Source organism: Aegilops tauschii, chromosome 3 (genome assembly GCF_002575655.3).
Source record: "Aegilops tauschii subsp. strangulata cultivar AL8/78 chromosome 3, Aet v6.0, whole genome shotgun sequence".
Lineage (NCBI taxonomy): Eukaryota > Viridiplantae > Streptophyta > Magnoliopsida > Poales > Poaceae > Aegilops > Aegilops tauschii.
This window is the reverse complement of record NC_053037.3, coordinates 618717834-618862012: the sequence shown is the minus strand read 5'-3', so window position 1 is coordinate 618862012 and position 144179 is coordinate 618717834. Positions and strand designations below refer to the sequence as shown.

General features: G+C 46.9%; 7 protein-coding genes and 1 long non-coding RNA gene across 10 annotated transcripts; 6 read left to right on the top strand and 2 right to left on the bottom strand.

The window, feature by feature from the left end:
• Positions 1–39041: 39041 nt before the first annotated feature.
• On the top strand, positions 39042–40737 carry LOC109756549 (uncharacterized). The gene is made up of 2 exons (XM_020315398.3): positions 39042–39316; positions 39427–40737. Exons 1-2 carry the CDS (start codon positions 39085–39087, stop codon positions 40146–40148), a joined length of 954 nt encoding a protein of 317 aa, XP_020170987.1. The 5' UTR covers positions 39042–39084; the 3' UTR covers positions 40149–40737.
• A 7351-nt stretch (positions 40738–48088) lies between these two features.
• On the top strand, positions 48089–49318 carry LOC109756546 (uncharacterized). The gene has a single exon (XM_020315395.1). The coding sequence runs from the start codon at positions 48089–48091 to the stop codon at positions 49316–49318; it is 1230 nt and encodes a 409-aa protein (XP_020170984.1).
• Positions 49319–63011: 13693 nt separating this feature from the next.
• On the top strand, positions 63012–66994 carry LOC109756547 (proteinaceous RNase P 2). Its single transcript, XM_020315396.4, has 6 exons — positions 63012–64080; positions 65450–65551; positions 65649–65824; positions 66061–66184; positions 66269–66337; positions 66453–66994. The coding sequence occupies exons 1-6, from the start codon at positions 63013–63015 to the stop codon at positions 66684–66686; spliced, it is 1773 nt and encodes a 590-aa protein (XP_020170985.3). The 5' UTR covers position 63012; the 3' UTR covers positions 66687–66994.
• A 937-nt stretch (positions 66995–67931) lies between these two features.
• On the bottom strand, positions 67932–71901 carry LOC109756548 (probable aspartyl aminopeptidase). Its single transcript, XM_020315397.4, has 9 exons — positions 71588–71901; positions 71193–71328; positions 70490–70762; positions 69839–69986; positions 69488–69727; positions 69046–69178; positions 68799–68980; positions 68509–68621; positions 67932–68217 (listed from the first exon to the last, which is right to left on the bottom strand). The coding sequence occupies exons 1-9, from the start codon at positions 71805–71807 to the stop codon at positions 68109–68111; spliced, it is 1554 nt and encodes a 517-aa protein (XP_020170986.1). The 5' UTR covers positions 71808–71901; the 3' UTR covers positions 67932–68108.
• Positions 71902–92698: 20797 nt separating this feature from the next.
• Positions 92699–94064, top strand: LOC109758106 (uncharacterized). Its single transcript, XM_020316950.3, has one exon. It carries the CDS (start codon positions 92699–92701, stop codon positions 93884–93886), a length of 1188 nt encoding a protein of 395 aa, XP_020172539.1. The 3' UTR covers positions 93887–94064.
• A 3006-nt stretch (positions 94065–97070) lies between these two features.
• LOC109758091 (uncharacterized) lies at positions 97071–101292 on the bottom strand. Of its 3 annotated transcripts, none has more exons than XR_002231742.4 (4): positions 100797–101292; positions 98817–98961; positions 98437–98526; positions 97071–97714 (listed from the first exon to the last, which is right to left on the bottom strand). It is a non-coding gene; the product is annotated as an uncharacterized lncRNA (long non-coding RNA). The 3 variants fall into 3 exon arrangements; XR_012205801.1 differs by having other exon boundaries at positions 98437–98649; positions 100797–101250; XR_012205800.1 differs by lacking the exon at positions 100797–101292 and having other exon boundaries at positions 98817–100655.
• An 11468-nt stretch (positions 101293–112760) lies between these two features.
• LOC141020845 (uncharacterized) lies at positions 112761–113924 on the top strand. Its single transcript, XM_073495794.1, has one exon. The coding sequence runs from the start codon at positions 112761–112763 to the stop codon at positions 113922–113924; it is 1164 nt and encodes a 387-aa protein (XP_073351895.1).
• A 15812-nt stretch (positions 113925–129736) lies between these two features.
• On the top strand, positions 129737–132214 carry LOC109758105 (uncharacterized). The gene is made up of 2 exons (XM_020316949.1): positions 129737–130577; positions 132099–132214. Exons 1-2 carry the CDS (start codon positions 129737–129739, stop codon positions 132212–132214), a joined length of 957 nt encoding a protein of 318 aa, XP_020172538.1.
• The last annotated feature ends 11965 nt before the right edge of the window (positions 132215–144179 follow it).

The window sequence follows — 144179 nt, the reverse complement described above, 5'->3', positions numbered from 1 at the left end:
CTTCTTGCGAAGAATCGGTTCTTCCGATTAGGCGTGTACAATGCCCCTAGTTCGGCCTTCTGAACACCAGGGGCTTCGCCAACTTTCTTAATTGTCAAACTCCTATGGCTAAGTGAGGGCAGTAAAGGCCGCATAGTCTGATTGCCTTGTTCGTTGCGCTAAACACCTCCTTTAAGGACCAGAATGTGGAGTAAAGAGTGTTTAGATTTATCCCGAACACCCCCGTACTATCTACATGGGGGCAGAAGCTGACGACTGGTCAACCCTCAGATTTCATAAACGGCCACACAGGAGGTAAAATGCAAATCGCAAGCATTATAATACATAACATCATTGTTCCATATTACAGGACAGGATAACACAAATGTTCTCATGGGAATATGACATCCTTCGAACATTGCTCCGCCACAAGGCAGGACCCCTCTAGGACACCATCAAAATAGTGCTCGGGTCGACGATGCTCCTTGCCCTCCGGTGGCCCCTCGGTCATCAGCTTCTTGGCATCCAGCTTTGCCCAATGCGTCTTGACGCGGGCAAATGCCATACGCGCACCTTCAATACAGACCGACCGCTTCACGGCTTTGAGCCGCGGATAGGCACTTACAAGTCGCTTAACAAGTCTGAAGTTGCTGCTTGGTATAGGTTCGGCACGCCACAGCCGGACTATCAGGTCCTTCATGGCTACCTCTGCCGACCTGTGCAGCTCGACCAACTGCTTTAGCTGGTCGCTGAAGGGCACCGGATGTTCGGGTCCAAGATATTGGGTCCAGAATAGCTTCTCCATAGACATCCCTTCTTCGGCTCTATAATGCTCGGCAGCATCTGATATACTGCGCAGCAGATCCGTAAACGCCCCTGGAAAACCCAAATTCGGATAAGTACAAGGAACGTTTCTTCTACATACTTGATTTGCATAGTGAAATACTTACCCGCCGCAATCTTCTTGGCCGCCTGAATTTCCTGGAGGGTATTCTGGGCTTCGGCTCGTGCATCCTGTGCGCTCTGGCGGGCCTTCAAAAGTTTGGACTCTTGCGCCTTACACTCGCGCTCCAAGGACTCAAATCTCCCGATCACGCCCTGGAGCTGTTGCTGCGCTTCGCCAACCCGGGCCTCGTGCTTCTCACGCGCGGTGCGTTCCTTGGCCGCTTTGTCCTCGGCCTCGACTAACGCCTTCTTGAGGGCTGCCACCTCGGTCGTGGCCCCTAATAAAGTTTATGACACCTTAGTGACGGACCATTCATTTTTTCTTAAAATGTACCGACAGGTTACTGCATACCTTGGCTATCCTCCAGCTGCTTCTTCACGAGGCCGAGTTCCTCCTCGGCCTGCTCCAGTTTTCGCTTCAGTCCGGAAACCTCTGCAGCATGAGCGGTGGCAGCCTGCAACCTGCTTATTCACATAGACAACTTATGTTAGAATCCTGCGATATTTCTTCTTGATCCTCTGTTCAGCTTTTTCTTCCCGAACACCAAACAGAGCATCAGGGGCTACTGTCTATACTGTGATATTATTCCTACAAACACATTACTTACCTCAAAGCCCGATAGAAGGCTGGTGCAGGCTTCGGTCAGTCCGCTTTTGACGAACTGAACCTTCTCTATTACCGTGCCCATAAGGGCGCGGTGTTCATCCACAATAGAGGCGCCTCGTAGCGCCTCCAGCAGATTATCCGGTGCCTCTGGTTGGACAGAGGTCACCGGCGGAACAGGCACATTCCCTCCTTTTGGGGAATGCCGTTCGCTGGACTCCGGAGCCGCTTAGATCTCTGGAATGGTATCCGGCTCAGGTCCGAAGGGAACTCAGCCCCCGTCACCAGCCCCATGGGGGCTTTTTCTCCCATGTGTCCGGCGACTGAGGAATCGTCCTGGGGCGTCACCCCGACGATCTCTGGAAACTCCCCCCGATCGGGGAAGGTCTTTTGCGACACCACCTCGTCATCACCTTTGCGAGAGATGGAATGAGCATGTGGCGGAGACAGGCTAGCCATCTCCTTTGAGTCTAGCGATCCCTCTGTCGAGGATCGCGGGGAGCCATCGCATGCCGGACTGCAATAACAAGGTTTAAGGTATATCAATATTACAAACCGGGAAGGCCAGATGTTTTCGGATTCTGGTACTTACGAGGCGGCCCGAGGCTTGGTTCGGTGAGGTCGCTCCGGACTACTATCAACATCCCACACGGAGTTATCCGCGAGGGAGCCTCTAACCCTCTTAGGCACTTTCGCCTCCGGATTTGTGGGGGCCGCTCTCTTCTTCCTCCCCACTTCAGGAGGGGAGACGTTTTCTTCTTCCTCTTCGTCGTTGTCGTCAGCGGATGAAGAGGAAGTCTCGCTTTTGGACGTCATGTCCGGAGCGCCTTTTCGGCGAAGGCCCTTCTTGGCCCCCTTGGCCGCCTTCTTAGCCGTCTTCTCCGGCACCTCATAAGGTGCAGGGAACAGCATTCTTGTCAGTAATGGGAATTCTTGGTCTTCGGGCAGCGGAGCTGGACAGTTAATCTCCTCTGCTACCTTGATCCAGGCCTGATAACAGGGGAAGGAAAGCTTAGGCTTCCTCTCAAAATATGCCAGTAGACGGTACTCCTTGAAAACATTAAAAGAACTTGCCGGGTTAGCCTGGCGTTTTAAGCTAAGCCCGCGATTTTCGGTCTTAGGCGGTGGCGTCTCGCCGGCCTTAAAGAGCACTTTCCAGATTTCTTCGTGCGTCATGCCAAAGAGCTCTAGTAGCGTTTGGAGCTGGGCCGGATCGAACTCCCACAGATAGCAAGTCCGGCGTTGGCAGGAAGGACCCGACGAATGAGCATGACCTGGACAACGTTGACGAGCTTGATCTTCCTGTCTATCATATTCTGGACGCACGTCTGGAGCCCGGACAGCTCGTCTGAGGGACCCCAGGTTAGGCCCCTCTCTTGCCAGGAGGTGAGCCGCATCAGGATTCCGGATCAGAATTCGGGGGCCGCCGCACAGTTGGCGTCGCGCGGCTCGGTGATATAGAACCACCCCGATTGCCACCCCTTCACCGTCTCCGTGAATGTGCCTTCGGGCCAGGTAACGTTGGGCATCTTGCCCAGCATGGCGCCTCCGCACTCTGCTTGTTGGCCGCTCACCACCTTCGGCTTCACATTGAAGGTCTTCAACCATAGGCCGAAATGAGGCGGGATGCGGAGAAAGGCCTCGCACACGACAATGAATGTCGTGATGTTGAGAATGAAGTTAGGGGCTAGGTCATGAAAATCTAGCCCGTAGTAAAACATCAGTCCACGGACGAAGGGGTGAAGAGGGAAGCCCAGCCCGCGGATGAAATGTGTAAGAAACACTACCCTCTCGTGGGGCTCTGGAGTAGGGATGATCTGTCCCTTGGCCGGGAGTCTGCGGGCGATCTCCTTGGCCAGATATCTAGCCTCCCGGAGCTCCTTGATATCCCTCTTCGTAACGGAGGAGGGCATCCACTTGCCTCCAGCCCTGGATCCGGACATCTTTGGAGTGCTTTCTCGGACAAGGGAAAAGCTAAAGACTTGGGCGCTGGAGTTCAAGGACGGAAGGGCTGAGGAGGAACCGAGGTGTGGGTGAAGAAAGGGAATTCTTATCCCCTTATAAAGGCCATGAATATCTAGCGCCTCCCCACTTGCCTTAAGACTCGCCTATTCCCAAGGGCCGTATAAACGGCACGGTTGGGTTAACCATGCCCGCATTGATGAGAATCCCGCGATAAGGGGACACGATCTCTGCTTTGACAAGACGTGCCAATAGCAACCGCGTCTCGAAACATGGAGCGGCAGAAGAGAAACAGTTTGAAATTATGACCGGTCAGACGTAATGTCGTGCCGTGGAAAATTTGTCAGCGGATGGAACTCGTGTAAAAATATATTCTCTCTGCGGTTTTGTATGGTGTGTGACAGGCCCGGATACTATCATCGCATCCGAAGACTATCTTGGAGTTTGGAAAAAAGGGGAACCCGCCTTGCAATGCCGAAGACAATCTGCGCGCCGGACTCCTCGTCATTGAAGCCAGGTTCAGGGGCTACTGAGGGAGTCCTGGACTAAGGGGTCCTCGGGCGTCCAGCCTGTTATCCGTGGGCCGGACTGATGGGCTGTGAAGACATGAAGACCTAAGATTGTACCCGTGTCCGGATTGGACTCTACTTGGCATGGAAGGCAAGCTTGGCAACCGACTATGTAGATTCCTTCTTATGTAACCGACTCTATGTAAACCCTAGATTCCCCCCCCCCCCCGGTGTCTATATAAACCGGAGGGGTTAGTCCAGAAAGGACACACATTACCATAGTCATATAGGCTAGACTTCTAGGGTTTAGCCATTACGATTTCGTGGTAGATCAACTCTTGTAATACTCATATTCATCAAGATCAATCAAGCAGGAAGTAGGGTATTACCTCCATAGAGAGGGCCCAAACCTGGGTAAACATCGTGTCCCCCGTCTCCTGTTACCATCGATCCTAGACGCACAGTTTGGGACCCCCTACCTGAGATCCGCCGGTTTGACACCAACACGCTCCTCCTCCAGGGCATCTAAGCTGTCCTGCCGATCAAGTTCGGCCTCTCTCCCTTCATACATGCGCACTCGAGGTGAGTCATGAATAATGTCGCATGGCAACACGGCCTCTGCGTCGTACACCATGAAGAAAGGTGTGTATCCAGTAGTGCGATTGGGCGTCGTCCGCGGCCCCCAGAGTATGGAGTCGAGCTCCTCAACCCAGTCCTTGTCTGATTCTTTCAAAAACCGCATGATTCTAGGCTTAATGCCGCTCATAATAAGACCATTAGCTCGTTCGTCATGACCGTTTGTTTGTGGGTGATAGACGGAGGCGTAATCGAGTTTAATGCCCAGGTTAGCACACCAGGTTTTCACTTCATCGGCTGTCAAATTGGAGCCATTATCGGTGATGATACTATGTGGGATATGAAGTCTATCACTGGTCCGGCTTTGGCCGTTTTAACTGGTTTGGCCTCTATCCACTTGGTGAATTTACCTACCATGACCAGCAGATATTTTTTCTTATGGCTTCCTCCTTTAAGGGGTCCGACCATATCAAGCCCCCAGACTGCAAAAGGCCAAGTAATGGGGATTGTTTGTAGAGCAGTGGGCGGGATATGACTTTGATTGGAGAAAAGCTGGCGTACGACACAACGTTGGACAAGGTCCTGTGCATCTGCTCGGGCCGTCGGCCAAAAGAAACCTGTACAGAAGGCCTTACTTACAAGGGCCCGAGCCACGGCGTGGTGACCACCCAGACCAGCATGGATCTCAGCCAAGAGCTGCCGTCCCTCTTCTTAGGAGATACATCTTTGGAGTACTCCGGTAGTGCTTTTCTTCTACAGCTCTCCATCATGGACCTTGTAGGCTTTCGAGCACCGGACAATGCAGCGAGCCTCGTTCTGATCCTCAGGGACCTCTCGCCTATTAAGGTAGGCCAAGAAGGGTTCGGTTCATGGGGCAATTACTGCCATTATAAGATGGGACGATGGTGTTATTTCGGGGGTATAATCGGATCCGGACTGGTGTTGCTCCTCTCTCCCTGCCACACCACAGATGGCTTGAAGAGCCTTTCCAGGAATATGTTAGGCGGGACGGGGTCACGCTTGGCGCCTATGCGAGCAAGGACATCTGCCGCTTGATTACTTTCTCGGGCCACATGATGAAATCGAGCCCCTCGAACCGAGCCGATATTTTGAGAACGGTGTTACGATAGGCCGCCATCTTCGGATCTTTGGCGTCACAATCTCCATTTATTTGGGATATTGCGAGGTTTGAATCCCCGCGCACCTCTAGGCGTTGTATGCCCACGGAGGCAGCCATCTGAAGACCATGCAATAAGGCCTCGTATTCGGCTGCATTGTTGGAGTCTGTGAATAATATTTGTAGTACGTACTGGACTGTGTCTCCAGTGAGGGACGTTAAGACAACTCCCGCTCCTAAACCGTCCAGCATTTTAGAGCCATCGAAGTGCATGACCCAGTTGGAATATGTGCCGTACTCTTTAGGGAGTTCGGCCTCTGTCCATTCGGCGACGAAGTCTGCCAGTACTTGGGATTTAATGGCTCGGCGCGGTTTATATGTTATGTCAAATGGAAGGAGCTCAATGGCCCACTTGGCAATCCAGCTCGTAGCATCGCGGTTGTTTATTATGTCATTGAGTGGTACTTCGGAAGCCACCGTGATCAAGCACTCTTGAAAGTAGTGTCGTAGCTTCCGGGATGCCATGAAGACCGCATATGCTATCTTTTGGTAATGAGGGTACCGGGATTTGCATGGTGTGAGGACAGTGGATACGTAGTATACCGGTTTCTGAAGTGGGAATTTATGTCCGTCCTCCTCTCATTCAACGACGAGTACTGCGCTCACCACCTGGTGTGTTGCCGAGATGTATAATAACATGGGTTCGCCGACGTTCGGCGCGGCTAGGATTGGTTGCTCGCTAAAAGAGCTTTTATTTGTTCCATTCGGTCGTTGCCGCATCCGTCCACTCAAAGTGGTCGGTACGTCGGAGAAGGCGATAAAGTGGCAATGCTTTTTCTCCTAGTCTGGAGATAAAGCGGCTTAAAGCTGCCACGCGTCCAGCTAGCTTTTGGTCCTGTTTAAGGTCTGTTGGTGTAGCCAGTTGTGACAAAGCTTGGATTTTGGCTGGATTTGCCTCACTTCCTCTATTGGAAACGATGAAGCCCAGCAGTTTTCTAGCGGGAACGCTGAAAACAAACTTTTCCGGATTGAGCTTGATGTCATATGTATGGAGGTTGTTGAATGTGAGACATAGGTCGTCTATTAGTGACTCGACATGCCTAGTCTTGATGACTACGACATCCACATATGCTTCAACTGTCTTGCCGATTTGCTTCTCCAAGCATGTTTGAATCATGCGTTGGTAGGTGGCGCCGGCGTTTTTGAGCCCGAAGGGCATAGTGTTGAAGCAGAAAGGCCCATATTGGGTAATGAATGCCGTTGCGGCTTGATCGGACTCCTCAATTTTGATTTGATGGTATCCGGAATATGCATCGAGGAAACACAGTAAGTCATGTCCTGCGGTAGCATCAATGATCTGATCGATGCGGGGGAGGGGGAAAGGATCCTTAGGGCAGGCCTTGTTGAGGTCTTTGAAATCAATGCACAGGCGCCAGGATTTATCCTTCTTTGGCACCATCACCAGGTTTGCTAGCCAGTCCGGGTGTTTTATTTCTCTGATGAATCCGGCCTCAATTAACTTGGCTAGCTCCTCCCCCATAGCTTGTCGTTTGGGTTCAGAAAAGCGCCGCAGTGTTTGCTTGACCGGCTTATATCCCTTCAATATTTTGAGGCTGTGTTCGGCCAACCTGCGTGGGATTCCCGGCATATCAGAAGGGTGTCAGGCGAATATGTCCCTGTTCTCGCGCAGGAACTCTCGTAGTGCGGTGTCAACCGTTGGGTCCAGCTGTGCCCCAATGGAAGTTTTCTTGTTGGGGTCCGTAGGGTGGACTTGAAATTTGACTATTTCGTCTGCTGGTTTAAAGGAGGTGGATTTGGGTCACTTATCCAGGATTACGTCGTCCTTATCCACCGTGGAGCGGAGTGCGGTTAACTCTTCGGCCGCGAGGGCCTCGGACAGTGCCTCGAGGGCCAGGGATGCGGTTTTGTTTTCGGCGCGGAGTGCTATGTCCGCATCACTAGCGAGAGTGATAATACAATTGGGCCCGGGCATCTTGAGCTTCATATAACCGTAATGGGTTATCGCTTGGAAGCACGTGAATGCGTCTTGCCCCAACAGGGCGTGATATCCACTGTTGAAAGGGGCCACTTGGAAGGTTATCTCTTCGGACCGATAGTTCTCCGGCGTGCTGAATACCACGTCGAGTGTGATTTTCCCCACGCATCACGCCTCCCGGCTGGGAAAGATTCCTCGGAAGGTCATGCTACTTTGCTCGATGCGGCTCCTGTCTATTTCCATTTTGTTGAGTGTGTCCTCGTAGATGAGGTTTAGTCCGCTGCCGCCGTCCATGAGCACTTTAGTGAGCCAAAAGCCGTCCACAATTGGATTGAGGACCAAGGCGGCTGGTGCCCGGACTGTCCTGAATTTTGGTTCGTCACTGGCATTGAAAGTTATGGCCGTGTCGTTCCAGGGGTTTATTGCTGCGACTTGGCAGACTTCGGTGAGGTCGTGGAGTGCCCTCTTGCGCCGATTGTTTGAAGCGAAAGCCTCGAAGACCGTCAATACTCTGAGGTCGTTGTCTCCCGGGGGGTGTTGCTCTGGGCTGTTTTTGGTGAGGATATCCTCGCCACTCTTGGCCACCTGCCGGAGTATCCAACATGCTCTAAGGCTATGGGTTGGTACGGCATCCGGTGTCGTGTGTATTTTGCATGGCCTGTCGAGCCATCCCTCCAGAACTGTTCCGCTTCCCGTAACGGGCTTAGTTTTCTTTACTATGGGTTCGGGCGCCCCGCGAGGGTGCATCCTTTTTGCCCGCCCAAGGTGTTGAGTGGGAACCGGTGGTTCCCAATGAGCTGTCTGAGTTTTCCAGGCGCTTTCCATTGTGCAGTACTTCTGTACTATGGTTGCCAAGTCAGCGCAGTGTAATACGCGACGTCGGCTGATGGCGTTGAGGATTCCTTCATCCGTGCAATTATTGAGAATACTGAAATTGTGTCCTCGTCGCGGCAATCTTTAATCTTGTCTTTGACAAGGAGGAATCTGACACAAAAGTGATGGACTGTTTCCTGAGACTGATGTTGTACGTACATGAGGTCGCATGTATCCAGAGGTCCGGAATTGTTTGGCGAATATTGCTTGTGGTGCGTGGGTGACTTTAAATCCGAACCCTGACCCAATTTGGAGTCCGTAGATTGAAGAACTCTCGAGCTTAATAGTTCGGGCTCCGGGATGTCAACTGATTTTTCACGCCCAATGTCCGATTCTATGTTCGGGGGACAGGGCATGTCGTTCCGCAGACAGGTATCCGGCTCTTCGAGCTCGGAAATCCGAACGTAGTTCATCCTCAACATAGAGGAAGAGTTGTTGTTTTGCTCCTCTACTACTGCTATCTGATGGGTGATCGCCGGAGATTTGATTTCTCTCTGATCGGGTTTAAGCCCAATCCGATCGTAGTCTGTAGCGACCCCCATGGCAGCGATGCGATCCAGGAATTCATTTAAAGACAACAACTCCGCCGGATCCATCCGTTTGTAGTATTCGGAGTCAACGCGGCGGTGATTTTTGATGACCCGAGAAGTCATCGTCGGCTTAATGGCTAGACGGGCGGTCATGGTAAAGCCGCCCAGCCGAAGGGTTTGGCCTGAGGCCAGGGATCCTCCGGAGGTGATACTGTCCTTGATAACAAGGTGAGCCATCGATCCTGTCTTCGACGTCACAGCGGAACTCTCAATGAAAGCACCAATGTCGGTGTCAAAACTGGCGGATCTCGGGTAGGGGGTCCCGAACTATGCCTCTAAGGTCGATGGTAATAGGAGACAGGGGACACGATGTTTACCCAGATTCGGGCCCTCTTGATGGAGGTAATACCCTAGTTCCTGCTTGATTGATCTTGATGAATATGAGGATTACAAGAGTTGATCTACCACGATATCGTAATGGCTAAACCCTAGATGTCTAGCCTGTATGGTTGTGATTGCCTCTACGGACTAAGCCCTCCGGTTTATATAGACACCGGAGGGGACCAGGGTTATTACAAAGTCGGTTATAGAGAAGGGAAACTACATATCCGATCGCCAAGCTTGCCATCCACGCAAAGGAGAGTCCTATCCGGACACAGGAGAGAGTCTTCTGTCTTGTATATTCATGGCCCATCAGTCCGGCCCACGTCACATAGGCTGGACCTCTGAGGACCCCCTAATCCAGGACTCCCTCATCCACCCCCTGAACTATGGGTTCATGGCAGTAGCCAAGTTGTAATCTCTCCTGCTGATGTGTTTAGATGTTCAATACAATAGCCATATGAGCTGCCCTATATGATTATGGTTAATTTGATGTATTTGTAGCGGTGATTTTGAGCATGTGTTGTATTATTTCTTTATGCTCGGATTTATGAATGTCATCATCTTTGGTCTATTGTTGTATATTTCTCTCTAGTTGATTGTTACTATTGGCATGTTTAGATCGGTAATCAGTAGTGGGGAAGTTGTGCATTAGTTTGGTTCAATCTGGCGAGTGATCTACAGAATTTTGGTCACTGAGGGTTAAGGTTTATTAGAGGATTCATTTGAATCCTATATACAATAGTATGTCATGTTGCTCAAAGCAATTACCTGTGCTACACTAAAATTCAGATGGTGCAAGAGGGATCTTGATATATGGATGGACTATTTAGCCATAAGATGTAGAGGGATCATGTTGCTCTCAGCCTAATAATATTATGGACGTACTACATATGTAAATCAACACATTCATACATTTGCCACAATCATGAAATATTTTATTGTGTACTTTTTCAAATAATTATTTTACTTTCCGCACTTTTATGTATTGAAGAGATGCGCTTGGTCACTAGTAGAAAACTGGGCTTTGGTCACAGGGCAATATTCACATTAGTCCCGGTTCAGTCACGAACCGGGACTATTGTGAGCATTGGTCCTGGTTCGTGCGGCTAGGGGCCTGCCGGGGCTCGTGGGGGCATTGGTCCCGGTTCGTCCGGCCCCTTTGGTCCCGGTTGGTGGGACAAACCGGGACCAATGGGCCTCGCTCCTGGCCCACCACCATTGGTCCCGATTGGTGGCTTGAACCGGGACCATAGGCTCACCCTTTAGTCCCGGTTCATACCACAAACCGGGACTAAAGGGTTGGTCCTAGTAGCGGTCAGAGTTTAGTCCCACCTCGCCAACCGAAGGGCGCTCACACCGGTTTATAAGCCCGTCCCTCTCTGCCCTGTTGAGCTCCTCTCAAAGTGAAAATAGATGCCCTTATACAGGGAATTTGACCTAAATTCAGAGTAAATTTCTTTAGATTTCATAGAAATTTATTATGAATTTAGGTTGAATTTTCTCTATAGGCGCATCTATGTTCATTTTTTATAGTAAATAAAATAAATAAACCTTAATAAAATAAATAAAAATAAATAAACCTTAATAAAATAAACTATAGTAAATAAAATAAATAAACCTTAATAAAACAAATAAAAATAGCAGCAGTAAAACAAATAAAAATAGCAGCAGTAAAATAAATAAAAATAAAATAAATAAAGTAAAATACATAAGTAATTAGAAACAAAATGGAATAAAATAAATAAGTTTTTTGTTGTAAGTAGAAACAAAACAAAATAAATAAAGCAAAAGAGAAAACAAAAAACAGGGAAAAAAATTATGCCACCTACTGGGCCACCACGGCCTGAATACGACTTGAAACCCATCCATGGGCCACGATTCAGGCCCGCAGAAGGCCCAGTAGGCCCCACAGGCAAAGAGAACGGTTAGGCCCGAAAGCCTGCAGTTGAGAGGAGCTCGAGAGGGTGGGCGCAGCAGCGCTTATAAACCACTCTCGAGCTCTCTCAACTAGCGAGGTGGGACTAAACTTTTGACGCGGGGCAGCACAAGGCCTTTGGTCCCGGTTGGTGCCACCAACCGGGACTAAAGGGGGGCATGCGTACCGGTTCATGGCACCAACCGGGACCAATGCCCCCCCTTTAGTCCCGGTTGGTGCCACGAACCGGGACCAATGAGTTGCCTATATATACCCCATCGCAACAGCAGAGCACTCCACAGTGCTCTGTTTTTTCTGGCCGGCGAGGGGAGGGCATTTGGGTGCTCTAGCTCACCTCCTATGCACATGAGGTGTTCGATGAAACGTCTGAGCCACACTAGTTAATCTTTCTCCTCTCAAAACTCGACCTCCGAGCTCCATTTTCCCCGAGATTTGTCTAGGTTTAGCGGTCCGTCACGTCCCGTCCCTGTCTTCACCCCCGTCGATCGCCCGTGCCGATCTCGTCGCCAGCACCACCGTGGTGAGCCTCTTGTTCTTATCTTCTTTCTGAAAGAAAAAAATTCTTACTTTAGATAGATACTTCTCTAATTATGTTACTTTTATTATTCCTTCTTATTACATAGTGCGATGGTTTTGGTATCCGCCCCCGTCGGCCCTCGTCCTGTCTATGATTCGGATGTGGTATATATTATCTTTTTATAACTATTTGGTTCATTTATTGTTTATGACAAATATGCCGACAAACGTGACATAGATTTTATTTATCTAGGAGGTGGTTGAACCGGAAATTCCAACCGACCCTATTGTCGAGAGGTTAAATTTAGTTGAAGAAGAAAACAATTACTTGAAGGAAAAATAAAAAAATTGAGGAGGAGAAGATGATATTGGAGTTGCATGTTGCGGATGTCGTCGATGATCACAAGATCAAGATGGATGCAATGCGCTTGAAGATTAGAAAGATTAGAAAATATGCCATTCATACCGAGGCTTGGTATCATTATGCCGTTGGATCAATTGTTACCTTGGTTGCGATTATGATCGCATTTGTTTTCGCATTGAAATGTTTTACATAGTTTCAATGTATGGTTTAATTAATTAGATGCTCTGGAGAGCTATATATATGTTGTTAGATGAGGACTATGTATGTACTTTGGTTTTAATGTGATGATGAACTTCTATTAATTTGGTCACTTAATTATCTATTCATGATGTTCTGTAATGGTTTTTGACACACTTAATTATATATAATGCACGCAGATGAACCGGCAATGGATGTACGGTGACAGACACACCTCCGAGTACATTAAGGGCGTGCATGATTTTCTCGAAGTGGCTGAGGCAAACAAGCAGAATGGTTTTATGTGTTGTCCATGCCCTACATGTGGGAATACGAAGTCTTACTCTGACCGGAAAATCCTTCACACCCACCTGCTTTACAAGGGTTTCATGCCACACTATAATGTTTGGACGAGGCACGGAGAAATAGGGGTTATGATGGAAGACGGCGAAGAAGAAGAGGACGATGACAACTATGTGCCCCCTGAATACGGTGATGCTGCAACGGGGGAAGCTGCTGAAGATCAAGAGGAACCAGACGATGTGCCCAATGATGCTGCAAGGGGGGAAGCTGCTGAAGATCAAGAGGAACCAGTGCCCGATGATGATGATCTCCGCCGGGTCATTGTCGATGCAAGGACGCAATGAGAAAGTCAAAAGGAGAAGCTGAAGTTCGATCGCATGTTAGAGGATCACAAAAAAGGGTTGTACCCCAATTGCGAAGATGGCAACACAAAGCTCGGTACCGTACTGGAATTGCTGCAGTGGAAGGCAGAGAATGTTGTGCCTGACAAAGGATTTGAGAAGCTATTGAAAATAATGAAGAAGAAGCTTCCAAAGGATAACGAATTGCCCGACAGTACATACGCAGCAAAGAAGGTCGTATGCCCTCTAGGATTGGAGGTGCAGAAGATACATGCATGCCCTAATGACTGCATCCTCTACCGCGGTGCGTACAAGGATCTGAACGCATGCCCGGTATGCGGTGCATTGCGGTATAAGATCAGACGAGATGACCCTGGTGATGTTGACTGCGAGCCCCCCAGGAAGAGGGTTCCTGCGAAGGTGATGTGGTATGCTCCTATAATACCATGGTTGAAACGTCTGTTCAGAAACGAAGAGCATGCCAAGTTGATGCGATGGCACAGTGAGGACCGTAAGAAAGACGGGAAGTTGAGAGCACCCGCTGACGGGTCGCAGTGGAGAAAAATCGAGAGAATGTACTGGGCTGAGTTTGCAACTGACCCAAGGAACGTATGGTTTGGTTTAAGCGCGGATGGCATTAATCCTTTCGGGGAGCAGAGCAGCAATCACAGCACCTGGCCCGTGACTCTATGTATGTATAACCTTCCTCCTTGGATGTGCATGAAGCGGAAGTTCATTATGATGCCAGTTCTCATCCAAGGCCGTAAGCAACCCGGCAACGACATTGATGTGTACCTAAGGCCATTAGTTGAAGAACTTTTACAGCTGTGGAATGGAAACGGTGTACGTACGTGGGATGAGCACAAACAGGAGGAATTTAACCTGCACGCGTTGCTGTTTGTAACCATCAACGATTGGCCCGCTCTCAGTAACCTTTCAGGACAGACAAACAAGGGATACCACGCATGCACGCACTGTTTAGATGACACTGAAAGTATATACCTGGACAAATGCAGGAAGAATGTGTACCTGGGCCATCGTCGATTTCTTCCGACCAACCATCAATGTCGAAAGAAAGGCAAGCATTTTAAAGGCGAGGCAGATCACCGGAAGAAGCCCGCCATGCGTACCAGTGATCACGTACTTGCTATGGTCAATGATTTACACATAATCTTTGGAAAGGGTCCCGGCGGACTAGCTGTTCCGAATGACACTGAGGGACACGCACCCATGTGGAAGAAGAAATCTATATTTTGGGACCTACCCTACTGGAAAGAGCTAGAGGTCCGCTCTTATATCGATGTGATGCACGTGACGAAGAACCTTTGCGTGAACCTGCTAGGCTTCTTGGGCGTGTATGGGAAGACAAAGGATACACCTGAGGCACGGGAGGACCTGCAACGTTTGCACGAAAAAGACGGCATGCCTCCGAAGCAGTATGAATGTCCTGCCAGCTACGCTCTTACGAAAGAAGAGAAAGAAATCTTCTTTGAATGCCTGCTCAGTATGAAAGTCCCTACTGGCTTCTCGTCGAATATAAAGGGAATAATAAATATGCCAGAGAAAAAGTTCTAGAACCTAAAGTCTCATGACTGCCACGTGATTATGACGCAACTGCTTCCGGTTGCATTGAGGGGGCTTCTACCGGAAAACGTCCGATTAGCCATTGTGAAGCTATGTGCATTCCTTAATGCAATCTCTCAGAAGGTGATCGATCCAGAAATCATACCAAGGCTAAGGAGTGATGTGGCGCAATGTCTTGTCAGTTTCGAGCTGGTGTTCCCACCATCCTTCTTCAATATCATGACGCACGTCCTAGTTCATCTAGTCGACGAGATTGTCATTCTGGGGCCCGTACTTCTACACAATATGTCCCCCTTTGAGAGGTTCATGGGAGTCCTAAAGAAATATGTCCGTAACCGCGCTAGGCCAAAAGGAAGCATCTCCATGGGCCATCAAACAGAGGATGTCATTGGGTTTTGTGTTGACTTCATTCCTGGCCTTAAGAAGATAGGTCTCCCTAAATCGCGGTATGAGGGGAGACTGACTGGAAAAGGCACGCTTGGAGGGGACTCAATAATATGCAGGGACGGATATTCTTGGTCTCAAGCACACTACACAGTTCTACAGAACTCTACCTTGGTGACCCCGTATGTCGATGAACACAAGAACAGTCTGCGCTCCAAACACCCGGAGCAGTGTGACGACTGGATTACATGTGAACACATCAGGACTCTCAGCAGTTGGTTGGAAACACGTCTCAGAGGAGACACCACTGTTTGTGATGAGTTGTACTCGTTGTCGAGGGGACCATCTTGGACTGTATTGACTTACAAAGGATACGAGATAAATGGGAATACATTTTACACGATCGCCCAAGATCAAAAGAGCACCAACCAAAACAGCGGTGTCCGCTTTGATGCAGCAACCGAGAGGGGAAAGGACACATATTATGGTTACATAATGGACACATGGGAACTTGACTACGGACATGATTTTAAGGTCCCTTTGTTTAAGTGAAAATGGGTCAATCTGTCAGGAGGCGGGGTACAGGTAGACCCACAGTACGGAATGACAACAGTGGATCTGAACAATCTTGGGTACACTGACGAACCGTTCGTCCTAGCCAATGATGTGGCACAAGTTATCTATGTGAAGGACATGTCTACCAGACCGAGAAAAAGAAAAGATAAGGAAGCGAATACATCATACGATGAGCCAAAGCGCCACATAGTTCTTTCAGGAAAAAGGGACATTGTGGGAGTGGAGGGCAAGACAGACATGTCTGAAGATTATGAAATGTTTCATGAAATTCCTCCCTTCAAAGTCAAGGCTGACCCAAGCATCATGATAAACGATGAAGATTATCCATGGTTGCGGCGCAATAAGCAAATGACACAAGCAAAGAAAAAGTGAAGACTTTCTCCCGCAACTATTATGATGATACCATGCCAACTTTGTAACAGACGAGTATGATACCATTGTCCGTTTTGTACACGAAGTGCATCTAGTTTTTGCCGTAACCCTCTCAACTTTCTTGCACATGCTATGTGGATGAAATGATGATACCATGCCAACTTTCAACCTTTTCAGAGTTCATTTGAAATGCTTTTCAATTTTAGGGTCTTATAGCTTAAAATAATTAGTAAATGCATGAAAAATAACAAATGAAGTCAGAAAGGGTTGAAAATTGATGATGTGGCTTTGAATGATGCATTTTGAACACACACAAAGTCAGGAGTTCAAATAAGTTTTAAAAAATGAAATCCTTTTGTAACAGACGAGTTTCCATATGAAATCCTGATACTTCGAAAGAGATTGTCCGTTTTGTACACGAAGTGCATCCAGTTTTTGTCGTAACCCTCTCAACTTTCTTGCACATGCTATGTGGATGAAATGATGATACCATGCCAACTTTCAACCTTTTCAGAGTTCATTTGAAATGCTTTTCAATTTTAGGGTTTTATAGCTCAAAATAATCAGTAAATGCATGAAAAATGGTGCATGAAGAATAACAAATAAAATAAATAAGTAATTAGAAACAAAATAATATAAACTTTAATAAAATATATAAGTAGAAACAAAATAAAATAAACTTTAATAACATAAATAAAATTTATGAAACTAAAATTATCAAAGTATTTTCTATTCAAAACATTATAAGCAACCTCTAGTATTATTGAAACTAAAATTATATAAAATTGATGCAACTAAAATTATCGAAGTATTTTCTGTTCAAAATCATTCAAAGTAAAAATAATTTTCATAAAGAACTTTTTTTTAGAAACTTTAATAGCAAAAAGAATTATCATAAAGTAAAATAAATAAGTAATTAGAAACAAAATAAAATAAAATAAATAAGTTTTTTGTTGTAAGTAGAAACAAAACAAAATAAATAAAGCAAAAAATAAAACAAAAAAAGGCAAAAAAATAAAAATTATGCCACCTACTGGGCCACCACGGCCTGAATACGACTAGAAACCCATCCATGGGCCAAGATTCAGGCCCGCAGAAGGCCCAGTAGGCCCACAGGCATGTACGGAGAGGTTAGGCCTGTAAGCCTGCTTTAGAGAGGAGCTCGACAGCTCAGGCGCACCGCACCTTATAAACAGGTGCGGCTCTTTCTCAGCTAGCGAGGTGGGACTAAACTCCCACCACCACGCCGCTGTGCAAGGCGATTGGTCCCGGTTGGTGGCACGAACCGGGACCAATGCCACCCTTTGGTCCCGGTTCGTGGCACCAACCGGGACCAATGCCCCCCTTTAGTCCCGGTTGGTGCCACCAACCGGGACCAAAGGCCGCCGCTTCCCGCCCTTTGGGCTACTGACAAGAGGCTTTTGGTCCCGGTTGGTGGCACCAACCGGGACTAAAGGGGGGCATTGGTCCCGGTTGGTGCCACGAACCGGGACCAATGCTCTCAGTATATAAGAAAGCACTTAGCGTTTTTCAGATTCATCTCTGCATCAGTTCCCCCGCCCCGACGACGCCGCCAGGCTGCCCGAGCTCGCCCCGTCGACGCCGTCGCCGCCCTCTGCTGCCTCGTCGACGCGCAGCCGCCCCTTCCCCAAGCACGCCGCCGGCGGCCCGCCCCGACCACGCCGCGCGCCCCTGCCCCGACCACGTCGTTGTCGCCCCAGCTGCCCCGACCACGCCGCCGTCGCCTCTGCCTCGCCCTGCCCCGACCACACCGCCGTCGCCTCTGCCCCTGCCCCGACCACGCCGCCGTCGCCTCTACCCCGACGCGCGCCGTGCCTCTGCCCCTACCCCGACCACGCCGCACCTCTCATCCTTTGGTCAGGGCCGGCACTGCCCCCTTCCTCCCTGTTTTTTCTGCACATATATATGATGTTTTTTTTCCTGATTATATGTATATGTATGAGTATATGTATGTGTGTATATCTGTTTATATGTCCTTTTTTTAGATCTTTTTTTTGCATTTTTATAAAAATGTATATATGTTCTCTGTGTATATATATATGTTCATGTATATATGCAAAGATAGATTTTTAGAGAAGTTAGGATTTTTTTCTGTTCATAGATTTTTTTGGTGATATTAATTATTGTAGAATATGCAAATGTTTGTATATTCATATGAACAATGCATTAGGCAAAACCTTTACTTTTTTTCAAAATTTTCTATTTGAACATTTTTTATGAATGAGAGGAAAAAGGAAAATAAGAAGAGGAAGAAAGGAGAAGAAGAGGAGAGGAAGAAGAGGAGAAATAAATAAGAAGAGGAAAAAGAAGAAAAAGAAGAGGAGAAGAAGAAAGGAATAGAAGAGAAGAAGAAAAAATAGAAAAAATTCATGCTAATAATAATGACTCTAGTGCAAAGTTAATAATGATAGTGCAACTTATTTGTGGCACTGCCGTTTAGGTCATATTGGTGTAAAGAACATGAAGAAACTCCATGCTAATGGGCTTTTGGAATCACTTGATTATGAATCACTTGATGCTTGCGAACCATGACTCACGAACAAGATGACTAAGACTCCGTTCTGCAGAACAATGGAGCGAGCAACTGACTTGTTGGAAATAATACATACTGATGTATGCGATCTGATGAGTGTTGAGGCTCGCAGCGGGCATCGTTATTTTCTAACCATCACAGATGATTTCAGCAGATATAGGTATATCTACTTAATGAAACATAAGTCTGAAACATTTGAAAAGTTCAAAGAATTTCAGAGTGAAGTGGAAAATCATCGTAACAAGAAAATAAAGTTTCTACGATCTAATCGTGGAGGTGAATATTTGAGTTATGCGTTTGGTCTTCATTTGAAACAATGTGGAATAGTTTCACAACTCACGCCACCTGGAACACCACAGCGTAATGGTGTGTCCGAATGTCGTAAACATACTTTATTAGATATGGTGCGATCTATGATGTCTCTTACCGGTTTACCGCTATCGTTTTGGGGTTATGCTTTAGAGACGGCTGCATTCACGTTAAATAGGGCACCATCTAAATCCGTTGAGACAACACCATATGAACTGTGGTTTGGCAAGAAACCTAAGCTGTCATTTCTTAAAGTTTGGGGCTGCGATGCTTATGTGAAAAAGCTTCAACCTGATAAGCTCGAACCCAAATCGGAGAAATGTGTCTTCATAGGATACCCAAAGGAGACTATTGGGTACACCTTCTATCATAGATCCGAAGGCAAATATATTCGTTGCTAAGAATGGATCCTTTCTAGAGAAGGAGTTTCTCTCGAAAAAAGTGAGTGGGAGGAAAGTAGAACTTGATGAGGTAATTTTACCTTCTCCCGAATTGGAAAGTAGTTTATCACAGAAATCAGTTCCAGTGATTCCTACACCAATTAGTGTGGAAGCTAATGATGATGATCATGAAACTTCATATCAAGTTACTACCGAACCACGTAGGTCAACCAGAGTATGGTCCACACCAGAGTGGTATGGTAATCCTGTTCTGGAGGTCATGTTACTTGACCATGACGAACCTATGAACTATGAGGAAGCGATGATGTGCCCAGATTCTGCGAAATGGCTTGAGCCATGAAATCTGAGATGGGATCCATGTATGAGAACAAAGTGTGGACTTTGGTTCACTTGCTCGATGATCGGCAAGCCATAGAGAATAAATGGATCTTCAAGAAGAAGACTGACACTGACGGTAATGTTACTGTCTACAAAGCTTGACTTGTTGCAAAAGGTTTTCGAAAAGTTCAAGGAGTTGACTACGATGAGACCTTCTCACCCATAGCGATGCTTCAGTCTGTCCGAGTCATGTTAGCAATTGCCGCATTTTATGATTATGAAATTTGGCAAATGGATGTCAAAAGTGCATTCCTTAATGGATTTCTTAAAGAAGAGTTGTATATGATGCAACCAGAAGGTTTTGTCAATCCTAAAGGTGCTAACAAAGTGTGCAAGCTCCAGCGATCCATTTATGGACTGGTGCTAGCCTCTCGGAGTTGGAATATACGCTTTTGATAGTGTGATCAAAGCATATGGTTTTATAAAGACTTTTGGAGAAGCCTGTATTTACAAGAAAGTGAGTGGGAGCTCTGTAGCATTTCTAATATTATATGTTTTTTTCTGAATATTTACGGTGAGGCAAAAGCCCCACAGCCCTTTATTGAATAAAAAGAGTACTGTACAAAACCAGAAAACTATATACAAAAGCTAGGAACAGAGACCTATCTAAGTCTAATATTATATGTTTTTTTCTAATATTATATGTGGATGACATATTGTTGATTGGAAATAATACAGAATTTCTGGATAGCATAAAAGGATACTTGAATAAGCATTTTGTCAATGAAAGACCTCGGTGAAGCTGCTTATATATTGGGCATCAAGATCTATAGAGATAGATCAAGACGCTTAATTGGACTTTCACAAAGCACATACCTTGATAAAGTTTTGAAGAAGTTCAAAATGGATCAGTCAAAGAAAGGATTCTTGCCTGTGTTACAAGGTGTGAAGTTGAGTCAGATTCAATGCCCCACCACTGCAAAAGATAGAGAGAAAAAGAAAGTCATTCCCCAAGCCTCAGCCATAGGTTCTATCATGTATGCAATGATGTGTACCAGACCTGATGTGTGCCTTACTATAAGTTTAGCAGGGAGGTACCAAAGTAATCTAGGAGTGGATCACTGGACAGCGGTCAAGAACATCCTGAAATACCTGAAAAGGACGAAGGATATGTTTCTCATTTATGGAGGTGACAAAGAGCTTGTCGTAAATGGTTACGTCGATGCAAGCTTTGACACTGATCCGGATGACTCTAAGTCACAAACCGGATGCGTATTTATATTGAATGATGGAGATGTCAGTTGGTGCAGTTCCAAGTAAAGCGTCGCGGCGGGATCTACGTGTGAAGCGGAGTACATAGCTGCTTTGGAAGGAGCAAATGAAGGAGTCTGGATGAAGGAGTTCATATCCGATCTAGCTGTAATACCTAGTGCATCGGGTCCAATGAAATTCTTTTGTGAAAATACTGGAGCAATTGCCTTGGCGAAGGAATCCAGATTTCACAAGAGAACCAAACACATCAAGAGACGCTTCAATTCCATCTGCGATCAAGTCAAGGAGGGAGACATAGAGATTTGCAAAATACATACGGATCTGAATGTTGCAGATCCATTGACTAAGCCTCTTCCAGGAGCAAAACATGATCAGCACCAAGACTCCATCGGTGTTAGAATCATTACTATGTAATCTAGATTATTGACTCTAGTGCAAGTGGGAGTGTCGGGGGGATGAACCCCGGGCAGGCAATGGAACCCGGATCCTTTTCAAAAACAACGGGGCCAGCATCGCCCCTCAATCCGGCTCGCGCTTGGCCGGGTCACTCGACCCAGCCAAGCCCCTCGACCCGGCCGGACTCCTCAAATCGGCCCCAACAACCAACTCAAGACTTCCCCAACAAGCCAGCTCCATCCCTGGCATGATTCTCCAACCCAGCTGAGGGTCAGCGGTCGTCCCATCCCAGCCGTACGATGGGACGTGTCCCCACCTACCAATGACAAAGACAACAGTGCCCCGCCCGTGCCTCTGGTCAGCCGGGCGTGGCAACAGTGCCCACCTACCCGCTGGCCAGGGCTGGCGTGGCCACGGAGCAATCGTCGTCACCCATGACGCCAGCAAGTGGTGACCTGACGGAGCGCCACTATAGCCAACTCAACCCAGCCACTCCCTGACGATCGGCAAGACGGCCAACCGTGCCCCCCGTACCCGGCGGGTCCCGCGCCCGGGGAATCCGGCGAGGCCTGGTACCTGGCGGGCCCCAGCACCGGGTTCTTGGACACTGACGACCCGGCCCTATGACCTTGTAACATTACCATTGTACCCCTGGGGGTTGACCTATAAAACCCCCCAGAAGCCCTCATGCATATGGGCAACTCTTTCACTCGCACAGGCGATCACTCACACACACACCTAGCAAGCAACACCCGAGGAGAGGGAGCTGCCTAAGCCTTGGCCAGCCTTCCTTCTTCCTCCATACAGCTCTAGGAGCAATCATGTACTGTTACATATAAACCACGCTCGGCAGGACTAGGGGTGTTATCTCTCCGGAGAGCCTCGAACCTGGGTATGTCTTGTCTACCGCGCTCGCTCATGCCGACCTCGCCTCTGGAGCCCACCAGTGCCCTCGAGCCTCCTCCTCCTCTCTTTAGCCATCCCTTGGCATCTGCCGTGCGCCCACCACGACAGTTGGTGCCCACCGTGGGGCAGCTCGACGTCCTGGCCGGGAGCATGCTTCAGACGGGGCTCCTCTCCGACTCCGACGAGCCCGTCACGCTGGCGGACGACGTCATCGACGCACTCGCCGCCTCCTTCGCCGCGCTGCGCATCTCCGACGCACCTGCAACCGACGAGTACCCCAGCGAGGTACTTGACTTTTCCGACTCCCCCCTTTCCCTCGGCGGCGGCACTCCTGCCGGGGGAATGGACCTCTGCGTGGAGGTTTTCGTCACCAACGCCGGCGCTGCTTCCTCGTCCAGCGCAGCAAGGAAGGCCGTCGAAGCCAGGGCCGCAGCGGAGCGAGCCAGCCCGCCCAACCCGCTGCGCGCCACGATGCAGAGCCTTCGCGTCCCCATCGGCACCGACATAGACGCCTCCGACATCGCCGAGGCCCGGACTCGCCTCGACGAGGACCGCCAGCGCCTGCTGGACCTCACCGAGACGCTCGCTGCCACGCAGCGCCGCCTCGACTCCACTCAGCTGGAGCACAACGCCGCCTACGGCTTCACGCCGGACGTGCCTGAGCCAAGCCGGGTCGCCGACGTGCGGGCCCGGGGTGGCGCGATAGGGCGCGCCTTCGGCGCCATCCCTCCCATCTACGAGACTCCCGTGAAGAACATGCGCGCTCCCCAGGCGGCCGCGGTCGGCCTGGACTAGCTCGCAGGCGAAGAGCTGCAGGACCGCCTCAAGAGGGTGAACGACCTTCTCGCTGCGGCCAACGCGCAGCAAGACCGCCTCAACCAACTCGCCAAGTCGGCCGGATCAGGCTCTGCCCACGTCGCTGGACCCGGCGACTTCCAGCACACGGCATCCTGGCCACCCGGCGAGGCGCACTCCGGCCACACCCGGACCCGGCGCAACCCTGCCCCGACGACCGCCGGCGGCTTGGGCGACGAGCCGATCTCGGAGGTCCGATGCCGACTCGACCCTCTGCTCCAATCCAGCCGATGTCCGACTGGAGGCGACCTGGACCCCGCGGCGTGGTCGCCGACCGGCTGGGCCCGCGCGCCATCGACGACACCGACGCCCGTCACCGCCTCGACCGACTCGCCCTCTCTCAAGAGCTGGAGGAGACCGGCCCCATCGGACCGGCGTGCTTCGGGCCACACATCCGGGGTGAGCCTTTTACTAAAGGGTTCACGCTCCCCAGTGACACCCCCAAGTATAACGGCACCGTGAAGCCAGAGTACTGGCTCACCGACTACACCACCGCCATCGGCATCGCCGGCGGTAACTGCCACCTCGCCGTACGCTACGCGCCTCTCATGCTCCAGGGGTCGGCCCGCACCTGGTTGAACAGTCTGCCGGGGGGTAGCATCAACGCGTGGGTCGACTTTGAGCAAGCCTTCGTGCGCAACTTCACCGGCACGTACAAGCGACCCGGCCGCCCCAGTCAGCTCGCCATGTGCGTGCAGGGGCCAATGAAGACCGGCCGCGAGTACCTCGCACGCTGGACCGAGCTCCTGAACAGCTGCGAGGGCGTCCACGAAGTCCAAGCAATCCAATACTTCATCAACGGGTGCCGGGACGGCACCCTCCTTAAGCACAAGCTCTTGCGCTCCGAGCCGGCCACCATGGCCGCGCTCATGGTGACGGCGGACAAGTACGCCAACGCCGACTCCGCCATGACAATCCAGGTGGCGCTGGACGAAGCTGGCAAAGTAAAGCGGGTCCCCCCCCCCCCCGAAGCCGGCCGGCGAAAGCAGCCGGCAACAGCACAACCAGCAGAACAACAAGCGCAAGGCCGATCAGCCGGCCCAGCGCTACGACAACCGGCTCATCGTGGCCGCCGAGCAGGCGCCCGCGGCCGACACGGCCGCCAAGCGCCGGCAGACCGGCAAGACGACGTGGCAACCCGCCATGAGTTTCGAGGAGATGCTCGACGCTCCCTGCAAGCGCCACAGCGGCGCGAGACCGTCCACACACACGCTTCGGCAGTGCGCCATCACCAAGCGCATCCTGAGGGGCAACATCCCGCCTCCTCCGGCCCCGGCTCCAGGAGCGGGACAGCCGCCTCCATCCCCTCCGCTGCCACCCACTGGCGGCGCGACGCGCGACGACGCCTACCCGGCCCAGAACGCGACCTACGTCGTCTTCACCAGCCTCGGCGACGACAAGCGAAGTGAGCGCCTCCTTCGGCAGGAGGTGAACACTGTCATCCTAGCCAAGACGGAATACATGCACTGGTCTGAGCGCCCGGTCACCTGGACTCGGGAGGACCACCCGGCCATCATGCCGAACCCAGGTGATTACTCCCTCGTCCTCGACCCCACCATCGTCGCGCCCCGGCGCACGTGCAAGTTCTCCTAGGTTCTCATCGACGGCGGCAGCAGCATCAACATCCTCTACCGCGACAACATGACCAAGCTCGGCATCGAGGCCAAAGTCCTGGAGCCAACCCAGACGATCTTCCACGGCAAAGTTCCCGCTCTCTCCTGCTCCCCGATCGGCCGGATCCGGCTCGACGTCCTGTTCGGCGACAGCAGCCACTTCTGACGCCAGCCGATCTGGTTCGAGGTGGTGGACCTGTCTAGCGCGTACCATGCGCTGCTGGGCCGGCCCGCGCTCGCCCGATTCATGGCAGTCCCCCACTACGCCTACCTGAAGATAAAGTTGTCGGGTCCGAAGGGCCTCATCACCGTCACCGGCGACTACCGCAAGTCCATAGAGTGCGCCAAGGACTGCGCCAGGCTGGCCGAGTCGCTGGTCGTAGCCGAGGAGCGGCGCCAGCTCGACCGGATCGTTTCCTTGGACTAAGAAGCGTCGGCCGCGCTGATCCCGGCTGGGGAGCTAGCCGATGAGGCCTCGTTCAATCCCTCCAAGGAGACCAAGAAAGTGAAGCTGAACCCGGAAGATCCCAGCTACAGCAAGTACGTTGTCGTGGGCACCCGCCTCGACAGAAAATAGGAAGGCGAGCTCGTCGACTTCCTCCGTGAGAATCGAGATATTTTCGCATGGACCCGAAAGGACATGTCGGGTATCCCGAGGAAGTACGCCGAGCACAAACTCCACGTCCGCAAGGACGCCAAGCCCGTCCGTCAACCCCTGCGACGTTTTTTCCGAAGAGAAGAGAAGGACCATCGGTGAAGAGGTCGCCAAACTTTTGGCGGTCGGCTTCATCATGGAAGTGTTTCACCCCGAGTGGCTGGCCAACCCAGCCATCGTCCTGAAGAAGAACAAGACCTGGCGCATGTGTATCGACTACACCAGCCTGAACAATGCCTGCCCCAAACACCCGTTCGCCTCCCGCGGATCGACCAAGTCATCGACTCCACTGCCGGGTGTGAGCTCCTGCCCTTCCTGGATGCTTACTCCGGCTATCATTAGATTAAGCTGGACCCGAACGACACCCTAAAGACGTCCTTCATCACGCCCTTTGGGGCGTATTGCTACATCAACATGTCGTTCGGCTTAAAGAACGCCGGCGCCACCTTCCAGCGCTGCATGCAGAAATGCCTGCTGCCGCAACTCGGCCGCAACATCCACGTCTACGTGGACGACATCGTGGTGAAGACCAAGCAGCACCTCACGCTCCTCGACGACCTGAAGGAGACCTTCGCCAACCTGCGCGAGTACAAGGTCAAGCTCAACCCAAAAAAGTGCATTTTCGGCATCCTGGCCGGAAAGCTACTCGGCTTCCTCGTCTCGGAGTGTGGCATTGAGGCAAACCCAGAGAAAAACAAGGCCATCAAGCGCATGCGCAAGCCGGCCCGGCTGCGCGATGTCCAGAAGTTCACCAGCTGCTTGACCTCGGTCAGCTGGTTTCTCAGCCGGCTGGGCGAGAGGGCCCTGCCCCTATATCAGATGATGAAGAAGATGACGTCGTTCGAGTGGAACGACCAGGCGGACGAAGCTTTCCGGGATCTCAAGCGCATGATCTCCACCGCACCAGTCCTGGCCGCACTGGCCGAGAAGGAGCCGCTGTTGCTCTATATCGCCGCAACCTCGCGGTCGGTCAGCATGGTGATGGTGGTCGAGCGACCAGAGAAGGACAAGGTCCAAGCCATCCAATGTCCCGTCTACTACCTGAGTGAGGTGCTCTCCGCCTCGAAGCAGAACTACCCGCATTACCAGAAGATGTGTTACGGCGTGTACTTCACCGCCAAGAAACTGAAGCAGTACTTCTAAGAGCACGTCGTCACCGTGGTCAGCACGGCCCCTCTCGGCGAAATCATCGGGTGCCGGGATGCCTCTGGCCGGGTCGCCAAGTGGGCGCTCGACCTAGCCGGCCACACCATCCTCTACGAGCCCCGCACATCAAGTCCCAAGCTTTGGCCGACTTCCTGGTCGACTGGACCGAAACCCAATACCTACCGCCACCGCCGGACTTGACGCACTAGCGCATGCACTTCGACGGCTCGAAGATGCGACTCGGCCTAGGGGCCGGCATCGTGCTGTCCTCCCCCAAGGGCGACCGGATCAAGTACGCACTGCAGATCCACTTCGCCGCCTCCAACAATGTCGCCGAGTATAAAGCCCTTATGCACGGCCTCCGGCTTGCCAAGGAACTCAGCATCCGGCGCATCATGTGCTATGGCGAATCGGACTTGGTGGTGCAGCAGTGCTCCGGCGAGTGGGACGCCCACGACTCCAACATGGCAAGCTACCACTTCCTCGTCCAAAAGCTGTCCGGCTTCTTCGCGGGCTGTGAGTTCCTCCACGTCCCGCGCGCAGAAAATGAGGCGGCCGACATGCTCGCCAAGATCGCCTCGTCCCGGTAGTCCATTCCGTCCAGTGTCTCCCTCGAGCATCTGCACAAGCAGTCCGTCAAGCCGTCTCCGGACTCCGAGTCCATCCACGTCCCAGCCGACCCGGCCGCGCCTCAAACCGGCCCGGGGACTGCTCCACCCAACCCGGCCGCACCTCAACCCGGCCCGGGGACTGTCGAACCCGACCCGAGGGCTGCTGAACCCAGCTCGGGGGCTGCCACCCCAGAACCCAAAATAGTGGCCGCCTTCGCCGTGGTGACTGCGCCATCCTGGGCCCTGCCCATCTCGGAGTTCCTGGATAACGGGTTCCTCCCCATGGACGAGACTGAAGCTCGGCAAGTGCAGCACCGAGCGTCCGCCTACAGCATCATCAACAACGAGCTCGTCAAGCGCAGCTCCACCGGCGTATTCCAACGCTGCGTCAAGCAAGACAAGGGCATTGAGATCCTCCTCGACATACACCAGGGCGAGTGCGGGCACCACGCCGCCTCGCGATCCCTGGTGGCCAAGGCTTTCCGCCATGGTTTCTACTGGCCCAAAGCCCTCGAAGACGCAGAATCACTCGTCCTCAAGTGCGAGGGATGCTAGCGCTTCAGCAAGCGCAGCCACCAGCCGGCGTCGGCACTCCGGACCATCCCAATCCCCTGGCCCTTCGCGGTCTGGGGACTCGATATGGTGGAGCCCTTCAAGACCGCTCGAGGCGGCATGACGCATTTGGTGGTAGCGGTGGACAAGTTCACCAAATGGATCGAAGCAAGGCCAATCAAGAAGCTGGACGGGCCAACGGTCGTTCGATTCGTCAAGGACATCGCGGTGCGCTACGGCATGCCGAACAGCATCATCATGGACAACGGCACCAACTTCGCCAAGGCTGCGCTCGCGCAGTACTGCTCCGTCTTCGGCATCCGCCTCGACCTGGCTTCCGTTGCACACCCGCAGTCCAACGGCCAGGTCGAGCAGGCCAACGGCCTCATCCTATCTGGCATCAAGCCGTGACTCATCGAGCCACTCATTCGTTCGTCCGGCAGCTGGCTTGACGAGTTGCCGGCCGTCCTATGGAGTCTCCGCACCACGCCAAACCGGTCGACCGGGTTCACCCCGTTCTTCCTCGTCTACGGAGCAGAAGCCGTCATCCCAACAGACGTCGAGTTCGACTCGCCGCGCATCACGATGTACACCGAAGCCAAAGCCAAGGAAGCCCGCGAAGACGGCGTCGACCTGCTCGAAGAGGCACGTCTCCTGGAGCTCAGCCGCTCAGCCATCTACCAGCAAGGCCTAAGGCACTTCCACGGCAAGACGATCAAGCCCCTCGCTTTCTGGGAGGGAGACCTCGTCCTCCGGCTCGTCCAAGAGCAGACCGGCCAACACAAGCTATCCTCCCCATGGGAGGGCCCCTTCATCGTCACTGTACCCGGCAGGTCCCGCGCCCGGGGAACCCGGCAAGCCCCAGCACCGGGTTCCTGGACACTGACGACCTAGCCCAACGGCCTTGTAACATTACCATTGTACCCCTAGGGGGTTGACCTATAAAACCCCCCAGGAGCCCTCATGCATATAGGCAACTCTTTCACTCACAGAGGCGATCACTCACACACACACCTAGCAAGCAACACCCGAGGAGAGGGAGCTGCCTAAGCCTTGGCCAACCTTCCTTCTTCCTCCATACAGCTCTAGGAGCAACCCTGTACTGTTACATATAAACCACGCTCGGCAAGACTAGGGGTGTTATCTCTCCGCAGAGCCCCGAACCTGGGTATGTCTTGCATCCCGCACTCGCTCATGACGACCTCGCCTCTGGAGCCCACCAGTGCCCTCGAGCCTCCTCCTCTCTTTAGCCATCCCTTGGCATCTGCCGTGCGCCCACCACGACAGGGAGACTGAAGAAAATATGCCCTAGAGGCAATAATAAAGTTGTTATTTATATTTCCTTATATCATGATAAATTTTATTATTCATGCTAGAATTGTATGAACTGGAAACTTAGTACATGTGTGAATACATAGACAAAACAGAGTGTCCCTAGTATGCCTCTACTTGACTAGCTCGTTAATCAGAGATGGTTAAAGTTTCCTGACCATAGACATGTTTTGTCATTTGATGAACGGGATCACATCATTAGAGAATGATGTGATGGACAAGACCCATCCGTCAGCTTAGCATTATGATCGTTTAGTTTTATTGCTATTGCTTTCTTCATGACTTATATATATTCCTCTGACTATGAGATTGTGCAACTCCCGAATACCGGAGGAACACTTTGTGTGCTATCAAACGTCACAACATAACTGGGTGATTATAAAGATGCTCTACAGGTGTCTCCGAAGGTGTTTGTTGAGTTGGCATAGATCAAGATTAGGATTTGTCTCTCCGTGTATTGGAGAGGTATCTCTGGGCCCTCTCAGTAAAGCACATCACTATAAGCCTTGCAAGCAATGTGACTAATGAGTTAGTTATGGGATGATGCATTACGGAACGAGTAAAGAGACTTGCCGGTAACGAGATTGAACTAGGTATGATGATACCGACGATGGAATCTCGGGCAAGTAACATACCGATGACAAAGGGAATAACGTATGTTGTTATGCGGTTTGACAGATAAATATATTCGTAGAAAATGTAGGAGCCAATATGAGCATCCAGATTCCGCTATTGGTTATTGACCGGAGATGTGTCTCGGTCATGTCTACATAGTTCTCGAACCCGTAGTGTCCGCCCGCTTAAAGTTCGATGATGATTTGTATTATGAGTTATGTGTTTTGGTGACCGAAGTTTGTTCGGAGTCCCGGATGAGATCACGAACATGACGAGGAGTCTCTAAATGGTCGAGAGGTAAAGATTGATATATTGAAAGGTTAAATACGGACACCGGAATGGTTCCGATAACGTTCGGGGATTTTTCAGAGTACTGGGAGGTTACCGGAACCCCCCGGGAATGTTAATGGGCCTAATGGGCCACAGTGGAGGAGAGGAGGCAAGCCACGGGAGGTGGCGCCACCCCCCTTGCCCAATCCGAATTGGACAAGGGGAGGGGCCGCGGCCACCCTCTTTCCTTCTGCTTCTCCCTCCTTTCCCCTATCCCCTCTCCGTTGGAAGGAAGGGGGGCGAATCCTACTTGGACTGGGAGTCCAAGTAGGACTCCCCCCTTGGCGCGCCCCCCCTTGGGCCGGCCACCTCCTCCTCCCCCCTTTATATACGGGGGCGGGGGCACCCCAAAGGCACACGAAGATTTCTCTTAGCCGTGTACGATGCCCCCCTCCACAGTTTACTCCTCGGTCATAGCGTCGTAGTGCTTAGGCGAAGCCCCGCGCGGATCACATCACCATCACCGTCACCACGCCGTCGTGCTGACGGAACACTCCCTCGACCTTCTACTGGATCAAGAGTTCGAGGGACGTCATCGAGCTAAACGTGTGCTGAACACGGAGGTGTCGTACGTTCGATACTTGGATTGGTTGGATCATGAAGACGTTCGACTACATCAACCGCGTTAACCTAACGCTTCCGCTTTGGGTCTACGAGGATGCGTAGACACACTCTCCCCCTCTCGTTGCTATGCATCTCCTAGATAGATCTTGCGTGATCCTAGATTTTTTTTTAAATTACATGCTACGTTCCCCAACAGTACCAAAGTGAAGTTTTATATGTGTTGTAGAGCATTAAACTCTTGTAGGGTACCGGCACCTCCACGGATTAATACCTTGGTTTCTCAGTCCTACATTGGGGAGCCTAACAAGGCTATTTGCCAGCAAGATCTAAAAATTAAAAAAAACATTTATTATATAGGAGGGAAGATGGGTTCCGGTATGAAAGAAAAGGGAAAAGTTGATGGAGAGAGAAATGAGAAAGAGTTGACATTTATGTCGCAAGGAAGGCAGACATTTGGTAATTCATGGAGTAGGTGTTGCCTTATGTTAGCTTTGGTGAGGTGGAGTGTTCGGCAGTAGCATGGTACCCTGGCGCGCTTGCCCTATGAGATTTAACCCAATGTGTGGCATGCTTAACTCAAGATAGCAATGGGCCCCGAAACCCGCGTCCCCGTGGGTTTTTACCCTATTAGGGGACGGCGATGGGCGACTTTCTATCCCCGTGGGGTTGCTCGTGGGTACGTTATAAAACCCGGCATGTTTCATGGGTTTAAACCCGTTTGAGTACTACCCGAACCCGAAACCCGACAAAACGCAGCAAAATACGTTATTTAGCATTTACCGATCCATCTTGACTCAAGTGGACCAAAGCCACGGTGCCCGAGCAGCCGAGCCCCACAACGTCGAGGCCCTGGAGTACAAACCAACCCCTCACTCGGTCGCTACAGTGTCGCTCACTCTTCAGACCTCTCTCCCGCACGACACAACACCTAAACCTAAACCTAGGTCCCCCAGCCGTCGCCTGCTGCTGTAATATGCTCCTATTTTTCTTTCAAATGTTGTTGTTTTCATTGACTGCTTGTGGGGACAGGTTCCAAGTGGGTTTAGAAAACCCGACGGGTTTAGGGGACGGGCAACATTTTAACCCCGCGCACGTTGATGGGACGGGGACGGGTTTGCCATTTTCTTGTGGGGATGGGTTTGGGCAAGCAAAACCCGGTGGGTTTCTTCCCCGTTGCGATCTTGATGCTTAACCATGGATATAGATTTTTGAGGGGGAGACAAACTAACGGATTTCATTCTATATTCTTAAAATTTCAAGAAAATTTAGCATTTTAATTTCTTGACTTCTTGGAGATTCTCTGCCAACTGTATCCTGCTCAAGAGAAGGAAAACGCAAACCTTAGTTATTTCCAAAGATTGCCACTTAAATTAACACACATGGGCGCATGCTTTTCTAAAATATACTAGATCTATATGTGTATGCGTCCTTTTATGATGATTTGATTGAGCACTAAGCACTACGGAACACATAGCCCAAATCTTTGGTGCTTCAACATAACGGAGACACTCTCTCATGTTAGTTTCATCAAGACACTAGTGGTTTGCTAGTCAATATGAACTGCTAGAAGAAAACTTATCGAAAAATGTCATTTTCACAGCCCCTTAACTACATTTGGCTTCATCAAACATTTCTTTTAAGATTTGGAGGGACTAAGATCGAACCCCCACATCACTGTCAAACATTCAGAGGTTATGCGAAACCACTAGATCATTGCAAAGTCAGGACTACTAAAGTTCAGTTCATGTGGCTATGTTGTGGAACAAAGGGAGAGGAGTCGTTGTTATGACGTGCAAAAATGAAGATGTCTGCCATGTTAGGGATGGATTCTAATAGCTCAAGATATTGTTTATAAACTAGCAACACCACAAACAATGTCATGTAGGAAAGCACTAGCTTTTCCAGCAAACATTGATGCAAAGTCTGTTTTGTGCTTTCGACTGCCTACAGGTTGAAAAGAACAAGGAAGAACTAAACATATACATGTATATGGTGTTGTTGTGTATGAAATTAGAACTCATGTTCCAAGCCTTGAGAAGATTCATTCCAAGCATGCTACTATGACTCATATGTTAAAAATCTCACTAACTAGCAAAAGCAACGATGGTTTCGGATGTTGCTAGACATGCTTGATTTTGTAACCCAGCTTGCATTTCATTTCTCTAGAGTCTACTTACTCAATGGGACAAGTAATCTTCAACATATATGCTCCTCAATGTACAATCAGTAGAGAAACTTAAAATTAACCAACACAACATTCAACACAAATAACGAAATGATGAAAAAAAACAATCGAGAAAGCGACTAAATTACCAGAGGAAAATACGTTGTGAATTTCTAGTGGATTTAAAGAAAAATATCAGGGAGGGATAGACAGAAAAGACCTAGTGTGAGAAAAAATGATCAGTCTATTCACAAAATTATATCAAAATATTCTCAATAACCACCGTGTTTTAAAAATCTTGTCAATGATGGTTCCCTGGTTATCTAGGTGGCAACCTCCTATTCCATGCATAAGGCAATGAATAGCAAGTGTGTGCGCCTCGCCCAACACAAGATCGACCCATTTACCATTTTGAATTTTTACGGACTATTTATATTTCACAAATTGAAAAATAATAAAAATATTAACAAAAATTTTAAATGGAAAACTAAATCATTTGAACATATAAAGAGTAACAACAATTATTATTTTAGGAAAATTTAGGTATTTAAAAAAATACATGGATTTTCAGAAATTGTGCATAGAATTGAAGATATTGTTTGTATTAATTTTTAAAAAGTCTTCAGGTCATTTAAAAAGTGTTCACATTAAAACATGTTCAATGAATTATTAATAGATACGCACATATTTAAAAAAATCCCGTGCAATAAAAAATGGTTCACATATATTTTAAAATGCTCATCTAAGTTTAGAAAAAAAATTCAAAACTATTCGCCATTTTGAATTGTTCGTATAGCTGTACTAAGTACTCAGACATTTTAAAAATGTGTTCGTTTTTATTTTAAAAAGTGTTATAACATTTTATTTTAAAGGTTCATATCTTCTTCATGATGCTTGTGCATTTATTGGTAATACAATTATATTTAAAAATAAGGAAAAATGGAACAAAAATTAGAGAAAAAGCCACAAAAATTAGAAAAGTAAAAAAAATGAAGATTAAAGAGGAAAGCCATGCAGGAAACTTCGGCAGAAGCTCAGAAAAATTGAGAAAAAGAAACCCAAAATCCTGCTAGAAATGGTAGCACATGGACCGGCCTAAAATCTGTAAATCCATACGTGCAGGTCGGTATTCGGCGCGTGATCCACTTGGCTCTACCGTGCAATGCCTGGCCCAACAGATCGCTAAGCGCACACCGAGGACTTCCTGAAATCTAGCGACGCATCACTGGCCGCCAATCACGCACGATCTAATTGCTATTCTGCCTAATCACGTCTTCGCCAGACGATGCCGTCTCCTTGCCTGATCGCATCGCCATTAGCCCACCTCCTTGCAGCGGCTGTAGCCGCAGCGGCCTCCAGGAAAAGGGCGAACAGGATCCATCCGGCCACAGGGACGCCTGGTAGCAGTCGACGGTCTTCTGCTGTCCGCGCGGCTACGTACGCAGAGAAGGTAGCCTAATATCCTATGTGTGACTTGGTGATCTAGATATTTTCATAGATGACATTGATATTGCGTCTTTTTTACTGCAATAGCACAATGATGATCGACTGATTGGACACTGTTGAGTGGTAGATATTATTCAGCTTCGTGCATTTGTTATTTGCAAGTTTCACTTTACCATAGGTAAGATTTATTCTGTTGATTGAGTAATTTTCGAATTACTAGTTGTTTCATCAAATTTTGGCACGGTCATCTAATCTACTCCCTCCCTTCCCAAATATTTGTCTTTCTAGGCATTTCAAATGGACGCAACATACGGATGTATGTAGACATATTTTAGAGTGTAGATTCACTCATTTTGCTCCGTATGTAGTCACTTGTTGAAATCTCTAGAAAGACAAATATTTGGGAACAAAGGGAGTATAAAGTATGCATCCTGCAATTTTATCCATTGAGAAGAGATTATGCATCTAAGAATGTTATAAGAATTTTTTAAGGTAATATGTATAAATTATGCAATGCAATATTGATGCATTTGAAATATTTATTAGTATATGTTATGACCGGCATAGGGGCTTAGCCCAGTGGGTTATGGCCCAAGTATCTTAATTAGGGGCTTAGCCCAATTATCTTATCGTATTAGGATCGTTTGCTTAGGAGTCAAGTAAACCTCTCTATATAAGGAGAGGAGATGTATCAATTCAATTAAGCAAGAAGCAATCATAATTTGCTCGGCTTCCCTTAGGGAGCCGGGAGACCTAAACCCTAGCCGCCTCCTGCCTTCGCCGCCGCTGCTTCCGTCGCAAGGACGGCGCCACGCCGCCGGCCGCCGCGCACCAGCCCTCGTCCTTCCCCCTCCTTCCCCTACAACCTACGCCCTAGATCCGGTAGGGCCCTACCTCCTACCAATTTGGTATCCAGAGACTCGGGTTCGATCATGTCGTCATCAACACCCACGCCGCCGCTGCCCATCATCACCACCGCCCCGATGACCACTGCCGGGTCCCCAACGCCGCCAGCCCCGGTCACCTCCGCTGCGCCGACAACTGCCGTTTTCACGCCGGAAGAAGTCACCAGCATCTTGTGGGATCTCGTGACGGCCGTCCAAGGCATCCATCGGTACCTGGCCGGGCCGCCCGCACCTCCGCCGGCTGCGACTACCGCCGCCTACGACCACCCCGCGCTGCCGTGGCCGTCCCAGGGCGCGCCTGCAATGGGCGGGCCACCGCTGCCGCCGTTCCAGGCGGGGCACCCCAGCGGGCCGCCTCCGCCGCTGCTGCACCTGCCCTGGTCCTCGGTACCCGCGGCAATCGTCGGGGCCCATCCGTCGTTCCAGCCGCCGCCCGCCCAAGTGCCGTCCTGGCCGCAGTGGCCCGTGCCGGTTCTCGCGGCGCCTTCCGCGCCCACCCCAGCGCCGCAGTGGCCGCACTGGCCCGTGCCAGCCCCAGCCGCGCCGCCCGTGCCGGTCCAGCTCCCACCGCCGCCGCCCAGCTTCGGACTGGGCCAGTCCACATCGGGAGACCTCCTGATCCAGCAGGTCCGGTTTCCGCCGTCACCGTCCCAGATCCTGGCCTGGCTAACCGGGACGTCGCCACCGACAGTTTACACGGAGGCCGGGAACCCACCGGTACCCACGCTGCAGTCTGGGGCCTCGTCCGGCTCCGCGGGGGCCTATGACGGTCTCCCCACCGTTGACCGGGCGCCGTCATCATCACTGCTCCGCACCGCCGAGCCGGTCGGCCATGGCGCGCCGACCCAGACGCCGCCACGGTTCTCCAAGATCGACTTCGCCACTTATGACGGCACGGAGGACCCGCTTAACTAGCTCAACCAGTGTGAGTAGTTTTTCCGTGGACAGCGCACGCTCGCGTCGAAGCGCACTTGGCTGGCATCCTACCACCTCCGCGGTGCAGCCCAGACTTGGTACTACGCCCTCGAGTAGGACAAGGGCAGCATGCCCCCTTGGGAGCGCTTCCGCGAGCTCTGCCTCCTTCGTTTTGGGCCCCCGATCCGAGGGAGTCGCCTGGCGGAGCTAGGCCGCCTTCCCTTCACCTCCACGGTTCAGGACTTCGCCGACCGTTTCCAGGCCCTGGCATGCCACGCGTCGGGCGTGACGGCGCAGCAGCGGGCCGACCTCTTTGTCGGTGGACTTCCGGATCACATCAGCGTGGACGTGGAGCTTCAGGGACCCCAGGATATCCAGACGGCCATGTACTACGCCCGCGCGTTCGAGCGCCACGTGGTGGCCGTCCAGCAGGAGTCACCGTCCCGGGCCACTGGGTCGCTACCCTGGCCAGATCCCGCTCCGTGTCGGCCTGTTCAGGCTTCCGCGGCACCCCTCGCCGCGACCGCGGCGCGCCCGTTCCGCCGGCTCACCTCGGCCGAGCTACTCGAGCGTCGCCGCCAAGGGTTGTGCTTCAACTGCGACGAGCCCTACACGCCTGCCCGCGACTCTTCTACCTGGAGGTTGCAGACTACATTCCAGAGGACGCCGTCGCCGCCGACCTTGCCGCCCCAGCTGTTGCGAAGGTGTTTGACGCTGGTTGATCACCTCGAGGAGTTCAGCAAGCGCTTCCCCACCTTACAGCTCGAGGACGAGCTGTTTGTGCAGGCGGGGAGAAGTGTTATGACCGGCATAGGGGCTTAGCCCAGTGGGTTATGGCCCAAGTATCTTAATTAGGGGCTTAGCCCAATTATCTTATCATATTAGGATCATTTGCTTAGGAGTCAAGTAAACCTCTCTATATAAGGAGAGGAGATGTATCAATCCAATCAAGCAAGAAGCAATCATAATTTGCTCGGCTTCCCTTAGGGAGCCGGGAGACCTAAACCCTAGCCGCCTCCTGCCTTCGCCGCCGCTGCTTCCGTCGCAAGGACGGCGCCATGCCGCCGGCCGCCGCGCACCAGCCCTCGTCCTTCCCCCTCCTTCCCCTACAACCTACGCCCTAGATCCGGTAGGGCCCTAGCTCCTACCAGTATATCTTACATATACGCATATTGGCTATTATGTTAGGAAGACGATTTGTAGGTCTTGGGTGCCCATGAACCCTATATGCATATAGGGTTTAAAAAAATATCAGGACAAGAAAAAATACTGGAATTTAGGGTATCAAATCTGGTCGGCCGTTCTACTCCTGTGTGAAGTTTGGTGAAGAAATGACATCCATGGTATCCTTAGTAAAAAAAAGTCAATAAATCTGATTATGTGAAAAACTGTTTGAATGGATCGTAGGTTGAACTGCATTTTCTTCAGTAAGGATAGCGTGGATGCCATTTCTTCATTAAACTTCACACATGACTAGAATGATTGACCCGGTTTGATACCCAACATTTCATGTTTTTTTCTGATATACTTCTGTATTTAATATTTATATAGGAGCCCTGTTTATTTCCCCATCATGTCCTCATTATATTAAAGGCCCCGAAATTCTTTTTTGCCCTGGGCCACCAGAATCTCCGGATCGACGCTGTAGGCACGTCTATATCTCGCTCTTAGTGTGTCAAATGTTCACCGAGCATTTAGAAAAAATGCTTGACATGTAATTGAAAACTATTCAATAAGTGTATAAAAATATTTCCCGTGTATGTAAAAATGTTCCCCACATACTAAAAAATGTTTAACATGCATTTGAAAGATATTAAATGTGTATTTGGAGATATGTTAATGTGTATTTGAAAATTGTTCAACGTGTAGGCCATTAAAAATTCAATGTATATATAAAAAATGTTCTTCATGTATCTGTAAAATGTTCATCATGTATTCAGAAAATCTTCAATGCATATTAAAAACATCAACTTGTATTCAAAACTTGGAAAGGGGGAAAATAAAATAAAGAAAAAGAAAAAAGAGAAAACCAAACGTGTATGATCGAGGCAAAACTAAAGGTAACTTTGCCAAAACCGCTTCCAGCTCTGCCACAAATGGTTCCCAAACCCACAAGTTATTGGGCTGGCCCAGTCACGGTGAGTGCTATATCCACCTCACAACAAGTAAGATATAGATTTTGCGTGATCCACCAGCAAAACTGGGCAAAACCAAAACCAGGTATTCAGCTCATAGGCCATGGCCCAAGTTGTCTATCAGGGCCAGGGTAGTTGGGCATATGGACTGAACAACATGGTTTGATTCCTGTGATAGTTTTTTTTTTTTTACATAACTAGGACAATGTCCGTGCGTTGCAACGGGATATAAATATTCCAGTAGTATGTTAGCTTTTGATTATGTACCCATTAATGCAATAATAAATAAATATTTATCAAATCTTGTTCATTATTCACCTTATAGTTTGATGAGAAGTTTGATAAGTACATTAAAGTGGAATTTGTTCAGAAAGTAAGTAAATTAAGGTGATTGCATATCGTATGGAAGATTGGACGAGGGGGTGGTGGGAAGAAAAGTGAAACATGGAACCTTACATTCTTTTTAAGTTATATATATAGAGAGAGAGAGAGAGAGACAGAGATAGTTTTGCCGATAATTGTATGAGAAACACTAATATATTTGGCCTATTTTTTCAGCGTTGTACTGTGTTAAAGAAACAAATAGTATGAGAACCATGTGACCCGTATGGGCAGAAAATATATGCAGCCCTATATTTGTACTCTTGTTGGAATTGTTTACCTATGACTGAATTTTTAATTTTTAATTTTCAATACTGGAACGAAAATCCCAAACACTATCTTCCAAACTGAGGGAGTACCGGAGTGGTAACTTGGGTTTGGAGTTGCTTCATGAATGTAACGTGGGCTCTTCGCTAACCAGTGGCAAGCTGCCACCAGTTTAGTCAGGATGAATTAACGGGAGGGAATCCACCCACCTTTTCCCTATGTCAACTCAAAAAACTACCTAAAGAGAGAACAAATTTCGTAATCTCAAAGTACTTTAGCAAGCACTCATGGACAGTCGACACGTACACATGGAGCTATAAATTGGCGTCAACTCCTCAACGCCACCACAGCCCACGTTAACGCCATACAGCCATCTCAAACACCGGTATATCAAGGCGCGCCGACGATCAATCCATGGCGCGGCAGCTCGTAGGTCTTTTCGCAGCTGCTTTGGTGGCCGCTGGCGCCGTCGCCGCCGCAGGGGCGGGACTGCCGTCCAACTTCGCCATGATAACCCCACGGGGACCGTTACTAGGGAAGCGGGACGCGGGGGAGTACTGCGGCAAGAGGAAGTGCATGGCCAAGTGCGAGAGCCGCTGCCCGGACCAGTGCTTCGTCCTCTGCCCCAGCTGCAAGACGCTATGCAGTAAGTATATATAAACACCTTCAGTTAGTTAATCTCTGCCACACTGCCACCACGATTCTTTTCTTCTATCTATCTACACGTGGTAACGTTAGCTACTTGTGCCATGTAAGTGTGCGACTACTACCCGGGCATCTCCTGCGGCGACCCGCGCTTCACCGGTGGCGACGGCAACAACTTCTACTTCCACGGCAAGAAGGACCAGGACTTTTGCGTCCTCTCCGATGTTGATCTCCATGTCAATGCCCATTTCATTGGCACACACAACCCCGCCACGGGTCGTAACTTCACCTGGATCCAGGCCATTGGCATCCGCTTCGCGGACCACCGCCTCCTCGTCGGTGCCAAGAGGACCGTGAAATGGAGCAACCGCGTCGACCGTCTTGAGATTGGCTTGGACGACGAGACCATCGATCTCCCTGCCAAGCTCGACGCGCGTTGGGAGTCGGCAGCCGTGGCAGGCCTGACCATCACGAGAACCGCCACGACCAATGGCATCAGAGTGCAGCTCAAGGGGGTGTTTGACATCATGGCCAGCGTGGTGCCCGTCACGGAGAAGGACTCTCGCATCCACAACTACGGTGTCACGGAGGACGACTGTCTGGCTCACTTGGACATCGGTTTCAAGTTTCACGACCTCACCGACGATGTGCACGGCGTCCTTGGTCAAACGTACCGTTCTGACTATATTAACAAGCTTAGGGTGAGCGCTAGCATGCCGGTGATGGGCGGCATAACCAGCTATGTATCATCGGACATCTTTTCCACTGATTGCGCGGTTGCTAGATTTGGTCGCCGTACCAGCATCTCGATGGTTGCATCAAGTGATAGTTGAAGTACTTTTCCGACCCGAATAATTAAGTTCATGTACAAAGTGTCATATAAATAAGGCACATGGATCTTTTTGGAGAAACCCCATATATATTTATATATTTTATCGGCACATCCAAATTCCAGACAACGACCCTTAGTCATACGGGCAACTCTCTTCCTACCGTGCATACCCAGTAATATTTTACGAAAGTGGAACTTTGTAAAGTTTGATGAAGTTCAAAGAAAAAATATAATTATTTATGATACCAAATATCTATCATACAAAACAATAGTTTTTAATGACCAGTAGTATTGATTTGATATTGTAAATGTTGGTGGGTATTTTTCATAAACTTGATAAAAAATTGATTTAAAAAATATTATCTACACTACAATTTGACAAGGAGATAATAAAAACTAGGCGGCCATCCAATAGTGTTAACTTGATCAACAAAATTGGTTTTCAAATGTCTTTTTGTCTACTCTAATAATTGGCGTAATTTTCTCCATGTGTGACCTGCCTCCTCAGACCTCAACCACCAAAGATAGCACTGGGGTAGCAATTACCTCCTGCAGTCCTAGCTCTGGGAACCCATGCAGTTGTTGTATCAGTGATGCCAACAAATGCCCAATGGCCGCACATATATGGAAGAGAGCAAAGACAAGATAAGGAAAATCAAGTTTTTTTTTAGAGAAATAAGGAAAATCAAGTGGGAAGCACAGAAAGGCCAACAGAGCCCAATACGGCCAACCATATGACCGCACACACTGGTATGCACTGTCGTATGAGGTGCCCACAGCCCGTGGCGTCCAACCCAACAAATATCGTGAAAGGCCCAATGCCAAAAAAAATTATTTTTTGCAGGGATGCTTAGCTTCCAAAGGATAATCTTTTTTTTTTCTTCCAGAGGATAGTCCATACAGCATTTGGCAGAGAATACAATTCTTTGTTCCTAAATATAAGATGTTTTTGCGAACCAATCTGTGGTTGGATGGTTAGAGGGACAGTGCTATCTTCAGCCCATGAAGGTTCAAGTCCCGTTGTTCGCATTATTTCTGAGTGTATGTGCAGCGCTTCCGTCTGTACTGATGTTTAAAAAAATTAAGTTTTTTTTCTCATGTAAAATATAAGACGTATTTGGTTATTAGCACTACTTTGCACGGTTGCTCAGGGAGTAGCGGGGCATGCACATATGCATGGTTACGGAATGTGCGTTCGAAGCGAAGTCCGATGCTTTACGTGTGAATGTGACTGCTGGGGTGTTGGTGGCACATGCATTTTCCGATCTTGCAATAAAAAAGTGCATGCAAGCACATGAAACGAGCTGCATGCATGGCACGCTTGTTCTTCAGATTATCCATAGTGGGAGTAACATATGTGGTAATATCACACATATTTAAGTAAAATTGATGATGTAGCAAGTAATTAATGAAGAAAGAGAGTAATGTGGTAACATAACTAGTTACTAAGGCTGCCCGTAATGGGAGTATCATAAGTAGTATCATGCATGTCAACTATAGTATCATATCATGATACCGTATTATATTAAATGATGTGTTACTTTGTATCATGCATGGTAATAATTATATATAGTCATCTATGATACCAACATATGATACTAGGCATTACAGATGTAGTATCATATAGTACATTATAATCTCCATTAGAACCAGCCTAATAGTATGAGTAACATCACACATATCAAGGCAAGATAAGTCTATATCTAATAAATAAAGTGTTGCATGACACCACATATATGTTTACTCCCCACTATAAAGGTGGTAACATAGACTACTCCCTCCTTCCATCTATATAGGGCCTAATGCGTTTTTTAAGACCGCCTTTGACTATTGACAAGATTAATAATGCATGACATGCATAATGTGAAAATTATATCATTGAAAGCTCCTTTCACACATGAATTTAACGGAGTATGTTACTACTCCCTCCTTCCATCTATAAAGGTGATCAAAGTTTCAAAACTTTGACTTAAAACAAAAACTAGATGTACACTTATTCGCGGACGGAGGGAGTATGTTTACTCTCCACTATGGCTAGTCTCACCCACCATGCCAGTCAACCGTCCGGGCGCTTGATCCGAAGCACAAGCACGATCGGCCTATAAATCCCCATAGCAGCAGCAAAGCAAATAATCCACGCATCACACTCTGAGCAACAATAACGTCGCTGTGGATGGGAGCGTCGCCTCGGCCGCGGTGCTGCTGGTGCTGTGCGCCGCGGTGTCACCCGCGGCCGCACAGGACACGCCGCTAGTCTGCATCTCAGGCGGCCATGTGCAATGCCGGGGAAGCTGCCCCGGCAAGTGCTTCGTCGTCTGCCCAACTTGCATGACCTACTGCCGTAAGTACTGAACATCCATCGTATATACTTTGCTCCCAATAACAGCAATTAGATGTGACGATCAACATTAATTGTGGTGTTTCGGCATTCTTTTTTGTTCTTTTTCTAGTGTGAGAAATGTACCCCAACCACTTCCCACGCGTCACCAGAGGCATGACCGACCCGCACGTGCTTTAGTGGCAGGATCAATTCAATCGTAGGCGTACAGGGTTTAAGGGAGCATTATGAATAACAGACGTCACCACGGAAGGTACTTTCATCCACTTGCCTCCGGCTGCTATCTTTGCGTCGAGAGGTGGAGGCTTCGGATCATCAAGAGTGTGTGTTTTTGGTTAACATGGAGTTTTGCGAATAAAATTATTGTAGTTCATTTTTTTGCCGGTGACATGGAGAAGATGTTTTTATCCTTGCATATCGAATGAGTTTACATTATTTTATCATGTTGTTTTCATTGATTTGGATTTTTTATGCAGATAGTATTTTATATGCTATGAGCTCATACCAGAGTTAGGTCGGGATGAATTAACGGAAGGGAATCCACTGTACTTAAGGTACATAGAAAAACGGCCCGTGCATTGCAACGGGAAAATAATCACATGCCCCTAAAATCATGATTGAAGACCTTAATGGGTCCACGTGCATCCCATCTATGTTGTTGCTTATTCTCCTTCTCACTCTTGTCGACGGTGGCCTTAGTGCTAAAACAATCACAACACATTTGGATGTGGTCAATTCTAAGGTGTCTTTCTTTCTCTCCACATTAAATGAGAAATCTACTTTTTCGCCGAGGCATGCATGTGTGGTTATACATGGTTTCTTTCTTCTCCAAACAGGTTTTGCCGAAGTGTTGATTTCCAATCCGGATGTACACCGGTATGAAAGAAAAACAAATCATGCGCTATTGGTTAATGTTGTCCCCTAAATAGTATTTCAATAAGTTTAACAGGTAAAACAACATCATATTCATATTCTACACATTTTTCTAATCAATTTGCATATATAACAAGTCAAAATTGGAGTTAGGGTTTAGAAGATATGAATATTTTCAAAAGCATTTGAATCACATTAAAAAAATATTTGACAGGAAAATAACATCATATTAGATTGTACATGCTTTTCTAATCAACTTTCATATATAACATGTCTAAATTAGAGTAATGGTTTAAAAGATCTGAATATTTTAATAAACATTTAAATATTCCCAAAAATAATAGATGGACGGTGGGTTAACTAACTTTCACTAGGAAGTTTTCTTCAGGCGTGCATGCATGGTTATACATGGTTTCTTTCTTGTCCAAATTGATTTTGCTGAGGTGTTGGTTTCTAATCCGGATGTACACTGCTACAGAAGAATGACGAATCGTGCGCTATTGATTAAGGTTTTCCCCTAAATAGTATATAAAACTGTTTAACAGGTAAAACAACATCCTATTCTGATTCTACATATTTTTCTAATCAATTTTCATATATAACATGTCAGAATTGGAGTTAGGGTTTAGAAGATATGAATATTTTTTAAAAGCATTTGAATCTCATTTGAATAAAATATCTAACAGGTAAAATAACATCATATTTAGATTGTACACATTTTTCTCATCAATTTCCATATATAACATATCTAAATTAGAGTTACAATTTAAAAGATATGGATATTTTAAAAAATAAACTAAAACTGCCCAAAAATACTAGATGGACGATGGGTTGATTAACTAAAAGATCAGGGGGTTTTCCAAAAAAAGTGAATCATTTTTTCTCACTTAACATAGTACCGTGGGTTGATTTTGAAGAAGTGCAGGGGGTTTCTGCAAAAGTTACGACGGATGGGCATAAATGCTCATCCCTTCATTATTAGGTAGCGATTGAATAAAAAACATTTTTTTCTATAATCCACTGTACTTTAGGTACATAAAAAAAAACACTTCAGCTAGCACTCATTGAGAATTTACACGTACGTTGAGAACAGAGACTATAAATGGATGACATGTCTCCAACGCCACTGCAGGCAACGCATGCACCGGCGATCCATGGCGCGGCATCTCGTAGCTCTGCGGCTGCTCTGGTCGCGGAAGCAGCCTATGTCGCCAATGTTGAACTATATGCATATGTATATCATGGTAGTATATAATACGAATTTTGTATTGCATAGTATTATATGTTAGTATCATAAATAATTTTATTTGTTATCATGCAAGCACATATAGTAGCACATCATTTATTATGATATGGTATCACGAATTCATGATATAATATTGAGCATCTTCTTTCTTATTTGATTGTATGCCACCTCAGTAAATTGCCTAGTTGGCATGCATAGTGCTATAATACCACTACAAGAGGTTTAACAGAAAGAGTATGAGTTTTTTTTTAAGATGGCCCCTCTTATCTCATAGAATATTTAATATGAGCCACCCATAAATCAAGGTATATTGAACCATGCATGTTATTGCGTCAGATCATCTCCAACAACTCGCCAAACAAACTCCCCCAATAGCACTTTTCTGGTTATTGGGGATGGAGGCTCCAACAGATCTTCAATATTAAAAAACCACTCTGTTCCTCCAGATATAATTGTACAAACACTATGAGTATAAAAGTACTCACATGGTAGTAATTTAAACAATTACATTTTTAATTTGAACAAGTCAACATCATTTCAAATACACACTTCTCAAATTAAAGATTTAATCACAAATCGAGATCAAGCATGCAACATAAGGTTACCAAAAAAGGCTTTCGCCCCGCTTTATATATAAAGAAATGATCATCAACAACCATGTACAAACGCAGGCCACCAGAACACATGCACACACCCAGGACAGAATACATAGGCGCTGAGCACATCAACGCCACCCCTAGCACTACATGAGCAATCGAGGGCCTCAACCGTGAACATGCCACCGCGAAGAGATGAAGCTACATATGATGAACCATGTGCTCCAAGGCGGTGCCTTCAGGAAGGTTACGACACCGAAGCACCGCCACCGCCTGACCCAATGACCAGTGTTTCCTCTGGAGCAACACGAAGGGCAATGAGAGCCGCGGCGACGCCTTCGCCGCCGCTAGTCCGTCCAAAAATAGAACAGGTTTTCACCCCGACCAGTATTCATCGCCACCGAACGTCACACCCCGGCTACCATGCCGCCCACACGGCCTTGGCCACCGGGCAACACTAAGCCACGGGCTCTTCCCAAGAGCACCGTGCTACCACCACCAGGGTCGCCACCCCGGCATCCAAGACCTTGACACCACCTCATCTGAGGCCCGCCGGTACCCTCACCAAAGTGACGAGCGGAAAGGTCCCGCCTTTCGCACCCCTGGGCGTCCCCCAGCACCGAGACCCACCAGGCCGACCAAAACTGGCCTCCATCGACCCGTCCTGCGACACCAGGCACGAGACGAGGTCGGTCATGCTGCCGGCCGGTCCTGCAACATAAGGTTCACCTAACATGAAGATCAAACATAGTTTAGTGAAAGAAGGCCGGTAGTATCACCATGAAACATGGCGTGGGTGTCTCCATATAGGAGGCCGGCGATGATGCGGTGAAGGATGGCGCAACCGCCGCAGACTTGCCTTTTGGCCGCCCAAGCCCTCTTGGCTGGCGCCGCTGGCCAACGCGGTGGGGCGCCTCTCATCTATCCAACAATACCGGTGGAAGCAAAGCACTTACCTAGGCTGGGGCGGCCTCGGTGGCCAAGCGTGGAGGAGGCGGTGATCGGGAGGCGGTAAGCGACACGCGAGGTGGTGGGGATTGGCCCCTTCATCAAAAGGTGGCATTGTAGCGTGATCTGATTCCTCCATTGGTGTCGGCATGGCGTGGATCATTCATAAAACAGACCACGCTATAAAACAGAAAATGGAGGAACTGGACCGTGAAAATAGGGTAAGCCAACTCACGACATAAAACGGAAAATGCATCATTCATACTTCAACAAATTATCTTGGGATCTACTCGCGTGGTATTCCCATGAATACATAATTGGTAGCTAATGAACACAACTCAAGAAATTGAATGTGATGCCCACCATCCTCACCACTAAACAAATGGCAACCAATATTTGAACGGCCGTGGATGTGTGAGCGTAGCGGAAAAAGGCGAGCGTCAGGGTGATGACGATGATGATGATAGTCCACGACATGAAGCATTCCAGACATAATACATGGGTGGGTCTGGTGTCGCCGTGACGGCGGGTTCAAGGTTCTAGACATCGGCCATGTGCATTGTCCAGCACAATCACCTCGTCCTGGAGAATACACACTCACACGGTCGACCGAATATTTCCTTCCTTCCTTAAACCTTCAATTTCATTTTCTTCCTTCCTTTTGCTAATGTATATGTTCCTAACAACTAGCTGATTGCCCATGTGTTGCAAGGGGGAAGACTTATTTTAGCGATTCACTACCAATTATGAGTGCCTTAGGCAATTAATAATAGAAATGTCGTGAGTGTGCTTTTTCCCCCTATGGATCTTTCCACATCGACGTTGTCGGGTGGGATCATGTGGCAGAATGTGAAGATGATGAAAAGGGAACGATGGATTTTAGGTGGAGACCACATAAATGATACTTCCCTAAATAAAACAATCCTCGCCTGAGGTATTTACCACTCTACTCATGCTATAGTCAAAACCGAAAAAGGATGATACTCTTGATGATTAAGGTGATCGTTTCGTTCAACGTTAGATGCTACTTTCCATAAATTAATGGATGTTGTTTTCTTATTTCAAGGACATATGTATAGGACAAGGAAAGAAAAGTATTGATTTGTGGAAGATTATTTCAAGTTACTCTATATATGTTGATAACGCCCGAACGTTTGGGATTTGACCATGGAAAATCGAATGTTTTCAATGGTAATTTTAGTGACGCGAGCATGGCAAGTTCAGTTGGTAATTTTAGTGACGCAAGCATGGTAAATCAGGGATCAGTGTATTTTTTTCAAGGGAAATTGCCATCCATGTCAAACTTGTCATCCTCGCATCACTAAGGTTGTCATCGAAAACGTTCGATTTGCCATGGTCAAATTCTGAACGTTCGGGACATTTCATTTCTGTTATTTTATGCGGCATCGGTTGAGATTATGAAAATGTATTACGGGGATGGGGGCATGGCGAGGAAAAAAACTAGGAGTAGGTGAGGTGAACCTGTCAACGCCAAAAAATGATCGACAATAATGCCAAATTAGTCAAGCGATCAATTGGTGTGAACGGAGGTCACATGTTTGCCAAATAGAAAAAAATGATGCGGGCAGGTGGGCCACCTAGGCCGGGTGCGACTTGTTTTCGCTCCAGGCTGATGCCCAGAATCGGCTAATCTTTTTCAGGATCTTGGGTTGAAGAAGCAGCGACCAGATTAATGGGGAGTTCGACTCGGTCAAAAGTCGTTTCCGGTAGGCTGATGTGAGCGCGTGACGTCTTGAACGCCGGATCGAACAAGGAGATCGCGTCGCGTTGCTTTGCTCGATCGTGTTGTAACAGAACCCAACAAGCTACGGAACCGTCTTTGACACCTCTACGTGCATGCAATCATATATGTACTACCTTCGTACGAGCCACCCCGAATATCCAACTCACGATCGAGAACTGGTCAGCAGTCAACTCTGATGGCCGGGGACGGCGGAGCCGACGTCAAACGGTGGTGGGCCGACCTCCCCGGCGACCTCCTCGGCACCGTCTACCTCAGATCCGCCACAGCCTACGACCAGGCGCGCTTCGCCGCCGTCTGCGCCACATGGCGCGCCGCAGCGTTGTGGCACCGGCGGCTGCCGGCTCTGCCGCTGCTGCTCGCGACCACGGGCAACAGCTTGCGCGACCGGGAGGCAAGGGCGTACAGCCCCGAGGAAGGTAGGGCCCTGCGCATCGCGCTGCCGTGGTTCCCGTGGGGCAACCGGCTCGTCGGATCCTACGACGGTGGTTGGATCGCCACCGCGTCCAGCTCCGACCAGCTCCTCTTGGTGAACCTCTTCTCCGGCGCTCGGGCCCCGCTCTCTGAGCAACAGAGCGCAATTGTGTGCGCGTGCCCGCTGCCCATCCGGAGGGACACTATTCTCACTTCCTCGCGCAGGTGCGGCAGAGCTCTCCACGTCAAGAAAATCATCTGCTCCACGGATCCTTCCTCGAGCAGCTGCATCCTCGCCGCCATGACCAACCAGTGCTCCATTGCGCTCTGCCGTGTCGGGAGCAATGGAAGGTGGAGGACACGAGGGTGTAGCAGGTACATTGCATATGGACATCTGGTGCTAGAGGACATTGCCTTCGTCAACGGTGAGCTATATGGCATTACGCACAATGAACTTTTCTGGTTTGACATCAGCTTCGACAAAGATGGCAATCCGGTGGCCACCCCCCTCCGCCTGCCAGTCATTGAGATGGATGCCTTGCACGCGCATCCCGGCACAAGATACATCTTCCAACTGCGCTCCAACATAGCAATAGCGGTGGAGATCTGGCCGCTAATTAGCCTCGGTAGTTCTGCAATTTTCAAGGTGTTCGAGCTCTCTGACAGCGGCAGGAGGTGGGAAGAGGTGATGAGCTTGGATGGCTACGCCTTGTTTCTAGGTCCAGCGTGTTGTAAGGCAATGCCCATGCCTGTGACCAACGTGCGCAGTGGGGTGGAGGGTAACCGTATCTACTACTCCAAGCAACACTCCTCTCCCCACAACAACAAGGATTGCTTAGCAAGGTTGGACCTCGGTAGTTGCACCGTTTATTGTTGCCAAAGCAAAGTTGGGCGCCATTTGGAGAGGATCACGTCACGAGGATACCATTACGAGGAGTGGGATGGCTGTAATGGTTGTAATGCGTGCATGTGGCTTGTACCACCACAATTCTAGTTTCTGGTACTCTATATGCCATGTCAAGTCAAGACTGGGTTTGACCAACGAATACTGGAGTAGATATTAAGAGTGGAGGGATGAAGGGTGCACAAAAGAAGTTTAGGAACCAAAACCTTAGTTCATGATAAGTTTAGGGACCAAAAATTCACTTTGCTATTATGAATATGTATAAACTGATATGTAGAATAAACTCAGAAGTAAAGTTTTCTCGGTTGACGACGACTACGGTCAGGGGCGGAGCTGGGCCCCGGGCATGAAATTTTTCACAGGCTATGTAGGCTTTTTTCCAGGGCCGGGGTGCAGCTCGGTGAAAAGAAGAAGGCCCAAACCTTGATGGGTTACCTTACCAGAACGCACACACGCACGAGTCAACACAACCCCACGATCGAGCGCACTAGGGGAGACGTAGCAGCGTCGTGGTGTTGTTGGTAAAAAAGAAGAAGATGAAACGCTCCTGAGGCCGCCGCCGAGTCGCACGCACGCAGGACGGCAAGATAGATCTCCCAGCGCTCACGCCGTCGTCCGCCGTGGTGTCGCCTCCCGTCCCTGCTCCATCGATGCACCATATTAACATTGCAAGCTCCATTCCCTATTTCCCTTCAAGCTCTCCATCCGCGCCAACATCTACTCCAAGTAGCGGCAGCTGTTTTGCCTTCGTTCTCTCCAAGTTCCAGGTCGAAGCAGATCCACATCGAGGAGGACGTTGACACACTGCACGAAAATGTTGTGGGGAGAAACGACGATATCACTATTGTCCTCTGGATCTAAGGTATGATCTCCGACGACCTCTATGACTTGGTGCAGTCACCAAACAACACAACCTGCCAACTCTGGCACGAGCTGTAGGTTTTCTTCCGCGACATTGCTGCCGGTCGCGCTGTCCATGTTGGGAAGAACTTCGTGCCACAGTACAAGGCGTCATGTCCATCTCCTAGTACTGTCGCCGCTTGAACCAGCTCGCCGATGCACTAGCTGATGTTGGGGAGCGTGTGACCGACCGCTCCCTGATTCTCAACTCATCCGTGCTTTAAGTCACAGGTTTCACGGGCAGGGGTACCCGAGTGCTGGAGAAGAGGATCATGATGCGGAGCTCATTTGAGCTAGACACAGTAGCAAACAAGCCGAAGCCATTCTATGTGATGAGGCGGTTCCCCAGGGAAACCACAAGTGGTACTACTTCACTAGAGGGAGAACTTATTACAACATGGTGAACTATGTTTAACCGGCCCGTTTAGTTAATGTATTGACTATTATAGATCTGTACCAAGTATATTTTTACACTCTGGAAAGTTGTGTGTCCCGAGTTTCCGACCAAATACACTCACGAAATCATTTAAACCACCAGGAAAATAACAATTTGCAGTAGTATATGCAACATTGTGTGAGTATGTCAGTACGCATCACCTTAAGGAAGATCATTTACAGAACATAGCTTGAAAAATCAAGAGCGTGATCTTCATAACACACGACCTTCAATCATATAGATGTGAAGGTCCCAATGGAAGCTTGGACTTCAACAAAGAACAAAGGTAAACCTGATTATACATATTACGGCATGCAAACTGGGAAATCAGCAAACGATAGATAACATCCTTCCGTAAACTCCATAAGACACAACTTGGACTTAAAGAAAGAACAAAATGCAAACTTGCAATACAATATGAAATCTAAACTAGGAAGGCATCAAACGATAGACAAGCTGACATATGGATAGGGTATTGCTAATCAACTTTAGTGATCTCGATCTTATTTTTTGGCATATTCTTCGACATGCCCAACAAAAACTTGACCAATAGGTGGACATCATCAGCCCAGTATATGATTTCAGTGAGCCTAAGGTTCTTGCACTCAACAGTCGCCATGTCCTGGGAATATGAGTGAGCCTTTTCCATTATCTCCTTTCTTCTTTTTTGATTTTAGGTCCGGGATCCGAGAGCTGTTGACAGTACAAAAGAATTAATATTACATACTAAATTGATTTATAGTAGTAGTAGTAGGAGGAGGAGGAGGAGGAGGAGGAGTAGGAGGAGCAGCATCATCAACAAGGACAAGAAACTGCAACACACATATAATTCAATCTCTCATTTTGAAAGGCCATAGGCGAAGGAGACGTAAGCTGAATAAATGGGGGGATACCGATAGGCAGAAATAGAGAAGGTACGTACCATGACCCCAAAACAAGACAAATGTAAACTTGTCACATTGAATAGCTCGTCGAGAAAAGACGATTGGGTCTCAATTAGGCCGTTTCGTTCATTGTTGTAATTGAACTCTCTCACAGTCCTCAGACAGATAGATGCATCGACAAGTGATGGCATGCTCGTCACAGTCGTCAGACTCATGACATCTGAATAATTGCTACAAAAATGCCCGGCAAGGCGGAGGGAAGCAAGGGCAGGAGCCTCCAAAATCAGCCTGAAAGAATAACTGTCCAAATACACCTTGGTAAGATGCAACCTTTTGAGCCGGCAAGGCCATGTCTCATCCTGACTTATGCCGCGGCGGACCCAGCCGCTGTCAGCATCCCAGCTGCCACAGTCTACGCGCAGCCGAAATTCTTCTAGGAGCGCAACGTTGTGGCGGTGCAGCAGGATGTGGGCGAAGTTCTTGAAGCTGTGCCTCTCGATGAGGGCGCGCTTGCCGGCCACCCCGGCATGCAGTTCCAGCTGGTCAATGCGGAGGCAGGGCACGGAGCGCCAGAGGTGCCTCCACCGAGTTGACAGCACGCACGTCCGCACCACCTGCCGGGCCTTGAGGCGGGAAAGGACGGCGTGCAGGAGGTCGTCCGGCAGGGCGCTCAGCCGGTCCACGGAATGCCCAACGCCGCCGCCGCCGATGCCGCCTCCGCGTGCACACTTCAGCTTGTCGGGGCCGTCCATGGAGCGGAAGCCTCGAGATTTTCTCAATGTTTAGAAGTAGATGGCTGCAAACCTCTAGTGACGGAGACGGGACGGCGGCTGGCGCTTGGGTTTATATGGCAGAGAACCAGCGATGGCACTGTGCCTCATTCACTCGAATCAATGCGCGTGGAACGTGTTTACACTCGACGGATCGACTTCCTAGGTGCATGCATGGAGAAGCTGAGCAGTTTAATCACACCAGTGAGCTCATTTGGGAATCCGGACGGCCCTTGCGACCGTTGAACACACCACTGACCACTGCATGCATGTGAAGGGGTTGGACGAGGAATGGGGAAAGACGACCTCCAATAGACTGTGCATCACGAAACTCATCGGGAATAGTAGTTTGTTGATGAACTGGCTGTACACGCTGTTTAAGAAAGACGAAGAAAGAACCGGTCACCAGCAGGTTCGGCAACAACTTCTACTTCCATGATGTGAAATATTAGGCTGGTCATAGTGGGGAGTAACTTAGACTAGTGTCACTACCTTTATAATGCAAAGTAACATAATAATAGTATCATAGATGGCTTCATTTATTAACTTATAGACTCATCTTGTCTTGAAAAGCGATATGTTACAGTAACATATTATATTACCACCTCTCATTAACTACTTGCCACATAAGCAAAATTTTCTTGAAGTGCGCTATGTTACTAGTTAAGTTACTCCCACTATGACCAGCCTTAGGACTTTTGCGGCTTACAATTCCGTTATTAGAATTTTATTATTTCTCCATCGAAGTCGAAGTACCTTTTTTCTCTATTGGAAGTATTGCCCCTTTTATTCATACTAGCAAAAGGGTCCGTGCGTTGCAACGGGAGAAAGAATACCACACGCTCTTAATTTACAAAAAATGGTCTATAATCTGAGTATTTGTAGCTACGGCCCAAACAAAGATGGTCTTTGCCTATAAAAGCGCAAGTTCAAGATTTCACATGTCTTCTATTTAAACATGTCTTGCATGTAGATTTAATACATACAAAGAAACGGGCAAGTGATCTTCAATTTCGTCTCCAATCCTGATTTTGCTGAGATGTTCATCCATAATCCGGATCTGTAACGATATGAAAGAAAGACGGATAATGCACTATTGATTAAGATTGCATCCTAGATAGTATTTTTTTAAATGGTTAACAGGTAAAATAACATCATATTCAGATTCTATATATATATTTAATCAAATTCCATATATAACATGTTAAATTTGAAGTTATGGTTTAGAAGATATGAGTATTCTAAAAAACATTTGATATGTAATGTGGTTTTAATGTCAGAAACATCAGAGAGTTTTCTATAAAATAGCATGACGGACTAAGAATACCTATTTCTTTGAAGTTATGGTTTAGAAGATATGAGTATTCTAAAAAACATTTGATATGTACTGTGGGTTTAATGTCAGAAACATCAGGGAGTTTTCTATAAAATAGCATGACGGACTAAGAATACCTATTTCTTTTATTAGTATATATATATATATATATATATATATATATATATATATATATATATATATATATATATATATATATAAGGTATAGTAAACACGCCCGTGCGTTGCAACGGGAAAACAAAAAGCACCCGATCACAACGCACAGGTCCACGCCCTTTATTTCAATGCGGCACTCCATCTATGTCACCAATTATCCTCCCCTGGTCGAGATCTCCACTGTGTTCACCACCTTATTTAAGTGTGATCATTCAATACGACATGGAAATACCCCTTTAGCAAAGAAAAATAGACACGATGTCGATTTATTTTATCAAATTGAAAAAGACTATCCATATCATATGTACCTAACCCTTCTAGGGGATTCTGTGTCAGAAAGCACGGATATTTATTTCATTCCATATTAGTATCTTAGTAAATTTGTCACATATACATTGTTTGTCGAACCAATTCCAATAATAATCAATGGACATGCATATCTCTGGAAAGAAAAGGAACACACATGCATACAATGGAAGTGTCTCAAGGACCAAACTATGATGGAAACTATCATAGCAAAAATCATATTTTTCTAAATCTGGACTAAAAGGGGATGCACGCACACTTATCTTGTCTTGATCGCCTGCACAATCGGATCTTACTACTCGACATTGGTATTGTTTGATGCTTCCCATCGAACATCAGGCAATTTGTGATTCACCATTGCCCTAGGGACTCGACATCCCAGCTATCTTGCTCTGGCAGCTTACTGGTAGCAGACCAAAATGCTTGGATGCCTGTTCTGGAAGTTGTTCCCAATTTGTGCAACTCCCTAGGTGGACCCATAGAAGGTTGAACAATGTTTTATTAATCAGATACAACATCCGTAAACTTAAAAAAAAGCATTAAAAAAATCTACCTCATTAGTTGCATCCTTTTATGATTCTTGGCAGTTAGGTGAACACAGAGATAATAAGAAACATACAAAACTGGCTTTTTAAACTTGCATTATTGCAGTATGCAAGAAATTGATGTCTGATGATATTGTCCCCAAGTGGTCTAGGATAACTTGATGATCTAACAATGCACTAATTGATTATGTAGAGAATTATAAATTCGCCAAATTCTTAAATCAGTATTTTAATCAAACAACATTCATAAGTCTATTTAGTTAGAGAAGGTTCTCAATCGGATTCCCATCAATCTTTCATTCAATTAGGTTCAGCAAATTCCTGCCCACTGCTGGACAGAGTTAATATTTTTGGCAAGAAATTATAAATGGTCCAAATATATCTATATGTATTATGTATATCCCCAACAATAGAAAAAACATTCTGGTCCTTTTCCTCTCTAGCAAATCTTCGTCAGTGATAGGGATATGCCAATTACCTTTCTCTGATTTCTGAGTTTCAGAGGTAGAGGGTGGAACAATTAGAAAGTCAACAAAGGGCTAGATGAATCTGATTCAAAAACTAAAAACAACAGAATATCTTGTTGTGCATAAATCATCAATTATATGCCCAGTTAGTACTGTCCAGCTAAAGGTCGAAGCTAGAATTGTAGATCTTACAACTGTACTTCCGAAAAGAACCATTCAATGTCAGACTTTTATCATTGCTAAATGTCAGGGTCTCATATCATACAATCATAATCCTCCTAGATTAGGATTATACCAAATTAGTGAACGAATAAAATAACTACAATTTGGAGCTTCGAGTAAAGCAAACGGTTAACTTAATTCTCTAGTCGACGGCCATGTTAGTACCTGAAGAATCACCCTCCCCCTGCTGTTAGTTCAGCACCTTGGTCCCTTGTTCTTGGCGCAGCATCCGATCCCCAATCTCCAACCTGGTAGCCAATTCTGGTCAGAAAATAGTAGCATGGAATACTTTTACAACTAACTTAGAATCAGACAAGAAGACATGCTTACCATGTTGGCGTATATGACACTGGAACCACTCATGCAACCATTGTCTAGATGTGTCTCTTTCGGTTCAAAACTGTGAATTTCAGAGATGCACTGCTCTCAAAGCATAAAGATGCCGTATCAGACTCAACACCTGGCTCAACAAATCATACAGTTCGGTGCAAGTATTTTATACGGCTTTCATATGCAAATTCAAGTGAGAGAAGTATATTGGTAATCTATATTTCAGATGGAAACAGGAAAACGAAGTGTGATTTTAGAGGTGAATACCTTATCCTCCACCTCATGGATAAAACAGTCGCCGTCAGATGCGTGGTGAAGTGGTGGCCACCATGCGATCAATACAAACAGAAACAAGCACACCACTGCCCATCATATTTTGGGGGAAAATATACAGTAGTGCTCTCCGGCGTTCATTCTTTGTTCTGTGTTTTATTTTCTCTTCTTCTTTGCCATTCTGGTTCTTGTCAGGCATCGTCAAAAGTTGACGAAGGGAAAAACAAAGTAAAGTAAGAAAAGGGGCAACAGACGCCATGGCGTGAGCTGTGAGCACAACAATTCCTGTCACCGAATTTTTACAGCTTGGTCGAGCTTTCACTTAAGCCCCTTTTTCACCACATGCCGACATCATCATTGGCTGCGATGCGGTGTCGGTGGCGGCGGCGCGACCGCAGAAGGCATCCCGACAGACGGCACTCCCACCGCGGATGACGAAGTGGGCCACCGACTGCGTGCTGGACGCCCGCACGCGGTTCTCCTCGCACAGGAACTCCCTGGAGCACGCCCGCTCTCTCCCGCTCGTAGTCGTGCACCAGCATGTCCGTCGAGGCGCCCTCCTCCTTCCGGGCCCGTGCCAGCATGCCCGCGGTGAAACCGCCGACATCCGACCCGACGACGACGCCGCGTACCTGCGATCATCAAAACTGGACGAGATTCAGGGAGCTGCTTCTTTCGCTCGAGCGAGAAATCTGATTCCCCCAAAACGAAAATTGGATCTTGGATGCCCACCCGCGCGGGCCGTCGATGAGGATGACGTCCTAGGCAACGTCGTAGAGCTGGTTGGGGAGGTCGTTGATGGTGGCGAGGCGGCAGGCGGAGAAGAGCAAGTTCTGGACGGGGCGGCACTCGACGGCGTGGGCGGCGCACGCGGCCTCGACGAGGTCCAGGAACCCGCGGACCGTGGTGGTGTAGGCCACGTATTAGGCGGAAAAAAATTATATGAGACCAGGTCTCACGGGCTAGCAGGTGAGATCCACCCTGATGGATGACACGTGGCATTCATAAATCATAAAGCATCTAATCTCTCTCCCCTGATTTCAAGTAAGAGTGGGATAGATGCTTTGTGATTTGTAAATGCCACGTGTCATTCATCAGGGTGGGTCTCACATGCTAGCCCGTGAGACCTGGTCTCATATAATTCTTTTCTGTATTAGGCCGCCAGCCCTCGATGCGAACACGTACCCCGGCAGCCCCGGCTCCGCCTCCCCGCCTCGGGACCGCATCTTCCGAGCGCCGCGTCGCCTCCCCGCAGGTTGGACGGACGGACGAACATGCTATTAGTACCACCTCGTTTATATTACGATTTTGTCTATACGAATCGTAAAAGCGTATTACGACTGGGGAAGCGTATTGTGATGGTGAACCCATGGAGTCAATCCGTGCTTTATTATATAAAAATAAATAATATATGTAATATAATATATATAAAAAATAATAATAATATATATATAAGGAAAGATATATGTCAGCATAATCCGAGTGCAAAGCATGCATCCACAGTACAATCTGGGCGTACGTACCTGAAAACCGTGACTTTTATCAAAAAAAGGTTTCCCCGCTTTGTATTCCAAAGCAACCAACATCGATACAGGATCGCTGGGGCGAACAGTACAACAAGCCCAAAAAAAAGAAGAAGAAGCAAATGCCAACAACGGCAGCTCGGCAGAGCGCGGATGACCCGCCACCGCTACGCCCACCAGACACAAACCACTACAACCCGAGGCTCCGGACCACCGCGTACAAAACAGCACCTTCAAGAAGGAAAGCGACGCCGACGACGCTGCTGCCCGGACATGTCCTAGGGTTTCCCCGGCACGCGGAGGGAGGTGGGGGATGGATATCACCGACACCCTCCAGGAAGGAATGGTGGCACCCGCAAGTGTCACTGCATCGGGGCCGAAGACCGGCAAGGATTTCTCCCGTACTCCAATCCCCACCGCCCCACGGACCGGAGCCGACCAGCCAGACCGCCGCCCACCACCATGCGCCATCGCGGTTGCGCCGTCACCTACGCTGCCTCACTGCGAACACCAACACGAGGCCAAGAGGACCGGGGAGAAGCGCCCCGCGGAGGGAGAAGCAGCACCGAAGCCGAACGGGAGGGAACCACCTCCACCGCCGTCGTGCGGGGGGCCAGAACCTCCGGCACCGTCGCGGTAGCCGTCTGGACGCGGCAGCAGGGCATGCCAGGCCACCCCTGGCCCGGCCAGGCCCGAAACGGGCCCACTAAGCCCCGCTGCCACACTGCAGCAAGCCGGCGATGGCGCCGCCAGCACCCTGTCGCTCATCGTCTCTCCTCCGCCTCCTGGAAGCCACGAAGCAGACCCGCCCCGCCGCCGCGTCACCCCGCCGCCAACGGCGACGCCGCCGTCCAGAAGTCCGTCCCCGCTCGCGCCGGGAGCCCCCGCCGCCGCGCTGGACCGCCGCCGCCTAGAAGCACCGCCCGGGATCGCCCCGTCCCGCGCCGGCGGACACCCGAGAGGGGAAAAGCCAGGGGGCTGCCGCCACCAGCGTCGCCCGCGGCAGAGAGGAAGGGGGAGGGAGAGGCGCGCGGGGGAGAGGGCTGGGCACGGCCGGCCGCCCGCGGGGGCGGCGCGGTCGCGGGAGAGGAGAGGAGGGGGAGAGAGTAGCCCCCCTCTTCCACGCAAGAGTCCCAAACCGTGACTTTTCACAGTTCCACGCAACATCCTTCCTTAGATAGGGCATGAGCAGCACTAAGAGCCATGCAAGATTGCATATTTTTAAGAATTATATAAGCACCTAGACTTACTATTTATGTTCTCGATAAACAAATTCAAGTACACCATAAAAAAATGTGAAACACATTGTTCATGGTGAATATTTTCCTTGCATTCAAGCGCACCACCTTGTAACTCCTACTTTTTTGGGTAAATAAAGTTATGGTGCAGAAACTGGTGCCTATATATAATTTGCACCCTCCATTTCAAAATATAAGGTGCATTACTTTTTCCAAAATTCAAACCTCTCAACGTACATATCTAAATTACAAAACACATAGAATATGAAAATACTTTTCATGAAGAATAGGACGGCAACGACTTTGTATTCTAGATATTGATTTTTCTCCTGTATAAACTTGATCAAACATAAAGATATTTGACTTTTTAGAAAATTTGCACACCTTATATTTTGGAATTGAGGGTTCAATTTATTGGCATACCTCTAGTTAATGAATGGAAAACATAAAAACTGAGGTACATGCACTAGGAGGAACTAAAACTCTGGAGGAAGAAGCCACATGCAACAGTTACGGCCATTACCAGCATCCCACCTGCGGTAATGGTATCCCCGTGATATGATCCTCTGCAAGTGATGCACGTCTTCACTTTTCCGGCAATACACAGTGCAGCTTCCGATGTACAACTTTGGTAAGCACACCACATGGTGGTGGAGAGAGGCGTCTTGCTCGGAGTAGTAGATGCAGTTCCTATCCACCCCACCGCGCCGGTCCATCACCGACACGGGCACCGCCTTGGAGCAAGCTGGGTCAAGAAACAGGGTGTAGTCATCCAAACTCATCACCTCTTCCCACATTTTGTTGTCATTGGCGAGCTCAAAGACCCTGAAAAATTTAGTGCTATGGTCGTGACTTTCGGGTAAGACCTCCACCGCTATTGCTAGCTTGCTATGCGGTTGGAAGATGTATCTTGGGTGGGACGTCACCTCCAACGCGTGCAAGGCATTCATTTCGATGTTTAGGCGGTGGATTGGGCTGGCCACCGGATTACCGTCTTTGTTAATGTTGATGCCAAACTTGAAGAGTGCACCGCGTTGGATGCCACAGAGCTCGCCGTTGCAGAAGGTGATGTCTGTGAGCATGGTGCCCCATCCTTGTGTCGTCCAATCACCATCCGAGGAGCCAACCCTGCAGAGAGCTACAGAGCATAGCTGGGTCATCGCAGCGAGGATGCAGCTGGTCGAGGAAGGGTCCGTGGAAAAGATGACTTTCTTTACGTAGATTAGGCCTGTCAAAAGACCCCTCCACATTGTGGAGTAGTTAGGACAGGCGCACTCGGTTGCGCTCTCTAACTTCTGTTGCGTGGGGACGGGCACCCGAGTGCCGGAGAAGAGGTTCACGACGAGGAGATCGTCGGAGCGGGACACGGTGGCGATCCAGCCGCCGTCATGCGACCCGACGAGAGGTCGCCCCACGGGAACCATTGCAGCGGGATGTGCACGGCCCTGGCGTCCTCGTGGCTGTACGCTAGCGCCTCCCGTTGGCTCGTTCCGCTTCCCGGCGACAGGAGCAGCAGCGGCAGAGCCGGCAGCGGCCGGTGGCACCACGTGGCGGCGCGCCATGTAGTGCAGACGGCAGCAAAGCGCGCCCGTCGTACGCGGAGTTGGCTCTGAGATACACCGTGCCGAGGAGATCATTGGGGAGGTCGGCCCACCGCCATCCGTCGCCGGCCATCGCTGTTAAATCGCGACTGTGGCAGATTGGATCGGTGTGGTTGTTGGCACGAAGGCACGATCGATCTCGGGTCCGTGGAAGGATCACCCTTATATATATATATATATATTTTTTTTTGCATCGAAGTTCGGACTTTATTCAAAATAACAGTAGTCGGTTACAATCTGCCCGTAGGCTGGGTCGGATAAAATCCGGGCTGCTCTCTAGCCAGCATTCCGTCCCATCAAGTGTACAGGCACGCTGAGCACAAAGATGGGCCGGCACATTTTGTTCCCTACCAACATGTCGAACCGAAAAAGAAATAAAAGTAACCCTTAATATAGGAGGCAGCAACGCACAACTACGTATTCCAGGTTTTTTTCATGGGCTTTTTCTTTATAAAACATAGTGACCCTTATATATACGCACATACACTCATTTCATGGGCTCTTCTTCTTATTGTTGTTTTTGTTCTAGATTATGTTTAATTTATCGGGGCATCAGTGGGTGTGTCTACAGGAAAATAGTGGAACGACTATTTAGAGAATTTTTTTCAGAATTTCAATACAGTTAAAGGTCGTGTTGGAAAAATACAACGTAATTGAAATTGATATGAACTTATGGATGGAGTAAAAATCTACCCAAAGAACTAGAAGAACTAGTTGAACAAAAAATTAGCATGTGAAATAAGTACAAAATCGCTAGTGAAAATAGTATTCATGGAAGGAGTATTGAACAATTAAGGAACAAAAGGTACTCGTGATTAATGTGAATTTAAAAATTCAAATAGTCTTGTTCTGGAGGGTTCCTTTGCAAATGGCACATCAATTCATATGATTGTATGTTAAAAGAATATTCTCTTCGAAAACTATAGAAGGAAAAACATCTTTAATTAGACACTTCATGACCAGCATCCAACGGTCTAAAAGCCAATTCTTGAGCCTACCTAGGTCAGCCATAGGATCATTGGCTCGCCTTTATGCCGATTATGTGCAGGCGGTGATGTAACACTAGCTAGTGGCTAGAACCATGAAAAACCTAGTTGTTTTTCTATTATTTTCTCTTTCTGCTTTTCTTGGCATATTCTGAGTGGACTAGACTAAATTTGTTAATTTGTAGGTCAAGCTTCACTCAATGTCATTGTTTTTGCATGGTTTGTACTTACCCATGATGGGTTTTGTACAACTGACCCACTTGAATGTCAACTATGTACGATGGGTACAACATTAAAATAAAGTTCTTCGGGTCAATTCGTGTATAAACAAGGTAGTTAATTCTTGTCATAACCGGTCACCAGCACCAGCAATACAGTGCACATACCGATCATACAATCTCAGGCAAGAACTCGCAATTCGAGCTAGGCCATGTTGTGGCAATTGGTAGCCAATGTTGCTGCTGCGATGGTGGTCTTTTGTGCCATCTCATTTGTTGGCGCCGCTGCTCAGGTGACTCTGCCAACGGTTGCGACTCTACCCAAGGAATTCAAGGTGATGGCAGCGGGTGTACGGTCCATGGGAGGGACCAGGTGGTGTCCTTCTCCGGTACCGCGGGAAAAGATGTCATGTGCGACAAGTGTTGCCCCCACAGCTGCATCATCATGTGCCCCAGCTGCAAGACGTTCTGTAGTGAGTATACCTAGGATAAAATTTGATACACACATTTCCTACGTAAGTGGCAATGCAAGTATTTAGTTAATGTGTACCTTTGAAACGATGTTATACATACATGTCACGATGATGCACAATATGAATTACCAACTTTCTCCCTCGAGTGTGTGATGTCTACCCGTGGTGTCTCATGTGGTGACCGGCACTTCACCGGTGGCCACCAGAACGACGTTTGCTTCAATGGTAGAAGGACCAAGATTTCAGCATCATCTCTGACACCGACCTTCACATCAACGCCCACCTCATTGGCAAACGCAATCCCACCATGAGCAGTAATTTAACCTGGATTCAGGCCCTCGTCATCTGCTTTGCCGACCATCGTATCATCATGGGCGCCAAGAAGACCTTGGAGTGGAACAACAGCGTGAATCGGTTGAAGATGGCATTCGATGACGAGCCCATCAACATCCCAAACGTGCTCCGTGCATGGTGGGAGTCCGCAGTGTGACACGCCGACGACTACAAGGACAGACACGACCAACACTGTGACCTGTCAGGGTGTGCGGCTCAATGGAGTGTTCAACATTATGAAAACTGTGACAACATTGCATAGCTTGGGATCGGTTCCAAGTTTTACGACCTCACCAATAACGCCCATGGCATTCGCTAACTATGTCGACATATTCGTCACCGACCGTACCGTTGATAGGTTCGGCCGCCATGCCGACATTTCATGGGCCGCATAGTTGAATTAGTAGTTTATACTACAATAAGTTTATGCGTGTAAAACCAAAATTAGAATAAGTTTATATGTGTAAAACCCAAAAAAAAAGGTGGTGCCACAGGAGTGTAAGCCCCGTTCTGTTAATCCAATTAGGACCAAGTGAATAACTGTGAGATTAGCCAATTGACCCAGAGCCGGCCCCCTGTGATTGGGCTCCACACTCGTCTCAGCCCCCCGCCGAGGCAGGGAGAGCCGGCTCATGGGCCGTCCACGTCTCCGTGGGCGCATCGCTGCGCATGGGGCCCGGGGACTTTCCAGGGCTGGTTAGGCCCGCTCACTTCATCCTGTGGCTAGTGCTCACTCAGGCGCCAGCTCCGCCTTATAAACCGGGTGGAACTCCCCTCGGCTAGCGGTATGGGACTAATCTCAGCGACCGGCACCGCCCTCCTGCCAAGAGTATATGGGCCATGGCCGCTGAGCGGCTCCAAGTCCAAACCCTCGCTGCCCATTAGGGTTTCTCTCCAGCCGCCCATGGCCACCGCCGCCGCCGCCGCCGGCGACGCGACCCGCCGTAAGCGCGGGCGGGGCGGGAAGGGGCCGAACTCGGACCTCTCCCGCACCCTCACCGACTGCACCCGCCGCGGGGACGCCGCGGCGGCCATGGCCGCCTTCGACGCGGCCGTGTCCGGCCCCGACGCGGCGCCCGACCTCCGCCTCGCCGCGCACCAGTACAACCAGCTCCTCCACCTGCTCGCCTCCGCCGACCGCGCCGCGTTCCCGGCCCACCCGGCCGCCGCCGCGCGCCGCGTGTTCGCGCACATGCTGGGGGCCGGGGCGCCCCCCTCCGAGGCCACCATCACCTCGCTCGCCCGCGTCGTCGCCGCGGACGCCGAGGGCGCCGACGAGGCCTTCGGGCTCGTCTCCACCATGCGGGAGAAGTACGGCCTCGCGCCGCGCCTCCGGTCCTACAGCCCCGTGCTCGCCGCGTTCCGGCGCGCCGGGGAGGCTGGCAAGGCCTACGCGGTCGAGACTCACATGGCGGCCTCGGCTGTATCTCCGGAAGAGCCTGAGCTCGCCACGCTCCTTGAGGTGAGCGCGAAGGCCGGGGACGCAGACAAGGTGTATGAGTATATGCACAAGCTGCGGCGAGCCGTGGGCTGCGTTAAAGAGGAGACCGCAGAGGTGTTGGAAGGGTGGTTCCGGAGCGACAAGGCGGCAACGGCTGGTAAGGCTGAGTGGGATGTGTGTCAGGTGAAGGATGCCATTGTGGCGAACGGCGGTGGGTGCCATCAGCTGGGGTGGCTCCAGAGTGGCCTGTGGACGGTGCAGCGGGTGAAAGTTGGGGCAGAAGGCAAGTGCGCCGGATGCGGATGCTGCCTAGCTTCTGTTGATATTGACATGGAGGATACACAGAAGTTTGCTGACTCTATTTCTGGGTTGGCCCTTGAGAGGGAGACCAAAGCAAATTTCAGCCAATTTCAGGTGCATATCTCTGCCCCTTGTGTTTGACTCCCTAGCTAACTTGGAACATTGCATATTTTGTTAAATGTGGTTAGTTTCTGTAGTTTACTGGTAGTTGTGATAGGCAGAGCAGATATGTGCTTGATTTTATTTCAATTAGTAGCTGGCATCATGTGATTTACAAATAACTTATTTGGGAAAACTAGACTTGAGGTCATATACCGTGGCCAAATTCAATAGGTTTATATGATAAACTTATTCGTCTATGTTAATTTTCACCCCTGTTTATAGAACTACAATTGTGTTAACAGTTTGAGTCATCCTTCAAGACCTTGTGGTTGAATGTCATGTCTGCACAACAATTGCTTACTGAAGTAACTGGTCCTTAATATGTACTCCCTCCGTCCCGCATTACTTGTCTTAGATTTGTTTAGATACGGATGCACCAGACAAATCTAAGACAAGTAACTTGGGATGGTGGTAATACTAGTTAGGGGAATCCATAATTTTCATATGATTAAAGCATGACATTCTCCTGGAGATAGTGCGGCTCCCTGTTTTGTGCAGATAACCGCTTTTGGTGATATACTGTGGCCAAATTGAATTCTTATACAATTAGCTTCTTCATCTAAATTTTCAGTTTGGTCTGTAGAAATTGAACTACTGTTGTGTTAACACACTTGAGTCATACCTAAAGGGTAATGACCTTGTGGTTGGTTGCCATGCCTGCGCAATAACTGCTTGCTCAAGTAACTGGTCCTACAGGTAGTTAGTGAAATTCATAACAATTTCATATAACTAAAATATGACAGTCACTAGTCTAGAATCTAAAGCTAGCTAATGAAAAACGGCAACCAAATTAGCGTAAATTATGATAGGCAGAGCACATATGCACTTGGTTTTACTTCAATTAGTAGCTGGCATTGTATGATTACTAGGGACTAATTTGTGAAAACTATACCTGAAGATAGTGCATGGCCCTGTTTGTGTAGACAACTACTTCTGGTGATGTACTGACACACTGTAGCCAAATTAAGTAGGGTTGTAAATTAAGTTTCTTCAATTATTCGTTTATAGTAACTGAACTGCAGTTGTCTTAAAACATTTTAGTCACCCTTAAAGGCCTTGTGTTTGGTTGCCATACTACGCAGTAATTGATTGCTCAAGAAACTGGTCCTAACCCAGAGTTAGGGGAACCCACAATTCTCATATAACTAAAGCATGACATTCACCTGTCTAGGAACTAAGGTAGCTTAAGGAAAGATGACAATCAAATTATGTTTCATATGCTGTATTTATTTGTCCGTTGCTTTTATTTGGACACATACGTGTTTATAAAGTTCTGAACATTGTTTTTTCCTTTTACAAGCTGAAATTTTGACTTCTGTAGGAGTGGCTGGAAGCACATAAAGAATACGAAGCTATAGTCGATGGTGCAAATATTGCACTTTATCAACAAAATTTTGCTGAGGGCGGTTTCAGCTTAGTTCAGGTCTGTGCATCATCCTACACTGTATTCTGACGTGCTGTCACCACTGAAGTAATTTGTACTAATCCATGTTCCATTTGTCATACTTAATATAGAGCAGTTGGATGCTGTTGTAACTGAGCTACGAGATAGATATAATGGGAAATGGCCCCTTGTTATACTACATAATAAACGCATCGCCAAGCTTATGGAAACTGCATCCAATAGGCATCTTATTGAAACTTGGAGAGTAAATGGAGCATTGTACACATCGCCAAGTGGGTCAAATGATGACTGGTAATGTTCCCCACTTTCTAGCTGCAGATATTCTAGTACTTCTTGTTTCACATTGGTAGTATGCTTCAGATATTAATCCAAGTTCAAGTTCACCTTATTCTGAGGTGGAAGTGCATCTCTCACCCTGAACTGCATATATTGACTAAGATGTGAAATTAGGTTGTTGTTGATTCTCAGCATCTTACCAACTGTTGTGTTTCCTGGGTTTGCTAAATATATGTGATATAACTTTGCAGGTATTGGCTATATGCAGCAATTGGATTGAACTGTTTGCTCGTGACTAACGATGAAATGAGAGATCACATATTTGAGCTCCTAGGATCATCGTCCTTCTTCTACAAGTGGAAACAAAGACATCGGGTGTGCACTGCAAAACTTATGAATCATATAACCCACTCCTATTCCTATTTATTTGTTAATGTGCTAATCTAATTGCAATTGCAGGTCAAGTACACTTTTAATAAAGGGAAGGCGGTGCTTGTTCTGCCACCCCCCTATTCTTCAGAGATTCAAGTAAGTAACCAAGTTAGGTTTATATAGAACTTACTATCATTGCCGGAATCCGGGACAGGATCCTGGCATGTGCCGATGTTGGAACGTGCTGTTACTGATGTTATCTTCATTGCAGGAATCTGAGACAGGATCCTGGCACGTGCCAATAGAGGAGAAATCTGGCGACGAGAGAGCTAGGACCTGGCTTTGTATTGGCAGGACAGATCTCACCAAACCACCCCCTGAACCTCCGGTGGCCAACAGAGTTGCCCAGGATTTATCTCCATCTGAGGCATCTAATGGGGCCGGGCAGAGGCAACCTGAAGAACAGGCTGCACCAGTAACTGGCAAAAGAAAGGATAGAGATTGACGCCGCTGCCATTTGCGGGCAACTGAAGCATGCCGTATTTCTGCGACACGCTTTGTTCTGCGTCCCGCTATAGTAGTCCAGGAACAGGGATGCAGTGTTAGCGACATCCCTGACAGCCTGTTTGTGTTTTGCAAGCATTTGTAAAGCACACCTGACTTGTGCGCAGCTGTGCACCAATTTGGTCCAGTTTTCATGGAGGTTTTTTGGCAAAAAGTACTGCATTGGTTCAAATTATAGTGTTATAATCCATGATCACATTGTACAACAGTGGGAGGTTAAACTGGTTATACCATTTATTTTCCGTGCAATATTTTTTTTGGCAATGATAGTGTGAACAGCTGAACAAGAACGGCCATTGAGCTATTAGGATGTCTATTTGATTTTTCTTGTTTGATCATTTTGCAGAGTCTTACCTGCAGGCTTTAAAGCACCTGCCTGTCAATTTGTTGCTAGATCATTGCCAGAACCAGATGCAATGTATTTTTAGGGTTGCAGCTCTTAATTTAGGAAAATGTTCCAATTCAACCGGATGATTTCACGTTTCTCCAAGCTGCCTCGAGGTGGTGACACGCGTCCCTATGGGACTGTTGTACCGCTCGGCGGATGCAGCAGCCGGTGATGCTGCAAACCAGATGCTGCAAACCACCCCCTGTCGCGGCAATCGACGTTGTTGACTTCTCCCTGTGCTTTAAGCAACTGGCGGTGGTGATGTAGACAGGGGCTCGCCGGCGTTGCGATGAAGCATCATGAGGGTCCGGGAGGGGGGGGGGGGATTGAAGTTCCGGTGGAGTTGCGTTAGAGCGCCGTCTGTGCTTCAAGCAAGTGGCGGTGATGTACGTCTGTGCTTCAAGCAAGTGGCGGTGATGTAGACAGGGGCTCGCCGGCGTTGCGATGAAGCATCATGAGGGTCGGGAGGGGGGGGGGGGGGGGGGGGGTGGTTGAAGTTCCGGTGGAGTTGCATTAGAGCGTCGTCGGAGCTGCAGTGAAGTCGGAGCGCCACCAGGGTGGGTGCTGTCGGTGCTACCGTGGACAACTTCGTGGTGCTGCCTGATCCTGTGGATGGGAGTGTCTGATCAGACGGCTATGTGGCGACTTAAATTTGTAACAAATCAATCGGCTGATTTGTAGCAGCCGCCCTTAATCCTTAATTTAAGCGTGCCTACGTCAATTGGAAACTTACAGATAAACCGGTGATCCGCAACAAGGGGATACAATTAGCTTCAGGAATTTAAGTTATAAACAATCTCAAGGAAATTGTGTTAATTTGTATTATTGCTTGGGAAATGATTTTCAAAGCCAGTGCTCTTGTCTTAAACCAGATTGGATATGCAACAAAAACTGATACTATGATCAAGACATTATTCAGAGGCCGAGCTGAATATCCATACATTATTAAGAGACTGCACATTCAGATGTCAAGACCTAAAAATCTACATTCAGTTTCTGGTCAATGTCCGAGAACATCTCGAAGAAAGCTTTGAAGTGCTTGTATGTCGTGTCTATGTCTTCTTTGCCACACATTTCCCGAACGCTGCAAACCGATGCAATAGTGGTCAAATACTTGTAATGCAACACAGAAATGCAGGAAGAACCATGATGCGGAAGGATATAAATCAAAGCTATGATTGCCATTTGTCTACCATTTGAAATTTCTAAGTACGACATTGTGTATGTGAAAAACTGAAAACAGAAGTCATATTAACTAATCTTTTCCAATTTAAAAAATTAAAAGGCTAGGTCTGAAAGCACTTTATACATCACATTGCATGCTGAATCAGTGTGCAATAACTAACAGGTGCAAAGAAGAGAAAGCTGAGCATACCTGTGCATGGAAAGCTGAGGAATACCACAATCAACAGTCCGTATGCCAACACCAGAAGCAAGTATGGGACCGATAGTTGAGCCACAACCCATATCATTCCTTACAACAAATTCCTGTAGGGCATTCATTGCATCACTACCATTTCTCAAACTCACTCACATACTCGAAAGACAACAAATTTATATCTCATAGTTAAATAAAGAGTGAGCAAATGGGTTGTCATTAGCTTCACTAAGCCACCAGAAGGAATGTTCTAACTGTTCTTTAAAAGCAAAGAAGTCGAAAAATACCTGGACGGGAAGGTTATGAATTCGAGCTATTTCTTTGAAGAGAAAAGCTGTTACAGCACTTGTGGCATAACGCTGGTTAGCATTATGCTTGATAACAAGTCCTTTTTGTAGTTCTGGTCTGTGGTACTCTTCATGCTTGTCTGGATAGTTTGGGTGCAGGGCATGAGCCATATCTGCGGAAACTGAAAGGGCGAACAGAGTTCAATCACACGCTATACCCAACAGACAGTATAGACATGAATCCTACCAAGGAAAGAAGAAGTTAGTGCACGCTCTAAAGCCCCCTCCCCCATGGACTGATGCATCAAGGAGTCAACAATTCGTCTCATGGCCTGGAATATGGTTGGTGCACCTGCCCCTTGCATCGAATTTGAACCAACCTGAACAGTGTCATGTTATAACACGAGGAAGAAGAAGCCAGGCACAGAAAACAAACAAGGACACCCTAGATAGTTCTAATTCAAAAATCCTTTGTGCAGATGTTTTGAATAACTACATCATTAAGAACTGCTCTTAGTCCAACAACCAGCGAAAATTGATGTGAAATTGAGCAACTACCGAGCTATAACTTATCAGTGATATTTCTCATTAACAACCACATTAAGCTTAAAGCCATCAAAACAGGCTCCAAACGAGTATTATGAATCCAGGATATGCATACCAATCAGAGAAGAACTTTGTTCAAATACCTCTTCGTTATCAAACAGAGCAATCATTCTTATACCCTTCTCGTTGGACAAATCTTCTGGCATCTTGGAAGAGTCCATGAGGGATTTAAGGGCACAGTAACATGAAGCGAGATTATCCAATCTACCAGAATAAATGAACTCATTCTTCCCCCCACCAAGGCAGCTAGGTTGGGTATCACACACGTTCAACTCCATACCAATAATTTCATCTGATCCACAACCGATTTCTTCTGAAAGAACCTGTGGATCGGCAAGTTGGATATAAGTGCAATTTGAAGCCAGCTTAGCAATCTAAAACTGAACTCTTGCTTCAATGACGGGCAAAAGAAAAAGGATAGAGTGCGGAGTTACTTGCAATAGTAGTGGATGATGGACAGTCTTTGTGGAACTTGAACCTTTTTTGTCATCAAAATTGACAGTGGTCTCTTCACATTTTGTTGCAAGAAGTGGAGCCAGATGACTCTCTAGATTAGGCTTGAATCCTTCAGAATTCACTGTGCTAAAAGGAAAATAACTCAGTCAGCTACACATGGAAGGGCCAAATAAAATTACAGTTAAACAGGTCATCAACAGGAACAAGTTACTAGATGCTTGGCAGCAAGCTCAATGAATTTGAAATGATGTTACACAGATAAGCTTTCAACAACTGAGATGTAGATAAATGGTGGATTATGGGTAAAATGAAAGAATGTTACAATGGATAAACCCAGTTAAACGGGACATCAACAGTCTACTGGATGCATTGAAAGAATGTTACTGGGATAGGACTCAAATACCATGACATGGACAATTTTTGTACTTATTATAGAAACAAGCAATCGTTAAACAATGGAAGGGCCACAGAGGACAAATGAGGGAAGAAACTATAAGAGGACATGATACTATAAGAGATGTATAAAACTCTATTGCTGGCGGGAGGGTAGAAACTACATGACAGATTGCATTTTAGCTCTCAGAGGACAAATGAAATAGAATAGTGATAAAAAGGGCATGAGAAATAACCGGTCGAGATGTATAGCCAGTGTTGGTACGCGAATGAGTGGTCTGTTCACTTTGACAAGCTTATGCTTAAATGAACCATCTGGAGCCTTGAGGATGACTCGCCCAGCCAAAGTTAGATCTCTATCAAACCATGTGTGCCACAACCCACCTCCATATGTCTGTACACCTACCATTTGATGGCCGGATTTGATGGAAGCAGATCTCGGTTTCAGCTTGAGGCATGGACTATCAGTGTGGGCTGCAATTATATTGAAACCATTACCAACTCTGTACCTGCAGAATAGAACAAAGGCATTTCCATGTCTTTCAGATTAAACATGCACTAACGACAGTCTCACAATCGCAAAATTTTGATTTGAAATCACGTTTTTGGTACTGAGCATGAAATATTAGTTCGAAACTCATAGTACGTTGCCATGGGATACCACCCAGCAACCCAGAGCTTTTACAGATCTTCGAAGTTAGCACGAATACAAGCATGAAAAGAAAACTAAATTCTAATGTTGTCATGACCTCTTCCCCTATTACAGATATCTAAATCACTTAAATACTATGGTCATGCTTTATGCTACAACAGAGGTTTGTTTGATCAGATTGAATTGCCAAAATTTAAGACCTGCACAGCAGGTTAACCAACAAATATCGAGTGATAACACGATTGCACTGTCAGTATGGAGGAGCGGAGCTCTTCGAACAAACTCACTTTTCCCCGACTGCAAAGGCGACCAGGCAGGACATGTTGCGCGTGAAGAAGTAGCGGCCACCTGGCTGCAGGTTCCAGTCGTCGTTCTCGCTGAGCAGCTCGAACCCCGCCGCGAGCAGCTGCCTCTTGGCCTCGGCTGAAACAATGGCCAACACAAACAAACAGGACGGAGTAAGCACTTGAATTCGCACCAACAATTGCCTAAATGCCAGGGCCCATGGTGCGCCGAATTCGCAATAAAATGTAGCAGCATTCGGTGGTAAGGCCGGAGAGCTCCCGGTGAGGAATAGGACCGAACAGGTTGAGGGCCTCGCGCACGCGGAGCGGAGAGGGGACGCCTGGCGTGGCGTGGCGTGGCGTGGTGTGGGTTATAAAGCAGAAGCTGAATCACTCACCGGTGGCGTGGAACTGCGTCCACGACTCGTTGAGGTAGTCAAGCAGGCCGCCGACGATGGAGGGCGAGGGGGAGGAGGGGGCGGCGGGGTGGTTGGAGCAGAGGAGGCGGGAGGCGGGTGCAGCGGGTCTGGTGGTTGGGAGGGCGCGGCGCCAGGGGGAGGAGAAGGCGGCGAGCGGAGCAGGCGGCGGCCGGAGCAGGTGGAGGCGGAGCAGCGCCATCGGCGGCGAGGTACGGAGAGGACGACGCGATGGGTGAAGCGCAAGCCGGTAGCTCCGTCCAGCGGTCCACGAATCCAGCCACGTGCCAAGTCAGGCTACACGTAGTAATAATCAACAATAATCTTTGATAGTATTTTAATAGAAAAATAGCATTTCAATATGATGAATAATATGTTGTGGCTAGGTTAGGGTTTTCTTAGAGATTTTTGGCCGGGATGGGTGAAAATTTGTGGACGGATAAGGCCGGGAATTACACGGGGTCTACTACTAAGGCCTTCACGGATAACGCACGCAACGGGCGCGGATAATCTTATCATCCCCATCTCCGTGTTGCGGGTAATGTATTTGACCCGCCAGCTTCTTCGTGGACATGAAAGCTGGCACATCCCTATCCCCTATGGAGTAATTACCCACGGGACGCGGGTACCATTTAACCATTGCCAGCTTCAGCCTTAAGTTTCCAAAAGAATCATGTGGGATTTCTTGTGCAAGAGGTTAGAGGACCGAAAAACGTTAGCCAACCAGACCCCAAACCCAGCCCATACACTCTGTGTTGTTTGTCACCCCACATATCCAATTTATATGCGGGGCAAAGATTAGCCGTTTACACCTTGGACAAACGGATAGGACCCGCATGAAAACCACCGGGCAGGTCATCAGTTTGGTGAGGACGCATTCATGCCATCGCTCTGGCGAAGGGGTCAAATTCGGTTATTTAAGCTGGGCGGCGAGGGTATACACTAGACGCCCCATTTTCCTTCCCTCCCCCTCCCCCCCCCCCCATCTGTGTCCCCACAGCTTCCCCATTTATATCCAACCTGTTGGAGATCGTTGCAGAAATTAAAAAAAATTCTACGCATCACCAAGAACAATCTATGGAGTCTTCTAGCAACGAGAGGGAAAAGAGTGCATCTACATACCCTTGTAGATCGCGAGCGGAAGCGTTCAAGTGAACGGGGTTGATGGAGTCGTACTCGTCGTGATCCAAATCACCGATGACCGAGCGCCGAACGGACGGCACCTCCGCGTTCAACACACGTACGGTTGGGGAAGACGTCTCCTCCTTCTTGATCCAGCAAGGGGAGGGAGAGATTGATGGAGATCCAACAGCACGACGGCGTGGTGGTGGAAGCAGCGGGGATCTCGGCAGGGCTTCGCCAAGCTCAGCGAGAGGGAAAGGTGTCACGGGAGGGAGAGGGAGGCGCCAGGGGCTTTTGGGTGCTGCTCCCATGCGCCTCCCCACTATATATAGGGGTGGAGGGGCTGGTTTCTTGCCCTCCAAGTCTATTGGGGCGTTGGCAAAGGTGGGGGAAAGAAATCCCATCATTTCCCTTCCTCACCAATTGTTATCCCCCTTTTTAGGGATCTTGATCTTATCCCTTCGGGATATGATCTTATTCCTTCTAAGGTGGGATCTTGGTGCGCCTTGACCAGGGGTGTGGGGCCTTGCCCCCACTACCCACGTTCATGTGGGTCCCCCCATGCAGGTGGGCCCCACTTCGGAACCTTCTAGAACCTTCCCGGTACAATACCGAAAAATCCCGAACATTTTCCGGTGGCCAAAATAGGACTTCCCATATATAAATCTTTACCTCCGGACCATTCCGGAACTCCTCGTGACGTCCGGGATCTCATCCGGGACTCCGAACAACTTTCGGTTAACCGCATACTAATATCTCTACAACTCTAGAGTCACCGAACCTTAAGTGTGTAGACCCTACGGGTTCGGGAGACATGCAGACATGACCGAGACGACTCTCCGGTCAATAACCAACAGCGGGATCTGGATACCCATGTTGGCTCCCACATGTTCCACGATGATCTCATCGGATGAACCACGATGTCGAGGATTCAATCAATCCTGTATACAATTCCCTTTGTCAATTGGTACGTTACTTGCCTGAGATTCGATCGTCGGTATCCCAATACCTTGTTCAATCTAGTTACCGGCAAGTCACTTTACTCGTACCGTAATGCATGATCCCGTGACCAAACACTTGGTCACATTGAGCTCATTATGATGATGCATTACCGAGTGGGCCCAGAGATACCTCTCCGTCATGCGGAGTGACAAATCCCAGTCTCGATTCGTGCCAACCCAACAGACACTTTCGGAGATACCCGTAGTGCACCTTTATAGCCACCTAGTTACGTTGTGACGTTTGGCACACCTAAAGCACTCCTATGGTATCCGGGAGTTGCACAATCTCATGGTCTAAGGAAATGATACTTGACATTTGGAAAAGCTCTAGCAAACGAACTACACGATCTTGTGCTATGCTTAGGATTGGGTCTTGTCCATCACATCATTCTCCTAATGATGTGATCCCGTTATCAATGACATCCAATGTCCATAGTCAGGAAACCATGACTATCTGTTGATCAACGAGCTAGTCAACTAGAGGCTCACTAGGGACATGTTGTGGTCTATGTATTCACACATGTATTACGATTTCCGGATAACACAATTATAGCATGAACAATAGGCAATTATCATGAACAAGGAAATATAATAATAACCATTTTATTATTGCCTCTAGGGCATATTTCCAATAGTCTCCCACTTGCACTAGAGTCAATAATCTAGTTACATTGTGATGAATCGAACACCCATAGAGTTCTGGTGTTGATCATGTTTTGCTCTAGGGAGAGGTTTAGTCAACGGATCTGCTACATTCAGGTCCGTATGTACTTTACAAATATCTATGTCTCCATTTTGAACATTTTCACGAATGGAGTTGAAGCGACGCTTGATATGCCTGGTCTTCCTGTGAAACCTGGGCTCCTTGGCAAGGGAAATAGCTCCAGTGTTGTCACAGAAGAGAGTCATCGGGCCCGACGCATTGGGAATAACTCCTAGGTCGGTAATAAACTCCTTCACCCAGATTGCTTCTTGTGCTGCCTCTGAGGCCGCCATGTATTCCGCTTCACATGTAGATCCCGCCACAACGCTTTGCTTGCAACTGCACCAGCTTACTGCCCCACCATTCAAAATATACACGTATCCGGTTTGTGACTTAGAGTCATCCAAATCTGTGTCGAAACTAGCATCGACGTAACCCTTTACGACGAGCTCTTCGTCACCTCCATAAACGAGAAACATATCCTTAGTCCTCTTCAGGTACTTCAGGATATTCTTGACCGCTGTCCAGTGTTCCATGCCGGGATTACTTTGGTACCTTCCTACCAAACTTACGGCAAGGTTTACATCAGGTCTGGTACACAGCATGGCATACATAATAGACCCTATGGCCGAGGCATAGGGGACGACACTCATCTTTTCTCTATCTTCTGCCGTGGTCGGGCATTGAGCCGTGCTCAATTGCACACCTTGCAATACAGGCAAGAACCCCTTCTTGGACTGATCCATATTGAACTTCTTCAATATCTTGTCAAGGTACGTACTTTGTGAAAGACCAATGAGGCGTCTTGATCTATCTCTATAGATCTTGATGCCTAATATATAAGCAGCTTCTCCAAGGTCCTTCATTGAAAAACACTTGTTCAAGTAGGCCTTTATGCTTCCCAAGAATTCTATATCATTTCCAATCAACAGTATGTCATCCACATATAATATGAGAAATGCTACAGAGCTCCCACTCACTTTCTTGTAAACACAGGCTTCTCCATAAGTCTGTGTAAACCCAAACGCTTTGATCATCTCATCAAATCGAATGTTCCAACTCCGAGATGCTTGCACCAGCCCATAGATGGAGCGCTGGAGCTTGCATACCTTGTTAGCATTCTTAGGATCGACAAAACCTTCCGTCTGCATCATATACAATTCTTCCTTAAGAAAGCCGTTAAGGAATGCCGTTTTGACGTCCATTTGCCATATCTCATAATCATAGTGTGCGGCAATTGCTAACATGATTCGGACGGACTTCAGCTTCGCTACGGGTGAGAAAGTCTCATCGTAGTCAACCCCTTGAACTTGTCGATAACCCTTAGCGACAAGTCGAGCTTTATAGATGGTAACATTACCATCCGCGTCTGTCTTCTTCTTAAAGATCCATTTGTTTTCTATCGCTCGCCGATCATCGGGCAAGTCTGTCAAAGTCCACACTTTGTTTTCATACATGGATCCTATCTCGGATTGCATGGCTTCAAGCCATGCGTCGGAATCTGGGCCCGCCATTGCTTCTTCATAGTTCGAAGGTTCACCGTTGTCTAACAACATGATTTCCAAGACAGGGTTGCCGTACCACTCTGGCGCGGAACGTGTCCTTGTGGATCTACGAAGTTCAGTAGGAGCTTGATCCGAAGTACCTTGATCATCATCATCATTAACTTCCTCTCTAGTCGGTGCAGGCACCACAGGAACATCTTCCTGAGCTGCGCTACTTTCCGGTTCAAGAGGTAGTACTTCATCAAGTTCCACTTTCCTCCCACTTACTTCTTTCGAGAGAAACTCTTTCTCCAGAAAGGACCCGTTCTTGGCAACAAAGATCTTGCCTTCGGATCTGAGGTAGAAGGTATACCCAATGGTTTCCTTAGGGTATCCTATGAAGACGCATTTTTCCGACTTGGGTTCGAGCTTTTCAGGTTGAAGTTTCTTGACATAAGCATCGCATCCCCAAACTTTTAGAAACGACAGCTTAGGTTTCTTCCCAAACCATAATTCATACGGTGTCGTCTCAACGGATTTCGACGGAGCCCTATTTAAAGTGAATGCGGCAGTCTCTAAAGCATAGCCCCAAAATGAGAGCGGTAGATCGGTAAGAGACATCATAGATCGCACCATATCCAATAGAGTGCGATTACGACGTTCGGACACACCATTTCGCTGAGGTGTTCCAGGCGGCGTGAGTTGTGAAACTATTCCACATTTCCTTAAGTGTGTGCCAAATTCGTGACTCAAATATTCCCCTCCACGATCTGATCGTAAGAACTTTATTTTTCTGTCACGTTGATTCTCAATCTCACTCTGAAATTCCTTGAACTTTTCAAAGGTCTCAGACTTGTGTTTCATTAGGTAGACATACCCATATCTACTCAAGTCATCAGTGAGAGTGAGAACATAACGATAGCCACCGCGAGCCTCAACACTCATTGGACCGCACACATCAGTATGTATGATTTCCAATAAGTTGGTTGCTCGCTCCATTGTTCCGGAGAACGGAGTCTTGGTCATCTTACCCATGAGGCATGGTTCGCACGTGTCAAATGATTCGTAATCAAGAGACTCCAAAAGTCCATCTGCATGGAGCTTCTTCATGCGTTTGACACCAATGTGACCAAGACGGTAGTGCCACAAGTATGTGGGACTATCATTATCAACCTTACATCTTTTGGTATTCACACTATGCATATGTGTAACACTACGTTCGAGATTCATTAAGAATAAACCATTAACCAGCGTGGCATGACCATAAAACATATCTCTCATATAAATAGAACAACCATTATTCTCGGATTTAAATGAGTAGCCATCTCGAATTAAACGAGATCCTGATACAATGTTCATGCTCAAAGCTGGCACTAAATAACAATTATTGAGGTTTAAAACTAATCCCGTAGGTAAATGTAGAGGTAGCGTGCCGACGGCGATCACATCGACCTTGGAACCATTCCCGACGCGCATCGTCACCTCGTCCTTTGCCAGTCTCCATTTATTCCGCAGCTCTTGCTTTGAGTTACAAATATGAGCAACCGCACCGGTATCAAATACCCAGGAGCTACTACGAGCGCTGGTTAGGTACACATCTATAACATGTATATCACATATACCTTTGGTGTTGCCGGCCTTCTTGTCCGCCAAGTACTTGGGGCAGTTCCGTTTTCAGTGACCACTTCCCTTGCAATAAAAGCACTCAGTCTCAGACTTGGGTCCATTCTTTGTCTTCTTCCCGGCAACTGGCTTACCGGGCGCGGTAACTCCCTTGCCGTCCTTCTTGAAGTTCTTCTTACCCTTGCCTTTCTTGAACTTAGTGGTTTTATTCACCATCAACACTTGATGTTCCTTTTTGATCTCCACCTCCGCTGATTTCAGCATTGAATATACCTCAGGAATGGTTTTTTCCATCCCCTGCATATTGAAGTTCATCACAAAGCTCTTGTAGCTCGGTGGAAGCGACTGAAGGATTCTGTCAATGACCGCGTCATACGGGAGATTAACTCCCAGCTGAGTCAAGCGGTTGTGTAACCCAGACATTTTGAGTATGTGCTCACTGACAGAACTATTTTCCTCCATCTTACAACTGAAGAACTTGTCGGAGACTTCATATCTCTCGACCCGGGCATGAGCTTGGAAAACCATTTTCAGCTCTTCGAACATATCATATGCTTTGTGTTGCTCAAAACACTTTTGGAGCCCCGGTTCTAAGCTGTAAAGCATGCCGCACTGAACGAGGGAGTAATCATTAGCACGCTGCTGCCAAGCGTTCATAACGTCTTGGTTCTCTGGGATGGGTGCGTCACCTAGCGGTGCTTCTAGGACATAATCTTTCTTGGCAGCAATGAGGATGATCCTCAGGTTCCGGACCTAGTCCGTATAGTTGCTGCCATCATCTTTCAGTTTGGTTTTCTCTAGGAACGCGTTGAAGTTGAGGGCAACATTAGCGTGGGCCATTTGATCTACAAGACATATTGTAAAGATTTTAGACTAAGTTCATCTAATCAAATTATTCAATGAACTCCCACTCAGATAGACATCCCTCTAGTCATCTAAGTGAAACATGATCCGAGTCAACTAGGCCGTGTCCGATCATCACGTGAGACGGGCTAGTCAGCATCGGTGAACATCTTCATGTTGATCGTATCTTCTATACGACTCATGCTCGACCTTTCGGTCTTCCGTGTTCCGAGGCCATGTCTGTACATGCTAGGCTCGTCAAGTCAACCTAAGTGTATTGCGTGTGTAAATCTGGCTTACACCCGTTGTATTCGAACGTTAGAATCTATCACACCCGATCATCACGTGGTGCTTCGAAACAACGAACCTTCGCAACGGTGCACAGTTAGGGGGAACACTTTCTTGAAATTATTGCGAGGGATCATCTTATTTAAGCTACCGTCGTTCTAAGCAAATAAGATGTAAAACATGATAAACATCACATGCAATCAAATAGTGACATGATATGGCCAGTATCATATTGCTCCTTTGATCTCCATCTTCGGGGCGCCATGATCATCTTCGTCACCGGCATGACACCATGATCTCCATCATCATGATCTCCATCATCGTGTCTTCATGAAGTTGTCACGCCAACGATTACATCTACTTCTATGGCTAACGTGTTTAGCAATAAAGTAAAGTAATTTACATGGCGTTATTCAATGACACGCAGGTCATACAAAAAATAAAGACAACTCCTATGGCTCCTGCCGGTTGTCATACTCATCGACATGCAAGTAGTGATTCCTATTACAAGAACATGATCAATCTCATACATCACATATATTTCATTCATCACATCCTTTTGGCCATATCACATCACAAGGCATATGCTGCAAAAACAAGTTAGACGTCCTCTAATTGTTGTTGCATGTTTTTACGTGGCTTCTATAGGTTTCTAGCAAGAACGTTTCTTACCTACGTAAAACCACAACGTGATATGCCAACTTCTATTTACCCTTCATAAGGACCCTTTTCATCGAATCTGATCCGACTAAAGTGGGAGAGACAGACACCCGCTAGCCACCTTATACAACTAGTGCATGTCAGTCGGTGGAACCTGTCTCACGTAAGCGTACGTGTAAGGTCGGTCCGGGCCGCTTCATCCCACGATGCCGCCGAATCAAGATAAGACTAGTAACGGCAAGTAAATTGACAATATCGACGCCCACAACTGCTTTGTGTTCTACTCGTGCATAGAAACTACGCATAGACCTAGCTCATGATGCCACTGTTGGAGATCGTTGCAGAAATTAAAAAAAATTCTACGCATCACCAAGAACAATCTATGGAGTCTTCTAGCAACGAGAGGGAAAAGAGTGCATCTACATACCCTTGTAGATCGCGAGCGGAAGCGTTCAAGTGAACGGGGTTGATGGAGTCGTACTCGTCGTGATCCAAATCACCGATGACCGAGCGCCGAACGGACGGCACCTCCGCGTTCAACACACGTACGGTTGGGGAAGACGTCTCCTCCTTCTTGATCCAGCAAGGGGAGGGAGAGGTTGATGGAGATCCAGCAGCACGACGGCGTGGTGGTGGAAGCAGCGGGGATCTCGGCAGGGCTTCGCCAAGCTCAGCGAGAGGGAAAGGTGTCACGGGAGGGAGAGGGAGGCGCCAGGGGCTTTTGGGTGCTGCTCCCATGCGCCTCCCCACTATATATAGGGGTGGAGGGGGCTGGTTTCTTGCCCTCCAAGTCCATTGGGGCGTTGGCAAAGGTGGGGGAAAGAAATCCCATCATTTCCCTTCCCCACCGATTGTTATCCCCCTTTTTTAGGGATCTTGATCTTATCCCTTCGGGATATGATCTTATTCCTTCTAAGGTGGGATCTTGGTGCGCCTTGACCAGGGGTGTGGGGCCTTGCCCCCACTACCCACGTTCATGTGGGTCCCCCCATGCAGGTGGGCCCCACTTCGGAACCTTCTAGAACCTTCCCGGTACAATACCGAAAAATCCCGAACATTTTCCGGTGGCCAGAACAGGACTTCCCATATATAAATCTTTACCTCCGGACCATTCCGGAACTCCTCGTGACGTCCGGGATCTCATCCGGGACTCCGAACAACTTTCGGTTAACCGCATACTAATATCTCTACAACTCTAGCGTCACCGAACCTCAAGTGTGTAGACCCTACGGGTTCGGGAGACATGCAGACATGACCGAGACGACTCTCCGGTCAATAACCAACAGCGGGATCTGGATACCCATGTTGGCTCCCACATGTTCCACGATGATCTCATCGGATGAACCACGATACCGAGGATTCAATCAATCCCGTATACAATTCCCTTTGTCAATCGGTACGTTACTTGCCCGAGATTCGATCGTCGGTATCCCAATACCTTGTTCAATCTCGTTACCGGCAAGTCACTTTACTCGTACCGTAATGCATGATCCCGTGACCAAACACTTGGTCACATTGAGCTCATTATGATGATGCATTACCGAGTGGGCCCAGAGATACCTCTCCGTCATACGGAGTGACAAATCCCAGTCTCGATTCGTGCCAACCCAACAAACACTTTCGGAGATACCCGTAATGCACCTTTATAGCCACCCAGTTACGTTGTGACGTTTGGCACACCCAAAGCACTCCTATGGTATCCGGGAGTTGCACAATCTCATGGTCTAAGGAAATGATACTTGACATTTGGAAAAGCTCTAGCAAACGAACTACACGATCTTGTGCTATGCTTAGGATTGGGTCTTGTCCATCACATCATTCTCCTAATGATGTGATCCCGTTATCAATGACATCCAATGTCCATAGTCAGGAAACCATGACTATCTGTTGATCAACGAGCTAGTCAACTAGAGGCTCACTAGGGACATGTTGTGGTCTATGTATTCACACATGTATTACGATTCCGGATAACACAATTATAGCATGAACAATAGACAATTATCATGAACACGGCCATTTTATTATTTCCTCTAGGGCATATTTCCAACACAACCTTCCTGTCCGCCATAGTATGGCAGAAGATAACATATTACAAAATGCTCATGCCCGAGCGCTAGGTGGAAATCATGCGGGAAATGCCCGCCATTGAGATATATCGTGTTGCTCGCCTTGCAGAGGAGGACCACATGTCGGAGCTAGGCATGAAGGTGCCGGAGGTTGAGCTCGGTAGATTCAGCATGGAGGAGGCGGTGACGGAGTTCCACCTCTACCCAAGACGTGGAGGCGGGGCGTGGAGTGCCTCGCGCCTAAGCGCTGTTGGAGGCAGTGAAGCGGGCATTGCCACCTTTGCGACGTTCATTGCCAATTTCGGCCTCATGGTCGAAAACCATGACATCTTGAAGTCACTCTAGTCCGAGCTAGAGGTGAAGGCGAACCGACAACGTATAACACGAAGAAGAAAAATTAACTATTCCTACTGAGTTATCAGTTATCAATTTCTCATTCAAAATCTCGTAGGCTACAAACCATCAAAACAGACTGGAAGAGTTATGAATCAGAGCACTTCTCCTTTATCGAACAAAGTAAAATCATCCTTTGTACCGTCGGGTTATTCTTCTACCATCATCCTTGTACCGTCGAGCCAGATAGGGTTATAGAGTATAAACAAGACTTTTACAGTAGTATCTAGGACGGGTCTTTTGCTACTTAAAACAATTCCACTTCCATAGCAGAGCTTTAAGGTCCTTTATGGTTTTTCTTCATTGATCGAAACGGAAGATCACATTTGTTTCCATCCAGCAATACATCTCTGTTACCAAGAAGCGCCCTCACACATTGGGAGACGCAATCGCTTGGTGTAGGAAGATCATAACCACCCTCCCAGCAACAAGACCATTCTTCCCGTACCCAATTTAATCAGCTGAAAGAGTTGGGAATGCATGTTCATCAGCTGAAAGAGTTTTTATTTAGTGGAAAATTTTCGATCAAATTCATATGCTTAGAAGAATGCATAGCCATCATATCTTCGGATCTTACAGATTCTGGTTTTGAAAACTTTTGTAGATCTGATTTTTTAAAGACATAATCCAACACTATACATCTTGTGACGTGTAGTGTGCAAGCACATGTGAAATCGTAACCGACCTTGAAAGAACTATTATATACAATAAGTAAAATCCCTCTTTTGCCCTTACTAACTAATATGTTAATATGATTATAAAGAGATCCATTTATGTCAAACTTTTATACTTTTTAAGTTTTTATATCATTTATTTAGCATGAACCTGCATAACAATGTCGTTACCATGCTTTTGTTATACATTTCTAAGGTTTATTATTAAATAAATATTTGCACTCTCATTAATTAATGTTTTGTAACAGTTGCTTTCTTATTTTCCCCTCTTTGGTATATCACGCCTTAGATTTTTAAATTAATTAAATTATCTGAAATGTAAGAAAGATAAAAAAGGAGAAATTGCACACCCGATGGATTAAGTTGTGATATTTGCATGAGTTCTAATATACAAACTCTGTGTGTGTGTATGTGTGTGTTTAATATCCCTAAATATTTTGGTACATATCTTCAAAGTGCATGACCTAAGGAATATATCTTAATAGTCCTTTCTAGTTTATTATTCTGTATAAGTGATATGTTCAAAAGATATCTATTGTTTTTCCTTTAAAATTCATAGTTTGTAAAACTAAAATCTACAAACCGCTAACATAATCCAACATATTCTATTTTTCATGTCATATGCTAGAAACTTCATGGAAACCAAGAAAACACCAAAAATTAGAGATATTGAAGGGAATATAGACCAGTGGGAGCAGGCCCGGCCATAGGACCCATAAGGACCCCAAGATGGTCCACTCAGATCGTGCGGCCCAACTGTGTTGGGGCCTCCTCAACTCTCATATGGAGGGGACTCCACAGTCAACCGTAAGACCCCTTGCATATTTATTTTGGTTTTTTAGTAGTAGAGAGTGATAAGTCTCAAACTTATCTATAATTTTTGTATTGTTCATGCTACATTGATATCAATTACCTACACTTCGGTCATACTTTTTATTATTTTTATTGGACTAACATATTAATTCATTACCCAGTTTTTGGTGTTTTTAGAATTTCAGAAAAACACCATAGAAAATGTCCAAGAAAAAATCAAACCAAAATATTCTTGAGGTTTCATGCCGGGAGAGGACCAGGGCCAAGACCCAACCCCTGGTGGGCCCCACAAGGTGTAGGCACTCCATATAGGTGCCCACCTTACAAGGGCACTTGTGACCTATGGTGACTCTCAGGTGGCCATCGGTGCCCCATGGTCTATATATACACTGAAAACTGCACCCTAATTATTGAGCATTTTTTCGCTGCCGCTTGATATCACATAAGTATAGGAGATCGATCACAACCTTTTTGATAGGTAAGAGTGTCGACTTCAACGAGGAGCAGAATGAATTGGTTTGTGGCAACTGGAAAAGATCACTGTAAAAGCTACAAAGAGTGTTTGATGGATTGTTTGAAAGCAAGTTTAATTGCAAGAAAATAAGTAGTAATTTTTTTTTGCAACGGTGCAACAAGTGGACCAATCCTTAATTGTGATAAGGACAAACCAATTGCATTACTTTATATGGATCAAAGCATTCTCGAGGACACATGGGAATTTCATTTCTTTCACTTTCATTAAGATTCATTGAGTTTTTGTTCATTGTTTTGATAATTTGTCGGTAAAACCAGTGATAGGGTGCTGTTCTTACTTGAACAAGAAAGCTACTTATGATTATACCTCTATGTAAGCATCCGAACATACATGAGAGTAATTAAGATAACAGTCTAACCATACAAATAAATTCTAGGGTTTCATAACCCCTCATGTAACAGTTCATAAACTCAGGGTACGCTAATATCTGTCACTCCGATCGCCCAACCATAAACAAACTAATCACACAATGCTCTTCTCTAGGCTCGTATAGGTGAAGTGGTAAGCAGTTGATGTTTTCACCACACCACTAGAGAATTACACCACACCACAATATCAAAACATTGAACTAGATTCAACTTCAAAAGATTACTAGCAACAAGATTTATCCCAAGTCCTCAAGAACTTAACGAACTATTGACAACACGTCATATGGGCATGATTAGTGGAGATGAATATATGATTAACAATCTGAACATATGGATCTTTCATAGATAAAACTTCTAGCTAGGCATCAATTACAAGTAGCAATCAACACTAGAAACTACTCTCAACAAGGAATCTGAAAAGAAAGTTCATAGAACAGATAGATGGGATGAAGGGGGTTGATGGAGATGATTGTGTTGATGAAGATGTTGATGGAGATTGTGGTATAGCCTTTCGATCTTCCCATTTCTCATGTGGTGTGAATTTCAACCACCCACTCATTCACATAGTCACGAAAGTTGTTATCCCTCTTCTGGTTGGGGCTGAACTCTGGGATGTAAACTCGTTAACATGGACAGACATCTAAGGGTCTGACTCCTGACTATTGTTGGAGATAAGGCAATCCAATCATACCGCGTCTTTCGTGCATGGAGTTACGTAATAAAGTCTACTCATCGACATGTTTTTAAATGATAGTGTGCTTGCTTATCAACTGTTTTTTCAATGATGACGTGCTTTTTGTTTATCGTCTATTTTTTGTAGGGTGACGGGTTAACTTGACTCCTACGTATGTACTACCACCATTTAGGATGTTTTACAACCAATATATGAGTACATCGCATATTATGGAACGCAGGGAGTAGTACATATAGATTTTATCCTAAGTCAAACTCTATAAAATTTGGCTAACTGTTTTACAAAAACTATCAACATCTAGAATACAAAAGCGATAGCATTAGATGCACCACAAACATAATTTTATATTGTTTATATTTGGCAATGTAGACACTGAATTTTTTTCCAGTAACCGCACACGGTAACTCGAAATTTTAAGCGGTAACCAAAAGCTTGGGTGGGACGCTAGGTGAGTTCCAATCCTCTGGCCTGTCGAGGGTAATAGGGAGGATAAGCAAAGAATCGTAGTCGAAGTCGGATCAGTCCACCATATACAACAACCACGGGGGCTGCTGGACACAAAACAACAACAACTTGATCGATCGACCCGGCCATCGTCCACTTCGTGGCGTTGTACAATGAAGGATGGAAGCCGCCAGCGCCCGATCCCATGCCGTTCAGCCAAGCAATATCACACCTCTTCCTCCTCCCAGGGCCAGTCCTGAGATTTTGGGGGTCCCCGAAGAAACAAGAACCTAGGGCCATTATATTTTACCCTAAAATTTTCTTTTAATATCCTATATGCAAAGTCGCTGATAATGATATCAGTATCAATCTTATTCAACAATTTTTCTCAATGTGTGAATTTGCCAAACCTAACCTCTCTTGGGACATTTACAAACCTCACATTGTTTTTGTTAATACATACTAGTAGTTATTTAAATGATGCACATACTTCTTACAGTTGGACAAAAGCAATCGCAACAAGGAAGCATAACTCGGCCATTATACATCCAGTGGCTCCTTATACATGTCATTCTTGATAAGATCTTTTGCTCTTTGATGAAGCATTAAAACCATCTTCTAAGCCTAGAAATAACATGGATAATGTGTTTAATGTCATAAGCAATATGAGAAACCCGTTGACGCGAAGAATCAGTGTATTACTTGCTATAATCTGCACATACAGACACATCATTTTGTGTCCACTTTGATCCTGATCTAAGTTGGAATTTTCTACAATGAACGGACTACATTTTTTTGCACATGAAGCAAGTAAGGGAATAAATCTCAAAATCCATACGAATTGACATGATTCAATAGAAAGGAGCCGACACAATCACTACCAGAGTCTGAAGACGATCCTGCCGACTTCTCCACCACGGCCATTGCCGCCACGGTATCGACGGTGATGGGCTTGCCTTGATTGGGGACTGGAGTTTGACGTGTCGTGGACGATGGAAACAAAACACCGCAGCAGCGCCTTGCCGTGATTGGGGACTGGAGTTTGACTAGGCCCCCGCTGCCGGATCGCCGGCACCAGGCTGCCGCGCGCAGCTGCGAGAGAAGAAGAATTCCGAGCGGCCAGAGCGATCTGGTTGATTTTTTAGGGGTTACCGATCTGATTGATGACGAAGAGATGAAGCTGCCATGCTGGCGCCCCTTCAACTAGTGCTAGCAATTTTTTTCTCTGTGTACCAGATCATGGCCCCCCAGGCCTGGGCTCTTGACCGTTGCCTCGCCGGCCATACACTAGGGCTGACACTGCCTCCTCCTCTACTCAGGCCGGGAGACCTCATCGTTGCTACTCAAACTTGGGAGAGAAGCGCACACGGAGACCTCGTATACGCCGCTTACTGCGGCAACTAGTCGTGGATTCACATAGGGGTTAGCTGACCTGGGCCGGCCCATTGGCGGTAGCTTTTTTGATAAAGAGTGGATTTTATTAACTCAAAATGAAGCATCAAGTGAATACAAACACAATGAGCCCACACCCGGCCTCTACATAGTTAGGATGCACACAACCAACACCAACGTACACACATGAAAATCACACCGGCAACTAGCAAAGTCAAACATGACCGAAGCTATGCCTTAGTGGACTAAAAAGAAAAGAAAAAAAAACTCTGAAGCAATCAAATCAGTGATCGACAATCTACAACAGCAATCATATCTGCATCAATCATCTTTTGACATCAGCAATGATGTCGCCACCACTTTCCACGATTTCAGCAGCTACATACATAGCATGGTCATGACGGGAGGTGCCACGCAAATAAAGCCCATGCTCGCACAGCAGACAGTCAAGCCACGACAAGAGCCAGTCGTCACCAAGAACTCCAAACAATGTAGGTCGCCATCGAAGGGAGGATGGTCACCCACACCATCAAATCCCAAATCAGGACGCTCCAATAGCTTCGCGCCATCCTCATGCTTCGTCGTCCTCGTCCTTGGCGGCAGAATCATGCAGCAAAACAAACTCGTCGTTGCTGCCCGATCTGAAGATCCAAGATTTCCGATCCCATCTTGGCCATCACCTAGCAGTGTAGGACCATGTCTTCGCCTATGCACCTGGGGGGTAAACCGCCATACCATGATGCAGCAGGCAGACGCTGTTGCCCGCACACTTGCAGATGAGATCATGGCTACCGTCATCTCACACAAAGACTATCAGCCCAACCAGAAATTCACCGCCGCCGCTGCACATCCATGCCCTCTGCATCAAGCCACTGTCCATAGATCTCACTCCGAAGCAAGGCTGAACAAGCTACCGCTTGATCCGGCAATCGAGTCAGCTCCAAGACAATGCATCCAAGAAGGTCAGTGACGAGGAAATCGCCGCCATTGTCTGTCCCACGAGGGGAGCAAGGATTTCTCCGGAGCAAAGACCATGAGGGGAGGAGGGAAGCAATGTAGCGACGCCTTCGACAAGGCGTCGTCGTTGCCGCTCGCACGAAGCCGAGACAGGGTTTCCCCGGCTCCCCTCAAGCCCTCCCCATCACATCAATCACCAAGAACGCAGTCATCTTGTCCAGCGCGCCGACGAGAGTAGGCGAGGTCACCCGAGCAAGGTCCGACGACTCATTCCCAAGCGCCACCAAAGGACATAGCACACGCCCATCAGACAATGCCCAACACACGCGCCATCGTCCTGGCCAGCGCTCGTCCCGCCGGCCGCGTCCGACACGGCCGCATATGGCACACATCTGCACCAGCAACCGCGCCCCTCCACCACCCTTTGCCGAGCTCCGCTGCCGCGCATCTGGACGCCGAGGCACACGCGCTTCCGGAGCACCGCCAGATCCCGCTGAGAGCCGCCGCCCACGGACGTAGGGGAGCCACGAGGAGAAGCCCCGCCGCCGCCGTCGGCCACGCAGGCTTCGCCCGGCAGCGTCCTCCGGCGGCGGCGCAGGAGATGTGATGGCCTGGTGGCGGCGCGCTAGGGTTGGAGGAATCGCCCCCGAGTCGCCCCGAGCGCTGGCGACGCGGGGGAACGGTACGATCGATTTGAGGGCCTCCCCATTGGCGGTAGCTAACAAAGCAAAAGCGTGGTCTTCGACTCAAACCCGCGACCACCTGCACATCCAGCCGAGCTGTTACCACCGCAACCAGCACACTCCAGCGAAAGATTTGCAGCCTGACGCTTAAAGAAACGAGCGACAGGGACAAAACTTAAAAAACAAATCAAAAAACAGTATGTGAACTGGAAGGGTAGAACACATGACCTCCATCGAGTTTAAATAATTATAACAACCCAGTTTAAATAATGATAAGCCATGGTTTGTTTTTTTCGAAATTTCGAACCTGATTTCATTTTTGGCAAAAGTACATGTTTTTTGAATAACGAACATTTTTGAAATCTGTTAAACAAAATTAAAACTCAAACATTTAGTGAAAACATGAACATTTTTGGGGAATCTCAAACATTTTTCGCAAAAGAAGGAAAAAACTTCAAGACAAGAACAATTTTCAAAACCGGGAACAAATTTCCGAGTGTGTTCTTGCCTACGACGTCGCCGGCGTTTGGGGACTGGAGATTGACTTGGCCCCCGCCGCCTGGTCGCCGGCACCAGGCTGCCGTGTGTTGCGGCGACGAGAAGAAGAATTCCGAGAGGCCGGAGCGATCTGATTGATTTTTTTAGGGGTTAGCGATCTGATTGATGACGAAGAGACGAAGCGGCCTGTGCGTGGCAACCCTTCAACTAGCGCTAGCAATTTTTTTTCTCTGGGTAATAGTGTTGCTGGGCTATACTAGTTCTACCCCCGCATACCAGATCATGGGCCCCAGGCCTGGGCAGTCGACCGTCTCGCCAGCCATACGGGCCGGCCCTGCCTCCTCCCCTCTGCTCAGGCCAGGAGACCTCATCGTTGCTCCTCAAACTTGGGGACTGGCTAGTCTTGGCGATGGGCCGGTAGGGTTGATCGCTGAGCGTGTTCTTGCCTACGACATCACCGACTACATGCGCTTTCGCGTCGTGTGCCGCCCATGGCGGCGGTGCTCCGTGGACCCTACGCGCATGGCGGACTGGACAGTCGGTTCTATCCCTGACGGTCGGTCATGCTTCCGGAACTGCCCGCTGCTTCTAACCGCCGCCGCTTCCTCCTCCAGTGGGGAGTGCATCCGGGTGAACATCCCCGAGCTTAGTGACCATGGGTTGGTCGGCGAAACCGCCGATGGCGTCCTCTTCCTTCTCCACAACAACAAACATGTTTGCCCCTCTCTCTCAAAAAAAAAAAAAAAAACATGTTTGCCTCCTCAACCCACTCACCCGCCAACTCACAGAGTTTCCGGCTGTACTGTTAGTTGGTTCGGTCTAACCACACGGTTGCGCATTGTAACTTGCTCTTCCTATTCCTTAGCCACAAGCCCACAAGCTAGATTTTCTGGACTTGGTTAGCCACGATAGACGTGCCTCTCCTGTACACAGTATATTTGTATTCATATATGAGATCAATATACAACGTGTGTTGGGTGCTTTCCTTGTCTCTTACATGGTGTCTTTTTCTTCAAGAATCTCTTACATGGTGTCTGTGTGTCTGAGTTCATATTTTCCTCGAAAGAGCTCCTTAACCTAGGCAACCGGCCTAACAACTCGACCCAAAAAACCCAGGCGGGGCATGTTATTTGGACCGGGCCCAAGCTTCAATTTGCAACCGGCAGCAACTTTCGATCCGTCGGGCTTTAGTTTACCGCTCAAAATTAGCCTGGCCCAGGCCGAGAATGGCCAATTAATTGTTCTATATGCTATCTCCAACTTCTCTACGTCTGTGGGCTGTGGCCTCTCGCCAAGCATAGAAATGAGGCCCAGCCTAGCAATCCACCACAACAGTATATCACTACCCCAATTACGTAATCCTACTACCCTAGCCATCACTTGTCCCCCTCAAAAAAGAAAAACTTGTCTCCCCCTTCATACGACCGCCAACCACTCCTTACCGCATCTTACCGGCAGCAGAGCACATGCCACGGTGGTGGCACGATGAAGCACGCAGTCGTAGCCCGCGTAGTGTTCTCCAACATGGTTGCTGCCATCGGCCGTGGCTACTCCCTTGGGTACGGGCCATGCATCGTCTCCTCCTGTCGGTGTTCTTCGTGTCTTAGGCCTGGTTTCCCAGGTTCCAACACCATCGCCGATTCGGCCGGCCGCGGCAACAAACCCCCTATTGACACGCATTCCAGCCGTTTCGACCTGATTTGGACAAAGACATATTTCTTCACTGTCTCTTGGAAAAACGTCGCCATCTGCAAGGAGATCCTCAAGATTGTCATCTAGTGGGAACATACGGCATACACCTTGTAAACGTCCATCAATGTGATCTTCCTCCACAGCCGCAAGTACCTCACGGTGTATGCTCAACAGGATTTCCACAAGAATTTCCTACCGCGGCCGCCTCAAATCCCTCTCTGAAACCCTGCATGACATCGGCAACCCCGTCAATGAAGTCACCGACGTTGCCCTGATGATCCATACGCTCACCGGCCTCAACTAGGAGCTCAGCGGCAGAACCTCCAGCGTCTCTGCCAAGGCGGCGGAATGGACGGTTTCCCACATCCGCGGCTCTTTCCTTCAGGAGAAGCGCCTTGCCCACGTTGTGACTTGTGAATGCGCCATCACTCTTCTTAATGAGCACGCTCCCGCGCCTGCCGGCCCAGAATTTTCTTCTTGCTATTTTCCTTATTTTGACTGAATTTGGACTTTTCTACAAAGAGCACTATGTTTTTCTCTCACTACTATGCGCCATCGACATTTCTCACACTATGTTTTTCGAAAGGGAAATGTTTGCGTACAGTCGACCGGCCGAGCGTTCGGCCGGTCCCGCAGCGTGCGTTTGATCAAAATAGACTGTAGGTCTCCAGACGAACGACACATCGCCGCTTTTCTTGTGGGCCCGCAAACCGCTCTTTCTCTACCTTATCTCCTCTCGCAGATCGTTCTCATCCACACACGCTTCTCTTCTTCCTCTGCTTTGCCTGAGCTATCCCCTCCTCTTCTCTGTCTCTCTCGCCGTCCTCTCCTCCGGTGATGCTGCAATGGGAGTCCAGCGATGCTGGAACCAGTAGCCATGGTTGCTACAACCAGCAGCTGCCGGAGGTGAAGACGGGGGGATCCGGTGCTGCAACCGGAGATAGTTTTTGTTGGAACCACATGGCAAAAAAGCTACAACCACCATGGACCGACGCTGGAACCAGATGGTGTCGAAATCATTTTGCTGGGACCGGCAAAAATAATTGCTGGAACCGGCAAGAATTTTTGCTACTACCGGGGGCAACTGCTACGACCGGCGACTGGTGGTGCTCTTTTTTGCTGGAATCGGCGGCGCTAATTGCTGGAACCAGCTTTTTCGGGAGCTTCAATGATAGTGGACGGAGCTACAATCAAGGAAGACGGTGACCCATTTGTTTTGCGGGTATTTTTTTGCTGCGACGGCGAACAGCGAAGTGTTCTTGTTTTTTGCTGGAACCGTGATTTTGTTTTGCTAGCACCCGCGATTATTTTTGCTGCCACCAGCGATGAACCAGATTTTTTTGTTGATTATGTTATTTTGCCAGCACACGGTGATGCATGCCTACGACGACGAGCGAGGGACGGCGGTGGCCGTGACAATGGGACGCTGCAACCACGGTGACCGTATGCTCGAACCAGCGGTGCGAGAGCTGCAATCGTCAATGGAAGGCAGTCTGGAGGGTCCAACGGAAGTCATGATGTAACTCCGGCGGCCATGCGGCGAGGGGTGGCAAGCAAGCTGTGCCGCGACAACGTGGCGGAGATGCGGTCAGGGGGTGGGGACTCGAGCGCTGCAGGACGGTTGGACGGGTGCTCGCGGCAAGGCGGACATCACGCGCGATGATGATGCAGAGGAGAGTCGAGGAAGAAGGATGAGGTGGAAGGGGGTCGTGTTGACTTGATCTAACGGCCAGATGCGGGCCAATCGGACGGTGGGTGGCCGACCGGCCGAAATTTTGGGCCGGTGCGCCGGCGCCCAGTACTCGCCTTTTGGAAATAGTAATCCGTAATTTCGTATAGCTTAAAACAGTACTACGTTTTTTAGCTCTCTATCGGACCACAAGCAATAGGCCAGTCCCGAGAACTGGCCCGGCCCATCCATCACAAACACGGCGAGCCGGACCTCTCGCCCTCCACCACTCCTCCCGACGGCGGCGGCGGCGCACATTCAGGCGGGGACAGGAGCAGCCTGGTTGCAGTTGGTCTTCTTCCCTACCCGTGGACCAGCGTAGAGAAGTAGACATGGACCTCGCCGGCTCCTCGAGGTCTGTTTCCCACTCAAATTCAATTCACTTCTGGTAAGATGAGGATGATGATTCCGATCTGATCCGCTTTGCCCAGATGCAGGAGGGAGAGGGACTGGGCGGCTCTTGGCGATGGGCCGGCGGGCTGATCGCGGAGCGCGTCCTCGCCTACGACGTCGCCGACTTTCTCCGCTTCCACGCCGTGTGCCGCCCGTGGCGGCGGTGCTCCGTGGACCCGCACGCGCACGACGGCCTGGACCGCCGCTTCCATCCCCGGCGGTGGATCATGCTCCGGGAGGAACTCGCCGCGCCGGAACGCCGCTGCTTCCTCAACACATCCACCGCCGAGTGCGTCCAGGTCGACATCCCGGAGCTCCATGACCATAAGTTGCTGGCCGTCACCCCCGAGGGCCTCCTTCTCCTGGTCCACCAACGCAACCACGTCCGCCTCCTCAACCCGCTCACCCGACAACTCACAGAGTTGCCGCCGCTCACCTCACTGCTGCCCTCCAAGTTCAAGGACATGGGCATACTTGACGAGAGTAATGAACTTTTCGACACCGAATTCATTGCGTGGGGCTCTGGTGTTGCCAGTGATGGTTCCACATTTGTCCTCTGCTTCAACATGCTTGACCTGCTTGCCACGGCCAAGCCCGGCGACGACCACTGGACGTCGGTAAAGGACAACGGTGATGGGGCACTGGCAGCCTTAATGTTTGAGGGACGCTTCTACTGCGTTGACAACAATGGTGTCATGGTACTTGAAACTGGAGCAGATCACCCACCACGCCTGGAGGTGGCTGCCAAGATGGATAGCATTTATGCCAAGATGGAAAACATGGATGACTCGGAATTTGAGGATAATTTCCACCTTGTCGACAATTGTGGGGAGCTGATGCTGGTGCACCGTTGGGGTGGAGTGACAGCCGAGAATAAATCGTGTTGTTTTTATGACCCGTATCGAGTGGATTTGGACAACGGCACACTATTTCCGGTCAAGAGCTTGGGCGGTAGTGCAGGGTGCGTGGTGTTCATTGGTATGCATAGCTCTCTCTCGGTGTCTCTGGATGTTTTCCCCTCTGGATCAATAATCGCCGACACAATCTACTTGAGCTTTGATGATGTTGGTGAGAGAGAATGGTTAGAAGTTGGAGCATATCATCTCACGGATGGAAGCATACAACGCCCTTGCACATATAGCAGTGGTTTGGTGCCACGGCCTCATACTCTTGTTGACTGTCTATCTTTGTCGAATACTGTCCGAGGACTTACGCCATTTCCTTGATATTTAGCAGGCATGGATATGCAATGCGTACCCTTTTATGTCATTTGGTTTACATAGTGTTTGAGTGGGTGTATCTAGCAAGAATTATGTATGGCTGTGGTGACATTGTGAGTTTTTGGGACGATGCTTGGTTGAAAGACAAAACCTCCTTTTGCACTTTACCATAAACATACGACATCTGTAAGGGAATCAATTTTTATGTAAGTGACTCCTTTCCACCTTCTTGTTGGAGAAGATGGCTATCTTGGCATTCATCATATATGCACCATGAAGTTTATGTTTTTAATATAGAGATTTGTTATTTTGCATAGAGTTATGTATGGATGACTGTTCATAATTTTGCTCACTTTTGTTGCTGAGTTTTGTTGGGATGTGCAGACATGCACATTTGTATGCAATTGCATATATCAAGAAAAGAAGTGTATGCATTGCAGTCTCTTGTACTACTTCCATATTTGATGGAAATCTTTTTTAAAAGCAACTTATTCCCTCTGATGGAAATCTCTGTTAAAAAGGCAGAAAGGTTGTTTTTGGAAATGTTTAGTTGATAGACAAACCTCCTTTTGCGCTCTACGTAGTTTTGTACTACATTTGTAAACAAATGAATTTTCCGGTAAGTGACTCCTTCCAGCCTTCTTCTAATTGGACGTTGAGAAGATGTGTAACCTAGTTCTCATCACAAACGCACCATAAAGTTTATGTTGTTAGTAGAGATTTGTTATTAGGGCAGTTTGTAAATTTCTTGTCTAGGTGATTTTTATGGCCAGGTTAGGGGTGATTGTCAATTAACTTTGTTACGTTAAACTGAACTATGTTTTTTTTGCAAAGCAAGGTTATCACAATTACTGATGTAACTGGACATCAGATCATGCGGTTTCAGAAGTTTAGACTGAGCTTAGTTTCTTTTACATCTGTGCTTAATATTTTGGAACTCTTTTCAGTACAAAGTTTTTTAATGTGCAATTCCTCAGTTTACGGATTATGGCCGCTCTTGAAACAGAGCAGTGTGGATTCTACCTTTTAGTTTACTTTCTTTGTATGTACTACAATATGCTTGCAATTTTCAGCCTGTAAGTTGGGAAAATGCAAGCAAAGGTATAGTTTCATTTATCTTGTTTGGAAGCTTCACTTCCCTTTTGAGGGTGCACCACTTGTTCAGAAGCCGAATAGGTTTACATGTGTGCTCCACATGGCATACTCTTGGTTTTGTATGGTTCTTGATTCCCTGTTCAGATGATTGACTTACTTCGACTTCAAAACTGCGGAAGTTGTTAGTAGTAAATAATTGTTTGTCTCCTGAAGATTATGCAAGATGCCAGCTCTTGAGGTTGTGGATACTGTGCTAGAGATGACTCATGCATAGCCTTTGTATGCAGGGACAATCGTCCGTCTCAGGGCTATTGAATTTGCTTCTCAAGTGGGCTGCAGACGGATCATCATCGAAACAGATGCATCTCTTCTCACCAATGCCTTTGGACATTGCTTGGCATGGTGCACCACTAGCTATACTGATACTGACCCAAAGTGTCTGCATGTATTGGCATGAGTCTGAAGTCTGCACCTGACTTTGCATCCGATGTGGTGGCTAGTGATTTAGCTGCTAATAAAGCCTATGACTAGCTGTCAGAAAAAGGGTGCAAGACCTAGTGCTTTCTTTACCAAGGATCAACATGATATTCTAGGATATTTTTAGCATCACCTCCTCACAGCATGGATCGGTAAAAAAATATTAGCACTGTCATGTACTCTAACAAGGTAAATTTGTTTTTAGAGCAAAAGAACCTTCATACCGCTGTCTATTCCATTACTAGAATGAAACACAATATTCGGTGTCCACAGTACCATCGGCAGCCCCTGGTAGAGGGAACTATTAATTCATCTGATATACTAGTTTCTGAGCATTGAGTAAATACAAGAGTTTATATGCCTTTTTTTTCTTCTTGTTCTATGATTTTTGTTGTTGTTGTTGTTGTTGTTGTTGTTGTTGTTGTTGTTGTTGTTGTTGTTGTTGTTGTTGTTGTTGTTGTTGTTGTTGTTGTTGTTGTTGTTGTTGGTGTTGTTGTTGGTGTTGTTGTTGTTGTTGTTGTTGTTGTTGTTGGTGTTGTTGTTGTTGTTGTTGTTGTTGTTGTTGTTGTTGTTGTTGTTGTTGTTGTTGTTGTTGTTGTTGTTGTTGTTGTTGTTGTTGTTGTTGTTGTTGTTGTTGTTGTTGTTGTTGTTGGTGTTGTTGTTGTTGTTGTTGTTGTTGTTGTTGTTGTTGTTGTTGTTGTTGTTTAGCTGCAATTTAATTTGGCCGTTCCTCATTTATTCCTCTTAGCACAATGAATTCTGATGACAAAAAAGGTTGAAATTCAACAAAAATTGTTCACAAGCACATATTGCTTTCTACTGATTTCTTCCTTCAGTTAAGCGAAAGTTCATTCTCATAAATATCCTTTTTAGTTTCTGGTCCACAGGTTAATTCTATGATTCTATCTGATCAGCATATGTGGAAAACTAATATATGTGCCTGGCTGCTAGGCCTATCAGTTAAAATCAGTAGAGCATGGCCCAAAAAAAAATCCCAGTCAATACAGTTCAGATTATAGAATATAAAGTTTTTTTTTTGTTCATAATTGAAACAGCACAGCCTATGGTGTGATTTTAAATATAGAAAAGAGTGCAACACAAATTTACATAGCCATGGGCTTAAAAATAAGGATAGGTTGGACTAAAGCAGACTTCACATGGTAATAGTCGAGCTGAAGATGACATTGAAAGCGCAAAATAGTGCTGTTGGCCTTTTAAAGAATTGCTGGTGCGTTCTTTTCAGATGTTCAACGAGCATGCTGATGCTTTCCTTTTGTGGTTATGGGTTTGTTGCTTTAATTATTCTTTGGTCAACTGCATCCTGCTTTATTCCTAATCTTCATGATAATTTCCCCGAACTCGTGTTTCCTGAATTTCAGAAAAAGTGCTAATTCTACTTTTCCCTACTTGAGAGTCTACTCCAAATTGTTGGAACGAGGCTCATGAGTATAAGAATCATGCGAAGAAAAAACGAAGATTTACGTGTCTGCTAATGAACTAATAAGGTTTTCTTTTGAGCGAACTGATTAAGATCTAATTTGGTTGTTTCCTCATCAACGGATTATTTTTCGAATGATGAACCTTTCAAGTTGCTCCTAAGTTTTGTAGTTTATCCTCATAAAAGTCAAATCAGTGCAATCATTGTCATACTTAGTGCTTAATCTAGTTTTGATGACAACCCATGATCGGAATCTGCCCCCCTTTTTTCTGAACGGGGTTATAATCCTGTTAGGCCAGTGTCATGTTGCAAAGGGGTTCGGTTCCTCTGCAGTACAGTTATTACTGTACACGTGCTGTAGCGTCTAGCATCTGCCGTCTATTTTAATCAGATGGCTCTCCTTTCTCCCCTCTTAATTCTATGAATAATTAGAACAAAAATCCCTATTAGTCCGGAGGAAAATCTCCCACGGTTGTACAATTGCCGCCAAACACATAAACGCTGGCGCCAAATAGAGCGAGCTGATAGTTTCTTGGCGCCAAAATCCTCCCACGCGTCGTCTTCCTCCTGATGGTCCTCCTCGGAGAAAAAATGAGACCAAGGTATGCTGATCTGAACGTGTTGTAGAGATCTCGCTTCTGCTGAACTAACGTTGTGGCCAATCAGAACGTGTTGACAATTTCCTCGGCGCCTCCTCCTGCTTGTCTCCCTTGTTCCTCCCACACGTCCTCTCTAGCGAGAACAAGACCAAGGTACGTTGGTGTGTGCCTGTTGTAGATGATTTCCCTTCTATCTTACTTTTGTCCTGATCGTCCTCCTTGTAGCTAGGACAAGAACAAGATATATTGAGTTGTAGATGATATACAGGTGCCTGTGATGTACTCCCTCCGTTCCGAATTACTTGTCGCGGGAGTAATTTGGAACGGAGGGAGTACATGGTAGCAACAAAAATAAAGACGTCAATCTCAAAGTATATGACACATGTTTCAATTGTATTCATGTTGGCAGCAACAAAGATCTCATGGACTGAGTTTGCTATCATAGATTATAAAAGAAAAAACACAAAGTGTAATGGAGAATATGATTAACTCCACCAACGAAGGTTCTAACAGGTACCAATAATTTTATTCAATTCTTATTAGGCCATGTCATCTTATGATTGTAGTGTAAGCAGAGAAACAAATAAGTTATGCTTAATTTGTGCAGGACAAATGTGGTTCCTAGTTGGATGCCTCAGATTGGTATGAAGTTTAATTCCACAAAAGAGGCTTGGAACTTTTGGACATGTTATGGAGGTCATACTAGTTTTGATGTAAGGGTAAATTATGAAAACAAGAGCAAACTTGATGGAGTAATCACTTCTGCAAGATATGTTTGTTCTAATGAAGGCTACAGAAGAAAAGACAAAAGGGATAATAATACAAAGCGTCCTCGTGCAGAAACAAGGACCGGCTGCAATGTTCGAATGGGATCACTATAGACCGAGAAGCAGAAAATTATGAGGTGCATGAGTTAGTTGTTGAACACAACCATGTCTTGAAATTACCTGGGACAAGCCACTTGATGCCGTCACAACGGAAGATTTCGGCCTTGCAAGCATTTGAAATTAAAACAGCAGATGATTCAGGAATTGTACCTAAAAGAGCCCATGAGTTAGCAAGTCGACAAGTTGGTGGTCCACTGAACCTTGGCTACACATGTCGTGATCGCAAGAACCACTTGCGAACCAGGCGTCAAAGGGACTTGATGTATGGTGAAGCTGGAAGTATGCTTAAGTACTTTAGAGATAAAAAAAATGAGAATCCTGCATTTGAATATGATATGCAACTAGATTGCGATGAACAAATAGCGAATATCTTTTGGGCTGATGCAAAGATGATGGATTATGCACTTTTCACATAATGCAAAATGCCATCAGGCACTTACCTCATAAGAAAAAAGACGAGGAGGGACCAAATGTACTTGCTGATTTCAGTGCTTGCATGTACAAGTATGAGGAAGAGGAAGCCTTTGTAGAAGCTTTCAATGCCATCAGAAGCAATGTGGATACACAAACTTGGTTGGACAGCATCTACAAAGTAAAAGAGAAATGGGCAAGATGTTACATGAGGAATGCTTACACTATAGGCATGAGAAGCACACAATTAAGTGAGAGCTTGAATAGTGACTTGAAAGACCATCTAAACTCTGATCTTGACATCCTTCGGTTTTTCAAGCACGTAGAGAGGGTTGTGCAAGAGAAAAGAGATAGCGAGGTAAATGAGTAATATGAGTCTAGGAAAAAATTACCTAGAGTCAGAATGAGGACTCCTATGGTAATACAAGCGAGCAAGGTTTACACACCACGCATATTTGAAGATTTTCAGAATGAATATGAAAGCCATCTCAGCATACATCAAGCCATCGATAGAACACAATGCATATATTGTTGCAATTGCAAGTCTTGACCCAGAATTCACATATGAAGAAGAGTGCAAAGTTGTAGTTGATTATGAAGAGCAAAAAGTTTTCTGCGATTGTGGGCAAGTTGAAAGAGTTGGTATATTGTGTAGTCATGCTTTGAAAGCACTTGATGTCATGAATATTAAGTACCTTCCAGGCCACTATATTTTGAAGCGATGGACTCGAGAAGCGCGAAGCGGCACTATACAAAACAGCCATGGAAACATTGTTTTGGAAGATCCTAGATCAGAAGATAGACAACAGTTGAAGTTTTTCATGCACGAGTTCCTTGGCATAGCTTCACAGGCAATTACATCAGAAGAGTGTATCAAACTAGTAGATGATGCTTTGAAGAATCTTAGGAAGCAAGTTGAAGAGAAAGCTCGTACTACTACGTGCAGAACTGAAGATATATCTAAAGAACCAGACGATTGTTTAAAGGATGCTTGCCTAAAGAAAAAGGAAATTCCAAAGAAAAATTCAAGAAGAAAGAAATCATGGCTTGACAATCAGCACCCAAATAAAAAGAAGAAGGAGACAACTAAAGCGGTACCCAAAAATCAAAATCATTCTGTAAATCTCTTGCACATGTCTAACCGGACTACTTATTAAATAGAGTAATATAGTAACAACTCAACTAACATTGGTTTTGTTTTGTTTTTATTTTTGCATAGGGAGGAAAGAATGACATTTCAGTAGCACAATACCAAGCACCTATAGAGCAAATGACTGGAACAAATGCAAATGGTTTGCAAGAATATGGCTACTATGCTCATTTACTGAAGGTATTTCCACCTACCATGTCTAAAATTCATAAATTCATTGTTAAGCAATATGATACTTCATATAATCAGTTATATATCCCTTAATTTGCAGAGTGAAGACGATGATCTTTGGAACTTACAAAACTATCATGGGATAGGTTGATGAATATGTGTTATTTTGTCTTGCTAGATCGACAGATTATGCAGAAGGAATATCTGAATCAGCACACATGGGAGCCAACCTGTTGAGTGTTCATTATTTCACTGCAATCAGTTTAGTCTCAGTTCACTCCTAGTTTCCGAAGACAGAACAATCAGTTTAATTTCGGTTTACTACAACAATGATCTGTTGATTACTTATCACTTTTAAATATTCTAGTGAGATGGTTACAACTATGAACCACAATAGGTTTTTATCTCTCCATGTACGGTGTACAATCAGATACAACATGGACTGCTAGTGGCACTATTTGATCATCAGCACAAGCACTAATTCTTCAGCTAGTGATCTGAATAATTGGACAGAGACGCAAGTGACCACTGTCACAACATAACTGTAATTAAACTCAGCACACATGCATGCACTCTCTACTGGCTATTGACTAACCATATTGCCATGAAAGATTAATAGATGGTCAAACAAGCACATGTTCTCGAACTAATGATGAAAAAATGAATAAATTAGTTGTAAGTAATTCACCTTGGGTTTTGCTAGTGCGGCTACGCCAGGCAGGAGGGCGCCGAGGTCGACCGTGCTGCTCTGAGACATCGCCGTCGTCCTATTCCTCGTCGAGCTCGTCGGGGGAGACTCTAGCTTGCCGTTGTCGTCAGGCTCGTCGATCTCGTCGTTGCTCTGCTGCTTGTGTAGTTCGTCGTCTCCCTGCTACTAGCAGCCAGAGACATGTGGCGGTGCAGCAGCGGCATATTCGGTCGGCTCCCGCAGCAGTGCGCTCTCCGGCCATCCCTTGCAGCTGCCGGTACAAGCCATTGGGCACGGCCGCACGGGGATGGATAAGAAGCAGCGCGCAGAGAGGCAGGGATATAGAGGGAGGGCATCGCCAGAGCAGTTCGGGGCGAGCGAATTTGGCCGGGGCAGCGCAGTGTACCTGGATTTCGCTCGGCCGGAGCAGTGTTGTGGATTGGGGAAAACAGTGGCCGAGCTTCTCTAGACGAAAGAGATAAGACAGAGAGAGAGTGGGGAATGGTGTGGCCGTGTGGGTCTCTTCTAGTTTTCTTTACTTTTTTATATGAGCCCAGCGATTCTTTGTTGGAGCCATCCGATTAAAATAGACGGCAGATGCTAGACGCTACAGCACGCGTACAGTAATAGCTGTACTGCAGAGGAGCCGAACCCTGCAAAGTCGGTGTTAATTGACATTAGTTAAACTCAATATCATTCCTAAACTGGAAGATGTGTTAATCCATACAATTAGAACTTGATTGTTGTAGCCATCTGTAAACAATGCTTCTCTCAATAACAGTTAGTTTTTATGTACACGAGCTATATTGACATATCTTAGAGCAACACTAGCAGAGTTGTCAGAAGTGTCTGATCGCCATAATAATTACTTTTCTGATAAAAATAGTTCATAAAGACAATAACACAGTCCCCATGTTGATATCAATCGCCAATTTTTTTCAGTGCCCTCCAATCGGGGTATTAGTCTCCATATTTGGAGGTTGGCTGGCACTGGTTTGGAGCACTCTGAGCCCAACCGCCTATGTGGGAGGGAAGTTTCACCTCTCTCTCCTCATCATCCCGCACGCTCTCTTCCTTTGTCCTTTCGCCTTGCCAATGACGAGACACCCATACCAATTCCGCAGCCGCTTCTCTCACCGGGAAAAGAGCCAATTAACGACCATTGCCACATATCCAACGGCTCGTGCCCATTTGGCCGCACGTGCCATTTCCCACCATCCGTTGCCTATGGCTGTAAAGAGGGCAACACCTCCACATCCCTATCCATAGATCCACTTACCATCTCTGCATCTCCCCTTCCTTCTCTGGGTACACCCCTTCTCGTCTTCACCATGCCGCTTTGCCTAAGGTTAGATTAGATTCCACTGATCATAGAGGAGGAGGCATGACAGATTGAACGAGGAGCCCACGCAGGAGGAGACTGACCTCATCAAGTAGGAGGGGAGGAGGAGTGGGATCATCAGGACACGTTAGAGCACGCCGACTTCAAGAATGACCCCCAGGTTGAGGACACGTTGGAGCACGCTGACTTCAAGATGGCAATGGGGCCCTGAAACATGTGTCCCCGTGGGTTTTTACCCTATTAAGGGACGGGGATGGGCATCTTTTTAGCACCGCTGGGCTGCTGTTGGGTAAAGTGTAAAACCTGACACGTTTCATGGGTTCAAACCCGTTTCAACAATACCCGAACCCGAAACCCGCCATCCCCGTCAAAATACTACAATAAGCGTATTCGAGGAGTACAATCTTGAGAGTGATGATGATCATGGACAACCATCTTGCTCATACTCCTCTTTGCAAGCTCCATTCCTTATGTCACTCTTCAATGAACGTGCTGCTCAAAAATGGCCAACATCTTTTAGGATGAAATCTGAGCTAGACCATTAGTTGGAAGACGAGCTAGTTCCATTGTCCAAAGATAAATTCAGTGTGTTAGATTGGTGGAAAGTTGGTGGAACACGCTATCCAACTTCGAGGCTGCTAGCATGTGATATTTTTCCAACTCCGGTCAGCATGGTTACCTCAGAATCAACATTTAGCACAACTGATAGAGTTCTAGTTCTAAGCGGTAGAACTCTAGTCCTTATGTTTTCTTAAATATGCCGATTTCCCTATGGGTTTAGAAAACCTGATGGGTTTAGGGGACGGGCAAAAAGCTAGCCCTGCATACGGTGACGGGGACGGTGATGGGCTTCCGAATATTTTGTGGGGATGGGTTTGGGAAGCCAAAATCCGGTGGGTTTCGTCCCCGTTGCCATCTTGAACCCTCCTTATTAAGTATGTCCTTGACCACTCCCACAACACAGCTGTTTTGGAGGATGCACTACGCCGCGGTAATTCCTGGCCACGGCCAGCTTCCCTAATGATTCCTTGCTGCTATGAAGGCTTGGTATGCCCACCACACCACCTATGTGGGGCCCGCTGCTGGTGACATAGTTTTTCGGGAAACCACTACATGTTGGTCATGGACGCCGGAGGAGAGAGCACAACTGCTAGGCCGACTACGATGAGGCGATGGTGAAAACATGGGAGATGGACAGGGAGAGGAGCGCACGGAACCACCCCTGCTGGCCAAGCCATCCCGACGTCGACGACAGGGGCTGACTGTCATGGAATGGAGGCCCTCTCATCTAATTCTGCAATGCTTGGGACCATGGCCGCGTCTACGAGGCGCTCCTGTCTAATGCAAGTGCCGCTTCTATTAGAACCACACCGACCCACCTCTATCTATTTACTACTCCCTCCGTCCTAAGATAAGGAAAGAAGTCCACATAACCCCCTAGGATTTCACAAACCGTCTAGTTTACCACCTAAAATAAGGAAAGTTAGTACAAAGCCGAGTCACTTATTTTGGGATGGAGGGAATACTAATATAGTCTCATCATGTATGAAAATGCTATCACCAAACCGTTCTATGACAGATGCTATCTCAAGAAACTTTGATGGAACCGTTCGAAGAATTTTCTTGACAGCATTAGTCTCATCAAACTTTTATCCAAGTCCTCTTATCTCATTGGCGATGGTTGTCATCCTGAGAGTGAAGTCATCGATTGATTCAGTGTCTTTCATCTTGAGCCTATCAAACTCTGATTTGAGGGTTTGTAATCTTGCCTGCTTGATGTCATCATCTCCAAGACCATTCGTCTTTATCGCTTCCAAAGCCTCATGTGACGTCTCCTTCTCAGCGATGAAGGCAAACACATCATCTGGGATACTTTGATAGATAACCGTCAACGCCATCTGATCCATCATGTCGTCCACCATGAGGATAACGGCCGGCTTCACCGCATCCCAAACTCCTTGTGTGCACATCAACGACTTCATCTTGATTTCCCAAATTGAGTAGTTGCTCTTCGTTAGCATAGGATACGTGACAAACACGCTTCCACACATTTTCTGTGCGCGCGTGTTCATCGTAATTTGATGTGATCGATCCTCAGGACGATTCCCAACAGCCCATACCAATTCTACAGCCACTTCTCTCACCAGGAAAAGAGCCAATTAATGACCATTGACACATATCCAATGGCTCGTGCCCATTTGGACACACGTGCCATTTCCCGCTATCCGTTGCCTATGGCTATAAAGAGGCCAACGCCTCCCCATCCCTATCCATAGACCCACTTACCATATCTGCATCTCCCCTTCCTTCACTGGGTACACCACTTCTGGTCCTCACCATGCTGCTTTGCCTAACGTTAGATTAGATGCCACTGATCATAGAGGAGGAGGCATGACAGATAGAATGCAGAGGCCACGTAGGATGAGACTGACCTCATCAAGGAGGAGGGGAGGAGTGGGATCATCGGGACACGTTGGAGCACGCTGACTTCAAGAATGACCCCGAGGTTGAGGATACCACTACAGGAATCAGCTATTTTGCCGTCTGCCATGGCAGATGGCAAAGGAACACAAAGCTGATGGCAAAACTCTTTACAGACAGCCGCGGACGGCAAACGTGTCCGGCACTGTAAACACTGGCAAAGAGTTTCTTTGCCGTCTATTTTGTGACAGCGGACGGCAATGACCCTTTGCCGTCGGTGACGGACGGCAAAGAAGGTAGACGACAAAGAACTGACGTTAGCCACGTTAGGTCGCTAACGGCAGGCTTTGCCGTCAGCCAGCGGACGGCCAAACGTGCTTCGACAAGTCACCACGTACACGTCACCCACATACCCGGCGTGACGGTCGGTCAAACCGCCGCACGTCACCCTGGGGAAAGCGCGTCGTGGGAAAGTGTGTCCTCTGCCACCCCGACGCCCTGTCCCGTCGACGGCCGCCTCGCCTTCCACCCTCGCCGCCCATCCCGTTATCCCGTCCCGTCCCGAGGCAACGACATTAATGAGCAGTAATGCCGGCTGCCGGCCCGGCCGCCCACCTCCCCTTGCCCGGACGGCTATAATAACCCGCCCCGCCGCCGGCCCTCACACCCAACCTCACACCCGCCTCCGAAGAAAAATCCAGCCCAGCGCCAGCGATGGCCTACCACCCCGGGAGCAGCAGTGCCGGCGGCGACGACAACCGCCCGAGTGCCTGGCCGTCCAGCCTCGGCAATCCTGAGACAGTGGAGCTGTGCCGGCACGGCCTCCTCGTGTCGCTGGGCTGCCGTCTTCCCCGGCAGTGGAAGATCAACGTGGACGGCTATCCAACGCTCGGCCGTGGGGCGACGGTGGAGGAGCTCCAGACCCACATCGGCGGCGGCCACAACATTCAAGGCCGGCGCGACTTCTGGCGCGGAAAGGTGTACGACGACATGATCGCCGCCTTCCAGCTAGCAGCGGCCGACGTCACTCACTCGCCCGAGCGGCCGCTGTCGCGGATCTGACCGCCACCGGCCAGCCCGGCCCCGCGGGAGCACCGTCACAGATCTGACCGCCGCCAACTAACCCCCCCCCCCCCCCCCCGCCGGCGCCGGCGCCCGCACGCGCACCAGCCGTCCACCCTGCCATCGAGCTGCCACCAGAACAAGTGGTCCTCCATGAGGACGGTGATCCGGACGACAGTCCGGGGTTGCACGTCGCCCTACGGGCATCAGAGGCGGCTGCGACAGCGGTGGCGGCTACGAGGGAAGCCGCCGAGGTAGCGGTCGCAATCGACGCCGCCGGGTCCATGGCGGCAGAGGAGGTCGCGATGGGGCCGGCGGAGGAGGAGGAGGAGGCGGCGCCGGCGGAGGAGGACGACCCCGTTGACTGGGACAACGTCGTCGCAGACAGCAACAACGACGACGGTGGTGACGGCGAAGGCGCCATCGTGATCGACCTGCTCGCTAGCGACGACGACGACTATAGGTAAAATTAGTATATGTAAAATATATCTATGTTGAATGAAAATGCAATTTGATAATTAGATCTATGTTGAATTTTATGCAGATGGGGCGCCGGGCGGCGTGCAGGAGCGGCGGGGCATGGGGGGGGGGAGCAGCATGCGGCTGGTGGGGGGGGGGGCTTAGCGGTGGGTCGTCGGTGGCGGCGGGCGGCGGGCCGGGGCGGCGTGGGGTCGGGGCAGTGGCCGGGTGCAGTCGGGGGGAGAGAGGAGGGAGTGGGAGATGGAGAGAGGAGGGGGAGGGGACGTTAGGGCCGTTAGCTAGGCGCTTGTTTGCCATCCGTTAGCTGATGGCAAAGAGTCTTTGCCGGCAGCTAGCGGACGGCAAAGGGGGGGGCGTTACAATAGCTGGTCTCCACTGGACCCCACCCATCTCTTTGCCGTCTGTTTTTGGTCAGCGGACGGGAAAGGCCTTCTTTGTCATCGGCTAGCCGACGACAAAGAACAGGCTCATGGCAAAATTCTCTGATTCTAGTAGTGTACCCTCCTTAAGTATCTCCTTGACCACTCCCACAACACGGTTGTTTTGGAGGATGCCCTACACATATTCAATAAATATTCTACAACTATACTATAATCCAATGCTATAACTGCAATCCAATGCTATAACTGATATGTTAGTTTTAGTTTTTATTTTGTTAGTCTCAACAATAATGTTTGCATAAAACCAAATCTCAATGAAATAATTCCACCAAATTCCAGCGGGAACGTGCGGGGTGCCATCCCTAGATTCCACAGAAAGGAAAGCATGAAGTTGTGATGCACAATGCATGACCCAAATAATGAGCACCACTATTCAAGAATTCATCTGATTAATCAGTTAATGGGCCAGCTAATCACTACTCGTAGGGTGGCCGACTCAAATCCTACCCATTCATTGTGTTAACTTGCCAAGCCGATTAAATGGCCTGTTAGACCGATTAATCAGTTACAGGCCAATTAATCGTTGCTGCCCAGTTATCTGGTGAGCAAACAATAAAGCCCGATTATTTGGCCCGTAACCCCTCCCATTCCTTAATAGCTAGGGTTTGGCCTTCGTCCCGCCTCTCCCACTCCTCTCACCAACTCCCTACCTTGATGGCGTGGCCAGGTCCTCATTGGTGTGCCGTTGCTTCTCGTCCCCCTTGTGTGTCGCCGCTTCCTCTCCTCCCTCTGCGTGCTACTTCCCCTCTTCCTTTGTGACCTGCCACCTCCCACAACCGACACGTTTCAGATGCCCCATGCGGCTGCTGCCACCTTCCCTCCGCGTGTCGCTGTCACATGGCCGACATCTCTCAGAGTTGCAGCCCAGGCGGAGATCAGCAAAAAATGTTGCTGTATAGATGTTTGTTGATGATTTTCGATGCCCACATGGATGTTTGTTGATGATTTTTGTTTTATACATGATCGTGATCTATTGAGAAAAGAAAACCGTGCCATTTGCTTCATATTTGCAATGTAGATTTTTTATAGCATTGAAGTTCTATTGTCTCCATACAATTTTTTTGCCTATTCAGTTCAGAATTCCACTGATTAATGGTCGACCGATTAATCCAGTTAATATGCCGATTCACCAATTAATCGCTACTCCCAAGCCAAGCGAGCATGTACTAGTTAATGATTTCCTCAACATTGTACATGTCTCATCAACAAAAAAGAGTTTCTAGTCAAGATAGTCTCAACCAAGAATAGTACAGTATTACAGCCGTAGAACTAAACAAGATCACTTGATGAATATTTACCATCATCTTGAAGTTGACCGTGCGTCGAACCACATTATATTGAAACTAAGGTCTTATTATGAGTTCGTTGCTACTCCAAGACTCCACATGACTCAACCTACAACTATTTTGTCTTATCTAGATGACAAGTCAGACAATTGGTCGGGAAAGGCTCAGGGAAGTGTTAGCGGCAATTCAGTCAGCAAAAGAAACACCTTCAGGCAGTTGATCGGGAAAGGCTCGGGAATGCTCACAGAAAGTTGGTCGGCAAGAAAATACCGTCGGATAGCCTGTCGACATAAAATGTTGGTCGGGAAAGAATTGATTGTTGACCAAGAGTGTTTTCCAATAGCTGTCAAATAGTCAGTTGGTAAAGGTATGTCGACCTGGAAAGGGTTTTCCCATCTGGACTTTCCCAAACAGACGGGATCAGTCAATAATAGTCTTTCCTGATCGACTATTTGCCAACGCGCTATTTTCCCTTCCAACCCATCTGTCAGGGATCTAGTGTTGTGCTGTAGTGTCTTCTACGTCATAGTCAATGTTCTAGCAAAATAATTTTTACTGCGCTTTTGTTTTTTCTTTCAACTTCCTAGACTTCCGCTCAACGCCGTCACACACTAACTACTGATCTAACTGAAAGTAAAAAAGATCTCTCTTATTATGTGCCACACACAAAAGGAACTCACACTTAGCAACATCACTCATATTGACTGCATATCTGAGATCATGATGTATCATGACCATTCTGTTGGATAGACCTTTTCACAACCAACACCTATATCACTGCTCTCCTCCATATGCATTTTCCATTTACATTGTTGACATGTGCAACGAACACCACAACTGTATATCTAATACCTTGGCATTCTTCACTTTCTACCGCTTTGAATCCTCCTACTCTCCATGACCTATCCTTGTCCAGCACTTAGTATCATAGTCAACAGATCTAGTCATCAACTTGTAGTTGACTGTGTACACCTAATGAAACAAGCAAGGACGCTACATGACATTCATATTTTCTACCTAGATGTATGATAAAATGGTTCTATTATGGTAAATACCACCCTAAACATCTATCTTTTGCATGTCCTTGACTTGCAAAAAATAATATGACGTTGTATCCTCTTCAAAGTAAACTCTGTTTCATAAAACTAACAAACTGAATCATTCAGAGAGGAACAAACTTGTGATGTCCTCCTTAGGACCTTACTTCAAATCGACTTTCGTCATATATGATTTATGAGAGAAAGGTTAACTAATTCTTAACATCTTACGCCCTTGTTCGTGTGATGGTTAATTTTTGGAGGATTAATTGGACTATTGTGCCTATACTAATTTTAACCGTGTATGGCAACAATCTTCATAATTCATACGTTCCATAATTACATCTGTTATACATAAGCTTCTAAACATATGTACTTTCCTTTTTAACATCAAATCTATGAAATATTTAGATTACAGGTGCTGTCCATAGGCCCAAAAGCACATATCATATTTATTTGGAGTGCTCAAACTACGCAGGGCTTCAAAAGAGTGTCAAAATTATTTTCTGTTTCGCAAAATTTTTGACACTCAATGTTTACTTTTTTAGCACAACTCATGCCACATTTTTTTGCCAATCCGATCCATACTCTTTAATATTGGTTGATGTTTCGTATATGTAAATATTTTGTATCCTTTTATTCAAGTCGTCTCTTATCCATACGGAGTCTCACATGCATATTTACTTGGAGCACTCAAACTATGCAGGGTTTCAAAAGGGTGTCGAAATTATGGCAAACGTTGATTAATTTCCATTTTGCAAAATTTCTGACACTCGATGTTTACATTTTTTTTATCACAAGTCATGCCCAATTTTTTCGTCCATCCATACTCTTTAATATTAGTTGATGTTTAATATATTTACATAGTTGATAGCCTTTTATTATATTTATCTCTCATCCGTATTGAGTATTCACATACATATTTATATCGAGTGCTTAAACCATACAGGGCTTCAAAAGGGTGTCAAAAATATCAGGAAAGTTGATTAATTTCCATATATTTTCACAACATTTCTGACACTCAATGTTTTCATTTTTAGCACAACTCATGCCCAGAATTTTGTCCATCCATAAGTTTGACTGCTTATTGCATAATTTAACTTATTGAACTATTCCATAACATGAACATAGGCAATGAACCAACCATGCCACTGGCGTGGTTGCACGAGACTAGGTGCATGTCACAAGGTTCACCTCACTTGCAATGAACTCTGTGTAGATCTTCAGGACGACTTTATGGAGTGGGCGGTATGTTTTCATTCAATTAGTGATATAGCTTATTGTTTCGTAATGTATATAAAGTTGCACCCACAATTGTCTAACTTCTGTTTTTTTTATCATGCTCAGCATATCCCTTGTTGGGGAAGGGCCAAGTTCATGCGAGTGGCCAACCTGCCCATCGATGTGGAGGGCACAGTTCAATTTGACATGATACTGTTAAAAAATGGCATACCCTTAACCCTTAGTGTCACCAATGAGGCAGGGAGAACATATTTCAGTGGTCCAGGTTGGATTCAGATTGCCACAGAATTAGGGACGCAAGCTAGGAAGGAGTTAATACTATTTCTTCATGAATTCGAGGAGGCCCAGGGCGGCAACACAATCTAAATGTGGTACGATGTCCCACAGTCACCATACTATGTATGTTTCAGCGGTGAACCGAATGTCGTATAAGTACCTGTATGGTACTAGCTAGCACTTTATTGAACATGTATGTGTTGTATGCACTTATTATGTTATTTTGTATAAGTATTAAACATTATAGAGTGGCTGAACTAAAGCGTGTATGTGAAGTGTGCTATTTATGACTTTAGGGTACTGATATTATAGCTAAACTGAAAAATGTTGTAACTGCACCAAAAAACGCTGACATGGCAGTGGTTTTTTTGGCTGTCATAAGATAACTGTCTCGAGTACAAGCGGATGTCTGCCACATGTAAGTATATAATAAGTGATGGGTTGGCTCCCGTCACTGATGTGGTGATAGCAATGGCGGGAGGTCAATGGTGGGTGCCCCCGAAAGTCTAGCCCACATTGCTAGGCATTTCCATAGTAGTGGATATTTTGGCCCACCGAATGTCACTTGCTCGATCTCTCCTCTCTTAAGCTCCGTCGCGCCATATGCTTTCTCTTCTCTCTCCCTAACTCTCTGCACCCAATCATCGGCGACTAATCGATGATCACTTTAATTACTAGCCGTGCGCTCGTCCAAATTACGGAACCGGCGGGGTTCTATGGGGAATTTGTATTCTGGAATGCCAAATATTTGGTTGGGGACAAGTAAACTAGTCCATACAATAAACAATAAAATGTCAGTTTATTCATTATTACATCCTAACGAGTAACAACAAAAGCCTTAAAAAACACCCATGGAAACTTGTTGAAAGAAATAGTACTATTAATAGTGCTACACTGCGAACACCTGATACTAGCGTGGCCAAGAGGCGATCTCATTTCCACTCTGTGTGTCGTCGTTCCTACGATTCCCATCTCCTCCGCCAGCCGCTACGGCAGTAGGATGGGCTGGGAACCCGAGATCTTCGGGTACATAGGGTGTGGGAGGAGTGTGCCGGGGTGGTCGTGCTAGAGGTGGCGGCGTCATCCCGTGGTAGTTGTTTCTACTCGGATCCGTCCCTTTCGTGTCCATGGTTGCGTCGGCAGCGTTGGTGGCGGTCTTGAGGAAGTAGATTCCTGCCATCCTTTTTGGGTGGCGAGGTTAGGGTTTGCTCGGCCGGCATGCATGGCGGCGAGCTGTGTCTTCCTGGCTGGTGGCGGTGAGGGGACGGTGGTGCCACCAGCGGTGATTTTTGTTCTCTTCTACTGTCCTTGTCGCGTCAGTGTTTGCTCCTGCGACGACGCTGGGAGTGGGAGACCCTGTTTGGGTGTTCCGGCCGGCGTGCGACGCCTGTCTGTGTGGGCAGACGGCTGGCTCAATGCTAGGTTCGTGGTTTCAGCGGTTTTCTCTGATGTGGTCTCACGGAGACAGCGGAGTCAAGGACCGGCGAGCATGGGAAGATACTCGGCCGACTACCACAAAATTTCAATTATGCCGGCGTTTTCTTGGCTCTCAAAGCGGCTTGCCCATGATGGCATCTCTCCGGCCCTGGATTTGTCGTGTCTCCTTCCTCTTCTCCCCTTGTGCATTGTTGGTTATTTTGGGGACCTTTCAACAATGTGTGTTGGGACAGCTGTGTTTCTGAACTCTTCCCGCGAGTGTTCCATGTAAGCTATGTTTACTATATGAGTAACGGAGGGACGGGAACGTTTGGTTCCTCGGTGTATACACTATATGAAAAAATAAATTAGCAATTCAACAAAAAGTAAAAAAAGTAAAAATATTTTTGAAATAAACTTGACCTTCTATTATACTTGTGGAATTTTTTTTCACAAAAATGAAATCATCCTTTGACTTCTTTTCAAAAAAGAATAAAATTCGGTCAAAATAGTGTGAATAGTGACCTACACTAGCAAATAAATTTCAGGAACCATAGCGTATTTCCCAGTAATGGAGTATGTTGTTTCTCTTAAAAAACCACAGTGGTACACTCCGTCACAAAAAATAAAAAATGTACTATCAACAGTGTCATGTACTACACGAAAGAATCCCCCAAAAGAAATTGTACGACTGTCCAATTTTGACTAGAATCACGACTCACGACCGGGACGGTCCGGTCTGAAACACACAACACCACCTGCAACTGCTGCCGGCGGCGGGATTGGATGGGCTGCGGCTGCGTGCTTCCTCCTTCTGGCCGCTGAACCACCGCCGGCGGATCTCCACAACAACAGCTGCTACTACGCAGATCTCCACCCCCCCTTCCCCACTCCTCCTCTTGGTTTGCAAGCCCTGCCTGCTCCTCCACCGCCGGTACGGCAAGCATCCGGATCTGAATCTGATGGCCGGATCTCGGGACTGGGCGGGCCTCGCGGCAGGGCCGGCGGGGATCATCGCCGACCGCGTCCTGTCCTACGACGTCGCTGATTACGTCCGTTTCCGCGCCGTGTGCTGCCCCTGGCGGCAGAGCTCGGCTGATCCACACGCGCACGGAGTGATGGACCGCCGGTTCCACCCCTGGCGGTGGACGATGCTCCGGGAGGAACACGCCGCGCCCAGTCGCCGCTCCTTCCTCAACACCTCCACCGGCGAGTGCATCCAGGTGGACATCCCCGAGCTCCTGGACCACGATGTGCTCGCGGTCACCGCCGAGGGCCTCCTCGTTCTGCTCCACAGGCCTCAGTGCACCGATGTCCGCCTGCTCAACCCGCTCACCCGCCAACTCCTTGCAGATCTCCCGCCGATCACCACGCTGCTACCTCCCCTACCCGGAATAGGCATTTTCAATTATTTTTTCGACATCTTCAGACAGTGCACGGCCTGGGGCTCCGGCATCGCCGGTGATGATTCAACAGTGGTGCTCAGCTTCAATCGGCTCGGCATGCTTGGCACGGCCAAGCCCGGCGACGACCACTGGACGCCAGTCTACTACGACGGTTATTCTCTGGGTACAGCACCCGTGATGCTGGCAGGCCGCTTCTATTGTGTTACGGTAAAGGGTGTCATGGTGTTGGAAATGGGTGGAGATGAGCCACCTCGGTTGGTGGTAGCTGCCAACCTGAATATGCCTGCCCGGCCATTTGAGGATTGCATGCACCTGGTGAACAATTGTGGGGAGCTATTGCTGATCCACCGTCAAAGCGTGACGCAGCCATCCGGGAGTAGTATTTGGAGGGAGAGGTACGACACATACCGAGTGGATTTGGACACTGAGGGGCTATTCCGAGTCAAGAGCTTGGGCGGCGGCACAGGGCGTGCGGTGTTCATGGGCGCGGATGGCTCTTTGTCGGTGTCTCTAGATGTTTTCCCCTCCGGCTCAATTAGTGCTGACACAATCTACTTGAGCTTTGACTTTGGCGAGAGGGAGTTTTTAAACATTGGATCATATCATCTCAGGTTTGGATGCGTGGGACGTGCTAGCAGACGCTGGGGTGGCTTGGTGCCATGCCCCCATACCCTTGTTGACTGCCTGTGTTTAGCCAATACTGTCAAGTATACTGTTTGAGGAGCTATCTTTTTCCTTGCTGTTTAGCAGTCATGTGTAAACAATGTGTACTCTTTTATCCTATTTGGTTTGCTAGACTTGTATATGAATGAATAACTGGTTGTGTTTTGCATACTTTATTGCGGAGTTTCACTTGAAGGTGCACTATACATGCAGGCTTGTATGCATATATAGTTATATACATCTAGTCTTGAAAAAAAGTGTGTTGGATTCTCTTACAATGGTCCAAGTACTTGCCTAATCAATTTAACATTTTGTGGCTATGGTGAAAAGCAAAGCAATATTTTTCCCTCCATGAAAATTTTGAAAGCCAAGCTAGCCTGTTTGCATTGATGTCATAAAGGTAATTTTGTGCTGGGGTCGCGGAAGCTGGGAGATCTTTTGAAGTTGTCTTGTTGAAAGACAAACATTTTATAGAGCTTAATCTCGTTTATTTGACCTTTGTAATGTAATAATTTTCTGGCAGGTGACTCCTTCCAGCCTTCTTCTAATTGGACCTAGAGATGATGCCTTACCTGGTCCTCAATCTGGATCACAAATAGCACCATGAAATATGCTAGATTTCTCATGGAAATTTGTCGTGCTCGTGTACACAAGGTGATTTGCCGGTTGTGTGTTATTTCATAATTCTATTTACCAGCCTCCCGTCACACTTGTTCGCTTGAGTAGAAGAGTCGAGGTGTTTTTATTCGCTGCTTTGGTTTTGTAACATCATCCCTGAATTTTATTTGCTCCTTTGTTGCCTGTGATTTAGACAAACCAGCTGCTTGAGCAATATATATCTGTAATATCTCTGTGTTTGATGAGTATTGTGTATAGGTGCTTGTTGGCACAATTTGAAAGTTGCTTGCTATATTTGGAGTTGTGAGTGGTCATGTATTAGGCCATGATCTGCTTGTTTCATAACATGGGAGTCTGGGTGTTGGAGGTAGTGCTCTAATAAGCTAGCCTAGATCGCTTGAGCTCACAAATTAACTTGTAAATGTTGTGGTATAAAAGTTGGTGCTAACCAAGATCAAATGTGCACACCATTACTAACGTCAATTTCCCACTGCATATTATTTCTTGTATTATGAACTAAATCCAGGGAGGTGTTGTATTAATTCTTCGATCTTTCATAACAGCGAGCATCAGGATGATTTGATATGAATTATGAAATGAATTTTACTGGCCCTGAATCACTCGCCATCAGGATGATTTCTTATTAGTGCAGTTTGAAAATGTGTTGTTTACGTGATTTGACAGTGGATTTAACAATGACAACCCTGACTCCAATGAATGTCTACATGACTTCAAGATTACACGTCTGGTCTGCAAAACTTAAAATGTCCCACTCTCCATTTTAAGGTGGTTTTATTTACTGCATGCACCTAGTCGCCTTGTCTAGCTTCTCAAAGGAAAGGCAGGGTGACTTGCGCATTTGTGCGGCGAGACTAACTGTATATGTTATGCGTTAATTATTTTTCTCTGTTAGTTATCTATTCTTGGTACAATTGCACGAACTTGGAGTTTCTCAATATATGTTTAGCGTTCATGTATACATGGTATATATATTTTCAAAGGGATTTTTTTGGCTAGATGTAGTCAATTAAGCTGTTTTGCCTGTTGTGAGTTATTTCTAAATCTATTTGCCAGCCTCATGTCACATTTTGTAGCTTGAGTAGAAGAGTTGATGTGTTTTATTTGTTGCTTTGCTACTTTAGTTGTGTCCCTGAAATTTATTTACTCCTTCGTAGCAAAGTCGGTATTTTGGGCTGTGATTTCAGTAAAGCAGATTGAGCTATATATATATATATGCTTTGTAATATCTCTGCGTTTGATGTGTATTGTGTATAGGTGTTTGTTGACATAAGTTGAAAGTTGCTTGCTTGTATTGGATTTGTGACTTTGGTCATGAATTAGGCCCTGCTCTACTTGTTCCATAACATTGGGTGCCCGGGTGATGGATGTGGTGCTCTAGGCCGGCCTAATGTGCTTGATCTTTCAAATTAACTAGTACTTCTCGGGGTATACAAGTTAGTTCTTATCAAGATCAGTTGTGCACCACATAGATTATTACCGATTTGCGAGTGCATATTATTTCTTGTATTCTCTACTAAATTCAGGGACGTGCATTATTAATTCTTGAGTCTTCCATAACAGCTAGTATCAGGAAGATGTGTTATGAACTTTATTTTGTCGAACTTGGTGCCTACACTGCAAGTCGTCATCCAAACGTTCCAGATTCGACTCATGAGCTTGTCATTTTGGCAGCAATTTTATTCTTGAGTAGATGGTTCTTGGCATGTGGACTCAACCATCAGGTAAGAAGTCTTGTGCACTGTCATTTTTCCTGACTAACATGTACCGATAGTCTATTTACTGGCCCTGAATCACTCACCATTCTTAGTAGAGATTTCTTATTAGAGCAGATTGTAAATTTGTCATCCCAATGGATTTCTACGACGGATTTTAAAATGAAAAGACATCCGGTGAATGGGTATCCGCGCGATGGAGGTGGTGTTGTAAGCCAGACTAACACGCTTGATCTTACAATTAATTAGTACATTTTGTGGTATAGGAGTTGGTTCCGTTCAAGATACGTTGTGCACAACGTGAATTAATACCGATTTGCAAATGCATATTATTTCATGTAATCTCAACGAAATTCAGGGAGCTGTAGTACTAGTTCTTCAGTCTTCCACAACAGAAAGTATTGGGAAGATGCGATACGAACTGAATTTTGCCGAACTTTGTGCCTACACTGCAGGTCGTCATATACATGCTATCTAGACTAGACACATGAGTTTGTAATTCTGGAAGCAAATTTATGCCTGAGTAGATGGTTCTTGACAAGTCGATTCAGCCACCAGGTAGGTAGTCTTGTGCACTGTTATTTTCAGTGGCCATGGTTAAAAGCAAAGCGACTTTTTTCCTGCGATGAAAACCTTTATGGAAAGCCAAGCCTGTCCACATTGACGTCATAAAGGTTATTTTGTGATGGGGTCGCGGACACTGCAAGATACTGAGAAGTTGCCTTGTTGAAAGACAAAAAAAATCAGCTTACCATGGTTTATTTGACCTTTGTAATGTAATGATTTTCTGGCACGTCACTACTTCCTGCCTTCTACTAATCTGACCTTGGGATGATGTCTTACCTGGTCCTCAATCTGCATCACAATAGCACCATGAAATATGCCAGATTTTTCACGAGAACTTGTTGTGCTGGTGTACCAAAGGTGCTTTCCCTGTTGTGAGTTATTTCATAATTCTCTTTAGTGGCCTCCCATCACATTGGTTACTTGAGTAGAAGAGTGGATGTGTTTTTATTTGCTGCTTTGGTTCTGTAACATCCCCGAATTTTATTTAATCCTTCGTAGCAAAAATCTATTATTGTTAACCTGTGATTTAAACAAACGAGATGCCTGAGGAATATATATCTTTTGTTGTAATATCTCTGTGTTCGATATGAGTATTGTGTATTGGTGCTCGTTGGCACAAGTTGAAAGCTGCTTGCTATATTTCGAGTTGTGACTTAGGTGATGTAATAGGCCATGATCTGCTTGTTACATAATGGTACGTGTCTGGGTGATGGAGGTGTTGCTCTAAACTAGCCTAGCGTGCTTGAGCTTACAAATTAACTACTACATATTGTGGTATAAAAGTTGGTGCTGAACAAGATGAATGTGCGCACCATTAACTAATGCCAATTTGCGACTGCATATTATTTCTTGTACTATGAACTAAATCTAGGGATCAGAGGTGCTCTATTAATTCGTCGATTTTCCATAAAAGCGATAATCAGGATGATTTTATATGAATTATGAACTGATTTTACTGCCCTGAATTCCTATGCATTATTATCACAGACTTCTTATTAGTGCAGTTTGAAAATGAGTTGTCTAAGTGATTTTGATTGTGGATTCAACAATGAACCCTGACTTCCAATATGAATGTCTACATGACTTCAAGATTACATGTCTGGTGTACAAAACATAAAATGTCCCGCTCTACATTTTTAAGGTGGTTTTATTTACTGCACCTAGTTCCCTTGACTAGATTCTCAAAGGTAAGCCGCTGGGATCTGCGCATTTGCGTGGCTAGACTAACTGTATATGTTATGCTTTAGCTATTTTCTCTTTTTGTTATATATTTTTAGTACAATTGTATGTGCTTTGAGTTTCTCTATATATGTTTAGCATGCATGTATACACAAGCAAAAGTCTGTGATTGTATGGCTACGATTTAAATAAAGTAGATTCGGCTATATATGATTTGTAACATCTCTGCGTTTGATGTTTATTCTGTATAGATGCTGGTTGGCACTAGTTGAAAGTTGCTTGCTCAATTTGGAGTTGTGACTTGGGTCATGCATCAGGCCCTGCTCTGCTTGTTCCATAGTAGTGGGTGCATGCAAGATGGATGTGGTGCTCTAAGCCAGCCACGAAATCCGACGTGGACCACATAAATTATTACCGATTAGCGATTGCATATTGTTTCTTGTAATCTCAACTATAGTTGCGGGTCAATAGCTCATGTGCGACACATTTCATGTGAATTGGAAGGAGTGCGACGTAGTTCCCAGAAATAGCTCCTGTGCGCCTTCTTACATGGAAATAATAGCCCCAATACGACCAGGTGGTTAAAACATGGGTCCGGTCGTCAACGGGACTGCGGTTAAGGTAAAAACATTGGGTCAAACTAATCAGTGCGTCTGGTGGTGGGTCCCACTTGGCAATGCATCGATTCCCTGCCAGACTGAACACGTGCTTCTCCCCTGCTTCTAGCTGCTGCCCCTTTCTTCGTTCTCGTCGGCGGCGGCGTCGGCGGAGCTTTCGTCCACGGCCGTGGCTGTGCATGTGGTGAGTGTATTCGGCACCATTCCCCTCCGTCTTGAGTTAGATCTGACCAAGTGAGCCTCTGTTTGCCCCTATTTTCCACGGGATCCAGATTGTGGAGGTGGGTGGGGCTGGGGAGCGGCGACGGGGCGGTGTTGGGCTGAACAAAATGGAGCCACGAGAGACTATGTCGACCAGGTAATCACCCTATCCAACCTCTTCAACCTTGCGATGTGTGCCTCGTCTGCTTTCGCTGCCTCACAGTGCCTGCCATTGATAAACAGGGGCAATGTTGCTCGAACCTTCGAATTCAGTGTTGAATTCTGACCATCTAAAGCAAAGCTAGTTGATGGTAGCGGGCGAGACATAGAGAGAGATACAATTATGAAATGGGAGGTTGAATTTGAAGAGATTGATCCACAGGAAATAAAGAGCATGAAGAGAGGGCCGTGAGGAATGTTGTGGAGAAAATAGGTGAAAGCATTTTTGGGGGTCCAGAGCAAGAGGTAACATTGTTACAGTTTGATAATTGGAAGGATGAGTATGTGAGAATTGAGAATGGTGAAGAGATGGTTGATGAAATCGATCGGCAAGATAGCTGGGCAAGCAAACACACTACCTTTCATGTAGAGCTCGTTGATCTGAAATCAGATTCTAAGGTTGGATATGTGCCCTCAAAGTTGGCTTCGCAGATGGTAGATGATGATTGGGCTTCACAGAGAGAGATAACGCCCATGTGTATGGGTGAAGTGACAGTAATAGAGGGGCCTGATCAAGATGCGGAAGAGGGTTCTCATGGTGCTGCAAGGGTCGTTTGTGTTGATTGGAATTCCGTCCAATTAGAAGACACTACTGATTTGGTCATTGCACCACTACTAGGGAAAAGCCTAGTAGTAGCGTGGGTTTAATGCCTATTAATAGCGCGGGTAGCCGCGCTACTAGTAAGGCGCTACAGCTATTACTTAACAGTAGCGCGTGCGGCACACGCTACTGCTAAGACATATAGCCACAGCGCGTGTTTACTCTAGCGCTACTGCTAATCTGACTAGTAGTAGCGTGTTTCTTGTCCATCGCTACTAGTATTTTTTTTCCATTTTTTTAGTGTATTTATACGCCGTTATACAAATTTTGATATAATACCAATTATGAGGTTGTTATATCAATATGTCCATAACAGTGTGTCAAATGAAGGTTGATTAGGTTCACGTGGAGGCAACATGTGGTGCATGTCAAAAGTATATTACTAATCCAAACTTGATCTAGTTTGGACTAGTAGTACTTTCGATGTGCACCACATGTTGCCTCCACTTGAATCTAATCCGCCAACACAAGCTATTTAATCATCATCATAATCATTACCATCAACAGTAGCTATTTAATCATCATAGTCATAGTGTAGCACACATCATCATCTTCAAACTCATTCTAGCTAGCTAATCACCACCAACACTAGATGCGGTAGCTATCTAATCACCACCAACACTAGCTAATAATAATCATCATAGTCATTACCACCAACACTAGCTATTTGATCATCATAACTCATTTCTAGCTAGCTAATCACCCCTGCTGCTCTCTCTCAGGTAAATTAGCATAAAACATGTTTAGCACTCCTGCTTCATCATGTTGGAGCATGCAGATGAACCTGTCTCCTAATCGTGGGCCGCGCTTCTGATTGCTGCCCCCTAGTACTTCTCTGTGATCATTCACAATTTTGCTCCAGTCTTTCACTATTAAGCATTCCTCGCTTTTAGAAATCATGAATGCACTAAAGTGCATTGTAGGATATCTTGGCCGTAAGCTAACTATTCTCATGCGACCTTTAGTCTCGATCCAATGAGGCACAACATTCATCGGGAGTCCCTGTTGAAGAACATCATATATTAACATATATATACTTAGCAATGAAGTTTAGCTTAAAAAATAATGTATGCAAAAGATGCACTGAGGACAAATAGTTAACATTTTACCATCTTTCCTAAATAGATGTGACGTAGTTCAATACGAACACTATTGGTCGCACGTTTTGAGTACTAAGATTTTTAAGTCCAGGAAAATAATTTGTCTTGACAGTATGAAGATCCTCAAGCCATGAAACATAATGACCTATCTCCTCGCAGTTTAGTTCAGCCCCGGGACAGTGGACGGTCATGTCTACCAAGCGCCGGACATGTTTGCTTGAATGGAAATAAGTTGTCAATAGAAATTAGTTGTCAACTATTTTTGAATAAACAATATCAAAGACATAAATATGGTTGAGAAACTCACATAATGGTATAACTGGAGGCGTCTGCACATCGACCCAGATGTCGATATTACCTTCAATATCATCTTCCGGTCGAATATCAAAGGTGATGACCATATCAGGCTCAAATGCATAAGTCTTGCATCGTGCTTGCCAAGTTTTGCATTCAAAATAGGTGTAGGTGTCTGCGTTGTATAATTTTGCATGGAAAGTATAACCATGCTCGGTCTTCAAGTAAACTCTCTTTATCTCCATAGTAGATTTCATAGGACTGAAACCTATCTTATCCAAGACAAAAACTCTTGCATGGCATGTGATACGCTAGTAGAACAGTAAAAAATTTAAATTATAAGTTGAAGCAAATGAAGCAGATGTCATGCTTAATTACAAAAAAATACTTGTCGTTGTGACTTACTGTATCCACTTCGAAGTTCTCGTCCATCTTGATGCTGAAGCGCCTATCATCATCTAGGAAGATTCTGTCGCACAGGCCGCGCTCGTCTTCGCAGTATTCACAAATACCGAAATCCTTTTCGTCGTCAGACATTTTCTATGTTCATAGTTGAAACATTAATTGAAAATCGATCGAAGGCAACTACCAGGATATTCAACACACAAATCCGGGGCACTCGATATTTCCTACATATTCTGGCACAAGTCATGCCAAAATTCATGGAAAAATCCGTCATGACCTTTGCTAAAATAGGACATATCGAGGGCCTGAAATTTGCCGGAATGAAAATGAATCAACACTCCGGCAAAACATAGGCCACTCAGAGGTGTAACCTGCAAACATGACCGGCCACTTGGGCAAGCACATATCCTGTTTGAGCAACACAAGATATACATTTCAAAATATCTTATAGGACTCATATTGACATAAGCATTCAATAAGCAAAACCAAATCGTAAAATAAATAAGTATTCAAATTAGCATGCATTCAATAAGCAAAAGTAAATCATCTCATGCGTCCGTATATCATCGAATATTATCACTAATATATCCCGAATAGTATCATACATATAACATCACTAATACAACTAAAACCCTAGCGCACGACGGGTATCGGCGCGGGCGGTGGACACCCAAAGAGAAGGAACCATCACAGGATCATAGCTCCAGTGAGATCCCTGGAGAACCTGCCAGGTATTGGAGAACCTGTGCTCCAACGCAAACAAGTAGCGACGGACGTGCGCGTCTTCCTCGCTGACACGGTGACGTTCCACCTCCGCAGGGTCCTCAAGCCTCTGCACCGTTACTGGCCCACGCGACCGCCACCAAAGAAGGTTTAGGTCAACGACGGGCTGGCTCCTCACCAAGCTGCGCCCCCCGGTAGGTAGCGCCTCCCAGTACCACCCCGGCGGAGCCTAGTCCCAGACATGGCCCATCTGGTCAAGCAGGTGTCCTCCGCCGAGTCGACGATGAGGATGCGGGATAAGCATCGTCGACGTCGATGCGGGAATAATTGCTTTAACTAAAAAATAACAACAATGTGACATGTTCAACTAGTTCTATTAATTCAACTAGTTCTTACTAAAAATAAACTTACTATAAATAAATATAAACTAGTACCTAATTAGTACCTAGTTCTTACTAAAAATAAACTTACTATAAATAAATATAAACTAGTACCTAATTAGTACCTAGTTCTTACTAACTAATTAGTACCTAGGAACTACTGCCCTAATTATCATCTAATTTGATGAACCTAGGGGTGGAAAGTCCTAGCGGATAATCCAAAATATCCGATATTCGTATTCGATCGGATATTCCAATTATCCAACTTAAAAGTCAAATAAGTGGTCAAATTTTACTCGTTTTATGATTAATCTTAGAAATTATTATGCATTACAATAGTGTTTATTCATAAACCTATTTATCATTTACTTATTGTATGTCACAAGTTGAATACTTCATGTCACATAGCTATTGACTAATACACTTAGATGAACCCTAACTAATTTGATTCGCATCAGATCCACATCCGATTCGTTTCCATCCCTAGATTAACCCTAACTAATTTGATGCAATTAAAATTTGAAGAACCCTAGGCAGAGGTAGGGGAGGGGGAGGAGCAGGCGTGCTCACCTCGGGTGCCTGCGGCGAGGGAGGGGCAGGCGGCGTCGAGGTTGGGGTCGGGGCTCGGGCGTGCGGCGGAGGACGGCGTCGAGGTCGGGGTCGGGGGCGGCGTCGAGGGTGTGCGGAGAGCGACGGAGAGCGCGCGGCGGCGGACGGGCGACGGCGGCGGCGACAGCGGAGGAGTTTGGATTTGGGGGAAGTGGCCGGGGGAGGAACAAAACGTGCGGTTAAGTCAGAAGTAGCAGTAGCGCGTTCCGGGACGTGCGCTACTGATAAGTTAGCTATAGCGCGTTTCCGGATATGCGCTAGTGCTATTCCTTTCTTTTTTTCCCTTTTTTCATTTATTTTTATTTACATTTTATTCTTTTCCTTTCTCCTTTTTCTATTTCTTTCATTTTCATTTACTTTTCTATTTGCTTTCCATTTAATTTTATTTCCTTTAGCAGTAGCGCCTTTCTGCGTAAACGCGCTGCTACAAACCAACTAGCAGTAGCGCTGTTCGCGGTAGATCGCTACTACTATGTGTAGCCTATCGGCTTAGCAGTGGGAATTTTAAAAGTAGCGCTTTAATCTTCAGGCGCGCTACTGCTAAAATTGTATCTGTAGCGCGGTTTACACCAACGCGCTGCTGCTATTTAGCACTAGCGTGCTTTTTAACACACGCTACTGCTAAGATTATGAGTATAAAGTTTTCCCTAGAACTGATGGTTGACACTGAGATGGCCAATTTTTTTGGCATTCCGTTAGATCCTGTAGAAGATCAAGATGAGGAAGAGAGGGGTGAATCGAGTTTGCCTAATGATGCTAACATAGATGTTTGTGAAGATGTGGATGGATAGCCGATGAAAGATGCTGCAAATGATGTAGATGATGCACATAATGATGAGCTTGTAAGTGTGTATGACAAAGAAAATCCTGTTATTGAAGTAGGCAAGTTGTTCCCAAGCATGAAGGAGTTCAGGATGTGTTTCAAGACTTATGCAATCAAACATGAGTTTGATGCCAAGACTATGTGGACTGATAGAAAGAAATTTTATGCAAGGTGCATAGGTTTTGATGGAAGCGTCATGCCTTGCAAGTGGTACATATCTGCTAGAATTCAACCTGATGGAAGTACCATCAGGGTTAATCAAATCCCAAATCCACATACTTGTATTACAAGTTCACAGAGAGTATCAACCATGACATCACAGCTTTGGATTGCAGAAAATATCACTCCAATTTTATCCAAGAAACCGAACAGTACAACAAAGAAACTTAAAGTGGACATGGAAAGCAGTACCCCATTAAGGTGAAGTATACCACAGTGTGGAAAGCAAAACAGAGGGCCATGAAAGAATTATATGGTGGTTGGGGAAATAATTTTAGGATGCTGTCTAACTTCAAAGCAGAGGTGTAGAAGAGGTCACCTGATAGTGTTGTGGAGATAGATACTAAGGTAATAGAGGATGGTAGAGTTCTTTTCTCCAAGTTCTTGCATAGATGGCTTAAAGCAGGGTGCCGTCCATATTTGAGCATAGACTCATCTTTTTTGACTGGAAAATGTAATGGTCAATAGGCAGCGTGGAATGATTTAGATGGACACAACTGGATGTTCCCTGTTGCTATTGGTTTGTTTCAGTCAGAAACAGAGGTTTCATGGACATGGTTCATGATGCAGTTGAAAAGATGCATAGGGCTAGTGTCAACTTTGGCAGTACACAGATATGCATGTAAAGGGCTAGAAAATGCAGTGAAGAATGTTTTTCCTCATTGCGAGCAGAGGGAGTCCTTCGGCCATATGTGGATGAATTTGATCAAAAAATTCAGAGGACAAGAATTTGGAAGAATGTGGCCAGCAGCAAGATCTTACACCAAACAGACACATTCATACCATCTTCATAAGATAAAATCAGCATGCAGTGAGTTTGGTCCATGGTTGGACACCTATCATTCTCTAGATTTAACACTGCCATCAAGTGTGATCATATCAACAATAACTTGGCAGAAAGTTTTAACAACAAGATAAAGCAGTTAAAGAACTTGCTTGTGCATGACATGGTTGACCAAATCAGGATCATGATCATGCGCATGTGGGAATTGAGAAGAAGGATTGGTGGTTGTCTGCAAGGGGATAAGCTTCCTGCAGTGGTACAACAGGTGGTGAACAGGAGCAGAAATCTTACACATTTATCTGTTGAAAAATCTTCGTTGTGGGGTGTTGAAGTTAGAGATACCAAGACTGGAAGGAGGCATGTTGTTAACACTGAGTTGCATGACCGCACTTGCCTCGAGTGGCAACACACCGGGAAACCATGTGACCATGCTATACTTTTCTTGGCCTCTGAACCCAAGATAAACATGCACTCATATTTGCATGAATATTACTCAGTGGCAAGATTCAAGTCTGCATATGCAACTTCAATTTCAACACTTACAGATTAGTCTCAGTGGCCTGAAGTGGAAATTGAATTTTCCATGTGTCCTCCCCTAGCAAAAAGAAAGGCCGGCAGGCTTAAAGAGAGTAGATTCAAGCCATGGTTTGAGAATGGTGGAAGTAGTAAAAGGGGAAGGGGAAGAAGGATGCAAAGCCAAAAAGGTCCCAAAAAGGTAATAAAAATATATGCAAGCTGTGCCAGGAACTTGGGCACCGAAAAGGATCTTCAAAATGTCGTTACACTGCTGAAAGGCCAATGTATGTTTATGTTTGCGTTTATATTTGTGATTTACTTTTGAAATTATGATCATTGTTCTGAAGACATGAATATTTTATGAAATTCCCGAACATTTTTCGCATTTGTGGAAAATTTTGCAAAACCAGAACATATTTTCAATTAGTGAACAAATATGAAAACAGGAACATTTTTTGAAAATCACGAACATCTTTGAAATTATGAACATTTTTTCCAAAGCACGAACATTTTATTAAATCCCCAGAATATTTTTTTAATTTGTGAACAAATCATGAAAACATAAACTTTGAATTTGTGCACAAATATTGAAAACATGAATATATTCTGAAATTCACGAACGTTTATTGAATTTGTGAGCAAAATTAAAAAATGCAAACATTTTTGGAATTTTTGAAAATTCAAAACTGTTTTGAATCCTTGAGCATCTTTTGAAAAAGAATCAAAATTATTTGAAAATTCCAAACATTTTGAAATTTCCGAACCAAATTCAAAAACAGGAACATTTTTCAAAAAAATGCATAAAATTTGAAAGGGAAAAATAAAAGTGAAATATAATAAAAAGAGAAGAAAAAACGAAACAATGAAAATAAAAATAAAAAGGAAAAACACAAAAAGAAAAAACTGTTCAGGAACTTTCTAGAAGGTTCCCCAAACTGGAAAAAAAAAACCAGCTGGAAACCTCCAGAATGCTCCAAAACCGAAAACAGAAAGCTCCCTGTACAACTAGAAAATGGGCCGGGCCAGTGTGCATGATAACGATCGCTGCCTGTGCGTTGCGGCGACACTTTCCCGCAACATGTGGCAAACAGGAAATTCCGCGCAAACGCACATGCAGGAGGGACTGGCTAGTCTTGGCAATGGGCCGGTAGGGCTGATCGCCGAGTGTGTTCTTGCCTACGACGTCGCCGGCGATTGGGGACTGGAGATTGACTTGGCCCCGCCGCCTGATCGCCGGCACCAGGCTGCCGTGCATAGCGGCGACCAGAAGAAAAATTCGGAGCGGCTGGAGCGATCTGATTGATTTTTTTAGGGGTTAGCGATCTGATTGATGATGAAGTGACAAATCGGCCGTGCGTGGCGACCCTTCAAGTAGTGCTAGCAATTTTTTCCTCTGCGTAATAGTTTTGCTGGGCTATACTAATTCTACACTTGCATACCAGATCATGGGCCTCCAGGCCTGGGCACTTAACCGTTGTCTTGCCGGCCATACACTAGGGGCCGGCCCTGCCTCCTCCTCTGCTCAAGCCGGGAGCTCATCGTTGCTCCTCAAACTTGGGAGAGAAGTGCAAACACGCATGCAGGAGGAACTGGCTAGTCTTGGCGATGGGCTGGTAGGGTTGATCGCCGAGCGTGTGTTTGCCTACGACATCACCGACTACGTGCACTTTCGCGCTGTGTGCCGCACATGGCGGCAGTGCTCCATGGACCCCTGCGCGCATGGCGGACTGAACAGTCGGTTCCGTCCCTGGTGGTGGGTCATGCTTCCGGAACTGCCCGGTGCTTCTAACCACCGCTGCTTCCTTAACATCTCCACTGGGGAGTGCATCCGGGTGGTCATCCCCGAGCTCAGTGACCATGGGTTGGTCGGCGAAACCGCCGATGGCGTCGTCTTCCTTCTCCACAATAACAAACATGTTTGCCTCCTCAACCCGCTCACCCGCCAACTCACACAGTTCCCGGCTGTACTGGTAGTTGGTTCGGTCTAACCACACGGTTGCGAATTGTATCTTCCTCTTCTTATTCCTTAGCCACAAGCTAGATTTTCTTGACTTGGTTAGCCACGATAGATGTGCCTCTCCTGTACACAGTATATTTGTATTCATATATAGATCAATATACAACGTGTGTTGCATGCTATTGTTGTCTCTTACATGGTGTCCGACTGTCTGTGTCGGAGTTCATATTCCTCCTTGACAAAACTCCTTAATTAACCTGGGAAACTGGCCCAACAACTCGACCCAAAAAACCCAGGCGGGGCATGTTATTCGGACCGGGCCCAAGCTTCAATTTGCAACCCGCGGCAAATATTTTGGGTCCGTCGGGCTTCAGTTTACTGCTCAAAATTAGCCTGGCCCAGCCCGAGAATGGCCAATTGGTCTATGCTATCTCCAACTTTTCCATGTCTGTGGGTTGTTGCCTCTCGCAAAACATAGAAATGAGGCGCAGCCCACCAATCCACCATAAAACAGTATAGCCCTCCCCCTCCATACGACCGCCATCCACTCCTCACCGCATCTTACCGGCAGCAGAGCACACGCCGCGGTGGTGGCACGACGAAGCACGTCATCGTAGCCCGTGCAGTGTTCTCCAACACGGTTGCTGCCGGCGGCCGTGGCCACTCCCTTGGGTACGGGCCATGCATCGTCTCCTCCAGTCGGTGTTCTTCATGGCTTAGGCCCGGTTTCCCGGGATAATAGCTGATTCTCACTCCAACACCATCGCCGAATTCGGCCGGCCGCGGCAACAACCCCCTCGTCAATGCAACCGACCCCTCCTTCCACCATGACTTCACCGCCATACTCAACCATCCCCGCTCCCCATCTCAATGATTCTCAGTTTGGAAGAATCCAACTACACCGCCTAGAGCATGCTATACATGGCGGCCTTCCGTCAGCTCCGCATCATCAACCACGTCAACGGCCCTATTGACACGCATTCCAGCCGTTTCGACGTGATTTGGACAAAGACATATTTCTTCATTGTCTCTTGGAAAAACGTCACCATCTGCAAGGATATCCTCAAGATTGCCATCTAGTGGGAATACACCGCATACACTTTGTAAACGTCCATCAATGTGATTTTTCTCGACAGCCGCATGTACCTCACGGTGTATGCCCAACGTGATTTCCACATGAACTTCCAGGGTGAGATATCTATCACGGCCTACTGCGACTGCCTCAAGTCCCTCTCTGAAACCCTGCATGACATCGGCAACCCCGTCAACGATGTCACCGACGTCACCGACGCCGCCCTCATGATCCAAATACTCATCGGCCTCAACTAGGAGCTTAGCGGCACGACCTCCAACGTCTCTGCCAAGGCGGCGGAATGGACGGTTTCCCACATCCACGGCTCTTTCCTTCAGGAGAAGCGCCTTGCCCATGTTGTGACTTGTGAATGCGCCATCACTCTTCTTAATGAGCACCTCCCGCGCCTGCCGGCCTAGATTTTTTTTCTTGCTAATTTTGACTGAATTTCGACTTTTCAACAAAGAGCACTAAGTTTTTCTCTCACTTTGTGTTAATGTCGTAATCTTAACCATTCGAAATAGTAATCCGTAATTTCGTATAGCTTAAAACAGTAATACGTTTTTTATATCTCTATCTATTCGGACAAGAAGCAGCACGCCAGCCCCGAGAATTGGCCCGGCCCATCCATCACAGACACGGCGAGCCGGACCTCTCGCCCTCCACCACTCCTCCCGACGGCGGCGGCGGCGGCGCACAGTCAGGTGAGGACAGGAGCAGCCTGGTCGCAGTTGGTCTTCTTCCCTACCAATGTTTTAAATAGCCGGCTATAGCTCCGCTATAGCCCGCTATATAGCCTTTTCACTAGGGTGCCGTTAAATGGTCCCATGTACAAATAGCCCGCTATAGCCTGCTATAGCCCGCTATAGCTGATTTTGAGGTCCGCCGCTATTTGGCAATAGCCCGCTATTTAAAACATTGTTCCCTACCCGCGGACCAGCGAAGCGAAGTAGACATGCACCTCGCCGGCTCCTCAAGGTATGTTTCCCACTCAAATTCAATTCACTTGTGGTAAGATGAGGAGGATGATTCCGATCTGATCCGCTTTGCCCAGATGCAGGAGGGAGAGGGACTGGGCGGCTCTTGGCGATGGCCCGGCGGGGCTGATCGCGGAGCGCGTCCTCGCCTACGACGTGGCCGACTTTCTCCGCTTCCACACCGTGTGCCAACCGCCCAACTGTGGCGGCGGTGCTCCGTGAACCCGAGCGCCCACGACGGCCTGGACCACCGCTTCCATCCCCGGCGGTGGACCATGCTCCGGGAGGCACTCGCCTCGCTGGAACGCCACTGCTTCCTCAACACATCCACAGGCGAGTGCGTCCAGGTTGACATCCCGGAGCTCCATGACCATAAGTTGCTGGCCGTCACCCCCGAGGGCCTCCTTCTCCTGGTCCACCAACGCAACCACGTCCGCCTCCTCAACCCGCTCACCCGAAAACCCACAGAGCTGCCGCCGCTCACCACACTGCTGCCCTCCAAGTTCAAGGACATGGGCATACTTGATGAGAGTAATGAACTTCTCGACACCGAATTCATTGCGTGGGGCTCTGGTGTTGCCAGTGATGGTTCCACATTTGTGCTCTGCTTCAACATGCTCGACCTGCTTGCCACGGCCAAGCCCGGCGATGACCACTGGACGTCGGTAAAGAACAACGGTGATGGGGCACTGGCAGCGTTAACGTTTGAGGGACGCTTCTACTGCGTTGACAACAATGGCGTCATGGTACTGAAAACTAGAGTAGATCAGCCACCACGCCTGCAGGTGGCTGCCAAGATGGATAGCATTTATGCCAAGATGGAAAACATGGATGACTCCCAATTTGAGGATAGTTTCCACCTTGTCGACAATTGTGGGGAGCTGATGCTGGTGCACCGTTGGGGTGGAGTGACAGCTGAGAATAATTCGTATTGTTTGTATGACCCGTATCGAGTGGATTTGGACAACGGCACACTATTTCCGGTCAAGAGCTTGGGCGGTAGTACAGGGCGCGCGATGTTCATTGGCATGCATAGCTCTCTCTCGGTGTCTCTGGATGTTTTCCCCTCTGGATCCATAATCGCCGACACAATCTACTTGAGCTTTGATGATGATGGTGAGAGAGAATGGTTAGAAGTTGGAGCATATCATCTCATGGATGGAAGCGTACAACGCCCTTGCACATATAGCAGTGGTTTGGTGCCACGGCCTCATACTCTTGTTGACTGTCTATCATTGTCCAATACTGTCCGAGGACTTACGCCATTTCCTTGATATTTAGCAGGCATGGATATGCAGTGTGTACCTTTTTATCTCATTTGGTTTATATAGTGTTCAAGTGCATGTATCTCGCAAGAGTTATGTATGGCTGTGGTGACATTGTGAGTTTTTGGGACGATGCTTGGTTGAAAGACAAAACCTCCTTTTGCACTTTCCCATAAACATATGACATCTGTGTAAGGGAATCAATTTTTATGTAAGTGACTCTTATTGGATAAGATGGCTATCTTGGCATTCGTCATATATGCACCATGAAGTTTATGTTTTTAATATATTTGTTATTTTGCATAGAGTTGTGTATGGATGACTGGTCATTATTTTGCTCACTTTTGTTGCTGAGTTTTGTTTGGATGTGCACACATACACATTTATTTTCAATTGCATATATCAAGAAAAGAAGTGTGTGCACTGCAGTCTCTTGTACTACTTCCATATTTGCTGGGAATCTTTGTTAAAAGAAACTTATTCCCTCTGATGGAAATCTCCGTTAAAATTGCAGAAAGGTTGTTTTGGGAAGATGTTTAGTTGATAGACAAACCTCCTTTTGCGCTCTACATAGCTTGTACTACATTTGTAAACAAATGAATTGTCCGTTAAGTGACTCCTACTAGCCTTCCTCTAATTGGACATTGAGAATATGCATAACCTGGTTCTCATCACAAACGCACAATAAAATTTATGTTGTTAGTAGAGATTTGTTATTAGGGCAGTTTGTAAATTTCTTGTCTAGGTGATTTTTATGGCCAGGTTAGGGGTGATTGCCAATTAACTTTGTTAGGTTAAATTGAACTATGTTTTTGCAAAGCAAGGTTATCACAATTACTGATGTAGCTGGACATCAGATGACGCGGTTTCAGAAGTTTAGACTGAGCTTAGTATCTTTAATATCTTTGCTTAATATGTTAGAACTCTTTTCAGTACAAGGTTTTTGAAAGTGCACTTCTCCTCAGTTTACGGATTATGCCCGCTCTTGAAATATAGCAGTGTGGATTCTACCTTTTAGTTTACTTGCTTTGTCTGTACTACAATATGCTTGCAATTTTCAGCCTGTAAGTTGGGAAGATGCAAGCAAATGTATACGTTCATTTATCTTGTTTGGAAGCTTCACTTCCCTTTTGAGGGTGCACCACTTGTTCAGAAGCGCCGAATAGGTTTACATGTGTGCTCCACATGGCATACTCTTGGTTTTGTATGGTTCTTGATTCCCAGTTCAGATGATTGACTTACTTCGACTGCAAAACTGCGGAAGTTGTTAGTAGTAAATAATTGTTTGTCTCCTGAAGATTATGAAAGATGCCAGCTCTGGAGGTTGTGGATTATGTCCTAGAGATGACTCATGCATAGCCTTTGTATGCAGGGACAATCGTCCGTCTCAGGGCTATTGAATTTGCTTCTCAAGTGGGCTTCAGACGGATCATCATCGAAACAGATGCATCTCTTCTCACCAATGCACTTGGCATGGTGTACCACTAGCTATACTGATATTGCCACAAAGTGTGATGTATTGGCATGAGTCTGAAGTCTTCACCTGACTTTGCATACGATGTGGTGGCTAGTGATTTAGCTGCTAATAAAGCCTATGACTAGCTGCCAGAAAAAGGGTGCAATACCTAGTGCTTTCTTTACCGAAGGATCAACATGATATTCTGAGATATTTTTGGCATCACCTCCTCACAGCATGGATCGGTAAAAAAATATTAGCACTTTCATGTACTCTAAAATGGTATATTTGTTTTTAGAGCCAAAGAACCTTCATACCGCTCTCTATTCCATTACTAGAATGAAACACAATATTCGGTGTCTACAGTACCATCGCCATCCCCTGGTAGAGGGAACTATTAATTCATCAGATATACTAGTTTCTGAACATTGACTAAATACAAGAGTTTATATGACTTCTTTTTTCTTCTTGTTCTATGATTTACTAGTTCTAAGCATGGCTGTTGTTGTTACTTTTTAGCTGCATTTTAATTTGGCCGTTCCTCATTTATTCCTCTTAGCACAATGAATTCTGATGATAAAAAAGGTTGAAATTTAACAAAAATTGTTCACAAGCACATATTGCTTTCTACTGATTTCTTCCTTCAGTTAAGCGAAAGTTCATTTTCAAATTGCTTGAGGTGGTTTCAAGCTGCACTCATAACTATTCTTTCTAGTTTCTGGTCCACAGGTTACTTCTATGATTCTATCTGATCAACATATGCGGAAAACTAATATATGTGCCAGCCTGCTAGGCCTATCTTTCAAAATCAGTACAGCATGGCCCAAAAAAATCCCAGTCAATACAGTTCAGATTATAGAATCTAAAGTTTTTTTCCTTCATAATTGAAACAGCACAACCTATGGTGTGATTTTAAAGATAGAAAAGAGTGCAACACAATTTTACATAGCCATGGGCTTAAAAATAAGGACTGGTTGGAATAAAGCTGACCTCACATGGTAATAGTCGAGCTGAAGATCACATTGAAAGCGCAAAATTGTGCTGTTGGCCTTTTAAAAATTGGAAAAAACTAACGCCCACACGTGTGGCATCTTGTACATCGCCCACACGCCTTCTTTACCACTCATTTTACCACATGTGAACATATGACATCAGCAGGAATCTTTTGGGTTTTTGGCTTAAAAATATTTTATCTCCTAATTAAAAAATCGAATTAAAAATCCGTTTTCACCATTAAATCCGTCTCGACGAGATCTTCAAAACTAGACCGCATGTTGATATGTTTCGACGGATTTTTTTTTTGCCCAAAAGTTGCCATGATGTTTACACTGTAGTTGCCATAGTGCTTAAACTAAAGTTGCCATGTGGCAATTTCAATTTGTAGAGCATGACAATTTTAGTACTTCGATGATGGCAACTCCAATACTTTGACCATAAAAATTATTTTTTGTATGAACCATGGCAATTTTAAGTGCATGTGTCATGGCAATTTTAGTTTATGGTTCATGGAAAGTCTAGTTCCTTAATTCCCTATTTTATAAATGTCAAAATTTACTTTTAAATGTAGAAGAAAATAGCTGAAACATATCATGGCAACTTCAGTGTAAACATCATGGCAATTCATATGCAATAGACATGGCAACTTTTGACTTAAAAAAATTTCGTCGAAATATATTGATATGGGATCTAGTTTCGAAGATCTCGTCGCGAGGGATTTAATGGTGAAAACGGATCTTCAATCGGATTTTTCATTTAAGAGATAAAACATTTTAAAAACTGAAAATCTAAAAAAATTCTCACATGCATGCATGCGGTGACGTGGCGCGGTTCGTGTGTTATAGGGTGTGTGGGCGGGTTTGGCTCACACCACACGTGTGGGCGTTAGCGTTGTCCTAAAAATTTGCTGCTGCGTTCTTTTCAGATGTTCAACGAGCAAGCACCCCCCCCCCCCCCCCCCGCCCGATTTGTTCACCTATGCACACGTCCCGTGCATGCTGATGCTTTCTTTTTGTGCTTATGGGTTTGCTAATTTAATTATTCTTTGATCAACTGCATCCTGCTTTATTCCTAATCTTCATGATAATTTCCCCTAACTCGTGTTTCCCGAATTTCAGAAAAAGTGCTAATTCTACTTTTTCCTACTTGAGAGTCTACTCCAAATTGTTGGGACAAGGCTCATGAGTATAAGAATCATGCGAAGAAAAAATAATGATTTACGTGTTTCTGCTAATGAACTAATAAGGTTTTCTTTTGAGCGAACTGATTAAGATCTAATTTGGTTGTTTCCTCATCAACGGATTGTTTGCCGAATGATGAACCTTTCAAGTTGCTCCTAAGTTTTTAATGGGAATCATTGTGTGTCTGTAATGAAGCACATGGTTGTTTGTTTCCTTTTTCTATTGAGTTGGGTGATTGTTTGTTTCCTGATTGCTTTGGGAGGATGAAGATGATTGGTTTTGTATTTTTAGTCTCTTAAAATCCAAATCAGTGAAATCATTGTGATAATTAGCGCTTAATCTAGTTTTAATGACAACCCATGATCGGAATGTGCCCCTTCATATTTTGAAGGGAGTTATAATCCTGTTAGGGCAGTGTGGTGTTGCAAAGTCGGTGTTAATTGACATTAGTTGAATGCAATATCATTCCTAAGCTGGAAGATGTGTTAATCCGTACAATTAGAACTTGATTGTTGTAGCCATTTGTACACTTCAGTCCATGGAAACAATGCTTCTCTCAATAACAGTTTGTTTTTATGTGCACGAGCTATACTGACATATCTTAGAGCAACACTAACAGAGTTGCCAGAAGTGTTTGATCGCCATAATAGTTGCTTTTATGACAAAAACAGTTGATAAAGACGCTAGCAGAGTTCCCATGTCGATATCGATCGCCAATTTTTTAAGTGCCCTCCAATCAGGGTAATAGCCTCCATATTTGGAGGTTGGCTGGCGGCTGACGCTACTTTGGAGTACTCCGAGCCCAACTGCCTGTGTAGGAGGGAAGTTTCACCTCTCTCTCCTCATCACCCCACACGCTCTCTTCCTTTGTCTTTTCGCTTTGCTAATGATGAGACGCCCATGTTGGAATTATCAGCTTGCCGTAGATCAAATCGTCTCCTGAGTAGCCAAATCGTACGTACGTCAACTGCTGCTGGCCGAGAGAAACTAGCACGTCAAGGTACCTATACTAGATTGATTCGCTCCCAAAAGTTATACGCTCGAATATATAGTACACCAGATCAATCCGTCGACCGGCCGGAAAGACGCGCCTCTTAACCTTGTCGCCTTTCTCATCCATAGAACAGCCTTAGGTCGTCGTCAACATCTCCCATCACGGCTTGGTACGCCACTTCCTTCCTCTTCATCTGCTCCTTTTTCCGGTTGCGACAGTCCCACCTTAAGTGTCCGAACTCCTTGCTGTTCCAACACTGGACCTTGGATTTAGTTCGACCTTGCTCACGCTCCCTTGCTATCCACTCCGACCTTGTCAGCAATAGTTGTTGACCATCTTGATCATCATCAACATAGCCCCGCAGTCGTTCCTCGTGAACCTTCAATCTCCCTATGACTTCCTCCATGGTCATCGTCTTGAAATCACCAAACTGTTCTATGGCAGATGCAATCTGAAGAAACTTTGATGGAACCACTCGAAATTTTTTCTTGGCAACGTTAGTTATTCTGATCAAACTTTTCTTCAAGTCCCCTTATCCCATTGGCAATGGTTGTCATCCTGAGAGCAAACTCATCGATTGATTCAGTGTCTTTCATCTTGAGCCTATCAAACTTAGATTTGAGGGTTTGCAATCTCACCTGCCTGATGCGATCATCTCCAAGACGATTTGTCTTTATCGCCTCCCGAGCCTCATGTGAGGTATCCTTCTCAGCGACACATCATCTGGGATACTTTGATAGATAACTGTCAACGCCTTCTGATCCATCGTGTCATCCACCTTGCCAGCGACGGCCGGCTCCACCGCATCCCAAACTCCTTGTGTGCGCATCAATGACTTCATCTTGATTGCCCAAATCGAGTAGTTGCTCTTCGTTAGCATCGCATACGTGACAAACACACTTCCTCTTTTTTGAGCCATGATCTTGGTCGTCACTCCACGCAACCGCCTCGCTCACCCAACGACCTTGAACCTAGCTCCGATACCAATTGTTGGGATTCGTCCTCAGGGTCGATCGCATCAAATTACGATGAACACACACGCACAGAAAACTGATGGCCAAAGGCACATGTCATGCGTTGTTCTTCTTCTCTTTATTGATTTTCTGTTTTCTCCACGGTGTTACAAAAGACTCTGCCTCAACTAGACACGTTACATGCAACTAGAGTACGGACCCGACTCTAGAGTCCTAGTAGTAATTAGCTTAGGAATTTGTAGTGTCTACGTGTGTGTCCTAGTGCTAGTAGGATTAGGAGTCCTACGAAGGTTTAGGCATTGGGTCGGCCGTGAGTCTTTTGTAACACCGTCAAGAAAACAGAAAATCAATAAAGAGAATAACAAGGCACAACACGTGCCTTTGTGAAGGAAATATGCCCTAGAGGCAATAATAAAGTTATTATTTATTTCCTTATATCATGATAAATGTTTATTATTCATGCTAGAATTGTATTAACCGGAAACATAATACATGTGTGAATACATAGACAAACATAGTGTCACTAGTATGCCTCTACTTGACTAGCTCGTTGATCAAAGATGGTTATGTTTCTAGCCATTGACATGAGTTGTCATTTGATTAACGGGGTCGCATCATTGGGAGAATGATGTGATTGACTTGACCCATTCCGTTAGCTTAGCACTCGATCGTTTAGTATGTTGCTATTGCTTTCTTCATGACTTATACATGTTCCTATGACTATGAGATTATGCAACTCCCGTTTACCGGAGGAACACTTTCTGTGCTACCAAACGTCACAACGTAACTGGGTGATTATAAAGGTGCTCTACAGGTGTCTCCGAAGGTACTTGTTGGGTTGGCGTATTTTGAGATTAGGATTTGTCACTCCGATTGTCGGAGAGGTATCTCTGGGCCCACTCGGTAATGCACATCACTTAAGCCTTGCAAGCATTGCAACTAATGAGTTAGTTGCAGGATGATGTATTACGGAACGAGTAAAGAGACTTGCCGGTAACGAGATTGAACTAGGTATTGAGATACCGACGATCGAATCTCGGGCAAGTAACATACCGATGACAAAGGGAACAACGTATGTTGTTATGCGGTCTGACCGATAAAGATCTTCGTAGAATATGTGGGAGCCAATATGAACATCCAGGTTCCGCTATTGGTTATTGACCGGAGACGTGTCTCGGTCATGTCTACATAGTTCTCGAACCCGTAGGGTCCGCACGCTTAAAGTTCGATGACGGTTATATTATGAGTTTATGTGTCTTGATGTACCGAAGGTAGTTCGGAGTCCCGGATGAGACCGGGGACATTACGAGGAGTCTCGAAATGGCCGAGACGTAAAGATCGATATATTGGACGACTATATTCGGACTTCGGAAAGGTTCCGAGTGATTCGGGTATTTATCGGAGTACCGGAGAGTTACGGGAATTCGCCGGGGAGAAGTATTGGGCCTTATTGGGCCATACGGGAATAGAGGAGAGAGGCCAAAAGGAAGGAGGCGCGCACCCCCCCCTCTGGTCCGAATTGGACAAGGGGTGCAGCCCCCTTTTCCTTCTCCCTCTCCCCCTCTTTCCTTCTCTCCTACTCCAACAAGGAACCCCCCTTGGCGCGCCCTCCTCCTTGGCCGGCCACCTCCCCCCTTGCTCCTTTATATACGGGGGCATGGGGGCACCCCAGAGACACAACAATTGATCGTTTCATCTTTTAGCCGTGTGCGGTGCCCCCCTCCACCATAGTCCACCTCGATAATACTGTAGCGGTGTATAGGCGAAGCCCTGCGTCGGTAGAACATCATCATCGTCACCACGCCGTCGTGCTGACGAAACTCTCCCTTAACACTCGGCTGGATCGGAGTTCGAGGGACGTCATCGGACTGAACGTGTGCTGAACTCGGAGGTGCCGTGCATTCGGTACTTGATCGGTCGGATCGTGAAGACGTACGACTACATCAACCGCGTTGTGCTAACGCTTCCGCTTTCGGTCTACGAGGGTACGTGGACAACACTCTCCCCTCTCGTTGCTATGCATCACCATGATCTTGCGTGTGCGTAGAATTTTTTTGAAATTACTACGCTCCCCAACACTTTGGACATCAGTTTTCTATGCGCGTGTATTTATCGTAATTTGATATGATCGATCCTGAGGACGATTCCCAACAGCCCATACCAACTCCGCAGCCGCTTCTCTCACCAGGAAAAGAGACAATTAATGACCATTTGGCCACACGTGGCATTTCCCGCCATCTGTTGCCTATGGTTGTAAAGAGGCCAATGCTCCCAATCCCTATCCATAGATCCACTTACCATCTCTGCATCTCCCCTTCCTTCTCTAGGTACACCCCTTCTGGTCCTCACCATGCTGCTTTGCCTAAGGTTAGATTAGATGCCACTGATCATAGTGGAGGAGGCATGACAGATTGAACGAGGAGGCCCCGCAGGAGGAGACTGACCTCATCAAGGAGGAGGGGAGGAGTGGGATCATCGGAACACGTTGGAGCACGCCGACTTCAAGAATGACCATGGTTGAGGATACCCTCCTTAAGTATGTCCTCGGCCACTCCCACAACACGACTGTTTTGGAGGATGACCTACACATATTCAATACATATTCTACAACTATGCTATAATGCAATGCTATAACCTATATGTTAGTTTTAGTTTTCATTTTGTTATTCTCAACTATAATGTTTTGATAAAACCAAATATCAATCAAATAATTCCACCAAATCTTAGTGGGAACGTGCGGGGTACCATCCCTCGATTCGACAGAAAACAAAGCCGCATGAAGTTGTGATGCACAATGCATGACCCGTCAACAAAAAGGACTTTTCAGTTAAGATAGACTCAACCAAGAATAGTATAGTATTACAGCCGTAGAGCTAGACAAGATCCCTTGACGAATATTCTCCATCATCTTAAAATTGACCGTGCGTCGAACCAAATTATATTGAAACTGATATCTTATTATGAGTTCGTTACTACTCCAACACTCCACATGACTCAACCTACAATTATATTGTCTTATTTAGATGACGTGCCAGACAATTGCTCGGGAAAGGCGCAGGGAAGTGTTAGCGGCAATTCAGTCGGCGAAATAAACACCTTCAAATAGTTGGTCGGGAAAGGCTCGGGAATGCCCACGGAAAGTTGGTCGGCAAGAAAATACCATCGGACAGTCTGTCGGCATAAAATGTCGGTCGGGAAAGAATTGATTGTCGACCAAGAATGTTTTCCAATAGCCGTCAAATAGTTAGTTGGCAAAGGTATGTCGGTCTGGGAAGGGCTTGCCCATCTGAACTTACCCAATCAGATGGGGTCAGTCGATAACAATCTTTCCCGACCGACTGTTTGCTGGCGCGCTGTTTTCCCTTCCAACCTATCTGTTGGGGATGTAGTGATGTGTTGTAGTGTCTTCTTCGTCATAGTCAATGTTCTAGCAAAATCAGTTTCTACTTCGCTCTTGTTTTGTGCTCTCAACTTCCTAGACTTCCGCTCAACGCCGTCACAAACTAACTACTGATCTACATGAAAGTAAAAAAGAACTCTCTTATTATGTGCCACACATAAAAGGTACTCGTACTTAACAACATCACTCATGTTGACTGCATATCTGAGATCATTATGTCTCATGACCATTCTGTTGGATAGTCGTTCTCACAACCAACACCTATATCGCTGCTCCTCCATATGCATTTTCCATTCACATCGTTGACACGTGTGACGAACGCCGCAACTACATATCTAAAACTTTGACATTCTTCACTTTCTACCGCTTTGAATCCTCCTACTCTTCATGACCTATCCTTGTCCAGCACCTAGTATCATAGTCAATAGGTCTAGTCATTGTTGGATATTTTTAAAATAAATAAAGTTATTGTATTTTGGAATATATTTGTGTCTCGTGTAAATAGGATAAAGAGAGAGAAAGAAAATATGCTTTGCCTAATTATCTTGGGCTAATTAAGGGCATGGCCGTGGGTGCATTATTTAATGCATTAAAGTGCATGCAAGCAAGCACACACTTGCACGTCTCAGCAATGAACTGATGTCCCGGTCGGCCACTAGCATGCATGTTTGTGAATCGGTGGCGGTTGGATGCCGAAGAGACGTCTGTTGGCTGAAGAGACATCTGTTGCTTTAGACTGATGGCCGCACGTTCCGAATAGGTGCCTAATCGAACAAGCGTCTTTCTGGGCAGGTGTCTCCTCGAGGCAACCCTTGGGCAAGTATAAATACTGGAGGATGCTTTTAGTTCATTCGCACAAGAAAGAAGTAAAAAACGGAAGCATGGCATACCACCAAACATCCAGTGCTCTCTCTCGCTAGATCTCTAGTGTACAGTGCTTGCTGCAGGGCATTGTATTCTAGTAACATTGATAGTCCTGTATTGTCACAAGAGTGTTCAAGGTCGTTGTCAAGAGTGCACTTGCCGGCGACGGGCTTCACTGTATCCTACGAGGCTATTGTTGGTAACCCGGTGCACACCTTCTGGTGGGGACAAGTAAGCCTTAAGGAAAGCGACACCGTCACGCGCCTTGAAGCCGCTTCATCATCTTCGAAACATCTCCGTCAACAAATTTTCTAACAGTCATGAACTTGTAGTTGACTGTGTATACCTAATTTAACAAGCAAGGATGTTACATGACATTCATATTTTCTACCTAGCTCTATGTGAAAATAGTTCTATTATGGTAAATACCACCCTAAACATCTATGTTGTGCATGTCCTTGACTTGCAAAAAATATTATGACATTGTATCCTCTTCAAAGTAGACTCTCTTTCATAAAACTAACAAACTGAATCATTCGGAGAGGAACAAACTTGTGATGTCCTCCTTGCGACCTTACTTCAAATAGACTTTCGTCATATATGATTTATGAGAGAAAGGTTAACTAATTCTTAATGTGTTATGCCCTTGTCCGTGTGATGGGTAATTTTTGGAGGATTAATTGGATCATAATTCATACGTTCCCTAATTACATCTGTCATACAGAAGCTTCTAAACATATGTACTTTTGTTTTTAACATCAAGTCTATCAAATATTTAGATTAGAGGTGTTGTCCTTAGGCGAAAAGCACATATCATATTTATTTGGAGTGCTCAAACTATGCTCGGCTTCAAAAGAGTGTCAAAATTATTTTCTTATTTGCAAAATTGTTGACACTCAATATTTACATTTTTAGCACAACTCATGCCATGTTTTTTGTCCATCCGATCCATACACTTTAATATTGGTTGATGTTTCATATATGTAAATATTTTGTAGCCTTGTATTCAAGTTGTCTCTTATCCATACGGAGTCTCACATGCATATTTATTTGGAGCGCTCAAACTATGCACAGCTACTAAAGAGTGTCGAAATTATGGCGAAACGTTGATTAATTTCCATTTCGCAAAATTTATGACACTTGATGTTTACATTTTTTTAGCACAAGTCATGCCCAACTTTTTCGTCCATCCATACTCTTTAATATTAGTTGATGTTTAATTCATCTCTCATCCATATTGAGTATTCACCTACATATTTATGTCGAGTGCTCAAAGCATATAGGGCTTCAAAAGAGTGTCCAAAATATCAGAAAAGTTGATTAATTTCCGTTTATTTTTGCAACATTTCCGACACTCAATGTTTTCATTTTTAGCACAAGTCATGCCCAATATTTTGTCTATCCATAAGTTTGAATGCTTATTGCATAATTTAACTTATTGAACTATTCCATAACATGAATGTAGGCAATGAACCAAGCATGTCACTGGCGTGGGGACACGAGACTAGGTGCATGTCACAAGGCTCACCTCACTTGCAATGAAGTCTGTGTAGATCTTCAGGACGACTTTATGGAGTGGGCGGCATGTTTTCATTCAATTAGTGATATAGCTTATTGTTTTGTAATGTATATAAAGTTGCGCCCATAGTTGTCTAATTTCTGTTTTTTATCATGCCCAGCATATCCCTTGTTGGGGAAGGGCCAAGTTCATGTGTGTGGCCAACCTGCCCATCGATGTGGAGGGCACAGTTCAGTTTGACATGATGTTGAAAAAAATGGCATACCCTTAAACCTTAGTGTCTCCAATGAGGCAAGGAGAACGTATTTCAGTGGTCCAGGTTGGATTCAGATTGCCGCAGAATTAGGGACGCAAGCTGGGAAGGCGTTCTTACTATTTCTTCATGAATTTGAGGACACCAAGGATGGCAACACAATCTATCTGTGGTACGATGCCCCACAGTCACCATAGTACGTATGTTTCGGTGGTGAACCAAATGTCGTATAAGTATATATGTGTTGCATATTGAGTAATGATAGAAAGCCGAGAGGGCTGAGAAAAATATGTAGCCTGTGTGTTCGCCAAGGAGAAGAGCCAATGGCAAAGCATCAGTGCTCCTTCTTGGTTCATGCGTGTGTGTTTCTGAGTTTGTCTCACCTTATGAGTTCTTGAGAGAAGAAAAGAGAAACTCACAAGAGAGTTGTGAGGAAGAAGAGTGGCGCTGTGAGGAGGTGGCGCCAACAATTGGCATCAGTGCCCTGCCGATCCGAGGCAGTGATGGCATCGCGACGGACTCCATGTGAGGTGGAGGTTGACGGTGCAAGGTGGACGCCGGTAGCAGCGCGATGCAGCTGGCGGCTGTTTACGATGCGATACCGCAAGATGGTGATAGCGTCGTGATGGCGGGGCAGCAGTTCAGAGGAGTTCGAGAGAGATGGCGGGGCAGCGCTTATAAACAGGTGTGGCCGCTCCTCAACTAGCGAGGTGGGACTAAACATCCCACCGCACAACGACTTTGGCAGGCGCAGGCCATTGGTCCCGGTTGGTGCCACGAACCGGGACCAATGCATACCTTTGGTCCCGGTTCGTGGCACCAACCGGGACCAATGCCCACCTTTGGTCCCAGTTCGTGCCACCAACCGGGACCAAAAGGGGGCATTCGTGCCGGTTCCTGCCTCAAACCGGGACCAAATGATTTCCTATATAACCCAACACTTAGGAATCTTCCCCCCACCCGCCATTCTTCTCTCGAACACCGCCAGGCTGCTGCTCGATCTGCTCCTCGACGCCGCGCCCCTGCCCCGACGTCGCCGTCGCCACTGTCCTCGTCGACCACGTCACCGGCCTGCAGCCGTTGTCGTCGCCCGCGCCCCTGTTCCGGCCCGCCCCCTTCGTCGCCGTCGCCCTGCCCCGCCCCCGTCGTCGTTGTCGCCCCCTGCCCCGAGCGCGCGCCCCTGCCCCATCGACGTCGTTGCCGTCTTCGCCGCCGACCCCGCGCCCTGCCCCGGCCCGCCCCCGTCGTTGCCGTCGCCCTGCCCCGTGTTGGGGATCGCAGTATTTCAAAATTGTTACCTACGATCACGCAAGATCTATCTAGAAGATGCATAGCAACGAGCGGGGAGAGTGTGTCCACGTACCCTCGTAGACCAAAAGCGGAAGCGTTTAGTAACGCAGTTGATGTAGTCGAACGTCTTCGCGATCCAACCGATCCAAAGCACTGAACGTACGGCACCTCCGTGTTCAGCACACGTTCAGCACGATGACGTCCCTCGAGCTCTTGATCCAGTTGAGGACGAGGGAGAGTTCCGTCAGCACGACGGCGTGGCGACGGTGATGATGAAGATACCCGCGCAGGGCTTCGCCTAAGCACTACGACGATATGACTGAGGTTTTAACTGTGGAGGGGGGCGCCGCACACGGCTAGGAACAATTGATGTGTGTTCTAGGGGTGCCCTCCCCACGTATATAAAGGAGGGAGAGGGAGGGAGGCAGCCTAGGGCGCGCCCAAGTAGGAGGAATCCTACTTGGGCCCCTAGTCCAATTCGCCCCCCCTACCATATTTGGACAAGGGGGAAAGGAAGGAGGGGGAG

Bases quoted from the DNA above. Each gene is read 5' to 3' on its own strand.
- LOC109756549 (XM_020315398.3), top strand. From the start codon at position 39,085: ATGGCGCGGCAGCTCGTAGGTCTTTTCGCAGCTGCTTTGGTGGCCGCT. The intron at 39,317-39,426 runs GTAAGTATATAT...GTGCCATGTAAG, and splicing joins CAGCTGCAAGACGCTATGCA to TGTGCGACTACTACCCGGGC.
- LOC109756546 (XM_020315395.1), top strand. From the start codon at position 48,089: ATGGCCGGGGACGGCGGAGCCGACGTCAAACGGTGGTGGGCCGACCTC.
- LOC109756547 (XM_020315396.4), top strand. From the start codon at position 63,013: ATGGGACTAATCTCAGCGACCGGCACCGCCCTCCTGCCAAGAGTATAT. The intron at 64,081-65,449 runs GTGCATATCTCT...TGACTTCTGTAG, and splicing joins CAAATTTCAGCCAATTTCAG to GAGTGGCTGGAAGCACATAA. The intron at 65,552-65,648 runs GTCTGTGCATCA...AATATAGAGCAG, and splicing joins GCGGTTTCAGCTTAGTTCAG to TTGGATGCTGTTGTAACTGA.
- LOC109756548 (XM_020315397.4), bottom strand. From the start codon at position 71,807: ATGGCGCTGCTCCGCCTCCACCTGCTCCGGCCGCCGCCTGCTCCGCTC. The intron at 71,329-71,587 runs GTGAGTGATTCA...CCATTGTTTCAG, and splicing joins GACGCAGTTCCACGCCACCG to CCGAGGCCAAGAGGCAGCTG. The intron at 69,179-69,487 runs GTATTTGAACAA...GACACTGTTCAG, and splicing joins CTCTGTTTGATAACGAAGAG to GTTGGTTCAAATTCGATGCA.
- LOC109758106 (XM_020316950.3), top strand. From the start codon at position 92,699: ATGCAGGAGGGAGAGGGACTGGGCGGCTCTTGGCGATGGGCCGGCGGG.
- LOC141020845 (XM_073495794.1), top strand. From the start codon at position 112,761: ATGGCCGGATCTCGGGACTGGGCGGGCCTCGCGGCAGGGCCGGCGGGG.
- LOC109758105 (XM_020316949.1), top strand. From the start codon at position 129,737: ATGCTCCGGGAGGCACTCGCCTCGCTGGAACGCCACTGCTTCCTCAAC. The intron at 130,578-132,098 runs GTGAGAGAGAAT...CTTTGTATGCAG, and splicing joins CTTGAGCTTTGATGATGATG to GGACAATCGTCCGTCTCAGG.